The sequence below is a fragment of the Natrix helvetica genome (assembly GCF_964273705.1).
Source record: "Natrix helvetica genome assembly, chromosome: 2".
Classification (NCBI taxonomy): Eukaryota; Metazoa; Chordata; class Lepidosauria; order Squamata; family Natricidae; genus Natrix; species Natrix helvetica.
This window is the reverse complement of record NC_138552.1, coordinates 170,127,686-170,271,864: the sequence shown is the minus strand read 5'-3', so window position 1 is coordinate 170,271,864 and position 144,179 is coordinate 170,127,686. Positions and strand designations below refer to the sequence as shown.

Sequence of the window (144,179 nt, the reverse complement as noted above, 5' to 3'; positions counted from 1 at the left end):
GACTTCAAATGGAACGAGGAAGAAACTTAATAGAAATAGAAACAAGAACAGACATCAATCACATCTACTAGACGTATGGTGCTTAAAATTCCTATTATAGTACATTCCCCACTTTCATTGTGTAAATGAAATCTGAATAGTAATTAGTTCTTTTCTGAATTCCATTCCTATTGCAGCCTGAAAAAATTAAATAATTAAAACATCTCATTACCTTAGGAAATGATTAGTAGACAACATACAACTGAAGCGGTCACAATTTTAAAAAAATGCATGGTCACAATTGCACAGACAAGGTGGGAAGCACTATTAGTTTGTTCCTTCTTTGCCTGGGAATGCCACAGAAGCCTACAGGAAGGGAGGGGAAAGCTCCATCCAACATTTGACAGTGTTTCTGATGTGCCTCATCCCCTTTCTCCTTTTTCTCCGCATTGCTTCAACAATAACCTGCTTCTGCAATTTCTAGTATCATTCTTTCACTACCTCCTCTGAGGTACCACTGCTGCCTTAATTCAAGAGAGGCATATTCAAGCACCACCCACTGTAAATGCTAGAAGGGGATTGGATAGGTCAGTTAGTAGCCAATAGCTGAATAGAAGAGGAAGTTCCCCTATCTCCCTATTCTGCCATATGCCACTAGTACTCTTGAATTTAAATCACACAGATTAATAACAGATTCAACCATTCCCCAACTCATCCTACTCCATTCCCATCTTTTAGTCAGCATTGAGTTTTTACATCTTTATAGTATTTTCTTCATATTGTATATAGGTTTTGTATATTTTTATCCTTTTAATATTGTAAACTCAAGAGTTATCCAGTGCTAAGTTGGGTGGCTAATAAATTTAATAGAGTAATACTATTGCACAAAATGCTTGAAAAATAGAAAGCTTATTATATGCCATTTTAGCAACCAATAGAAAAATGTCCTTGGGGATATAATCCATTCTTTTACAAATATATGCATTAAAAAAGGTATATTTTGAATAGTACAAAGCAGCATCTATTTCACTGTCATCCATTATATTCTGTATACAAATAATATACAAAAGTAATATTCGCTGCACATAGCATTCTAATAAATGAAGTAAAATTAAATGACAATTAGAATTAAAACTATATAAGTTAATAGAAAAAATATACAAAGATACTTTTCAAATAGCATCTGGCATCAACCCACATATACCCCCATGGAAAAACTCCTCTTTTGGAAAGCAAGTAGAGTTGGGGGGGGGGGGGAAGCACTGTATCTGTGAAGTGCCTTTAGCAGCTGTGAACCTCAGTGTTCCGGATTGCTATAGAAAAAAACATCCCACACTAACCAAATGCTCCAGTACCAAAATAACAACCCAACTTCCCATAAAAAGAGCTGTATTAGAATGTTATTCATACAAGTTCACACTCAGTGCAGCAACCTGGAACAACAGAAAAAGGAAACAGATCACCTACACAACTTCTTCCAATAGAATGGATACACATGCAACTTTATTTTAAAAAAAAACTAGCTAAAACCCTCAAAATATCTTAAGTAAACAACAAGTAGTCCATGAAGAAAAATTAGGCCTTTCAACAACATATAGTATAACCACTACAGCAATAACCACTACATAGAACAGACAGGCTATTGTATACAATCTTCTTGACCGAAGATTGGTACACTCCTTCTCTCTGGGATGGTCATCCTCTTCCACCAACTGTGCAGCTTCAGGAGGGACACACATGGAGCGGTGAGGGAGGATGGGGACATCCACCTAGCCAATCAGATCAGCAAAATCAACCCAAGCAAACAATGGGGTGGCAGATGTCGCAGCCAGATCACCCTCACATTTTATTCCAATCTCATTTTAAATCATATTTTATTCTAATTTCATTTTAAATTGTATTTTATCCAATTCCATTTTAAATTGCTTTTATCAAATGTTAGTAATTATTTGTTTCTGGAATTCTGTACTTTGATATGGCCTAAGGGCTAATAAATAAATAAATAAGGAAGATAAAACAGGCAGGCAGAAAACTAGCGGAGCACATAGATGAGTATGAATTAGCGATCAGAAGACATGATCCTCAATTTCACAACACATGGACAGACTCAACCAAATTTCAACTGGGAAACTGTGTGCATCTGTAGACCAAGCTAAATCCAAAACCACTAAGGGATTCCTGGAAGCTGATACAGACAAATCGGACATCAATAGATACGTAGAAATAAACAATATTTGCACACTATTCAAAAGGAACAATAAAAAGGAAATTAAGAAAGAAACAAAAAGACCAGACTATATCCCCTCTAGTAGCCAATACCCAAATTAGCAGGTATTAACACTAGGCAAACCATCAAGCAGAAAAGAATATCTCAGTCAAGACTACCAAGAAACAGCCCACTATTGAATGAGCCAGGCCCACACTCATTAGTATATTACCTAGTTGGGTAATAAAACTTCTGCAAGCAAACAACCAAGCTCAGAGAACACCAGACTGCAGAGTTCAACCCTGAACTATATATATGTTGTTCGATTGGCATAGGGTTGTTGAAAAATATTAAAAAATAAAAGCTATCTACATAAAATATGCACATGTGCAATTATATAATCCTTTAAAATGAAAGAATTAATGCAAGGCTAAGATTTTTTTTCAGCCCTACCTTATTGTTTTGATAACATTCTTACTTTAAAATCTGTTTTTCTTTTACAAGTTGTCTTTGCTTTTAGTATTTTGGTTTGTGTTCTTATGAATAAATATTAGAATAAAACCAATTCTTATTTAGTTTACGGTACTCAATTTCACAATTTTATTGTCCTATGCACTTGTTGGATAAGGATGTCATCTATGGAAAAAATACCACAGGTTTTACTATATGAATACTTTATTACATGCAACAATTTAGTAGAGGATAAACAGAAATAGCCAATTATCTAATTATATATATCATACAAGATGGCAAGTGCAGAAGTTTGACACCCCTCCAGTTACTACTTTACAACATCTTATTTGAAAGATAAAAAGGCTCCAGTGTTTCTTGTATGAAGCTAAGAATTCTTCTCTTCTTACTTTTGCATTTTTCTCTTGTCAGTACAGAAATTAAACCTGAAAGGAGACTGTGAATTTCAGCAATACAATGATCTGAAACATATCTCCAAATCAACTATTAAATATTTATAAAGACAAAGATTTTATAATGTCCTTCACAAACCTTAGATTTAAGTATTCAAAATCTTGGATAAATCACAAACATGAAGTGCACAGAAATAGATCTAAGAGTATTTTTGAATTAGATGAGTTCTGCAAAGAGTGGGGGAAAATAGAAATACTGTACAAAGATTTTTCAGTTGGCTACAAGAAATATAGAGAAACAGTTATTAGTGTTACAAAGAAATGAGTGAAAGGGGCTTCAAACTTCTCCATCTGCCATCTTACCCTTTCTCTTCTTAATTTGGATCTGTAAACAACTTCACATAAGCATTGTTCACAATTCTAAAAAATTATGTTAGGTTTATTTTGACTAGGAGGACCTATTTTTTCATACAACTCTGTACAGTATTAACAATGGGATTTGCCTTTTTTTCAGGAAAAAAATGCTCACAAGGTGTTTGTTTTTTAAGCACAACTTCCTGCAGTTTTTCTTGGCAAGATTTCAGAAATAGTTTGCCATTGACTCCTTCTTAGGGGTGAGAGTGTGTGACTGGCCCAAGGTCACCCAACTGGGTTTGTGCCTATGGCAGAATTAGAGTTCAGTCTCTTGATTTCTAGCCTGATGCCTTCTCCAAACTGGCTCTCTGAAATTGAGATCCTAATAGAACCTAAGTTTTGACTTTTACTATCAATTCTGTTCAATCTTAAAAATGGAAAGGGCCAAAAACAGTTTTTCATTTTAAATTCTGATTTAAAGCCATAAATAATTTTGTGAATTGCTTCCACGCTAATTCAAATTTAAAGTGTTTGATAATCTCTTATCAATTTTTAAAAAATAGCCCCCCTTTCTATTATGATTACAGGCACAAATCCAAGGGCTGTTTTTTATTTATTTTTAACAACATTCTACAAATTGGGACTCTCATGTTAACTAATCCAGACTTTTAGTTTGGTGGTGAGTGACAAAACTGAAAACTTATTAGAAAATAAACGCTAATATAAGTATTCTAAATTCAATCTGAAATGAATTACTGAATGAGAATATTAGAAGTTCTCTTTGGAATTGGTCCAAAATGTATCAGCACTGCTTCATAACAGAAGTGTATGGAACAGCTTTAAAGCCATAGTTTTCAAAGTGAAAGGGCAGTTCTCCAAAAAATAAGATAGTTGGGAAGGGAGAAACTATGAGGTATAGAGACAAAGGAAGAAAAAATGCAAAAAATAAATCTTAACTTTCTTTCAGTTATAAAATCCACTCAACCTACCACTACCAATTGTTGGGATTCCACATAATCATGTGCACATATTATTCACAGCTACTTCATTGAGATTTCCGGAGCCTTGCTTTTCTAAATATAATTTACCTTCTTGTTTTCATGAAGTGAGCGGACAATCAAATAGATGATGAAAAGACTCTTCATTCTATTCCTCCACTCCTATCCATCAACTTGTTTTTAATTCTGATGATGAGGGAGTATCAAAAAACAACCTTTTCCACCACAATCTTAAAGGAAGATTACAGTAAGTTGTTATGTCTGCCAATGATACCACTAATCAGGAACAAGGTCACCCAGCATTAAAATGATTAGTCAACTTTAACTTCCTTCAACATTGTCCACAAATGTAATTTTTTCTTCCCGATAAAGGAATGCTTTATCAGAAAAACTAAATATACAAATGCAACTTCAAATTCCTTAGTATCATTCAAGTAGATTTAGTAAAATAAAACCCTTCCAAAATAAGAATTTTATGCTTAAAAAACAATACAATATTAACTATATTGCTTTCATTTTTTCCTTCTCCTTTATGTATTATTTATCATGTATTCTGTTCATGGCCACTACCCAACACAAAGATTTTAGAAAAAACGTTCCTATTAGCTATTTGTATTATTTAGAAACTAAAAAAAAGAGCTTTGTTGAATCTAAATAATATTCCAACTTTCTAATTTCTAAGTGATTAGTCAGTTACCTGATATTCCTGACTTGACACATTTTGTCAAATCTTGAAAAGTATCTTTATTTTAAAAATGGGAAGGATGCCAGAGTTTGTTGAATAATGCTAGAATTGTTCAGGTTTATATATAACACTACCCCATCTACTATCTTTTCAAACTATAGTGTCTAGGTTCATGTAATACATGTTGACTAGTAAACATGAACATGATACATAATGTATCATAGCCACAATCAGAATTTATTCATACAATTCCCAACAATGTCATTAAGTTGCTTTTCCTCAATTTTGTATTGTGAATTAATATTATCTCTCCCATCTTGCAGCCATTGATCATGCTGATAAATATTTAACTATTATTCGACTGGGATAATATATAAACATAAATACATACCAGTAAATAAATAAATGTGTCTACAACATATATGGAAAACATTAGAAGGGTAAAGAGACTACCATAAGCTGATTGCAATTATATACAACGATCAGTTTAAAAAGGTATTTATAGCTGGAAAACATAAACTATCTGATAACTAGTGATATGCCATAATGAATGAAACTATTCAATTATCTTCTTTAAAAAGAATTTACTCGTCATCTTCTAGAGCTATAGCAACATGAGATCAATGTATCATTAATAAGATTAATAAAACAAGATCCTGCTTGTGGTGCAATGAACATAAGTAACCTGTAGAAGAGAATACAATACTCAAATTATAGCAGAAAGGAATGGTCCAAGCTTCATTTTTCTATTTGATATTGATATGATACAAATTCTGCTTTGATATGTTAACTATCTTTATCATACCAATACAGAATGATATTTAACTTTCATTAAAATGTTTTAAAAATCAGTATAGAAACTGCACAGTCATATACATCATATATTAATTTGATTATATTTGAAGGTGACCCCTTAAAAAAACCATGACTGTCCATTAAAAGAGCCACTTTCTATTCATTCTATGTTGATTTTGCTATTCTACTATAAACTAGCCATTCACCTACAACAGCCATTTTGTGTTTCCTCCTTTTTTTTATGGTAGCCTTTCTGTGACTGTCACCATAGCAATCTATAATACCTAATCAAAATTACAAATGTCACTGCAGTTGTTTTATTTAGTACCATGGTTATTCTCTGCCGTCAATGAAGACACCCCTATCCTGTTCATCTTGCCCTCCCCTAGTATATTCCAATAATTCAATGCTTCTTCCTTGTTCCTTATTCTCTGTTGGCCCAGTTCAGTCTTAAATTAGCTTGCTCCTGAGGACAGTTATAAACTGCAAACTGATTAGAAAGATAATATATTAAAATGAGAACCAAATGATTTCTAAAATCTCGATGGAAAATGAAGCTTAGAGTACCTGGATTAAATTGTGCAATAAAAATAGGAGGAACACTAGCCATAATTGTTTTGCTATCAATACATGTGAATGGAACTATTATATATGCAAATCAGATGTTAATATAGGAAGTTAATATTTAGGAAATATTGCCCTTGAAGGTCAAAATAGCCTTGTTTTCCAAACTACTGCAGGGAATTTTACCCCCATGTATGATTTAAATCACAAACTTAAGTAAATGCAACAGGTTCATAATCCAGCAATCCAAGCAATAATTCATGTTACTACATATTTATATACAAGCACATTTATCTACTTGTGAGAAATTCCAAAACAATGATAATATTTAAACATTATTAATACTAATAAATATTTAAAAATGAAATAAATGGTTCAAGATCGATTACAAATCTATCTACTGACATGTTAAATGGAATGCTAGTTAATGTGGACTACACCCCTGTGGTTGTACTGAGATAGCACACTAAAGTATGCTTATTAATAGCAATTTGAGACTAAACTGCATAAAGGCTTCTATGTCTGAGTAACCACTCTTTATGAAACAACTTTATATGACATTATAGCCATTTTTACTTCACAAACATTTGTGAAGAGGTTTATTACTATGATGTGGCAAAAACTGCCCAACCACAAAAAGCTGTTTCATATATACAACTTTCCAAATGAGACAACTGCCAATGTATTCCTTTTGTTTCAGCATGCTTTGATAGCGCAGTGTCATTTTCTGTCACCGCACTGCTACAACCCCCATACCACTAAATTTTAGGAATGATTCATATTTTCCTTTTTAGGTATACAAAACAGGTAGGAAATGCCCTGATGACTCTGTAAACACTACTGCTGAATTATATACGCATATATGCTATTCAACATATAGTCATAATAAGGAAAAGGTAATCTTTAATCTTTGCTGTGATAATAAATCCAGTACATTTCCACAGAAATTGAAAGAAGTAACATTTGAACCTGCTTTCACATTGTTATTCCTCACATAATTTGAAGAGCTGGTATGAAACCTTATCATCTCATTGAATGGATACAAACACCAAAAATAAAATTATCAATGTTAGACAGCACATTCAACATATGAACGTATCCTACTTTCGAGATTAAACACAGCTAAAAAAAAATGTTAACCTTAGAATCTCTTTTATTAAAAAAAACCCCTCCATTTAATCATTTTTGGAGAGAAAAGCAGAATATCAAGCTATTTAAGTCATCAAAGAAAATATAATTGCCAAGAGGGATTTATTATTCTGGCATTTTATACTTAACTTTGGAAGGTACCTTTCATATTTTTTTGTGACCAGAATATATGGAAAAGATGAAAACCCGCCCATTTTTGTGACTTTTGAGTTGGCCTGGAGTTGGTATTTCTTCTAATATGGATGCTCAATTAAGGTAGCAAAGGCATGCCCACCTTCCTAGAAAAAGCCTTTACTTAGTAGTGAAGGTATCTATGATGGCACTGTAAACTATTTTCTTACCAATTGATGTCCAGCAAGATTAGGGGAAAGAAGCACATAAATTGGGCGGGGGGGGGGGGGGCACCATATAAACCAGCTATAATAATTCTCACATCAGCATTTTCTATCGTCTAATTTTCTCTCTCTCTCTCTCAATATCTTCAAGATAACGTTCAAAATAATTAATGCAGAAAAGAAAAAGCTTCTTTATGGGGTAAAAGGGACATAAAGTCAAAGGGGGTGCCAGCAGCTGCCATAATGAAGACTACCACACAAAAGTCTGACTCAATTCGCTTCATCTCTTATCGAAATATTAACCTTTGCCAGCCATCCTCCTACCACCGCTCCCCTCCCAGCAGGCAGCTTTTTCCCTCTTGCTTTTGTTCGCATTTTTGTAAAAAAAGAAAGAAAGAAAGAAAGAAAGAAAGAAAGAAAGAAAGAAAGAAAGAAAGAAAGAAAGAAAGAAAGAAAGAAAGAAAGAAAGAAAGAAGAAAAGTAGACTAAACCGCTCCTGCTCCTCTTTTTTTTACCTCACTCCTACAAGACTTGCCGATCCTATAGGATAGAAAATCCCCACTCGTGGAAGCCAAACGCGAAGAGGGAGGGGGGCTCCAGCTGCTCCCTTCCCGAGCCGCCTTTCGAGATAGGTTTACTCGGAAGTAGGACGCCCTGAATCCCCAGGGAAGAGGCTTCTTTTCGTGGAAAGGCGCTTCGGCTTCCATGACCCCACCGAAATCCACTTACCCTCGAGAAGAAAGCCCGGCTGCCGGATGCTCCCTACGTTTTTACCCCCGCCGACGCCGCCACCACCGGCCATCTTCGCTCAGCCGCTGATCTCGTTTCACACCATCGCACCGACCAGCCTTTTTTCCCCACTTTCCTCCTCGGTTTGGCCCAGGCGCCGTCTCAGAGGTGCAGGGTACAGCACACTAGGCCTCTCCCTTCGGCCTGCACCCGCCGCCGCCTTGCCTCCTCCGGCCGACTTCCCAGCGACTGGCTGGAGGAGCCGGGTGTGATGGGGGGGGGTACCTTTTCAAGGGCCCCTCAGCCCGGCCGGGCCTACGAAGCGCGAAAGGGAAACGTTGCCGGCTGCCTTCTCTTCACCCGCCTCCTTTTATTGTGTTCGGCGGCAACAGCAGCAGCTTCTCGGCCGCTCGCGGCAGACGAGAAGAGGCCGCTGCAGTCCCGCCGGCGGGTTCGCTCTGGCCGCTGCGCTGCCTGCCACCCAAAGGCGGGGCGGTAAGGGCGAATAAACCCAACCGAGCCAGGCTACTCCTCGCCGCCGCCGCCGCCGCCGCTACCCTTCCCTCCCCCTCCCGGCTGCGGGCTGTGCGGCGGCCAACGCTTTCCCCTCCTTGCGGCGCTCCCCTCAATGGTGCCCCGAGATCAAGCCCTGCCGATCAGTACGCGACCCACCCCAGCCTGTCTGCCGGCCTTTTGGGGGGTTCGCTCCCTGCCAGAGGCCAGCCCCACAGAAAAAGAAGGTGTAGCTAATTTGACAACGAACCCAACACCTCTGCCTCCCCCTTCCCCACCCCGCCTCGCACCCATGTTTAAAATGGCCGCAGTTGCACGAGTGTCCCTGGTTGTTCGGCTGCTTTCTTATCCCCCCCCTCGGCTCTAGAGAAAAGCCCACCCGAAGGAAGGGAGTGAGGGAAAGTTGGGGTCCTTAACTTCGAAATTGTTTAAAGAGTGCATGGACGAATGTGGTGGTGTTTTTTTAAAAAATTCCCTTCTCAAGTCATTAGGCTCAGGGATACTTCTTTTTTTAAAAAAAAATCCAACTGTGAGAATAGCTCATTATTTTTACCATGAATATATTGGATAGCGTAACGTTTTCCTTGTCCCTCAAGGGGACAATTTTCTGACAATAGATATACAAAAATATAATGTATATGTAAAGAAAATTGCTGACAGTTTCAAATGTAAAGTGACCAATACATGCCATAATTGGCCCTGAAGTACATACATTGTATGTATGTATGCATGTATATGTGTGTGTGTGTACATACATACATACATACATACATACATACATACATACTTTGGGGTGATTTCAGTGTAATTGCTGCAGCATCAGTATCTTTCAGCTTGCCTTACCAGGGATTTTGGGGAATCTAACCTACCATAGTGGGCCCATAGTATCCCACCACCTCCTGTCCCTTACTTATTAAATTCAAACCACACTTAACTCTGGAAAACATTTGTTATTTCTATTACCGTATATCTTTAAAAGTCATATCTCTTTTATTCCCTCCTGTTAATGCATTGGTTGTGATCAACCTTATAAGCAGTTGGATTGGCTTAGACATTCCTTTATTTTTTTAATTTTTGCCAGCTGACTATAATTAAGTATTACTATACTTAATAGGAGTTACAAAAGTAAATAAGTAAAATAATCCTGAAATTCAGCCTTAAATATAGTCAACAAAGGACCCTAATTGTTGCTACTTTTTCTTTAGTTATACCATAGGCCTTCTAAAATTTATTTGGGAATTTTGTATATATATTGCTTTTCCAATATAATTTGTTGCGATTTAAAACATAAAAACAAAATGTTCATAAGCAAAACAAACTTTAGATCCAAAATAGCCAAAGAAAAAGCTAAGATTAATGAAACATTTCAAAAATAATATTACAGGAACCAAATCATCATACCTTACATATTAGTATTACATAGTAACAATTGTTTTTTCTTCTTCTTCAGAATCCCTGCATAGATACTTCTGTACTCTCAAGAAGGTTTCATATTGCTGATAATGGCAAGAATAAAGCTCACCATCCCCACCTTTTCTTGCCTGAGTAATAATTTCCAAGGACAGTCTTAAAATCTCTCTTATTCTGTTGCTCACATTTATGCATTCTCTCCTATTTTCAACCTTCCTAAGCATAATAATTTTTTTCTAGTGCGTTGTCTAGTTGTAGCTCATTCAGAATATATGAGTTTACGTTACTGATCATTATTCTCAAGGGAAAAGTCAAACTTTATTTGGTCCAGGTTCTTTTGCAACCCAAAGTGCTCTTACTAATCATTTCCAAACCCATCACTTGAAGACTACTATTTTTATATCTCAGTTTCATAGCCATACTGTCATTGGAAACTGGAAAGACTCTTCCTCTAGCTAGCCACACCAATATTTATTATCATTTAAATATCCTTGCCATTCGTGATCTTGTTTAACTTGTTACATACAGTTAGACATCTTCCTCTTTAGGATTAACCTACTTTCTTTTTCTACATATTGCTACTATTATTTATTCTTAAACTCAATAATCAAATGTATCTATTCTCTTTCAACTGTAAATTCATTGGATATGCAAACTATTATACTTAACTCTTCGATATTTAACATTAACCAAGATTTTTCAATTTCAATTTTTAATTCATTTTTATTTTTAACTAATTCTTTTTAAATTTTTGACTAATGTAGAGGTATTCTCTGCACATCTCAAATTGTTAGTATTTTGCTCTCCAAATTCACTTCTGATGTTGCCTTTCTTCTATTGGCTATATTAGTTAAATAAATATGAAAACAATATACTGTATATACTTATTATCTTCAATATTCAAAACAACAGTATATTTGTATATTAAATTTTTAGCACAGGTTTCCATGATCAAAAAAAGGAAGAGGCGTAGAAGTGGTACAACATAACTATTAAGTTTAATACATTCCATATTTTGGGCTAAATGACATAGTTAAAGATCTTGCTATAATTAATGAAGCAAGGATAAGCTTTCTTGTGTTCACTCACTCCTTTCATTATTCATCTTACATTAAGATCTGATCTCACACCTCACTTTTTTTAAGTGCCTAGTCATTTAGCATTCCTCTCCTCAAGTACGGCTCTAATCCTCATAAAAACTTAAGCAAAATATTCTGTGCAAAATCAGTGCAATGGTTCAATAATTTGCACATTCTCCTTCACCTGACATTTTCAAATTAGGCACCTGCAGCAATATTTTCAATTCTTTAACATAATTTCTACCATAATTTCAATGTGCCATCCATAATTTTTATGGAAAACACAAATAGGTCTACATGCATGCTATATACATATCTCTGTGTGCTTGTGTGTGCAATGTGTGTATAGGTTCTAGCAGTAGTTAATTCTTCTTTGAGTAAGGTTGTGCCTTGATTCGCTTCCCCTCAAGAAGCCATAGCTGAAACCACCATATTGGACAACTTTCACCCAGTACCTAATCTCTCCTTTTTGGGGAAGGTAGTTGAGAAGGTGGTTGTGCAGCAGACTTTGAGGACCATGGAAGAAGTCAATTATCTGGACCTTTTCAGTCAAGATTCAGATCTGGATATGGGATGGAAACAACATTGGTCACATTTTTGACCTCTGACACAAGCAAGAGGGGTGTGTGCATCCATCCTTCCCCTCTTGGTAGCTTTCAATACCATTAACCATGGTGGTATTCTAGATCAGCTGAGAGGATTGGGAGTTGGAAACACAGTGTTGTGCTGGTTTGTCTCATTCCTTTAGAATCAATTCCTATTCTGCCACAATGTTTGGTGCTTTTCCCTCTCCTATTTAACATTACATGAGGCTGCTGAGTGAGCTCATCCATTACTGTAGACTAAGATATCATCGGAACAGTTGTCCAACTATATATCGGTAATGGAATATGTGGATGTCTATGGAGATTCCTAACCATCCAGGTCATGGTTGTCCCAAAGATGCTTTTTCAAGAAGCAACTGGAATTTCTTTGTTTTTACCTAAAGATGTTTCACTTCTCATCCAATAAATTTCTGCAGTTCTGATGTTCTGATGTGTGGATGATTTTGGGGGACAAGGCGAAGAGATGCTGCCTATGAAACAATTGAACAAGAGAAGTCCCCAGGGGCTTAACCGTCAGAGAAAAAAAAACTTAGAGTCTGTTAATATAGCCTTACAATGAAGTAGAATTGGTTCATCTTGTCATGTTTCTGGTCTACTATACCTGGAAGGATTGATATCAATTTTGCACGTCTGAAAATATAAATATCCTGTTGCCCCTTTTAAATGCTTGATCCATTAAGGCAACTCCTTTCTAAGAGTTCTGTAGTGAATATGGATTTGAAAAATTAATGTACCAAAAATAAAGGTAGTTATGTTTGGCAGAAACATGGCATGAATGATTGCAAATGAGATATAAATGATGAAAAATTACAGTAACTAAATGAGTTTGTGTTTCTTCATTGTTCTTTCATCTAGGTGATATTAAGTAACTGATTCCAAAAGCTTATAAAATATCATGAAAGTCATAATGGATATTTAGTTGTTAATTTTTTGAGCTACATGTAAGAGCTATATGATATAATTACACATTTAGGAATGTTTTCTCAGAAATATGTATTTAGTAAATAAGAACAATGCATTCTAATTTACACTACAACTTGCGCAGTATTTTGGCTTTGGCCAGGCTACACCATGATGATGCAAATTTCAAAGAATAAGTTTTTAGTACACAAAGAACAAAAAAAAGGGAGAAAGAAAAAAAATAACTTTCATTTTCTAATCAAAACTTAAGTTTATTTATACAAAGAATCTGAACATTTATAAAGACAACTTACTTTTTCAGAACAAAATTAATTTGAAAAATAATTTCTTTCCATTAGGGAGATATTATATGAGAAAAACATCATATGAATTGATGTTGCATTTTGAATATCAAATCTGTAAGTTAGATACACTGATCAGTATTTTCCAGAAATGATAGGCATAAAATAATACTTCAGGTTGAATTAGCTGCAAATTTTAATCTGCAGAAATTTGCTAGATAGATCCCAGGAATAAATTAAAAACTATAACCTGTTCAGAACATTACAATATCTATCCTTGTTTAATTATTCTTATTTTATCTGAATATTATTGTTTGTGGTCTGATTGCTATGTTAATCTGTTGGTTCTCACAAATACAAAATCGATTCAATAAATGGATTAGGACTAGGGGATTCTATTTTTTTAACGAAAAGTGAGGAAATCAATGATAGAACTTTGCTTTAAAGTAATATTTGTGGAATGGAATAATCTAGTAAATGAAGTTCCAATGGAACCTTTGGTCAAGCTAAATGTAACCATATAATTTTATTTTGTACTGTACTCCAACTTCCCAGCTCACATCCCAAACTAACAAAATGCAACACAAGAGAATGTTAAAATGTTTAGCTTTCAAAGCTATACCCTGAAGAAAATAATGTTTGTAATTGTAAATGTTTGCATTTTGTATAAGAATGATGTGATCTGAATATAACTAGCTATGACCTGGGTTTGGAACAGAAAAATACATTAATGTGAAAGAAGGAATAATTAGGTAAGCATCAACAAACAATTTCCAAAAATCATATTTCTACCAATTATACAAATATCACATTTATTTGAAGTAGATTAACCATGTTTTTTTGTGTCATGAGTTTAATAGTCGATAGTTGTTTAATAGTTGTTTTTGGTGGGTTACTCAGCCTATTAGATCCTATCCATGTATTGCAAGAATACAGGTTCTTGACCTATTAGCTGTTGTCATTTAACAACAGCTCAAAGTTACAACAGACTAAAAAAAATGACATTACTTATGATCTGTCCTTGAAATTACAACTGCAATATCACACCCATGGTCATGTAATCATATTTCAAGTTCTTGGCAACCAGCTCACATTAATGATCAGTTACAGCATCCCACAGTCACATGATCATGTTTTGTGCAGCGGGGGGGAAACCCATTCAATAAGTTGGATTCGGACATACAAGCACATGATTTGCTTAATGACCACATTGATCTATTTAATAACCATTATAATAAACATAAAATTGAATCTGGTCATGTGACAATCACAGCAACTTATGACCAAAATTATGGGCTAAATTGTGGCCATAAATTGACAACTACCAAATAAAGGAGAAGTGTGGATACACCAACCTGAATTTTTTGAGGGAAATATAGTATAGAATGTACTGAATGTACATTTTGTACTTTGAACAAGTACTCCTTGTTATAGTTTATATATAACATTTGAAGAAAGGAAAATTTGACAATAATAAAACAAGCCCCAATAAACGTATATTGTGGTAGACTGGACTCAAGCACTATTGTTTTGCTTGTGTATAGAGAAGAAAGTAATTTATGTGGCATGAAATGGTACAATAATGAATTTTAAAAAATCAACTTCCTTGTTGTAGTTTATATAACATTTGAAGGAAGGAAATAAGCTCTTACAATAATAAAATTAGCTACAATAAACCTGCATTGTCATAGGTTGGATTAAAGTCATTAACTGCAGCATTGTTTTCTATGTTTATAGAGAAGAAAGTAATTTATTTTTCAGTTGGGTAAAAGCCTATTAGATTTCCAAACGTACTTAAGAATTGAAATGCAGTTATCCTTCAGTATTCACATTTTTTTTGATTCTTGATATGTAATTATCTAACTAAAATGTATACAGCATGACTATTTTAGGAGGATATGTCCATTAAAATGAATGTATTGTTGGAAACCAAATGCTTATCTTTGAAGATTTGTACACAAAACCTTTTAAAAATTGTAGGACTATAAATTTGAAAAGTGAGAACCTGAAATTTATTTGTGTTGACATGAATAAGAGGTGGTTGCTTAAATTCTTAAATTGCTCCACTGAAGTTATAGTATTTTTTTCCTGCCCTGGATATTATTTGCCATTCAATCCAGAGGGCAGAATTAGTTGTTCTATCTAAAAAATACTGTCACTGTTCTTCTAGGCAGTATTGGTATAGTCAGTTACTTAAAGGCTAATTGCCAAGGAGGTATTGCCTTTATGCTTTGCTTGGTATTCTAAGCACGCATAAAGGAAAACGTAGTAGAATTACATGACACTGGTTTTCAAGAACACATCTAGCAGAGCAGAGCAGAGGAATATTTCACATTCCTATATACAGCAGGCCAGGCATCAGTTACTGTTGATATACTAACTCCCCCACCTTCACACAGCGGAACTCTGGGATTTAAACCTTGCTTGCCATTTCCCAGGCTCCACTGTCACTTAAACATCCTGTGAGTATGCTGCAACTGGCAGATTTCCTCTTCGTTTTCGCCAAAGTGAGAAAAGTAGATTAGCAGATGTCCCTCTTGCCCTTTTTTTCTTCGCCTACTGTATATCCTCAAACATAGTTGCCTGATAACAGCAGTCCTGTATTTTTTTTAAAAAAAATATCATTTTAAATGAAGGTTTTTTAAAAAGATGAAAGCTGATGCAAGCTAAGTAACAAAGAAAAAAGGCAAAAGCAAACAGAAAGCAAAAAGTGCAATAAAAGAAAAAAAGTTGAAGAAAAATAGAAAGAAAAAACACGAAGACGTGGCTTCTGATATTCTTCACAGCAGTTATAAGCACAATTATATTTTCAGTTTTCTTACTAAAGTTAAATCATAATATTTTACTTTCTCTAATCTATCCTATCTAATCATCAAAACCATAAATCACAAGTTCATTTTATTTATTTTTACTCAGAAAATCCAGTCAAGATTTCCAGTCACAGTAGAGAGTCTTTCTGTAATCAAAGAAGTTAATCCATTTCAGCACAATTTGTCAATTTCACCATTCTACGTAGAGAGGGTACTGTTGAATCTTTCCATCTCTGTACATCATGTATCAACAATACATCATTTTATAGAAATTCTGTTTAAGATCATAATCAATTAAATTTTAACCACATATTTTCCCACTGGTTCATCTGTATATTATAACTAAAATCCATAGTCCATTTTATCATATGTTCTTTAACTAGCTCTTCCTCAGTTTCAAATTCCACAAAATTTAAACACTTTAGCTCATGTCCATCATCAGTTCACAATTTTACTTAAAATTCTGTCTTACTTTGTTCCAAACCATGAATCTTTTTGCCTGTTTAGACTCTTTTAATAACTCTAATGGGAATTGACATCTTACATCTGTCTGCTATTAACTGCTCTCTTGATTTAATTTTAAATCTCCCTCGATGTTTTTCCAATAATTCCCAATATGTCAACCATTTGTCTGCTGTTTGTTTTCTACTTGAGTTGAAATCCATAGAAGAGTTTTCAGTCAGAACCTTATATCTATTCCATATTCTCAATATGGCTAGTTTAATAAAATGATTTTTGAAATCCACATCAATTTTAACTTTATAATACCATAAATATCCATGCCATTCAAACCTCAGGTTTCCAATTCTAAAAGTCTCTTGTCTCTCAGCAACATCCATTGTTTCATCTGGAGCACCAATAATAACGGGAGCATTACAGGATGGAAAATTGAACAACATTTTGCTTTTAAACCATTATAACACTACCATTTAGAAAATTTGTTTGAGAAAAATAAGACAGGTGGGAGGGACAATAATTATACTAGGCCAATGGCAGGTAGGGGGATGAAAGCCCAAATGCCAAGAAAACCAATAAATCCTGTTTTTCTGTTTTTTCTGCTTTCTTAAATTTTATAGCTAGTCTGAAGTGTTTGATGCATACTCTTTTGAATATTTTTATAAGCTTTCTTTTTTACTAATGCTACTACTGTTCGTAAACTATTAACATATACCTAAAAAGGTGTCTGCAATCTCCTACTGTCACTACATGAAATGTTATAATATGCTTCTCTAAAATGTGTGGAAAAGAGAGATATTAGGCTGATTATTGAAAGTGTAACATACAGTTGATATCATATATAGCCTGCAGGGCATAGGTAAGCATCAATGCAAAGATGGGAAACAATAGATTTCAATTTACATGGAATTCAATGAAACCTTCTTACAACTACTTAAAAAGAAGCTTCCCCCCTCCACTCCAAAATATCCTGGAGCCATGCGACATATGAGCCGTGGCAGAGGTGGGTTCCGGAAGGCACTTCTGTTGGTTCACTCATGTGCACTTCACACATGCATGCTTGATGTGCGCACGCATGTGCACATGCGATTTGATTAAAATTGTTCTGCGCATGCCCAGAACCAAATAACAAGATGGCGGCGCCCTAGGCGACAAACTGGTTCAGGACCGTGATAAGCCTGGGTCACTGCCAGTTTCAGCGACCCAGGCCGCTAAACCACTACCGGTTCGGCTGAACCAGTCCGAACTGGTAGAAACCCACCACTGAGCCGTGGTGGCGCAAGGGTTAAAATGCAGTACTGCAGGGTTAACTCATGGCTGACTCCAGGAATTCTGAGTGGCTCAATGTTGACTCAGCCTTCCATCTTTCTGAGGTTGGTAAAATGAGGACACAGACTTGGGGGCAATATGCTGACTCTGTAAACTGCTTAGAAAAGGCTGTAAAGTACTGGGAAGCGGTATATAAGTCTTAAGTGCTATTGCTATATGGTTCCTTCCATTTTGCTTCATTGTTCTCACTATAGGTCTTGCGACTCCCACAAACCACATGTCAACTTTGAATGTAGGATATGCTGGTATGAAGAACAATGATCCAAGACTCCAAATAAACACAGTACTGTGTTTAAGATACTGAAATGGTATCTTAAAAATCAGAAAGGGATTAACATCCTAACTACTTGGTTATTTCTCACGTGGATTTTTTTTTCTTAAAATAATTGCCTCAGCAGTTCATATCAGAATGAGAAAATGTCCGTTCCAGAAATCTCAGAGGTCAACTGGATTCTAAAGGGAAAACAATCCAGGTTCTGAGGCTTTTTGTTACTTTATTCTAAGCCACTTTCAATACATTTTGTTAAATAAGGGACAAACTTGCTTTCCATAGAGGTAGGCCAATAAGTTTAATTAGCTTTTAAATCCTCTACAACTACACAAGAGTTTCCAAGACAGGACAGCTGCACAGTTTTTCTAAGCCCAAATGGCTCCCTTTTGTGTGGCATCCTGGGGCTATGTTCCAAAAAAACCAGGTGCAATAAAAGTCAAACTGTTTTCATTTACATTTAAATTAACTGAACTGAATTAGATTAAATATACTTAACAGGACTATTCCGCAGTCCTACATGAGTAGTTTTTCTTCTCTCTAGAATTATAAACTCATTGGGAGAGGGGATTCTGGGGAATTCCACTTTTAAGGCTTTGTGGAATGAATATATCCCTAAGGCCACACATTTTGCACTTCTGTTCTAAAATAAAACTTGGAGAAGCATCTTTTTTTTAATCCCTTTTGATTTTTCATAAAACTCTCAAGACCTGTTATACTGCTAGGCCTAGGACTGCCAGGGAATCAGATATTTGTCTCAATGGCTCCATTGCTGAGGGGACCATTTTTATCTTTCCTTTGTCCCAGAGTTAGTATTTTTGTATTTATGTCGTTTATTACTGTGGGTTTTAGATTTTTGTCTGCTTTATGTTTTATTTATTGTTATATGCCACCCAGAGACGCCTGTGGGAGAGATGGGCTACTATATAAATTAGATAAATAAAATATTAAGAAGAACATATTTCATCTTTGTTCCTATGCTATGAATCACAAATCTAGTATTAACTTTTAAAGGGATGCTTAAATAATCAAGAACCAGATAAATTGGTATGGCCAAGGCACAAGTGAGAAATTTAATACTGTTTACCTGCCAGTGGTGTAATTAAGTTAAATTTTGGGTCCAAAGACTAGAAACAAGATAATCACCTTCCTCCCTTCCCTTCCCCCATCTATAATCAACTGAGCGAGAGATGCATGTTTTAAAATATATCAATAAATTGTATATCAATTTCTTAATTGTATATCCAATATATTTAATGCATTATATATTTATATGTATTATAAAATATCAATACGTTAATATCTTAATAAACTTTAATAATGCTATTAATCTTTTCATAATTTTAAACAATAAAATTAGGCTTATTCTTATTCAGCATCAAGGTTCCAAATGGAAACTCGTAAAAGTTATTACATTCTGGTAGGGATGATGATGATATGATTTCATTGATTTTGAAATGTGATGTTGATTTATTTTTTAAATCCCAGTTGGCAATTCTCATAGTCTTAGAAGAAACTGCTTGAAAGTCTAGAGTGGCAGGAGCGGGCAGCAGTAAAAGAAAAATTAAGTGCCTGCTTCAAAGCAGATATAGTATACTCAATGGACTGATGGGGGAGCCCATAAAGCCTGGTAAATAAATATGCAATGGATCATAGCACAAAGCTTAAAGTACCATCGCCTAACTCTCCAATCCTAATATAACTGATGATTAATTGTGGTTACTTTACAATATAATAAGTTATATAATATATATAAACACAACTAAATAAATTAATTACATTACTTTGTAGGAAGTTATCACCCAGCCCTCTCCCAGAAAAATGAAATAGCCTAGGAAATATTGAAAAGGCAGAATATTTCTCTGGATGTGAAAAGAAACATGTTTCAAAAAGACAAGGTAACTCTCCCTGCAGCTTCCTGCCCCCACCTTTTGTCCATGAGCCATTAAAGCCTGAGCCAGTCCCTTTACATAATAAAAGAGTTCTGTTTTTTTGTTTGATTCCAAAGTATGACTTATTTCACATTTAAACCCCCATTTTAAATGTACCATTTCAGAAGGAAATTCTATTTTGATGGAACAAACTGTAAATTAAGTAGTCTCATTTTCCTTTCCACTTTATGAATCAACAATAGTTTTTGGTACTTCTAGGAAGGCATTTTGCAACACTATCAACATTATTATTTCTAAAGGTCATATTTTTATTGTGTTCGATAAAGAGCTGTAAATTCTTTATAGTACCATAATTCTCACTTCTCAAACCCTCAGAAACAGTTTGAAGGTGGTCTGCAGTTGTCTTCACTTCTGCAGATTTGAAATGATGATGAGAACAAGAAGTTGCCCTGTAAATATTACATATAAATTAAAATTCTAAAATCTCCTTTACCCACCTCATACAAAAATGAAATACAGGCAACCTGGTACTTTTATGTCAGCTATGCAGCATTAAAGAAGACAGGGAAATTGACAAATTCTTTTAACATTTTCATTTTCACTTGATGATCTGGTTTATTGAATCAAGGTTGCAAAACCCTCAGACTATTACTTCTCTTCCAGCACTTGTTGTTCAAGAGGTGAAAGGAAGACTGAAGCAACAGTTTCCTCTAATGGGAAATGAAGTCATACGGTCTTAAACAACAGTATAGTTTGCAGCTGTTTCAGTGCCCACAACTGGGGTGGACATAGGTCAGCTGACCAAAAGTGCTGTGGTCAAGAGACCATGGAAGAAGATGTGGTTCTTCATGTTGCAATGTTCCAGTTGCTTTATGTATCATGTGCAGAAGCCTCTTCTGCTGAAACAAGGTGCTCTGATGGTGTAGAAAGTGTTGTCTAACAAATAACTAAAGTTGTTCTGGAACTTCAGTCTATTCAGTGGTACCTCAGAGATCAATTAAGACTGTTTGACTTTCATTATCAAGATTGTTTTTGGAGTGAACATCTGGCTTTCTATCAATTTCCCCATCTAAAAAACTGGATGTTAACTTTATTGCACTATTCCTGTGATACTACAAATCAATCCTATAGCCTTTCATCTGCCACTCCCAGAACGGTTTCCATTCTTCCATTTTAGATCATCCTCCTTGCTATCCTTTAAAACTAGAACACCCTCCTTGCCTGTTTTACAACTTTGTCCCAGGTAAAGGGAAGAATTATTTAAAATAAAATGTGTTTTGGATTCTCTATTATTAGTAGCTTTTGCAATGAGTATTTAATTCATTGAACAGGCTATCTGGGCACAAAACATTCTTGGAAAGTGACAGTGGTGTACACACCACCTATATTAGTTTCATTTGCAATATTTTCAGAAGCCCAAACTGTCAAATTGGTCTATAATTCAACTTTTATACCTGATGTCAACTTGTAAAGCGTTTCCATGACTATTATCAAGTTGGCATGGACGGGAGGGAGAATTCCATGCATATATTCGACCAGAGTCGGATCTCAGATTTCTACAGCAGGTGTGTGAGGGGCAAAAGTTCACAGCCTGCTGCAGCACCTCGTTAGTGGATATGATTTATGACACAGACTGAGAGGAGGGGAGACACAGGGGTAAAGGTCAAACACCATTAACCGGATATCAGATTCAGCTTCACAGAAGAACACGCCAAAATGTTGCTCCTAATAAATGACTAGATTTCTTTTGAACTTTGTCTCAAGGCTCGTAAATTAATCAGGGCATCTTTTGGAAACTTCACACCTGCCATAATTCTGACTGAGTGACTAGAGGACAAGAAGAAAAATATAAAACATTGCAGTCAAGATTGAGAAAACTGAATTGGAGAAAATCCCTGATAAAGTAAAAGAAAGTATAATGTTCCTCATTTCTGCTGTTTTATTCTGGAAGGTGATGTTGGAAGAAATGTCCTTCTGGGTTCAGTTCCAAGTGGGGAAAAAGACACTGGAAACATGGAGGCTGGTTGGAAAGATGGTTTAATGGTGGACAGGATCACATGGCTTGAGCTCCTGAACAGAAAAGGTGATCACATGCTTCAAGATGTTGGGTGAAGAAGAAAAGAGATGCCGAGATGCTGAAAGTTCCTGGTTTTATGCCCTCTCTGGCCTTTGATCTTGAGCTTGTATTCTGATTGGTTGTCAGATTCCCATGGGGCAATGCAGGGGCAACTCTTTAGGCTGTGCTTTGAGTCCAAGTGTGATTGCCTTGCTGGCTGATGTAATTTTCCCAGGTGCCTTGTGGTGAGTTTCTGTAGAAGGCTAACCCTACCTTTGTTTTGTAGAGTAGACTAGCTCAGGCTTTTTAATGGCCCATTGACAAATGGGGCTATTAAGAGTGAGTCTGTTTCCTGCCTAAAAACATGTTTCTCCATTTCTTATCCAGGGAAATATATAATATTCTGCCTTTTCAATATTTTCCAGGATATTACATTTTTTTCTAGGAGACGGCTGTGTTTTAACTTCCTACAGTGAGGAGTGAAGTGTTACTGAAAGAGAAAGCAGAATTCCGAAAGATGTAAATGAGATAGAAATATCCCCCTTCCCTTTGCCTTCAGAAAGGAGAAGTTTGGAAATGGTAGGAGTCCCTTACAAGGTAAAAGTTATAAAAATACTCACCTTAATGCTGTATTGAGTGTGAAGGAATGAGGTATAGAATAGCTATTTGCATCAGGAGTGTTATGTGCCTGGCAAAGGATAATCAACTGCTTTTTACAATTCGCATGAGCTACAGATTCTTCTCTACCCAAGCTCTTATTGATAGGACTTCTGCTACATCTAATCAAGGAACAAAGCTAGGTTGGAAAATATCAAGAGATCAGTAATTTATTGGCAAGACCTAACTGAGAACCCTGAATAAATATTCCATACGGAGATGGCAAAGCCCTTCATTTCTACAAATGACGAAAGCCATCCCATATAGGGCTTGCATCTCCACATTTTTGCTAACTATATATAAAAAAACACAGATCAAATTATTAATGTAGATATAGCAACTGAGGTTATAGTTCTGAATGGAAACTTGCAGAAGCATGGCGGATCAATTAAATAAATGGATGGATGTGAAGTGAAGAAATGGTGAGAATAATTCAACTGAATGTATCAATGAATGGAAAAAGCTTGGGCAATAATTTTGTTACAATCATACCAAAATATATTTGTCAAGAAGCCTGATCCTGCAAATGCAAAGTCATGCGCGGATAATCCCACATTTTGGAATGTTGTTAAATGGAATAAACCTATTGCGGAAGAGTGAATGCTGACTACCAGGGAGAATTAAAGATAACATAGATAAATAATTAGGTGTCAGTCACAGGATTTCCTAACTGAGATCCTAATGACTAACCCTAACTCTAGTGACTCATTTGATTTGTGGAAAAATGAAGCAGCTTGAAATAATCTAAATAACTATTCTACGGTAATATGGACACGACAACTATTGGGGCTATAATATTGTGCATCACAACAGAAATGAAAAAAAATATCATCAGTGTTTCTCCCATGCTTTCATGCAAATGTATCTTGATACTTAGATTAGAATATTATCTATATACTAGGTCAGTGGTGGGCAACCTTTTTTTTCAACTGAGCCAAATCTCGCCAAAATCATGATTGAAATTTATTTTGAGAGCCACATTTTTAAAACCGAAAATACATAGGATGGTACACTGTTTTTAGTTTCAATAAACTCTGGCATTTGAAGCACGCAAGTCTTAAAGCTGTCAAGTTACAAGATCCTTGCATCCCTAACCCTTTAGGAAAAAAACCCCAAGGGGTCTTCAAACCTGACAGCTTTAAGACTTGTAGACTTCAACTCCCAGAATTCCTCCTCCAGTCATGTTGGCTCAGAAACTCTGGCATTGAAGCATACAAGTCTTAAAGCTGTCAAGTTGCAAGACCCTTGCACCCCTAACCCTTTAGAAAAAAAAACCCCCAGGGGTCTTCAAACCTGACAGCTTTAAGACTTGTGGACTTCAACTCCCAGAATTCCTCCTCCAGTCATGTTGGCTCAGGAACTCTGGCATTGAAGCATGCAAGTCTTAAAGCTGTCAAGTTGCAAGACCCTCGCACCCCCAACCCTTTTGAAAAAAAAACCCAGGGTCTTCAAACCTGACAGCTTGAAGACTTGTGGACTTCAACTCCCAGAATTCTGAGAATTGAAGTCCACCAAGGGCATCAATCATATTAGCCCAGGGATCTGCAAAATTGGCTCTTAAGACTGGTGGACTTCAACTCCCAGAATTCTGAGAATTGAAGTCCACCAGTCTTAAAACAGCCAACTTTGCAGACCTCTGTGTTAGCCCAAAGCCTGGCGCTGGGCGGGCCTTGCTCCCCCATTGGTGGAGCCCCAAGAAGCGAGGAGGGAGAAAAAGAGACGGAGGCCAAGAAGCTTCCCCCCGCCCCCTCCCAGCAAAAATCTAACCGGGGAGCCGGGCGGGCTGTAGCAAATTAGCCAATCACGCCCCGTGATCACGCAGCGTGATCGGCTAATTTGCTACTGCCCGCCCGGCTCCCCGGTTAGATTTTTGCTGTGAGGGGGCGGGGGGAAGCTCCTTAGCCTCCGTTTCTTTTTCTGCCTCCTCGCTTCTCGTCCCCGCCCGACTTCAGGATCCTCCCTAATCATTGTGGATCGAAAAGAAAAAAGGGAAAGGGGCGCTTGTTTTGAAGTGCCCGAGAGGAGGGAGGGGAGCGGGCGCCCGGCACACAGAAGAGCCGCATTAAAATGTGTAAAGAGCCGCTTGTGGCTTGCGAGCCGCGGCTTGCCGACCACTGTACTAGGTAAACGAATAGGACTAGGGAGTTGTCTCAAAGCTTCTTCTTTTGTTCCTTCTACTTGCCAAATAACTTGCACACTAGGTATTTCCACTGTTAGGTAATCAGCTCACTTTTTTTCATCCAAACAAAGTGAAGGGGATTAGTTTGCTAAGTAGTATTATAAACTGATAGTGCCACTGATAAATTAGCCAGGAGTTGTTGTTTTTTAAAAAGGATCCCATTATTAATCGTGTTGTTTAGTACATAGATGTTTCTCTAAATATCTATAGCAAGATGAGGGTGATGAGGAATCCTTTAGAAACAAATAAATAATGCTACCTATTAAGTAATTACAAATCCTGTATTGGCACTTTAACATAATGATGTCATCCAATGATGCTGCTACATTTTTCTCAGAATAATTGCCTGAAGACATGAGTAATCCTCCTTTTGGAGAAACAAGCGTTTAAAGTAATCAGACATTTGGGAGAAGAAGAAAGTTTTGGCACTTCTGTGGGTTCTTTAAAGGTAATTTTCCCATTCTGTTTCAATTGGAAGGGTGCTTAAATCAACCAACTTTTTAAATATGTATTATGAATAAATATATTGTTTATTATGTTAATGGACAGGATAGCTTTGGGTCAGATGGTACAAGCAGATAAATAGGAGCAGATATATCATTGCTGGAAGTCATTATACTGTGCATATTTAAATAGGGAGCCGAGAAAGATTTGCAGGATTTGGGAAATGGCCAAGAAAACGATTTGTGATGTTTGCCAATATTTTGCCTTTCTCTCTCGTTGCATTGTGTTTTTATGCATAGACATGAACTGTATATGGTTGTTGCCTGTGAATGTTGCATGTAGAATTTAGACTCTTTAGGCATTGTAAAATAAGGGTTTTATTATAGTTTGGAAGATCACACATACCGTTTTATGTTTATTTTCTGAGTCAAATTAGATTTTACTTTATAAAAAGTATGCTTACATTGTAGACATTTTTAATTATATTTCCATGCTGGATAGAAGTGCCCCCAGGATGGCAATACAGTATTAGAGGTCCTATATCTGGATGACAGAAATCAGGAGAGCCATCAGGATTCAGTTTTCTGTTCTGGCAGCCATAGTCATACTGTATTAGGTATCTTTCCTTGGGTTTTTACTACCAATAGAAAGCGAAAGGGTAGCTTCCATTTTTATAAATGCTATAATTCTCCCTCCAATCATGCTTTGACAACTAGACATGTCATAGTGAATAAAAGGTGGCTTTTGATGTGGGAAAATATATGCTATTTGCTCAACTGAAAAAGTTATAAGGTGTAGCTTAATGATCATTCAGAAAAGATCCGAAATTATTTGGAAAGAATGTTATTTTGAATGAAATGGTTTTTTAAATTGCTGGTAAAGCTAGGCAGGGTAGTGTGCATCCTATTTTCATTTTTTTAAAATTATAAACTCTATTTAACTAGATCATGAAAGAGAAATACTTTATTCCTGGATTGTGAACAACAATGGTACTATCTAATCATCCAGCCCAGGAGTAGTTCTGTCTCATCTACCAGATCTTATAACATCTGTCTGTCTGTCTAGCTAGCTAGCTAGCTAACCATCCATCCATCGCATCTTGGTTCCTCCAAGTCCATGTTGATTCCTGGCTATTGCCTGGACAAGTTAGATGGTCTTATCCAAAACAGAATGACCTGGATACCGTATAAAGTATAAACATGGTGAGGTTTTTCTTCCAAGTGCTGTAGACAAATAGTAAGATGTTGCTGATATATAATTCAGTAAAGCACCACAAGAGGGCATTAGTTTATTACCTAATGTGCTTAGGGCGCTGAAGTACCAATGAAGAACATTCTCCCCAAGAAGTTTGATATCCCCAAACCTGTGATTACTTTATAATTCTGCAACCAGCATGGGAATAATTGATTGAAATTAATGGGCCTGAAAAAAATTAATATGCTTTCCAGTTCAATCTAATCATCAATCCTAATCCCCTGGATTCATCTAACTATGCCTTGGATTGTAACAAGAGCAATGCAATAAAAAGGATTTATTTTATTAGCACTATTTATTATTTAGCGTATGGCAGATACATGGCAGATATAGTGGTTCACATGTTAATGTCCAGTCCACCCAGTCATTCAAGGACAGGGTGATCTATGTTGCAAAAATCAGACTTTGGGCCGGTGTAAGCTCTTGATGGACATTCAGACACAATCTGATGGATATTTTGTTGAGCCCTGGCAGACACCATGTTGGGTACGGATCCTGTTCAGAGTTGACCAATGCTGGTGAGGAAAGTCAAAACCTGGCACCTTTTGTGTAGGGTCATCAATGTAACTGCCTGTATCTGGGCATTAAGCAACCCATTTGGCTTTCCACTGTGAGTTGATGTCAAAGTTGTTAGACAGCTGTTGAGCAAGTGCCAGAGAGGGCTTCCTGGATTTATAGACGAGGAAGATCAGCATGCACAGGAAGAAGTGGGTTTCTCATAATTTCATTATACTACTTCACTAAGGCTTCCTGCCTTCCTAGAGCTGGTGGTACAATGTGAATTGTATGAATGGAGAGCCAGCAAGTAGGAGTAGATTTTATGCAGCTGCTATATGAGCCTCATTGTATCATTTAGTCTACATTGATCTTGCTAGTGTGGCAGCTATTAAGCCAAACAGGGGCACAGTCTTCAGCTGTGGAATAGACCAATCCTAGTGCTGATATTCTGAGAGTAGAGGCTGAGGCTCCCCATTTGATCCTCTTAGTTTCTGGAGTAAGTTGTTCCTGGGTGTTTCTTATATGAGAGAGTCCAATCCAAAGTTACTCCGAGGTATTTGGGGTGAGGATCATAAGAGAGTAGGTTGCAATTCAAGTAGGCCTTTGGGGTGGCATTGGCGAGTTTGTTGTTGAGATGGGAACAGGTGGTCACTGTTTTGCTGACACTAGGTATGAGTCTCCAGTCAGTTACGCTGAGTGTTTGTCAAGGCGGCTGTCTGGTAGCTCCCAATTTCCTTAGTAGGCTCCAGGCTTTTCTGCTGGATTTGCTGAAATTTAATGAGATTGTGAGTTGTTCCCATGTCTTGCAATGCTTAGCACTTATATACCACTTCATAGTACTTTACATCACTCTCTAAATCAGTGTTTCTCAATCTTGGTGACTTTAAGTCCTGTGGACTTCAACTCCCAGGCTGGGGGATTTGAGGAAGGTTGAGAAACACTGCTCTAAATGGTTTACAGAGTCAGCATATTGCCCGCAACAATCTGGGTCCTCATTTTACCAACCTCAGAAGAATGGAAGGCTGAGTCAAACCTTGAGCCAGTCAGGATTGAACTTCTGGCAGTGGACAGAGCTAGCCTGCAATACTGCATTCTAATCACTGCACCATCACAACTGCTACTCTATTGTTGTTTTATTAGCAACAATAGAGTAATACAAAAAGTTTAATGAGTTGGAGAGGAGAACCTCTTTTTGACTCCCAAGTTGAAAACCAAGAGGTGCCATCTTACTGCATTAGAACCATATCCTAAAGGCCATAGGACAGGAGTGGAAAAGTGTGGTCTGCAAGTTTTGTAGCCCAGGAGGGATGGCATTCTTTTTTCATTGGGAGGGTACATTTGGGGTTAAGGAATACAATTTCTGCCTTAACACATTTCAAACTTCGAACCTCACCTCCACCTCCCAATCAGGGTTTGTTGGAAATCACTCTTGAATCACAGTCCATGCCCCATGAGGGGAACATTGAAGCTCAAGAATATTACAACTAGCAATTTAAACAAAGTAGATTCTAAGGAGAAAAGTGTCCAAACTTAAACTCTTCTGCCATTGACTAAGTCTTTCTTCAGGCCTCTGAATTATTTTTTCCTTATTAGTCACACTTTCTCTTCATGCAAGATACACACACATTTATTTTGCTTGCCTAATGCTGTTTTCAAATTATGGACAAATCTTAGCGGAGTTAGCTATAATTCAGTCTGAGGAGCAAATGCTTATTGTAGCTTTGGAACAAAAAAAAAACCGTATTAATGGTGGGAAGTGGCATAAGCAGGGATAGACAGTGACTCAAGAAGAACACAATCAACTTCATAGTTTTCTACTATTCGATACAGCAGAGTCACTCCTCGCTGTTAATGGTTTCAACTGACCCACAATAAAAGCAGGGTTCATTTATCAAGCCAGAGATGGAGTCATTTAATAAGAAAATTGGAAAGAAATGGAATGTTCAAACCCTATCATTGATAATTGGTATCTAAAACTAATCTACCACTTATTATTAGTCATGCTTTTTAAGTAACTCAAGATAGGGAACATTCATAATGATCCTTCCTTCTCCTCTTTTTTCCACACTAGCATCCTGTGTGGTGTGGTGTGTTGGGCTGAGAGAGAATGATTGGCCCAGAGCATACTAGTCAGGCTTCCATGCCTAAGGTGGGACTAGAACTCAGAAGTCTCCCAGTTTCTAGGCCAGCACCTTAATCACTAGACAAACTGGTTCTCAAGTTGTTGTTTGTTAAACTGTAATTGTTGAATAACCCACAACTGTAGCTTCTTCAAATATAAATAATGTTGTGTTGACAAAATAAATGAAAAAGTTCCATGCATTTATAGCCATAAAACACAGTTTATAAACAGAAAGGTCTGGGTGCACACTGTATGTTAAGCCAATATTGAAATAACTACAATATGCGTTGGTACAGTTGGTGAACCAATCCACTATTTGCTCCTTATATTACCTGGACAGCTGGGCTGATGAGCACATTTACTCTCTCTGGCAATTATATAAATGTCTCATAGTAGCTTTCAATCAGGAAGCAAATGTTCCTTTCTACCAGTGGTGAGATTCAACATTTTTTATTACCGGTTGTGTGTGCGTGTGGCTTGGTGGGTATGGCATGGCTTGGTAGGCGTGGCAGGGGAAGGTTGCTGCAAAGTCCCCATTCCCTCCCAATTAGCTGGGACTCAGGGGGCAGAGAATAGATGGGGGCGGGGGCCAGTCAGAGGTGGTATTTACCGGTTCTCTGAACTACTCAAAATTTGCGCTACCGGTTCTCTACCACCACCACTACCAGCTAATTACCACCTCTGCTCTTTCTACATCTATGCTTAATGAATATTCATAAATATTTATAAGTATTTGAATTTCCCAGAAATCCCTTGGGTGCGTGTCATATATATCAAAAGCTTGTACAGCTGCTTAATTCATTGGATTTTATAGAGGGTTGCGATAATGCTACAAGCCATTTGTAATTAGCTTGTTGCATCTTCTTTTTCTAACCACAAAACATTTTATAATGGGGAGTGGGACAAAGCAGAGCACTACGGTATGCATTCCAAATCATATACATAAAAGATACCGCGTTAGAGGCTGCCTCTTGGGAAGCTGAATGACGTGTTGAGGAAACTTTCATCATAGGCTGGGGATTTTCAGTTGCACAGCCATTTCTTCCCTGAAAAGCAGATCCTTTTCTTTTTCCAATTCTTAATTTTTTAAAAGCTTATGAATAACATGAAACCTAACAAAATAGCACTTAGAGGACCTGAATGTAAGAGACACCCCAAAATGACCAACTTTCCCAAGTCCCTGGATTTCACAATGAAAACAAGGCAGGATTTGAGTAGATTCTTCTGACTATTTAGGGATACCCAAATGTTGCTGGGATATAGGTGTTCACTTCTTTACAATTTTTAAGTTGAGAAATGTCACCCAACTAACTTGCCCTGAATAATAAGAACAGTTTTGCTCTACTACCTCCAACTTCTGTTAGACCTACCCTCTCTTGCAAGGCAAAAAAAAAGTACTATTGCTATTAGTAGAAGTTATTGTTGGTCACACAGACAGTCAAATGTTTAGACTGGATTTGGCATTTTTATTCACCTATTGAATCCTTTCAAGGGACTTAGGATAGGCAGATGTTCTTTGATGGTATCATCAGAGGAAGTAAGTTGTCCAAAAAATGCTGCTTTTTGCAATTGCCTTTTGTTGGTGATTTTGTTAATGCTGATGGTGTTCAAGTGGTACTCAAGTTGTTTTGGGATAGTCTCCCAAAGCACCTATTACTGTTTGTACTATCTTTGTTTTCTTTTTGTCACAGTTGTTCTACTTTTCTTTTTCAGATCTTTGTGTTTTGTGATTTTCTCCGGTGCTTTCTCTTCTATTTTGCTGTCTCCGTACGATAGCATCCACTATCCAGACATTTTTGTCTTTCTCATGAGATTATATTATTATTATTATGTGGTTAATCTTTGGTGAGATTCACAGCCTTTGGGGCTGGTTGGTAGCTAACAGCTTGAGTCTTAACCAAGGACCTAGGAACTGTTAAGGTAACGTCGGAGGATATAAGTTGTTCCAAGTAGGGTGGTTTTTTGTAGAGTCAGAATGTTCAAGTCAGGTAAATTTAGAATTTTCAAGTAGCGAGGTAGCCCTTTAGGTATTGCTCCAAGGGCTCCAATTACAATTGGGACAACACATTATTTCTTTTTCCACAGTCGCTCAACCTCAATTTGCAAGTCTCGGTATTTTGTGATTTTTTTTCTTGCTGTTTATCTTCAATTCGTGCATCACCAGGTATTGCAATGTCAATGAACCATACTTTTTTCTTTTCAATTATTGTTATTTCAGGTATGTTGTAGGCCAAGTGCCTGTCAGTCTGGATTCTGAAGTCCCATAAGATCTTGCCTTTCTCATTCTCTAAAACCTTCTCAACCTGATGGTCCCAATGGTTTTTGTTGTACTCAAATCCAAACTTTTAGTACAATTTCCAGTGAATAATCTTAGCAACGCGGCCATGGCGTTGTAGGTAGTCAGTTTGTGAAATTTTGCTGCACCCGCTGATCAAGTGGTCGACTGTCTCATCTTTCTTATTACAGAGGCGACATTTGCTGTTGGTGGTAACATGTTGAATTTTTGCCTTCATGCAGTTTTTTTAATTATTATTATTATCCTCCTCCTCATTATCATATACTTTATTCATTAAACATGAAACTCAGCCAACTGAACATTCAAAAATGCATTACAAATACCAGTGACTGGTGCTAATGGTTGATACAGTTTGCTGCCAGCGTCCTAGATATCAACCAAGTACCTTCTTAAAATATGTTCCGAGTAGTGCAGTTTTTTTGCAGTTCCGCTGGTGTTATTGCAGGAAGCTGCAGTTTGTTGAGATATCTTGTAAAATTTTTGGACATGGTGCCAAGTGCCCCGATGACAATGGGTATCACTGTTACATGCTTCATCCATAGCTGTGTAGTTTCTATGGCTAGGTCGCAATATTTCATTATTTTTTCTAGTTCTTTTTCTTCGACTCTGGCATCTTCAGGAACAGAGATATCAATAAACTGTACACTTCGGCCCTCTACAACCGTGATATCTGGCGTGTTGTGCTCCAAATTTGTATTTGAAAGCCCCACAAGATCTTCACCTTCTCATTTTCAATAACTTTTTCTACTTTATGTTCCCATGACTTTCTGGATACAGGTAAATCATATTTTTTACATAATGACCAGTGGATTAATTTAGCAACTCGATCGTGTCTAGCTTTGTAATCAGTTTGTGCTATTTTGCTGCATTCACATATTAAATGTGAAACAGTTTCGACTTTGTTATTGCAAAGTTGGCAGTTTGGGTTGTCAGTGGATTTTTGTATCTTCGCTTTCATGGCATTAGTTTGTAGTGCTTGTTCTTGAACAGCCAGTATTAAAAAACCTTCCATTTCTTTCTTGATAGTTCCCATCTTAAGCCATGTCCATGTCAAGTTGTCATCACATTTTCCTTCAATGTTTTTCAAGTCCTGCCCATACAAAGCTTTAGCTTTCCATCTATTTAATCTGTCATCCAGCTGTTTTTCCTTATATTCTGCCTATTATTATTATTATTATTATTATTATTATTATTATTATTATTATTATTATTATAAACAGTCAACTGAACATTCAAAAATGCATCACAAATACCATTGATTGGTACTAATGGTTGATATGGGTAACTGCCAGCATGTTGTTGTTGTTGTTGTTGTTGTTGTTGTTGTGTGTTTTATATGTTGGTCAGGGTTATAACCACCAAAACGTTATTATGTCTATTAAGATTTCTTTCCCTCATGTTGATTTCCTGATTACAGACAAGGATACCAAGGTGAGTCAGATGTTTTCACCCCATGCAATAAAACCTGAATAATGGTGCTACTACTTCAGCAATTGTATAAACTGATTATTAGAGGCAAAATTTGTTTTTAATAATGCAATTGCAAAAGAAGGCAAGGAAGGGATGTTGATTGTCATATAAAGTTCAGCTTCCACATTTCCAATTTGAGGAAATAACACAGTGATTTAAAAAGAACCTTTGGTTACGCTGAAGATATAATGAACTCCAGAATTTTTCCAACTGTCGATTTCAAACTTCAGATTGAAATTCATAGAATAAAGCAAACTTCCTAGGGAGATTGTGAAACCGACAAGAAAAATCCAGACTATTCAATTCTATCTTAAATTGGGAATAAGGCTGCTAGCCAACTGTTGCTTTATTTAAATATAAACAAAAACATAGTGAAATGGAATGCAGCAACTTACAGCAGGGATGTCCAATCTTGGCAATTTTAAAACTTGTGGATTTCAACTCTCAGAATTTGTCAGTCAGCCATACTGGCTGAGGAATTCTGAAGTTGAAATCCAGAGTCTTAAAGTTGCCAAGGTTGGACACCTCTGGCTTAGAGTGATTATTGGGCAGACAGAAATTACTGAAAAAGAATTTATATGCTTAAACTGAACCATCAGTGGGAATATACCAGAACAGCGGTAGCACTAAAAGCTCACTGACAGAAAACACCCATAAACTCTCCATTGATATTTATCTTTGTCACAACATTTTCCTGTGTTTTTCCTAGCTCTTTTCTATCAAAATGTGACACTCCTTTGGTCCATTCTCTCTCTCTCTCTCTCTCTTTTACAATTCTCTTCTAGAATTAACTTTCCAGGAGTGATTTATAGGCAAGACTGGTGGAGAAAGTAGAACAGATTCCTGGTGGCTTTTAGAAATTAGATCAGTTGGTAAGAACAGGCTAGATTCTCTCTGGAGCAGGCTGTTTTACTCACATGTTTGGCAGCGAAGCTAATGAGTACTCAAAATAGGATTGATCCTACAACATATCATCTCTCTGTGGTATGTGCCAGGCTGCCAGCCAATTAAAAGAACTGAAGCAACTACCCATTAAAAGAAGTGTGTTTTCTTGTAATGGTAAAGAAGTAGAAGAAAATTTAAGAGTTCACAGTCACAAAAAGCCTGTATGTTAAGCTGTTCTATAGGCCATTTACTACCAAACTAGCCAAAACTCTTTACATTTTACTGAAAGCATCGTGTTGAACATTTTTGTCTCTGAAATAGTTACAGATTTAATACCAGCAGAAGTGAAGTACAATGACAGAGTTCACAGATTTTAATGAGCCATAATATCTTTGTTTAGTTTTAGTTTACAAGGGTGCGGAACTAGCCATTCCAGTTTGTAAATGTGGGTTCATGATTTTGCATATAGTAATACAAACAATTTGTCTTTATGAATAACCCTTGTAAAGCAATCACAGTCCCTCCCCAGAGTCATGTACTAATCCAGCAAGAGAAATCAATCCAACTTGTAAGGGTTTCCTTGGATCTTTCTTAGCCACGATCTATTAGCTCTTGAGCTAGCAGAAAAAAACAGACCAATTTAAAATTTACTGTCCCCTGTGCTGATTCCTACCCTACCTTTTTAGGGTTGATGTGTTTAGAGAACAGAACGTAAAAGAATGGGTGTTTTCTTCCCATTTTATTAATCAAATAAATTTGTCACCAATTGCTACCAACTGGAGAGAAAGCAACCACCTATTATTTTCTTTAGAGAGTGAGAGATTGGGGTTTGAAAGCGAATTTTGACACTACTAGACAGATTGCTAAACTCTTGCCCAACTTCTGCAGAAGTACAGTCAAAAGGAACTCAACTAACAGATGACTGGTAATGAAAAAGGAGCTTCATAGTGATGTGGTTGAACATAGGTTTAAAACTCTTCTGAAAGAATATTAAGCCAGTTTAACAGCAGCCCAGATAATAAATGATTGATGAGGGGGCTGTACCATGAAGCTTCTCTGCTGCTTCATCAGTCCGCCCCCTCCCATCACGATCACATATCTCTGCTATTTGGACCAATCCATTTTACAGAATTCCAGCATGCTGGTTCAAGAATTCTGAGAACTAAAGTCTACTTATCTTAAAATTTGCCAAGTGTGAAAAACACTGCACTAGAGGTGGCATGCAGCAGGTTCTGACCAGTTCTGGAGAACCGGTAGCGGAAATTTTGAGTTGTTTGGAGAACCGGTAAATACACACCTCTGACTGGCCCTGCCCTCATCTAGTCTCTGCCTCCTGAGTCCCAGCTGATCGGGAAGAAATGGAGATTTTGCAGTAACCTTCCCCCGGAGTGGGGTGGGAATGGAGATTTTACAGTATCCTTCCCCTGCCACGCCCACCAAGCCACACCCACCAAGCCATGCCATGCCATGCCATGCCATGCCCACCAAGCCACGCCCACAGAACCAGTAGTAAAAAACATTGAATCCCACCTCTGCACTAGATGGAGTACATGAATTTGAGAACCTTGGTACCAACGGCATCTGCAGGCTCTTGCTGCCTTTGTTGGAAGAGTAAAATCAGCATACATGCAACATCACAGTGCGTATATGAAAGGGGTGAGGCTTGCCTCAGCACCGTTGCTTATTTATATGACTGTGACGGACTTCATTGCCCTTTCTTGGAAGAAAGTTGGCTAAAACTTGGAAAATGAAGGTATTTTAAGGTTTACAAGTGCTAACATTGTTCAATATATTGTCTGTTGCTAGGGATTAAGGCTGGTCAGAACAACAATGACTGTACATAAGAGTATACTTCTGCCTACTTTGTTTTATGGAAGTGACAGTGGGAAATGTTAAGAAAAATGTAAAAGTAAGTTTAACAATGGAAGTCTGATGCTTAAGTGATAGCATGCTGTTATGTACAGCCAGTTTGGTGTAGTGGTTAAGGCATCAGGCAAGAAAGCAGAAGACCATGAGTTCTACTTATGCCTTAGGCACAAAGCCAGCTGGGTTTTCTTGGGCCAGTAAATGTCTCTCAGCACTAGGAAGCGGGCAGTGACAAACCGTGTCTGAAATCTTGCCCAGAAAACTGCCGGGACTATTCTAGGTAGTCAAAAAGTAACATGCAAATAGCACATAACATGCTGGCATATGCAAGAAATAGAGGGTTTTTTTTGAGGGGGGGGGTGCCTTCAAATCAGTCAAGCAACTATACTATTGGTTCCCTCTTGACTTTCCCAAATAAATTTTAAAATAAAAGTTAACATGATTCAGATAAATATAATTTAGAATGTGCATATTAACCCGTGGCTAATATAAAAGTGAAATGCCAAATTAGAATTCTGCCAAAAAATATTTTTAGTGTCAAGTGACAACTCACGTGATCATAGTTCTACAAAGAATTTGTGTATCTCTTTATTATATAATGATTGCAATGGCAATCATAAATGCATTTCAACATTTGAGTTCAAATTGATCCCTTTGTGATTCAGATAGAGAAAGTAGAAATCCGGAACATTTCCGTTTGCAGTATCTTCAGATTTTAAGCGGTTCATTAACTGATTGGACCTTTTAACAAATATTTATGGATCTTACCCTCCTTCATCCAAATGTACTAAATGATAGTCTCCAATTTGTTGGGAAGTACATTTTTGTTTTAATAGCCCTTGTCTGTTTGAATAGCAGGCTAGATAAATGTTTCAGACAAAAAAAAATCAATGCTATGTGGAAAACTTGTTTTGGTTGACATTCAAAGCATACTTGCATGGAAACAAGATCCACGGATCTCCATGGAACTAACCTCTGGGTAAACATGCCTAAAACAGTACATTAATCCACCCTGTTTCCTTTACTGTTATCTGTTTCACAGTGCATTCAGCTATGTTTAGTAGGAACACTGCTAGGAAGGAAGGATTGCAGTGAAATCAATTCTATATTCAAAGCTGTAACACAGGAAGCGTTGAAATATTACGGCTCCGTGTTACTCCACTAACACTTTGTAGGAAGTTATCACCCAGCCCTCTCCAAGAAAAATGAAATATCCTAGGAAATATTGATAAGGCAGAATATTATATTTTCCTGGATGTGAAAAAGGGAGAAACACATTTTAAACACAAAGTAAATTCCTGCAGCTTCCTGCCCATCCCCACTTTGTCAATGGGCCATTAAGAAGGCCAAGCTAGTCCACTTTACATAATAAAGAGTTCTCTTCAACTCCAGAGTGATAGGATTAAGGCAGGATAATATTGCCTTTTACTCAACTGACCACATGGCATCTGAGAATTCAAAGGAACCTGGATTCAAAACTCAGCCTAGAGGATTGCCCTTGCATGGGCCCATGTGAGTCTGACAACCAATCAGAATACATTTCTTACACAGGAACAGGAAACAGATAGGTGGGGCAGAACAGATTATAAAAAGCCCTGCAAGGCTCTTCTCTTCCTCCTCTCCTCTCTTCTCTTCTCTTCTCTTCTCTTCTCTTCTCTTCTCTTCTCTTCTCTTCTCTTCTCTTCTCTTCCCTTCTTCTCCACCAACATTGAAGCATGTGATCACCTTTTCTGTTCAGGACTCAAGCCACGTGGTCCTGTCCACCATTAAAACCATCTTTCCAAGCAGCCTCCATGTCTCCAGTGTCTTTTTCCCCACTTGGAGCCGAACCCAGAAGGACATTTCTTCCAACAATTTGATAAAAGTGGATCTTGGAGATAGAATTTATTTACTTATTAAATGTATACACCACACATCTCACTATCCAGCAACCCTGGGCTCTGGAATTCTGGGAATTCTTGGTTTTATTACCGTAATGTATTCTTTTTTTTTTTTTTGCTGCAAAGAACATTCTGAATTAAGAATACCCTAAATAAGTAAATTAATGTATATCGTTCTTTCTATACACCCATTATCTTTTTATACAAAGGTTTATTATTGTACTAATAGTAACCCCTTCAGATACTTCCAGATAAGATTTTCACCGTGCAGTTGTTCTGCTTTAGAAAAAGTAGAATTTTATCAGAGAGTAGGAATTCCAGATGTAGAGATTCAGTTTCCATCTGAAATGGCTCTGTTTTTCTTTCTATCATGTATTTTTTAAATATTGAAAAGAATTGTGAGGGTTAACATATGCATATAGCTACTTAAAGATATGATATGACAATTTCTTTGGAAACCTGTCTACATTTTGCAAGAAAAAAATATTATTTAGATAATTTAGAAATGAATGCCACAGTTACCTTGCTGTAATAATTTCAGTATTGTACCAGATATTCCTTGTTATGCTTTCTGGTTCCTATTTCTCTAAGAGGGACAGATAGATGATGCCTTCATCCATTTTCACTTGATTAGGTAGATGCCTAGTGTTGCTTAAGAATATCAGCATCTTAACATCTTCCTCTGGAACAATCTGATTTCAGAATTAAGATGATTAAAACATAGTGTTTAACTATAGGGTCAGGTTATGAACAATTTGCAGCCATCAGATTTCCTTCACACTTTTCACATTATCTTACTCATTGGGACACAAGTTTCCTGTGTTGCTCCACAGGAAACATTGCAGAAGTTAGGCGCTAACCACTGACCCATTTCTGATTGTTTGCAACAGTGAAAGGAATTATGCCTGAATAAAGGCAGGACATGATCTAACTAAAGCCTCACACCAATGTTTCATTCAGAGAGGTTGATAGGGCTATCTTATGCATGTATATACTCTGCAGTAAATTCTATGGAATTCAGGGAGTGGATACAGACTAAACTCTGGGTTTAACCATCCTAGTGAAGTAAGTGGGATATGACTGAAATTATAGCAAGGTTGCTGTGTTTTGAGCAATAATATTGGAACTTGGGTAGTGTAACCATTGCCTTACATGCTATCATACTCCCTGCCCCCACCCATTTAGTGCATTCATATTTCTGAAGGAGAGAAAAAGAGAATGCTGTTGTTGACTACAATTCTAAACATTATTATTTGGAGTAAATACTGTTGAACTCAGAAGATACTTATTTTATTTATTTATTTGTTTGTTTGTTAAATTTTTGTTCCACCCATCTACCCTACAAGGTGGATTTTGAAGATGATATATATTTCTGTACTGCCTTGATGCAACACTTGAGAAAGATGGTAATAGTGACTTTTAAATAGTCTGTGATAGCTAAACCAATCAACATAAGGAAAAACTGCAGGAAATGGTCTGATTGGTTTTGATATAAACTGCTAATTAACTTGGGTTTTAAAACATTTCTGTTTCTAAGCAAGAAAACAGCTACATGCATAGAAGGGATTCTATTATCGAGAGCCATTTGAAGGCTATTCCTCCTTTAGCCCTTGAGAATGTTATCCTTGCATGACTGCATTGCTTCTGAACAATTCAGTTCGGTAAGCGGATGTTAAGATACCAATGTCATAACCAGGGTGTAAGTATTTATAAATTAGGAATAAGACTAGTGAATGAGTTACAAAAGTAAGTATGGAATCCGAGTGATTCTTTTCAGATAATCCCAATTATCTGATCTTGAAACAGGATTGGTGAAGGTGGGGAGATCTTGCTACCGCAAAATCATTTATATAATCTCTGTCTTTTAGTTTTAGTGGGTTTGATATCATTGCAAATGGGTTCCAGCAATTTATGGAGAGCCACACATTTCCCAGTCTTGTTTGTAGTACTATGCCTTTGCACATCAGGCAGCATATTTAGAGTGACCTTAACTTTTATTTATCAGTTGTAGAACATGATAGTACCAGCTGACTTTTTCCGGTCTTCAAAAAGCTAAGCAGAACTATACTAGGCTAGTACTTGGATGAGAGAGCAGCATGAAAGCGAGACAGGGAAGTTAAGAAATTGCCTTTGGACATAATGTACAGAGACAACAAACAATTTACTTCCACTGATCTCATTCCAACTATATCTAAAACATCAATTCCCAAAGTATTTACTCAGAAGGGCCCATAAAAGGTCTCTGCTCCAGAATAAGACAGTGGTGGCTTGCAGCCTGTTGAGTACAGTGAAGAGGCCAAGCAGAACAGTATGTGGTCAGAGCTGCTTCTTTATTCCACCGAAGGATGGAAGTAACATTCTCTTTCCAAAAGATAAAGAAAAACGAATGCGATTTCAGATTGGATAAGGATTAGAAGGCCTCTAGTCTTTAGCCTAGCTGTACCTTTTCAGGAGACCTCTCCAGGCAGAAGGGACTATTAGGGCTGCTCTATAGACAATGGTCTGAGATCAGCAACAGGGATAAGGAATCCTGTAGCCCTTGAGGAGGCCATAAAGACCTTGTTCGTTCATTGGGCCCTGGGCCCTGGAGTTTTGTGGTATGCTACAACTGCTGTAATTTTTGCAACTCTTGATTATGGTTTGCTATTTGCTTTTTATTTATTGTTGTATTATGGTTTTAACTTGTACTGTACAAAATCTTGAATTTTATAGTTAGGTGATCTTACAAATCCAATCGATCAATCCATCTATCAAAGGACAGAAGTGCTGCACAGAAGACTTGGAATCAAGAGACCACAGTGCAAGTTCTGGCCAAAACCAGACTATAACTAAAGAACAATCATGATGCAGGCTGAAGAGTCCACCTGAAGTCACAATCAAAAGAACTGCAACACACCAGACATATTGACCTAGTGTAAATAGCAAGGACAGAAATCCATTTCATAAGCCAGAAGTATACTCTAGTATTCTACTCAGGCATCTTACTTATGCCCTCCAGATTCTTTTAATAAAAAACAAAACACAATAAAATAGAAGGCTGGCAAATTGCAAAACAAAACATTAGCCTCTATGTCTTTGGACGCTGCAAAAATTTCTCTGAGATGTGTTAGATATTAACACAAGCTACCGTGGTTTCCACTCCAGTCCTCTGTTCAGGCGGGAACAGAGGTTTAATCTGATTGGTTGAGAGGTCTGACAGCTCCCTATAAAAGGAGATCTGTCAGACCTAGCTGCTCCTGGATTGTACATACTTGACTGTTGTAATAAAGAGCTGTTGTTGCGTTGAACCTGAGTCTGCCTTCTCATTGCCCTATCTAACAAGATGGTAGATAACATCCTGTGGCACTTATCTGCTATCTGGTAACTGCGTGTTTTGTGATAGGCCATGCCCATTGTGGCAGCCATTTTGTGAAATCCCCCACCATATGCTCTCAAAATTCCTTATGCGTTCCCAGTTCAACATATCTATCTTCATGTCTTCTGTCTAAGTAAATCTTGCAATTTGCAGTTGAGTCATTAGTTTGGTAGCCACACAAGATATGTGAAAATTTTCAATTTGAGTCTTAGCCATCAGCAAAATCAGTGAAGCCTATATTTTCCCTCAAAACATACTGTCCTAAGAATGTTCTTTTGAACAGATAAAAAAACCAAATGTGCTTCCTTGTAAGGAGGAAGTCAGAAGTCATGCATCCAGAAACAATATCCACCATGGCCTCAGTCCAATTATGTTGATTCTTTTTCAATTGGCTTCTAAAGACTTGAAAACTGAGCATGTTAGCAAACTGCATTTAAGCCTTAAGCCAAAGTGAGACCATAAATATATCATTCTGCTTTTGTTTACTTTCACGAATTGCCAGCTTTTATTGATATATTTTCTTCTTAGTCTAGTAATAAAAGCAGAGAATGTTTGTCATTATATTTTATTCTTTTTACATATTCTAGGAAGCTCCAGTTTGGTAAAAAAAAAAATAGAGCTGAGTATCTGGGAGTAATTAAGTTTTCCCCTACAATATGTTTAAGATTCAATTTGACCTTTTATCTGTAGTTACACAAACCACAACAGTTTTTCTCACCATGGGATTACCACGATTTTCGGATGTGATTTAGGCTTGGAAATTGGATAGGAGTGTTAAAGATATTCTGGATTCACACATTATTCCATGTTATTAGTCAGTTTGTTTGGCTTTCACCAATCTAAATGCTGTCCGGATGGAGATCTATCCCAGAATTGTAATTCATCGCTATGCTGACCGGGAATTCTGGAAGTGAGTGTTCACCAATCTGGAGGGCAACCAGATTAGGAAATATTTGTACGTTAATATAATGTGCAATTCCAGTCAATTGTGATTACATTCAACTACAGTTATTTTAATTCTGATGCTGAGGGTTATAAGTCATTCAGCACACATTTGCCTTTCGTAAACTAAGATAATGTTGTTGTTGTTCCACATAATCATTAATCCCAGATTGAAAGCAAATCAAATCAATTGTTCCTGCTAAGATTTCTACTTTTTCTTGAATTGACTTTGACCCACTTCTCACCTATAATGTGAAAACAAATCAACCATTGAAGCTGATTAGTTTTTCATAGAAGCTGTTTAAGATTGGTTTGTCATAGTAGCTGGTTATGTAAATGATCTGCTAAAATGCCAAGCTACCTCACAGATGCCTGGTTAACATGTAATGCACCGATTTTATTTGCTTCATAACAGGCAAATTGATTTAAACATGCTCTTCATGTGTCACATTTTCTCCTAGTAAATACCACTGACCTTTCAAAGACTAGGTTTGGGGGGGTTTTGTTTACATTTCGAAGTAAGAATAAATATGACAATGACTAAATGGATGGTCGTTCCTTTTTGGAATATTGAACAAAATCCAGTCATTTGTTTTGTTGACTAAAGTGCAAGTCAGAAAGGGAATTATTTCTTTTCCTTAATCATCCAACTCCCACTCTCGAAATCTGCAGACTAGATTTTGGCAGCACAGAATTGGGAGAGAAAGTAATATTGATCAAATAAATTTAAGGTCAAATGATGTTGCCTATGGGGGAAATGGTCAACTAATGGTTGTTAGAGATGCATGCAACCTTCAAGCTCCTTTTTATAGGAATTTTAGATCCCCTTTTGACCATATCTCTGAGCTTGAATGCTGAAAATTGGATCCAAGTTTTACAGGGAAAATACAATATAAGCCCTAACATATTTAGATAAAGGTAAAGGTTCCCCTCGCACATATGTGCTAGTCATTCCTGACTCTAGGGGGTGGTGCTCATCTCCATTTCAAAGCCGAAGAGCCAGCGCTGTCCGAAGACATCTCTGTGGTCACGCGGCCAGCATGACTAAATGCCAAAGGTGTACGGAACGCTGTTACCTTCCCACCAAAGTGGTCCCTATTTTTCTACTTGCATTTTTACGTGCTTTCGAACTGCTAGGTTGGCAGAAGCTAAGACAAGTAACGGGAGTGCACTCTGTTATGTGGCGCTAGGGATTCGAACCTCCGAACTGCCAACCTTTCTGATCAACAAGCTCAGTGTCTTAGCCACTGAGCCACTGCATCCCTGTCTAAAATATTTGCCTTCCTCCTAATCCACAAGATCCCAGGAACATTTCAGATCTGCCATCTGTGTTATATTTTTTTCCTACAACACTCCAGATTTTCCAGCCTGAAAAGTTGTGCCCACAAACAGGTCCCTGCTCTATGTCTCATTCTCTCCTGAGCTCCATAGTAACTCTCCATCTATGCCGATTGTTTATAGTCACAGGAAAATATTGCTTAGAGAGGGTGAAAAACGCTTCCTTTGCCTATACTGAGGTGAGCCACTGAACAATACAACTCCATATCCACTGATAGCTCGGCAGCTGAGGAGCTAGGCAGAGCCTGCTCCAAACTTCTCAGCTGTTGACAGGCTTGACTTGCTGAGAACACTGGATAAATATAGCACCAGCGAGCTCAGCTCCACAAAGTCATTGCTCTCAGCAGCCTGCAAGGAGCCCAGGAGAGGGGAAATGCAATCTCAGAACTTCACTGCCAAAGCTTAGCTCCCACAGAGCAACAGTTGTGGGTGGGGGCAAACAACCAGGAGAAAAAGTCTTTCTAACAAAAGCCTGGGTGAAACCTAAGAGAGCATTTGTAGCTCCTCTTTCTTCTGACCGGTATCTCTCAGAACAGGAACTACGTTCCTCTTCGGCTCTCTCTTTCTCTGTTTCCTGCATGACTTCAGTCCCTGGTAGATCTAGAAAGAGAAGAAAGATTAAAATTTGCCCAGTACTATTCTGGGCCTGGATACTTTTCGATCTTGGTCATGTAAGCTACGTTTCTGAGGTCTTCCAGGAACATACATCCTTCTACAGAACTGGCATCTAAGTGCTTGTTTGCAACTGGCAGGTAAGAACTGATATTCTACACCTCCCCCCTCCGCACCCCAATGATTGGTTTGTTTGTTTTCTTGCTTTGAAATGGCTCCCAAGTTCTTTTTACACCCCTGTCCTGGCTCCAATCTGTTCGCCTTCTGTTCTTAAATGTTCTGTCTAGTTTGAAAAGTTGAGAAAAGAGAAAGAGAGAGACGACAGGCTTTCTTTAGCTTTTAGCAATATAGAGAAATCACCTTCAGAGCTCTCCGCTGAACTTGCTCGGCTAAGGGCAACAATCTAAAAACAGAACTGAAGACATAATGACAGGAGATAGGAGACAAAAACAAGATGAGAATGAGTGATGCCCGACTGTGGAAAACTGCATGCTGTCAGAAGAGATCTTAACGTCCCTCCTTCCACAGAACTCACAGGGACATATACAGACAGGATTCACTCTCCCCCCCCCTTTTAACTATCTTTTTGAAAACATCCTCATAGTTAGGAAACCTAGGAATGAAATCAGTATGATAAATAAGAAAAAAAAATAGGGATGCAGAATTCCTCTGAATTAATCTTGTGCCTTGTTTCTTATTTCTTTTCTTTTTGTTTGTGCTTTAGTAGAATTAACTACGTTTTATTTTGCCTCTCTGATGGTTGCCTCACCAGATTTTAAAAAAATCTCTATCTTATTAAATTACCATCTCAATGTTTATCATGCATACCAATTCAAGAGCCTGCTCCCTTGGAACTCATACACAAGATTATTCTGAGATAAAGCAATGACAACCAATATTTGTAAAACTTAAATATATCTTCATGGAAAAATTACAGTTCATCCTTCCCTGACCTTCTTCTCTTCCCCCTGCTAGTCCCCCCATCTTATTTGTGAGTGTCTTGGAAATATTCCTATCAAAAGGCATTTATCTGCAAGTAATTTACACACAATGGATAATTCGCTATAAAATCCAGTAGGAGAGTGATAGATAGGAAACCTTGTGTGCTTTTATAAAATGACTCGGGAAACATTAGCAAGACAAGGCAGGCAAGCATCTCAAATGAAATAATAAAATAAATAGTGATTAGACTTTTAGTTTAGACTTGAATCAAAAAGTAGTTATGGCAACAAATGCATAAATAAAAGCAACAGCAATACATAATTTATTGGAGAGAAAGGCTTGCAAAGAGGCATACTAAATCTGATGACAAAAAGTATTCAAATGGAATGCCAGCATGATATGTTAGTGTTACAAGAATGCAATCACTATGCCTTCTTTCATATTTCTAGTTCTGATCAGTGCCAAAACGGGGAAATGGGAATGTATTGCTTTCATTCGGTATTTTTAAAAAATAGGCCTATCAAGCTGGAATATAGAGTAACTAATAGTATACTTCTTTAATTTCTATTTTTTTAAAAAAACAACCCAACCTTATTCTATCTGATTACTTTGAAGTAAGGTCAAGGGAACGCAAGGAAAACAGCCTCTGGGTAGAATGGCAAAAGGTATTTGACAAGTACAAATTGTGATTATGTCACTAAGCTGCTATCAAACTGCTTTCTTTGATATTAGTAACTAATTAACTTGACATAACTGCTGACATAGAAATGGAAAATATTATATTGTATCTCAAAGAATGATATAGAGAAAAATATGTTCTAGAAATTTATGAATTGCTTATTTAGAATCAGTACCATCTTCTAGGGATCTTGGATTTCTGGTATTTTCAATCCATTTTGGGGGATATATCATTTTGCAAACTGCCCCTGTTCCAAAGAAGAATCGATCTCTGGTCTCAATGCAAATACAGAACTCTCGTCCATTGAGTGGAGTTAGTAATGAAATATATAAATATATTATTTACAGTCTCCAGTACATCAGTGACAAACCACCACAATATCATTTTCTTCTTAATAAGGATGAGAATTAAAGATTTCATGATGTCTGATGGAAAAAAGGTGCAACAAAAAGAAAATTAAATAGAAAACAGAAAGGGTTTAATGTAATTGTTCCATGCTATTTTTAATGTTGAATGCTGCCAGAGTTGTTATGGAGTCAAGATGATGATGATGATGATGATGATGATGATGATGATGATGATGATGATGATGATGATATAGATAGATAGATAGATAGATGGATGGATGGATGGATGGATGGATGGATGGATAGACAGACAAACAGACAGACAGACAGACAGACAGACAGACAGACAGACAGACAGACAGAGATGATAGATGATAGATGGATGGATAGATGATAGAGAGAGAAAGAAAGAGAAAGAGAGAAAGAAAGAGATAGTTTGAGGCACTAAAATAAAATAATTTCATTATTTTACTATAAGCCCCAGAGGGAAAAAACAAAATTTTGTGGAGTCAATTTGTTTATAGGGAATATTATTTCTTATTTTACCACTATTGGCTTAATATTTATTGACATTTTGAATGACTTCTTAATATTTTTCTAGACACCCGTTTGAAGATATTTTTCCAACTAGGCATCTTAGGAATCTTTGTGAACAGATTACACATTTGTCATGTGTAATAAACAAATATTATAATTTTGTGATCATGTACTTAGCCTTATTCAAGAGTTATGCTAAAATACAATACATAAACACGAGATAATCAGGTCTATCAGAACCAGCCCATAGTATTTTGGCACCTAAAGCTGGAAGCTCAAATGATGCTCATACATCTTTCCCCTTGGCCCACAGCAATGAAGTTACTGGATTCTGCCTTCTCCTGTCCATGTCTTCTCATGGTACTAGTCTGGTATCTACATCAATAAGAGAGAATTAAATATTTTAAATACTTCTTCAATCATTGTAATCATTTCAACACATGAAACCTTTCTTGCCTGCATAGTAAATGTTGATATATCTACTAGAATAATCAAAATGACGCTTTCTGGGCTTCCTTACTCTAAAAGTCTTAAATGACTTCTGATGGCCCAGAGTCTGGTCTAGTTTTTAATCTAGTGAAATGCTGATGAAGCCAACCAGCCTCTTCTGAGTGCTTGTGAACCACAGATATATTTTTCATTTCATCTGAAAAGATGCATCTCCGCTAATATGTGTTACGGGAAGCATTTAAAGCATTCAACAAAAGCATTTGGGGAAATAGGTGCTCATCTTATGTGTTTCTATATCCCAGGCCAACCTTTTTAAGTTGATACTGCTGAAATATATATTTTAAAAATTTTCAGGTCATTACCTAAACTATTTGCATCAATATTGTGCATGCCATCATATAACCACATTGTCTCTGGCACCCTGCATTGTTAGGATATAGGGAGAATTTTGAAATATCATATATTTTTCAAAATTTTCCATCTCAAATATTTTCTCAAATATTTTTCTACAGAAAAATAGAAGATATAATATTACAGAATAATTGCTGATGAAAGAATTCATCTGAATTATAGTTTAGGGTCTCTTTTGGGATTGTTCCATGCCTAGTGAAATGTCTTCTGTGATGATTCTTTTGTTCTTGAATGTCTGGTAAAATAATTTTGCCATGACTTTCTTCTTCTAACTGCGCATTCTTCAGATTTTTCCCCCCAAATCCTACTTCTGATTAATAGGATTGCAGGGATAATTGCTTTCTATTACTCCAGGTACATCAAGGTCAACATTTTGGACTTCCCGGTTTATAATATTTATTTCAAACAATGTCATGTTGCCACCCTAACCAGATGTTTGCTTCTGGTGATTTCATTTCCCACGGTCACTACTTCCCGTCAAAGCATTATCCTCAATAATGGCAATTATTACATAATTTATCTTCTCAAGCTTGGTAGGCTTTACTGTACCCATTCAACTTTCCTATCATGTTATTGCAGAGAAAGCCATTTGTGTTTTGAAATACTTAAAAAAAAAATCAGCAGCCTCATAGAAGTTGATGAAGCAACAGTGAACAAAAAAGCTTGAAGATTTAGTTTTCTGGCCAGCCTGCTACATTCTTCTAGTCTTTTTGTTTTACCCATTATTATAAGCTAAAATCTTGTGTCAGTTACAAATCCCATTTTTAAGCAGCTTGTTTGTCAGACTATTCCTGTAGTAGTATTCTAGAACTGTTATGTGTCACCACTGGAGTAGTTACCCAGTCGTAAGATGGGCGGTCAATAAATTTGATAAATAAATAAATATTTTCATTGGAACCTTTGTATTTCAATAAACCATGGCTCAGTTGAATCAGAGTTAATGAGTTGTATGGACATAACCACTATCTGTTCTCCTGAAAGGAATAGTTTCTTCTACTGTATAAATGGAATCACAGAAGGTGAAAGTTGCTATTTTATTCTTTGGAAAACCTTCATTATTATTATTATAGGCTGCACTGTAGCTATGAAGGTGAGATTTTATTTACTTTTGAGAATTTACATGGCTACCTATCTCACCTAGAGGTCCTAGGTGTTTCACTAATTTAAAAAAATAAGAATAAAAATAGGACCACCCTTCCTACTGGGCTCCAGATTGACCAAATTCCTATCCTCCTGATTTATCCCCAATGCTTGGGGAAGAACCAGGTCATCGTAGCCTTCCAGAAGGCAGGAGCCTCTCCAATATTAGATGAGGGGTTATACCAAAGGGAATAAGAAAAGGCATGCCTTCAAGGTCTAACAAATGACAGAATTTATGGAAAGGGTCCTGTAACAGCCCCACCAAAGGTAATCACTCAAATAACAATAGTAATAACACTTAGACTTTTATATAGCTTTACAGTGCTTTACAGCCATTTCTAAGTGGTTTACAGAGTCAGCTTATTGCCCCTAACAATCTGGGTCCTCATTTTACCCACCTGGAAGGATGAAAGGCTGAGTCAACCTTGAGCCTGGTAAGGTTTGAACTGCCAAATTGCAGGCAGCCTGCAGCCAGTAGATGTACCCTGCAGTACTGCACTCTAACCAATGCGCCACAGTGGCTCAAAGCCATATCCTGGCATTTTGCTACGTAAGCCTTAAAAAGTGATAACCAGCACCTTGAATAGTACCTCAGAGCTAGTGTGTCTCATGAAACAGTGGTGTAACTTGGGGGAATGGTCCCAATTACCCATCTGCAGTTACCAAAACATTTGCTGGTAAGATATACAAGTATCCATTCCCTCCCAGCAAGAAGACCTAAAGACAAAATCCCGGAGGCTTTGAGATCTATCAAGAATTTGAGGCATCCATGAACATTGAAGGATCTATTCAGTATTTTTTTCCTGTCAACTTGTCATTCTCTCTTTTCTCCATTTTTAAAAAGTGAAAAAAATATTAGGTTGGATGGACTAATAAATGAAGAATTCCTTCAAATATCATATTTAGAATCCCTGCTAAATATATTAATCAGGATATTTCTGTATAATAATACCATCATGGCATTTCTTCCATGCTTTTTCTGAAAACAAAGGCCAAGCTTATTTACATCTCTTTGAAAACCTCAGGCTATACGCTCATACCACAAACATGTTTAGAATTTCTAATGTCCCCTGATCCTTGAGAAACTCAGATGAAGAGCTGTAGCAACTTGCTTTCAAGGTGTCTATAGCATGTTATTTTTCCATTTGTCACTCAGTATTTTGCAATATATGCTAGACATTAAAGGACTTCCTTTAATATTAGGATTGCTACAGGTTTCCCACATTGCTTTCTGTGGATCCCAATCTTATACTCAAATAGCTATGTAGTCTCCTAGCATTGCTCAAAGACCCTCTTCACTTTGTATCTGCCAATTGTTCGATTTTGCTAGAATTTGCCCTTTAGTTTTAAAGCTTATCCCACAGCAAAAGTATTTCCCAGAAAGTTCTGAATTCTATATAACTTTTATGAATAGACGCTAGCCCTACTTCCTATCAGGGAGAACGTGCAGTGGCTATTAGAGACAGGTTAAATACTTTGAAAAGAAGACAAATTAGAATGTAATGGATAAAATCATTCAACTTTTATGCAACATGAATATGGAACATATGATTTGATAGTGTTTTGCATATAGCGAGAGCTAAGAGTTAGGCTATGTCTGCGGATTTCTTTAATGGAAGCTTATTCAAAACTGTAAATCTAACAATGCTCAGCAATTTTAGCATTGGACAAGGCTGGATTGAAGGAAATGTGAAGAACGTTTGAGCAGTTCCAACAGCCTGGCTCAACATGCAATATTGATTCATTCATTTAAATTATATTCCACATTTTCAGCCATAAATGATTGCAGTGAGTTACAGTACTTAAAAATACAAATTATAACACATAAGGATATAATAAAATTTTAAAAAATTCAAATTGGCATTTTTAAAAATCCTAATAATTCAACCAGCAAATAAAAATGCAGTGAAAGAGATGAGGCTGTTTTCCTCAGTAATAGGAAAGTGGAGAACAACCAAATCTCCCTGGGGCCCCACAAAAGACCCTTGTCTATGTATGTGTGCTTGTGCGCATATGTGTGTGGTCATTAGTGTTTATATAACAAGTTTCTAGAAGTTGGGAAGTTCTTCAAAAAAGACTTCTGCCACTGGTTTAAGTAAGTGACCAATTGTAGAATGACAAAGTTAAAGGTAAAGTTTCCCCTTGCACATATGTGCTAGTTGTTCCTGACTCTAGCGAGCGGTGCTCATCTCCGTTTCAAAGCCAAAGAGCCAGCGCTGTCCGAAGACATCTCTGCGGTCATGAGGCCGGCATGACTAAACGCCAGAGGTGCACAGAATGCTGTTACCTTCCCACCAAAGGTGGTCCCTATTTTTCTACTTGCATTTTTTACATGCTTTCGAACTGCTAGGTTGGCAGAAGCTGGGATAAGTCACGGGAGCTCACTCCGTTATGTAGCACTAGGGATTCGAACCACCGAACTGCCGACCTTTCTGATTGACGTCTTAGCCACTGAGCTACCGCGTTCCTATAGAACAGTGTTTCTCAACCTTGATGACTTTAAGTCCTGTGGACTTCAACTCCTAGAATCCCCAGCTGACTAGGGAATTCTGAGAGTTGAAGTCCAGAGGGCTTAATGTTGCCAAAGTTGAGAAACACTGCTATAGAATGACAAAAGTGATCCATAAATTCTTGTTCACTTGTGGCTGCAAAGGCCAATGCCAGCATATTAAATTGTGCTCATTAGTGCAGAGCTTTCATTATCTTGCACCAATTGCCATCCTGCCTGCTACATTTTAAACCAAATGAAGTTTCCATACCATATAAAGCATGGAACAGTAGCCACGATGGGATCCAACCAAGGCTGAGATAACTGTTGCTGAGCCTGATTGACTGGGGAGTCTATAGTATTTTCCACTGATGCTAAATGTTGTTTAAATCGGCTTAGGAAAAACTGGAAAGGTTGGGGTTTTTTTTTTTTTAAAGGAAAACTATTGTTTGTCTCTCTTCTTTATTCCATCTGACACAGATTTAAAACTTCAGAAGATAAACATGTGAGCTAATATAGCAGGAAATACAAGCCAAAAGTAAACTATCTGTGTGCTATGATTTCTAAAAATATATTAATATTTATAGCCATTGACTAACTTTCAAAACTATCTGAGCATTACCCCCTCCAACTGGCTGATTTAATGCATTATGCAAGCTTTGGTTTACATCATCGTAGTATGAAATAGAATTGCTAAGGTTTGACAAACCCAAGGCTAGGCTTAGTTATTGTATGAACCACACCAATAATTAGATTCAGTTAGTGTTGCTGGTTTGAAACAGAATACAGCCATATCTGTTGCCGTAGACCTGTATCAGTGATAAAACGCAGCTTTTCAAAGAATAAGCATTCTTGCTTGCTGATAGTCAGCCACAGCTATCTCTCTCTTATTAATTAGATGCATTTCTTGATTTGAAGAAAGCTCCCACTGTGGCAAAAATAGTTTCATAGCCAGTTAGCTGTCAGAAATTATCTAAGAATATTGCTTGATTTGGACTTAAGGGAAGTTTCATTCTCACGGGGCAAGCATGTCTTCAGCTCTGTTACTGACATCCTATTTTGCTGCAACTCTTTCTTTAGGGTTACAGAAATGTTCCTGTTCCTGATTTTGAAATCTTAGCATGTATGCAAATCCAGGGCACATATTACAAACCATTTGTATCTATTTTCCTGTAAAAATCACTCAGCAGAAGCGAGTTCAAAGAAGCGAATTACTATTTTACTAATTATTATTTTTACTCTTTTACTGCCAGAGGTAATGATATGTGGATAAGAAGAGCCACAACCTAGACAATGGTCTGCTAAACAAGATTTTAGACTGGAGGAAGAGAGGTGGGGAAAGAATTCCAGAAGGGACCCTCCCCACTTTTCGGGAGAGTAAAAAGGAAGGGAGGGAGGAATACTTTCAGTCTTGCAAGATTCTGTTAGTGTAGCCTCATAATAAAGATAGAGCTGGTGCTTCTTGTTGTGCTTCTTAGATGGATCATCTCGCAAGACTAACACAAAAGACGATGTCTTGATTTTGCACCTGTAACACAAGATAAGCAAAGCGATTGGTTGAGTCCATCAGTTTTACTCTCTTGAGCATGTTAAGTGATGGGAAAGAAGTCTGCCAGTTCTAGCACTCTCGCCACCCTCTTTAGGCTTCTCCTAATAGACCATTTACCTAACATTGCCAGGTTTGGTTCTTAGAGGGGCAATAGAATAGGGGTACATTTGGCTGAGTAAAGGCTGAAGGGGGAGGGAGCACACCTTCATCAGCTTTAAATGGTCAATTAATGCCACTTTGAGCCCAGACCTTAATGGTCATCTGGCTGCACCTCCAATATAGCAGATGGTGAAACAACAGAGGTTTGCTTACCTTCCAGCTGTCATTGGAAGCTGCTAGTGGTAGGATTCAACCAGTGTAACAACTGGTTCGCTGAGTGCATGCTTCAAACGAAGGAGATATAGGTCAGTATTATAGTGCAGGGGCGGGTGGGAGGGCCCACCTGAACATTGGAGCAAACCAGTTTACTCTCAGCTGGTCATTGGAGCTACTGGTTTGCCTGAACTGGTCCAAACCAGTAGAATCCGACTCCTGGATGCTGCCAACATAAATACTAGTTAAACAAAAGGGCAACTAAGAATGGAGTTGGGAACTCACTTAGATTAAGGTGACAATCCTTGTAAGACAAAAGAGACTGCTAGGGCTTATTTGTATCCTTGTAGAAGTAGGACAAGTCCCAATGTCAAGGATTAGGCTGGTAGGAAACAACAGATATTAATTCAGCTGTAACTGATGGGAATGAAAGATTTTAAAGCTAGAACTACTTACCACAGGAAAATGTATGCCACCATGAAGGAATACTTCCTCACAAGAACACTTATTTCTGAATCAATCATTTTGTTGAGCCGTGGTGGCACAGTGGTTAGAGTGCAGTACTGCAGGGTACTTCTACTGGCTGTCGGCTGCCTGCAATTTGGCAGTTCAAATCTAAGCAGGCTCAAGGTTGACTCAGCCTTCCTTTCTTCTGAGGTGGGTAAAATGAGGACCCAGATTGTTGGTGGCAATATGCTGACTCTGTAAACCATTTAGAGGAGGCTGTAAAGCCCTAAAGCGGTATATAAGTCTAAGTGCTACTGCCATTGTTGAAAAGGTTTGAAATTTCATGTGACTACTACATAATATATTCCCTATTTTGACCTCACCCTCTAATTCAGGCATGGTTTCATTGGCCATCCAAAGGGCCTCATAAGGAGATGTATTTTCTTCTGCTAATGTGATTGCTAGCTAAAAAAAATTCTTCCACTGTATGAGAGTGTGCATATGTGTGTGTGTGTGTGTGTGTGTGTGTGTGTGTGTGTGGAGGAAAAAAACATGCTTTCTGGCATGCCTGTACACATTGGAGAGTGGTGGAGAGAAATTGACTCAACACAGAGCAGTGAGTGGTTGCATGAATGGTTTTCCTTAAATGGCTAATCTTGCAGTCCTATACAGTTGACCTAAAGGAGCCAGAAATAAGTGGGTGTGAAAGTAAGGCATTTCTGTAAGTTGGAGCGGCATAGGTTTTCTTTTGAGATATTCAGATTTCTTGGAGGAGCATTGGGATTCAGACCCTGGATATAGAGGATATAGTTAATTTCTTTTGTGGTTTGGAAAGACTGAAGTTTAAATAATGATACAAGTATACTACAAATAAGTTTAATGTGATTGTAATTTAGATTTTAAAAGGTCGTTTCAAAATGCCTGTATGATTCTTCTTCTGTTGTTCTTTTGGTTTCGTTCATCAATTACTTTCAAGTAATTGAAAGATGTTATGAAATAATTACAAAAGTGCTTAAAGTTCTGTCCGATGTTGGAACACAATTCTTCCAAAGGCCCAGTAGTGTAAAAGACACCAATTCCAAAAATATCAAAATCAGCGTAGCCTTCTTCATTAGCTATGTTGGCTGGAAGGGGCTAGCTAGGAAGTGGTTGCTAAGGTCCTCCTCCTCTTTCCTAAGATATAGTTGCACCCCAGGTGCCACCCTGTTCCTTCTCCTTGCATGTAAAAGGCAGGTTTCTAACCCTCACGATTTTGACAACTGTGTTGAGGCTTTGCATCAAAACAATACAAATGCTGTACAATAGGCGTGATTTATTCGATGATATCTGTAAATGATTAGAACACACGCTGGGTATTGGCAGTCCAGTAACTGTCTTTGATTTGCCTCGCTTGACATTTGGCTGGGGAGGGGGAGGCGAAGGCAAGCTTGATCCAAGAGGAAGTATTTTCTCACTTCCCAAATTGAAACTTCATTCAATGCATCCCACACTTGGTGCAGACACCCACTGAGATCTGCTTCTCCCCTCACCCCTGTCTCCATTTCTCTCTAACCTCTCTTGGCAGAGTCATAAGTGTTTGCCATGCTCTCTGTGAAATAAGTAGATATGATCAGAGGTGAGTTCCTCCCGGTTTGGGTGAGTAGGTGGTAACTTGGCCTGCCACAGCCCTGAACTGGTTCTCTTGGCGGTGCTGTTTTCTGCTTCTGCGCATGCGCCGAAGCATTTTTTTTGTACTGCGCATGTACACACACGCAGCGCGTCCCTGAGTGAACCAGCAGTAGCAGCAGCTGGAACCCACCCCTGGATATGATAGTGAACGCATATTCTTCTTTCTTCTTTTGTCGTCCCATTTGGAGAGTTAACCAATAAGAGAATTTGAATTCTTGCTGGGGACTTCAAAGATGTACAGGTAATCCTCAACTTACCACCTTTCATTTAGTGATCATCTGAAGTACAATGGCATTGTACAAAAGTAATTTAGGACCATTTTTCACACTTACAACTGTTGTCGCATCCCCATGGACATGGGAGCAAAATTTGGATGCTTGGCAACTGGCACCTATTTATGATGATTGCCGCATCCCTAGGTCGTGTGATCACGTTTTGCGACCTTCCAACAAGCAAAGTCAACGGGGAAGCCAGATTCACTTTACAACCTTGTGACTAACTTAACAACTGCAGTGATTCACTTGACAACGGTGGCAAAAAGGTCATAAAATGGAGCAAAACTCGCTTAACAACTGTCTCACTTCGCAACAGAAATGTTGGGCTCAATTGTGGTCGTAAGTCGAGGACTACCTGTAATGTTATTCTTGGCTATGCCCAGGAATGGATGAGACGGAAACAGCATTCCAACATCACATTGCTCGGAGGATGTTGTGAGTATCTTCTTGCCTTGATTCCTTTGGTGAGTATCACATGGGCAGACCTTGAGTGAGAGGTTGAGTTTTATGTTCCCAGACCATAAATTGCTCTAGCAATTTATACAATACTGTTTGCATAGTTAGACTTACCTCAAAAACAGGTTAAGCAGGGCTGGCCTGTTAAGCATTTGGACTGGAGATTACAGGAAATATTAGCCCTGTAGACCAAACAGGCCATTTAAAGAAAATCCTGGAAAATGGCAGTTGTGATTCACTTCTGTACTGTTACCAAGAAAACTATGCATCATGGAGTTACTGGAATCAAGCTCGTTTGACAGAGATATGACTTACAGCATTATCCATCCAAATTGTAGTGATCTAATGCTGGTTTTATTACCCAGTTACCTCTTGCCAAAGGTTCTGATGGGAAATGTCTATGGAGATGCTCAATCATCCAAGTCATGGTTGCCCCAACAGTTTTTTGCTGTTCAAAAAGGGACTCGACTTTCTTTCAGTTTCTTTCAGTTCTGAACCGAAAATCCTTCTTGAATGAGAAGCTAAATGTTTTCAAGAACTCCAGTTATCTTTTGAACAACACCTTTGGGACTACTGATGTGAAAATGGTTTTAACCAGCCTCTCTCATTTTAGTATTTTCATCTACGGCTTCCCTACGCCTCACGGAAACACACACCACCTAGTACTAAATGGGTATAAGGTACATGGTTATTCAACTGTGTATTTGTGCTTGTCCATCTTCTCCCCACTGATCTCCTTTTAGATTAAAAACTCATTGACTGGCTTAAAGGGAAATAATAATTTAGAGCCCATAAAATGGGAATGTGAATTGCTTAATGTCTATCTCTCAGAGGGCTGAATAAAAATATGCCTATAACAATAGGCCTGGCGTCATGATTACTACTAGCATTTAAATCATTAGGAGGAAAAATGCACTTAAATAAACTCTACATCCCCAGTCAAAAGCTATCCTGTACTTTTGAAGAATTTCCAATTCTCAAGATTAAGGCCCAACCCTTCCGATTGTGTTCTGGCAAGGCATGTAACAACTGGACAAGTGGCAAAAGGGTGATTTGATTTTTCCATTCTGGAGTCAGACGGATTGGAGGAGGAGGATTTTTACCTCAGTGCTAAAACAGACTGAAATTGGATTTAGCCATGGCATGCAATGACCCAGCAGTTAGACAGGGGCCTAAAGGAAGGATATCATTTTATTTTGTTATTATTTATTTATTTATTTATTTTTATTTAGTTTTGTCAAACATGTAAAAATATAACAGGTATAAGTACAAATATAAATATGAACACAGTAAATGGGTATGAATAAAAAGGACAGTAGGCACACTGGTGTGCTTATGCACGCCCCTTACAGATTTCTTAGGAATGGGGTTAGGTCAACAGTAGAAAGGTCTTAGGTTAAAATTATGGTGGCTTTGGGGTGTAACAACAGAGTCAGGTAGAGCATTCCAGGCATTGACCACTCTGTTACCGAAGTCGTATTTTCTCCAATCGAGTTTGGAGCGGTTTACCTTGAGTTTGTATCTATAGTGTGCTCGTGTATTATTATGGATGATCATGATGAGATTTGGATGGAGCCACCAAGAGAACACTTTTAAGGTCAGAAACCATCATTTGCTTTTAATGTGGGACTAAAAGTCAGAAAGTTTTGGGTTAAACGGTCAATTTCAAACAATTCCCAATAAGGAAGTACAAATAAATGGTGTTGCTTACAAAGTTAGTCTGTAAACAATTTAAAATAGAATTCTGAATGTCAGCAATTAATCTCTGAAAAGCATTGATTATTATTTTCTCTGAAGGATATACTTCCTCAATGTCTATAGTTTCTGCTGTTCTGAACAGGTAGCCAGAAGACAGATAAATTATGCTCTAAAAGGGCAGAACATTTTTTTCAGAAAGCTAAGTGTGTGCCTTAAAATCAGTGAAATTACATGTTTCAGGATTTATTTGGTCAAAAGAAATGTGGTATGCAAGAAGGTTGCCTTTTGTGCTAAGAAAAATATCCTTAAAGGACTATGGAAAATATACATTCTAATAATTCTCATTTAACTATGGCAACATTGTTGTAAAAAAAAAACCTCACCGTATGTGTAATGTTACGGCCTTGCAGCAAATCAATTCCATTTGGTTATGTATCTATGTTTCTATTAGGATATGTAAACAAACATGATGTGATTGAAAACATTGTCAGTATGAATGCCTCTTCGTGTGTTTCCTTGGCTTTCTTGTCTGTTTCTTTAATGCATTTAGACCAACTTTATAATAGCTCGAATTCTGGTAATTACAGACCAATTCAAGAAAAGCACTGATATGGAGGTTATGATGATACAATTTAGCAATCTAAGCATATAAGGAAATGAAGCAATACTTATTTATCAGAAGACTGATAGTTACTCTGATGACTAATAATAACACTTCTCTCAAATCCTTCATGACCTCCCTCTCTCCCTCCCTTCCTCCCCCCTCCTTCTTTCTTTCTTACACATACAGACACATATTCAGAGCTGGGGGGACAACTTCAAAGTAGTTCAAGTTCTTCAGGAAAATTAATTAACTTGCTTCTACAGTTTAAAGGCTGCCCCTGACCCCAAACAATTCTGGGCAGCTTTCACTTTAAAACCAGGAAACAATGAAACGAAGAAACAATGCATGGTCATCTGGAAGAACTGTAAAAGCAAGCAAAAAAAAAAAAAAGCCCTACAGAATTGGGCACCTTCAGGCCCTGGGAGACTAGCCAGGATTTCAAACAGTTTCTCAATATTGTTAGGATGAGAGCCATATGAATGGGAGGTTGGATTCCAGCCAGGTGCTGCAACAGAGAAGGCACACTTCCTAAGTTCCAGTAGATAACATTGGACCTTTTGGGTCCCTTGGATCAAGATGATCTAGAACAGGTCCCCAACTCCTGGTCCATGGACTGGCACCAGGCCACGGCATGCCAGAAACTGGGCCTCACAAACAAGTGAAAGCCCCATCTGTGAGATGCAAGCAACATGCGAAACCACACCCCTCTGATCCATGAAAAAAACATTCTCCGCGTAACTGGTCCCTGATGCCCAAAACGTTGGCGGCCGCTGATCTAGAGAACATCTAATTTTACCCCATGAGCAGAAACTATCAGAGCTAGGCAGTCCTTCAAAAAGCCAGACCCTATACTGTGAAGGGCTTTATAAGTGGCAAAGAACACCTTGAATTACATTCAGATGTCAACCAACTGTCACATTCTGACATTCATGTTGAAAACAAACAGAGAGTCAGTTTGTTTGGTGAAAAACTTTATCTAATAAACTACGTGATAAACAGCACTAAATGACTATGATACAAAAGTAGGCAAATCCAAGTCAGTTCCAACCAAGTTAACACCATCACACTCACTCATACTCACTCACACACACAGACAAACACACATATATCATTACCCCACCCAGTTCCACCCACAACTCCACCCAGATGACACCAAACCACCAGCACCAATCACCATGACCCTCAGCCACCTTCAGCCACACCCCCACTCAGTGTCATCATAGCCTCCTTCCTGGTCAGCTGCACCCTAGCAGAAGTTACTTCAGAGTAGGCAGTTGCACCAGAGTAGAAGCGTTACTTCAGAGTAGGCTCTAAAGTGCAGCTGTTGTCCAGGAGGCGTGCCTGCAGAGTTGTGAGGGAAGCTACAGGCCCCACCGACATCAGAGAGAGGAGGGGAGGGGCTTCAGCGGCGGCCCCATCAGCGTTAGGGGCAGCAGTAGCATTGGCTATGTGTAGGCATGGCCGGGCAGGTGTGGCTCCCCCCTGAATGGCAGCCCGAGGGCTGACACCAACAACTAGTGCAGCTCACAGATCAGTGGTGTTAAATGGGTGGAGCACAATATGTTCATTACTGCTCATGTTACCAGTATAGCTTCCAAGGGTTTTCAAGTGCAGGCCCATTTAAAAATCACTGCAATGGTCCATATACGAAGTGGCTGGTGCACAAGTGATTGTCTGAAATACCTTTTGATTGAATTGGAGCACTAGATGGATATGTGCAAATCTTTTACTACTGGTTCTATGGGCGTGGCTTGGTGGGCGTGTTTTGGAGGGCGTGGCAGGGGAAGGTTACTGCAAAATCCCCATTCCTTCCTGATCAGCTGGGAGAATAGATGGGGGGTGGGGCCAGTCAGAGGTGATATTTACCGGATGTCTGAACTACTTAAAATTTCCACTACCGGTTCTCCAGAACTGGTCAGAACCTGCTGAATGCCACCTCTGGTACAAAGGCTCTTTTAGCTAAAGCTGTCACCTGCTTTTCAAGCAGAAATTATATTCTCTGAGACTACCCCAGTCAAAAGATAAAAAAAGATAAAAAGTTCCCAGGACTGGGCATTGGAGGGGGAGGGGGAATATCCACAGATTTCAAAGTTCAAGATTTTGCTTGAGTTTGTTTCTCCCTATCTGGACTTCCACAACCTCCAGCAACTGGGACATGGACATAATCACTTGAATAGTCTTGGGATCAATATGTACAGCACATGGGAGATATTTGGCTCTGAAGGGATGGGTGATTTCATGCACCCACTCCACAAATCAGGGGCTATGGGTTCAACCTTTCCACCCTTTAACAGCACTGGAACCAACCGCAGGGAAAGCGAGAGAACCACCATTAATAATGCCTCTTGCGCCCAGTCCTCACAGTCAGTTCAGGATACTGTGATTGATAGTATTGAAAGCTTCTGAGAGATCAAGGACCACAAGGATGGGCATGCTACTCCCATTACAGCTCCCTCAAAAGTCATCAGCAAGTGCAAGTGCTGTCTCTAGACCTTACTCCAGCCAGAAATCTGTCTGAAAGGGGTTTTCTCCAGACACTATGGAGCTGTTGTCAAACTATCATTTTAAAGGAGAAAGTTAGAGATTAGATAATAATTGCCCAGGATTGCTGGATCCAGTGATAGCCTTCCAATGCTGAAGGAACTAAACTTTCTTAAGTCAACACCATGGCATGAATCCAACTACAGGTCACTTTTGGGGCAGTCTTAACAACATAAGGCCATGCCCCAGTTATAGTCTGAGAAGATCTGAATGAGCTTATTTGCCAAATAACTTAAATATTATTCACTGGCAGTCCTGTAAAAGTTCCTGTAGTTTATCTTTCCCCAGAAAGGAACATGTTGTACTAAACAGAGCTGCAAATGCAATAAGAGCATTTCATCATGATATGCTTCTAAATAAGGGCTCTTACTTATGTCCACTCAGACTTATTTTTCAGTCTTCCTCCAGCAGTATTTTAGATATCTTTTCTGGTGCCTCGTATTATATTGGTCCTAAAAAAAGCCAAGGTACATTCCAGGATCAGCACACAGAGATCTCATAGGGGCAATATGGTCTTTACCATTCACCCTTTCCTGGCCACAACTGAGACCTTGGCCAAACTACTCGCAAGATACACAGAGATAATCCCCAGCCCTTCTGGAACTCCAACAGGGTTCATAACAGGCACAGTTGCTGGGAAAGGTCAATCAAATACAGTAGACCCTGTCTTCTTATAGAGCTGGGTGATATCAGCAAGTTAAAAAGCCATCAGGGAGTGATTTCACAACTACAATGGATGGATGTTCATGTCCTTCACTACCAGATGACATCGTAACTTCTTCAGACAAATAGTGCAACTTCTAGTACATTTCATCACTTGGTTCATTTCATCTGGTTGCAATGGAGGTCATCAATTCCTAAGCTGCCTCAGACTCAGGTCACTGACAGCAAATTGAAATCTCTGAGGACTAATAGAGTTGGGGTCTCTATAACCAACTCAACCAAAAAAATCATTCAATCAGGCAGGGGTGATACTGTGCAGCAGAGGGCATCAGCCACCCCAACTTCACCCAGAGGGGCTCATGTCTGCTTTGTCTGTGATGCAGAGCTTCTGAGAGCCCTCAATGACTTCTGGATGACAATAGTCACCTCTTCCCACTTTCCCTGGGCTCTTGGCTGTTACCAAACCTGAAACTCACAGAGGCATATTTCCAAGAACCTACTCATATCTCAGTTACATTTCCAGATTGGCTGCTTCATCCATGATGAAATCATAAATAAGAGCAGATTTTTTATGGGCCAACCTGGCATTCAAAATCAGTAGCTGGAAGGCCACTGAGGATATAACAATCTATTGAAATAGATAAGAGGGCTAGACACCAAATAGCAACCTCAAATTCCCCAAGTATCGCCAGCTCTCAGATTCTTGTCATATCTATCCCTGATGATCACAATCCCAACATTCCTGCCTGCCCTCTTTCCTTTCCTCAGTTCCTTCCTTCTTCTAGACCCGGACTTCCAGGCCAAGGAACTCATACTCACACGCATTTTTGCTCCTACTCAGACCGTTCTTCACACTCCACCCAACACTACTATATCTTCACAGAACACTAGGCATCGCAGCAAGCCATTCCTGCTCTGAGGCCCTCAGCAGCCTATATGGTGAAAAGCAGGGGTATAAAACTCACGTCATCACGGTGGCATCATGTGACATATTGGGACTTCCCCCCCCCCCTTTGCTAAACTGGGCATGGGCGTGACCAGCACATGACGCATCCAGCACATGGGCCTGGAGTTTGACAGCCCTGATGTAAAGCTTCTGTGGCAAGCTCTACCATAGCTTTGGTTGAACCACGCTCCCCTTCTCATCCAAATAGGCAATAAGATCACAATTAGAAGTATCTGGCTGATAACCCTAATCAGATGAATTCTTTTAAGCCCTGGCAATGTAGCTCACATGGTGTTCTTATTACCTTTTTTATGATGGTTGATTTACATGGTTTACGTAAGTTATTTTGGGAGGCTAGCAACTGTACTTTGTGTATTTAACCGTAAGCACTAAGCCTAGCAATGAAATGTTTAGATAGTTGTTTAGATCTAAATATTTCATCATTAGGTTTAGTGCTGATGGTTAAATACACAAAGTAGTTAAACCTTAGTGGTTCACCATTTCATACTCAAGGTTTTACAATGTTGTTATTCTAAAACTCCTTAAACTTTGCTTCATCCCAAACAAAAATGATTTCACAAGATTGCTGGCTCTTCTGTAGTTCTTAGGAAGGAATGTAACTGGTTAGTAGAGCAAGATATGGAATAAAAGAAATGTAACAGGGTTGCATTTTATTTCTGGAAGCCATTTATTTGACTTAGATGAGTACATTTAAAATCAGACCGATTTGCATGGTTTTACCGCCATGGCTTACCTTGTATAACTAGGTACAGACTCATTGATGCTCCATTCAGTGCAATTTTTGAGAATGAAAATTAGTCCCAGCTAAGCATGTCTAAGATTACACCATAAAACTCTGGTTAAATTTCCCGATTTCATAGTACAATGTTATTTTTTTTAGAAAAGTTATACAAGTAGAGCAGAAACACGATCAATATGCTTTCTGACAGAAGTTCTAATTTGATTGGTGCCACTTTTCTGAGGACGTCCGTAGTTTAATTTAACTATATCAATTAAACAAAAGAATGATGGAATAAATGGCCCTTCATTTTTCAGTGGGATTAATGGGAAACAAACACTGACTTTCAGATCTATTTTGAACCTACCTTTGTTCCATTTCCCTCCCTGGGGCATGAAACAGCTGCTGTTTCTTCCATGTTTCTACTGACACCAGCAGCTGATAGATACATTTCCATGAACTGCAACATAAACCCACCTCTAAATCTCTGCTTTGGTTCAAAGTGTTGGATTCCTACTCTGATATCGCTGTGTGCCACATATGAATCAGCTTCCTTAGTGGGATCATGGACTCATCTTTCTTTTCCTTCTGCCACTGGAGAGTTGCGCTTCAAGGCTACACATTTCTTTCATTTCAGGGAAGGCGGCACATTAATTTCTCTTTCTAGACATTAGTTATCACTGAAATAGTTTTTCATGTGAAAAAAAGGGGATTATGCACCTCCTTCCAACTCAGCTGGATTTGAGATGAGCTATAACGGTGATGGTTAACCTTTTCGTCACCGAGTGCTGAAAGCGTGCATTTTCCTGCGCACCCATAATGCAACGTACACACGACTCCCTGCACCTGCACATGCAACCCCCACGCATGCATACCCCCACCCCGTGCATGTGTGTGTGATCCCATGTTCGCCCTGCCCGCTGCGCATGCACGGACATCTCATGCATGCGCCCCACCCCCATACATGCACAGCAGAGACCTGAAAACCAGCTGGTTGGCGGGAGACGTGTACGCATGCACAGTGGAGCTGAGCTGGGGCGACGGCTCATGTGCCCACAGAGAGGGCTCTGTGTGCCACCTGTGGCACACATGCCATAGGTTCGCCATCACAGAGCTAGAAACATTCCAACAAACGTCATTTAATGGAAGACAACACAAAAAAACTCTCTGTGTGCCAGTATTTCTCAACCTTGGCAACTTTCAGTCATATGGACTTCAACTCCCAGAATGCCCCAGCCAGCATGGGGAACTGGTCTGTGCCATGTTGATTTTGTATTGTGCAATAATTTGATATAAGGCTGCTTCAAATGGGAACTATGTACAGCATCCACGCACATTTTTGAACCGCAAGGATTAAATTAATGGGTAAGGACTCTGAATAGGATCTATGATAGGCAGGTGAAGCAAATGAATATTGATGCAAGATTATACCCTGCTACTAAAATATCTCCTAGGCTAAGTGGCTCATTGATATGCAACTCAGAGATTCTAGAGAATTTTTTTAAAGAGGAAGATTAAAAGTATCCCACCAATCTGCTGCAGGTATTCTTCTCAGCCTTGGATCCATAGCACTAAGATGAAGAGATGAGCCACTGATCTTGAATTTAGGTTTGTCGTCAGTAGTGATACAGTACAGAAAATGTGCGTTGGGACCAGTCAATCAAATGGATCACCTGAAAACCCTCGGTGGTGAGGAGAAACACCAGCAACAGTTCTTGAGGCTCATTTGCTCCTTTTTATGAAAGCAACATCTTAGAGAACTCACTAAAGATGAATTTTCCACCTTGTTGATTTTCCACATCTTCCTTCAGTTTAATCAGCATCTCTTGATGATGGAAAGTGCCCTTCCAAAATATAATAGTAGCTATTAGTGTAATGATTATACATGCAATTCAGACCTGAAGATTATCTACTCATCTGTCATGCTATGCCTGGTTATGCCGGCAAGCATGTTCCTGAAAGTATGGGCTCCGGAGATATGCTAGCTAGCACAACCTTGTTATGCCAGCAGCTGTTAACAACTAGGAATAAGGGATATATGACACTAAGGGACTTCTCTTCATTTTAAACACCCCCTGGAAAATGTCTTACTTGATCAGTGGGACATACAGTTCCTGGAAATTCTAAAGCAGGGACCCCCTAAGGGCACACCCAGAGTCTTTTGATGTATTTTCGTAATATATGTGCAGATCCAAGCAGTGCAGCTTTTTGCATTTGACTGATGGTGATTTTGTAATTCCAGTGCTTTTGGAATAGCACCCAGTGTGCTGATTACCACTGGAATTACCATTGCTGGTTTGTGCCATAATCGTTGAATTTCAATTTTTAGGTCCTGGTATTTCACAATTTTTTAATGTTCCTTCTCGTCGACCCTGCTATCACCTGGTATTGCAATGTCTATGATTGTAACCTTATTTTTCTCAACCAGTGTGATGTCTGGTGTGTTATGTGCCAGTATTTTGTCCATTTGTATATGAAAATCCCATAGGATCTTGACCATCTGATTTTCGGTGACTTTTTCAGGCTTATGTTCCCACCAGTTTGTTGTTGTTTTAATATTATAATTTTTGCACAAATTCCAGTGGATCATTTGTGCTACTGAATTGTGCCGCAATTTATAATCAGTCTGCGTGAAATTTTTACAGCAGCTGAGTATGTGGTCAACAGTTTCATCAACTTCTTTGCAGAGTCTGCATTTGGCATCATCAGAGGATTTTTCGATTTTGGCCTTAATGGCATTTGTTCAGATAGCTTGTTCTTGCGCAGCCAGGATTAGTGACTCTGTTTCTTTCTTTAATGTACCTGTTGTTAACCATAGCCAAGTTTTTTCACTGTCCACTTTATCTTTTTCCCCCGCAGAAATTGACCATGCAATGCTTTTTTCTGCCAATTCTCCATTCTTGATTTTATCACATCTTTTCTGTATTCTTGTTTTGTCTGTTGGGCCTTCAGTAGATTTATTATTGTTGTTATTGTTATTGTTATTGTTGTTGTTGTTGTTGTTGTTGTTATTATTATTATTATTATTATTATTATTATTATTATTATTATTAACTTTATTCATTAAACATGAAACTCAGCCAACTGAACATTCAAAAATGCATTACAAATACCATTAATTGGTGCTAATGGTTGATACAGTTTGCTGCCAGCGTCCTGGATATCAACCAACTACCTTCTTAAAATATAAGATGTTCCGAGTAGTGCAGTTTTTTTGCAATTCCGCTGGTGTTATTGCAGGAAGCTGCAATTTGTTGGTGTATCTTATAAAATTCTTGGACATGGTGCCAAGTGCCCCGATGACAATGGGTATCACTGTTAAATGCTTCATCCGTGTAGTTTTGATGGCCAAGTCGCTATATTTCATTATTTTTCTAGTTCTTTTTCTTTGACTCTGGCATCTCCTGGTACTGCGATGTCAATAAATTGCATGTTTCAGTCCTCTACAACCGTGATATCTGGTTTATTATTTGGTTAATCTTTGGTGAGATTCACAGCCTTTGGGGCCGGTTGGTAGCTCAATAGCTCGAGTCCTAACCAAGGAGGATATAAGCTGATTATTATTATGCATCAACAGAATAGTATCACAGTGGCCAGTTGTTTCGCCGGATTTGGCATTAATTACTAGTCGGGCCCCACCCAGGGGCCTAGGATGTTGTAACGTATTTTCGTAATATGTATGCGGATCCAAGCAGTGCGGCCTTTTGCATTTGACTGATGGTGATTTTGTCAATTTTTAACTGTTTTAAATGTAATTCCAGTGCTTTTGGAATAGCACCCAGTGTGCCGATTACCACTGGAATTACCACTGCTGGTTTGTGCCATAATCGTTGGATTTCGATTTTTAAGTCCTGGTATTTCGCGACTTTTTCATGTTCCTTCTCCTCAACCCTGCTATCACCTGGTATTGCGATGTCTATGATTGTGACCTTATTTTTCTCAACCAGTGTGATGTCTGGTGTATTATGCGCCAGTATTTTATCTGTTTGTATGTGAAAATCCCACAAGATCTTGGCCATCTGACCCTCGACGACTTTTTCAGGCTTATGTTCCCACCAGTTTGTTGCTGTTTTAATATTATAATTTTTGCACAAATTCCAGTGGATCATTTGTGCCACTGAATTGTGCCGCATTTTATAGTCAGTCTGCACGATTTTTTTACAGCAGCTGAGTATGTGGTCAACAGTTTCATCAGCCTCTTTGCAAAGTCTACAATTATTATTATTATTATTATTATTATTATTATTATTATTATTATTATTATTATTATTATTATTATTATTATACGATTGTATCACAGCGGCCAGTTGATTTGCCGGATTTGGCATTGATTACTAGTCGGGCCCCACCCAGGGGCCTAGGACGTCGTAACGTATTTTCGTAATATACGTGCAGATCCAAGCAGTGCAGCTTTTTGCATTTGACTGATGGTGATTTTGTCAAGTTTTAACTGTTTTAAATGTAATTCCAGTGCTTTTGGAATAGCATCCAGTGTGCCGATTACCACTGGAATTACCACTGCTGGTTTGTGCCATAATCGTTGGATTTCAATTTTTAAGTCCTGGTATTTCGCGACTTTTTCATGTTCCTTCTCCTCAACTCTGCTATCACCTGGTATTGCGATGTCTATGATTGTAACCTTCTTTTTCTCAACCAGTGTGATGTCTGGTGTGTTATGCGCTAGTACTTTGTCTGTTTGTATACGAAAATCCCACAGGATCTTGACCATCTGATTTTCGGTGACTTTTTCAGGCTTATGTTCCCACCAGTTTGTTGTTGTTTTAATATTATAATTTTTGCACAAATTCCAGTGGATCATTTGTGCTACTGAATTGTGCCGCAATTTATAATCAGTCTGCGCGATTTTTTTACAGCAGCTGAGTATGTGGTCAACAGTTTCATCAACTTCTTTGCAGAGTCTGCATTTGGCATCATCAGAGGATTTTTCGATTTTGGCCTTAATGGCATTTGTTCGGATAGCTTGTTCTTGCGCAGCCAGGATTAGTGACTCTGTTTCTTTCTTTAATGTACCTGTTGTTAACCATAACCAAGTTTTTTCACTGTCCACTTTATCTTTTATTTTTTCCAGAAATTGACCATGTAAGGCTTTGTTCTGCCAACTCTCCATTCTTGATTTTATCACATCTTTTCTGTATTCTTGTTTCGTCTGTTGGGCCTTCAGTAGATTTTTGTTCTTTACTTCGATTAATAGATGTTCTTGACTTTCTTTTAAATAATCAGCTAGTGCATGTTTTTCTTCTTCAACTATTTGCTTCACTTGTAATAATCCTCTGCCACCTGATTTTCGGGGCAGGTATAGTCTATCAGTGTCACCACGTGGATGTAAACTGTAGTGCATTGTCATTAGTTTCCTTGTTTTTCGGTCCAAAATGTCCAAATCAGCTTGTGTCCAGTTAACTATACCAGCTGTGTATCTTATAACTGGTATTGCCCAGGTATTTATGGCCTTGATTGTATTTCCACCATTTAATTTAGATTTCAAAATTTTCCTAACTCTGTTGGTGTACTCTCTCCTGACAATATTTTTTACTTGTCCATGTTTGATGTTATCTAACTGCAAAATGCCTAAGTATTTGTAGGCTTCATTTTCGTTGCATTTAATTAGTTGGCCATTGGGCATTTCAATTCCCTCACATGTAGTGATTTTGCCCCTTTTTATGGATACAGTGGCACATTTTTCCATGCCAAACTGCATTGAAATATCGGTGCTGAATACTCGGACAGTGTTTGTCAGTGATTGGATTTCTATTTCTGACTTTCCATAGAGTTTCAAATCATCCATATATAATAAATGTGAAATTTTTTCAGCTTCTTTGGCTGTTTGGTAGCCTAATTTCATTTTTTAAAAGATTACTGATAGTGGGATCATCGCAATGATGAAGAGAAGAGGTGAAAGTGAATCACCCTGGAAAATTCCTCGCTTGATATTAACCATTCCATAGTTCTCATTCCCTACTGCCAACTCAGTTCTCCATTGTTTCATCGCCTTTTCAGTGAAGGATGTAATATTTTTACTAATGCCAGTTGTTTCTAAGCATTTTATGATCCAACTATGTGGCAATGAGTCAAATGCTTTTTTATAATCAATCCAGACCATATTCACGTTCGTTTTTCTTTTCTTACAATTTTCTAATATCATTTTATCAATTAGGAGCTGATCTTTTGTGCCCCTACTCCTTCTTTTGTTGCCTTTTTGCTCTACTGGCAAGATGTTGTTTGTTTCCAAATAATCCATAATGTTATCTGCAATAATGCCTGTGAGTAATTTAAAGGTTGTTGGCAAGCATGTTATTGGTCTGTAGTTTTCAGGTATTGTTCCTTTAGTTGCATCTTTCTGAATCAAGTATGTTTTTCCAGTTGTCAACCATTCATCAATTTGACCATTTTGTAAAATTTCATTCAGTTGCCTGGCCAACATTGCATGTAAACTGGTCAGATATTTGAGCCAGAAACCATGTAATTGATCATTTCCAGGTGATGTCCAATTCTTTACTTTTTTTACTCGATTTTTGACCATCTCAGTTGTTATTTCTAATACTTGCATTTGTTTGTTACCAATGCTTTCCTCAAAGTCATGTATCCACTTTGCTTCCTTATTGTAGTCCTTTGCATTTCCCCACAATTCTTTCCAGAATTCAGCTGTGGCCTGCTTTTCTGGTTTTTGACTTTTGGTGCCACCATTCACATTAAGACTTTGATAAAAACGCCGTTGGTCTGATCGAAATTGTTGATTTTGTTTATATTATTATTATTATTATTATTATTATTATTATTATTATTATTATTATTTACTTTATTCATTATACATGAAACTCAGCCAACTGAACATTCAAAAATGCATTACAAATACCAGTGACTGGTGCTAATGTTTGATACAATTTGCTGCCAGCGTCCTAGGTATCAACCAAGTACCTTCTTAAAATATAAGATGTTCTAAGTACCGCAGTTTTTTGCAGTTCCGCTGGTGTTATTGCAGGAAGCTGCAATTTGTTTTTTTTATCTATAATTTTTTTTATTTTTGAATAAACACAAACAGGCAAAACATAACAAACACCACAAAACTATCTTTACAAATTGTAAAAAGTGTGTCAATTGGTTACAAAGAGCTTTCGTGCATCCCATCCACAGTCATCACCTACAATTCATATCAAGTTATATACTTTAAATTAAAAATATTTATATATATTACTATCATCATACCTCCATCGTCATATGACTATAATTGTTTTTACGTCCCTTTATATAAAATATTCCAAAATGTAAAGCAAAACCACATGATGGCATTCCGTTATCTATTTTCAACATCATCCAGCAACATTACATCTTTATAATACTTTCTAAATAAAAATTAATTATGTTTAATAACAAAGTTTCTAAACCTCCTTTCTTAATCACAGTTTACAATTTATATCCAATTTCCCTTTTATCATGTCAATACAAATATTACATTATTACCATTATCAATCATTTATTTAACAATATCCATCATCATTTCATTTTTTTAATCTTAGTTTAACTAAATTTAACTTACTCTTTAAAAAAATATATTATAAGCTTTCATACATAACAGAGTTTCTAAACTTCCTTTCATGATCACCATTTAGAATTTAAACCAAATTTCCTCTTATCAAACCAATACATATGTATACATTGTTATCATTATCAATTATTTATCTAACTATATCCATTATCACTTCATTTTTAACATAATGCTCTAATTTTAACTAAATTTGACTAATATTTTGTTATTAGTTTTCATAGCTCAACCACTATTCCAGTAATAGTGCAGTCTTATGTCTTTTGCCATTTGTGGAATTAGTCTTCTGGTTATTTCCTTAATCAAATTTGTGTGGACTTCGCTTCGCAACTTGTTGCTTTTTACATATCTTGTAAACTCTAGAGACCCTTCGTCAGCTTCTTTAATCAGCTTATCTTTGGTTATCAGTAGTGCTTTTGTCAACGTTTCTCTCCTTAAATTCATCAATTCTTCTCTTTTTTCTTCTATACCTTGGAATCTGGGGTAGAGCTCCTTTCCATCTATTTTCCCTTTCCATGTTCCACTCTTTCATCTCCAACCACACTCAGTTCACCGTTAGAATCCACAATTATCTTGCCTCTTTGTTCATTTCTCCCCTGAGTTTTTAGGACTCTAACCTCCACTTTTTCCATTTGCTGGATATCTTCAACTCTTCCATCGAATTTCACTGCATTACAATCCATATTTTCCTATCTCTTCTCAATTCTCTCTGTTGTTTCTAATAATTTTTGAATTTCAAACATAATCTGTTGTAATGTTATGGTTTCTTTTTGGTGCTCTGCCATTCTTCCAACTAGTAAACACTGCCACTCTAGTTTCAAAACAAGGTTTTGTTTTCACTTCTCTCTAGCTGCCACGAAAGCATCCAAAGAGCACCTGCATAAACAACCCATGCTCTTCTTGTTATCTCTTCTGTAAACAAGCTGAAGCCTTTGAAGTGCAAGGTCAAAATGATCAAAGAGAAAAAAAGAGAAAGCAATATTTCCAGGACTCAACCTCCAACCTCCAAGTGGCAGTGCAACTTCTTTTCCCTCTGGTATTACTACCCTCTTTATATTCCTTTTATATCTTCTTTTATTCCAGGCTTAAATTCTTAAATGGAACAAAATAAAGAGAAAAAACCCATCCAAACCAATATTATAAAAATAAAGGAAAAGATTTAATCCATAGGTAAAAAAGAAATAGAAGAAGAAAAACCAATACTTTCACTTTAAAAAGTAGGAAATATTTGAAAAACTTCCATCCATAAAAGAAAATGAAAAAAAAAAAGATAACACACTGTCCAATATAGCTTAATTCGCCACTTATTTTCTTTTCTTTGCAAGTTTAATTTAGCTTTGATTTTTGGGGGGGCAGTCTCTTTTATAACAATAAAATTTCCTCACCAGATGGCCACACTTTCTCTTTCCGCTTTCCTCCCGTTGCGGAGCTGTCCCAACTTCAGCAGCTTTTGGCTGCTCTTTTGTCGCCGGCAAGAAGAGATTCTCTTGGATGAATCAGGGACTTTGCGATGTCCCTGAGATCAGCAAGACGTACTCTTCCCTGTCACCGTCTAGGAAGCTGCAACTTGTTGATGTATCTTGTAAAATCCTTGGACATGGTGCCAAGTGCCCCGATGACAATGGGTATCACTGTTACATGCTTCATCCATAGCCGTGTAGTTTCAATGGTCAGGTTGCGATATTTCATTATTTTTTCTAGTTCTTTTTCTTCGACTCTGGCATCTCCCGGAACAGCAATTTGCATAGTCAGCCAGATGTTCAGTCTGGGTTTGGCCTTTTTGTCTACCCATCGAGTCCTTATCAAGGACCTGGGATAGGCAAATCTGGATGTTGGATGGTTTGTTACAGATATCATCCCAGGATGGAAGTAGTTCCAAGTAAAGCCGCCTTGGCATTTGTCAATGCCAATGGTGTTCAAGTGGTGCTCCAGTTTTTGTTGTTGTTACTGTTATTATAGAATCAATACTAATCTAATGAATGCTGTTTGTAAATATTTTGATTACTATCTCCTAAAACTATTTGTACCCAGACAACACACTGTTTAATTACAAATGGAATTTTTATGTTATAAAATAAAAAGCTTGATGGGGGAAAAGAATAGAAGCGTGTTTTTTTTCTCCTGACTTTCCAAGTGAACAGTTCCTTGGCAATTAATTTGATGGCCTGGGGCAGCTCAGACATGTTTATATAAAGGTCTTCTCTAGCCTGAGAACTGCTGGTTGTTGCCTTGCCTAACTCAGCTCTTATGTAATTTTTCCAACACAGAATTATTTGCGCAAATTAAGCCACCCTGATGTTTAATTGGAAATCTTGGCAAGTGCCCCTTATTTTCTCTGCATTCTGCTGTCACTGTTCAAATTATAATTATTTAAAAAGACTCATTCGGTTCTCATTGATATATTGTTATTGACTCCACCATATATATTCAATGAGGAAATAGCAATATGGTATTTAATAATCAGTGTGGATTAGAAGACTTAAACTTCCTCCTGAATCAAGAAGTTTACCAAAGCAACTTGGACCAATTACTTAGTTAAATTATCTACGGTTGCCATTAAAAGGGTAGGTGAAGTAGGGAAAAATACATTAATGTGCACACAGAATTCAGTTACACTGGAATCCTTATGAATCAGCCAATTTCCTGAGGAGGTGGAAATATTCTGCACCTGAGGTTTTAATAGGGGACTGTAGCCGAGTTACATTTACTTTACGTGAAGAAAAAGAAAACTTCCACCTAATCATTTTGTAGTAATCATGGATGAATAGGAAATCATTTCACAGCATTGGCTCTGTGGAGATTTTCACAATCTTGGAATGTGCTGGAAAAGAGGGCAGATCAAGAGAAGTCTGCATCATGGCTGAGGCATGTTTTCCCACTGTTCTTGTGAAAAAATGAATTATCAGCCTGATTGATATCCTGGCTGACAGATGATAATTAATAACTGTGCCTCAGTCCTTACAGGAATAGCTATTTGGTCTCTCCTGCCCCCCCCCTCCCCTCACATTTCCTCACAAGGGTGTGCATGCATTTAAAAAAAAATACTTGCGGAGTTGATACTGTGCAATTCACTAAAAAGGCACTAATGAATCATTCCAGCATCAGACTATTAAAAAAGTCCCTGTGTAGAATGGTAGAAAGCAAACATTTTCATTTAGCTCTGGAAAAAGAGAAGTGAGGTACAGTTAAATTACATATGGCACAGTGTTTTAATTACAGGAACTCTTCGTGAGTGTTCAGAACATACTGTCAGGATTTACTTTAGGTGACGTTAGTGCCATGTCGGCGAATTCCAAAAGTTGCCTTCACCAAACAGTAAAACAAATTGTGATGTCTCATGTCAGACAAATGATCAAGACAGACTGGCCGACAAGCAGATCATGTGTGTGTGTGTGTGTATGTATATGTGTGTATTTGTGTGTATGTGTATATATCATATCTATATCTATACCTCTGTCTGTCTGTCCGTCCGTCCGTCAGTATAAGGAATGTAGCCTCAGAAAGTTGCTATATGCAAGAGTTTTTAACCTTGTGAGTTTTTGACTGTTAAACTTTGTTGATGTTTCTGACGAGCCCTGGCCTCAATGTAATTCTGAAACAGGGTAGGCAATGTTTGTCCTCATACACCCTCTTTGGTCAAACTGATTTCCTGGTTGACGTAACAGCTATGATATGAGATCCTCCAAGCCTCTCCAGGAACATTTATACTCTGTTGCCCTTGGGACTCATAGTATTCAGTGCTACTGTTCAGGTGCTTAGTCCTGATGCCCAAATTTGTCAAGTTCCTGAATCGTTGCCACAATGCACAAAATAAAAATATTAGCTAAGCTTCCAATATACATTACACAGGGATAGACTTAACAAAAAGCTCTGCTTTATAGGTTCACTGAATAAGAGGATGAAAAGCCAGAGACTAAGTTGTGGTCCACCAGCGGCCAGCAGAGCTAGCAGCAGATTTTTGACACTGAGGAGGTTGGGGAGGAACATGGGCCAGTCCTGGAGTCTGGGGAAGGCTCTGATGAGGGCTGCGTGTCGGAGGCAGAGAGAGGGCCAGAGCCATATACCAGTTATCAGCTGCCTTCAGAGTCAGACATCAGTGAGGCAGACAAACAGCTGGAGCCTGTTCCCAGTGTGCACATGTGCAGAATTGCCAGATGATGGGAACAGCTAAAGAGCAGGGGTCAACTTGTGAGTAAGGCTACAGGTGGACAATAAATGGCTACTCCCAGAGGAAATAAAAGAGAGTGAATGGGGAGTGGAGTTTGCAGGAGACAATTAGTTTGCTTAATTGGTTCGTGACTCTCCAAGACTCCTTGCCAGGTTTTGCAGATATTGGCCTGGCAGCTCTCCAAGCTCAGATAAGGTCTGTGACTGTAAATCCTCCCTTAAAAGACTTTGCTGGATGTGAATGAGCAGAATTCACAGTAAATTAATAAAAGGTTTTTTGTCGGGATAAGGAGTTTGCTTCATGCTCTTGGGAAGCCTAGGTCAGAACAGACTGAGAAAAAATTCATTACATCAACTTAGTGCTTTGGCCAACTCACTTCCCTCTACATCCTGCTTGTTTGTTTTGTGTGGGTTTTACAAACAATGTCTCTGATGGTTTGTGATGAATGTGTTCTTCAAATGACCTTGCCTGGTATATTGATCACGCATCCATTGCATTCCATACATAGTGAAAAGGGGGTTTCAGATTTCTTTGTCTCTTCTGCTGTTACACCATCTCATTTTTGATGTTAATAAAGAATGTGGGGAATTGAAGTAAGATGGCATGGAAGTAAAAAAGAAAGACATGTTTTTTGAAATCGCCTATATGGATGAAACATTATTGTCCAAGATGAATCTGGATTTTCTAGTTAAGAAAAGGAAACTAAAAATTCTATCACAAATTCTGTTGAGAGGCAGTTGGGAGTTCCCTCCTATAGGAAAACCCAGCAATGTGAATAGTGTTATCAGCATCCACTAACATTCATCTTTCCTCAATAAATAAATAAATAAATCAGTTATTGAAAGTTGTATGGAAACTCTGAGAGTTACACTTTAAAAAGCTTATATGATAAATATTTGTGTTTGAAAGACCTGCAGCAAACACATGCATACCTTAAGAATGAAAACAAGGTAATTTGAACTTTAAAAAAAAGGTTTTGCCCTTGTTACATTAGATATGAAATATAAATATAAAATCCTAAATTTTGCTTTGATGTCATTAAAAATAATGTGTAGAAAGAATCACCAGACTTGAATAATGTCTTCAATCAATCAGAATAGAGATGGAAGGGACCTTGGAGGTCTTCTAGTCCAACTCCCTGCTCAACCAGGAGGCTCTATACCACTGTGTCAAACTCCTGTTGTCACAGCGGTGTCACGTGACATATTGGGACTCCCCCCCACCTTTGCTAAACCAGGCATGGGTGTGGCCAGCACGTGACACATCCCGCCTCCAGGCTGGGAGTTTGACAGTCCTGCCCTACACCATTTCAGACAGGTGACTGTCCAGTCTCTTCTTAAAAACCTCCAGTGATGAAGCCCCTACAACTTCTGGAGGAAAGCTGTTCCACTGGTTAATTGTACTCACTGTTAGAAAGTTCATCCTTAATTCCAGATTGCTTCTCTCCTTGATTAGTTTCCATCCATTGTTTCTTGTCTTGCCTTCTGGTGCTTTGGAAAATAAGTTGACCCCCTTCTTCTTTGTGATAGCCCCTGAAATACTGGAATACTGCTATCATGTCACGTCTTACTCATGCCCTACTTATATTGCAGCAATGAAGAGAAGATAATTTTTAGCAGTTCACAGATGCCTAATTAGAAACTCTGCTGTATTTGCATGTGATATTCTGGCATACAATGGATTAAGTTCTTAGTTATCTCACGATCTTTGGAGTTCTACTGGCTCTCTAGGTAGTTACATCAGATTATCAAGAATTTGCAACTTACATCAGATTGTAATGGCAAGAAAAATGATGCAAATAAACAGACCGTCTGCCAGTGCTGATAGATGCTTGCCAGAGTTTTCTGTTAAAACATCTTGTCTGTTGTAAGTCAAATACACACTTTATTTAGGTATTTTCAGGGGGGGAAGTTGGAAGTTGACTTTTCCATTTAAGCTTTTTCTGAATTGTTCAGGTCTTTGGATAGCTTGCCTGAAAGCTCAAAACCTTCTTAGCTATGATTAATTAATCTTGGCATCTACAACCAGTATTAAATAAAGCTGCAGCAAACATGACATTTCTAGAATAACCAAAGGTCATTCTGGAAGGTTGCACCTCATTATGTTCTCATGCATGTTTTAAAAATAAATATTTTCCCCAAATGAAAGGGGAACTTATGCTTGAATAAAGAAATAAAAACATGATTTATTATACAATAAATGTTTGCTACTTGTAAATAATAATTTTCACATGAATAATTTTCACACAAAGAATGTATGAATATGATAGACATTTTACACAATGAAACTAATTATGCAACTTGATAAGAATGACAATAGAGGAATTTAATTGTTGCACATTCATTTGTACTTTGCTAAAATAAATGCATTATATTTTATATTTTGAATAGAATCAAACAATAGAATAGAATTCTTTATTGGCCAAGTGGGATTGGACACACAAGGAATTTGTCTTTGGTGCATATGCTCTCCATGTACATAAAAAGAGAAGATACATTCATCAAGAATCATAAGATACAACATTTAATGATCGTCATAGGGTACATATAAGCGATCAAGCAACAATCAATATCAATATAAATCGTAAGGATACAAGCAACAAAGTTACAGTCCTGCAGTCATAAGTGGGAGGAGATGGGCGATAGGAACGATGAGAAGACTAATAGTAATAATAATGCAACCTTAGTGAATAGTTTGACAGTCTTGAGGGAATTATTTGTTTAGCAGAGTGATGGCGTTCGGGGGGAAAACTGTTCTTGTGTCTAGTTGTCTTGGTGTGCAATGCTCTAGCATTGTTTTGAGGGTAGGATTTGAAACAATTTATGTCCAGGATGTGTGGGGGTCTGTAAATATTTTCACGTCCCTCTTTTTGACTCGTGCAGTGTACAGGTCCTCAATGGAAGGCAGGTTGGCAGTAATTATTTTTTTCTCTAGTTCTGATTATCAGATTATCTGATTATCATATAATGTACTTGGTACATTAATCTTAGGCTGATTTCCAGTCTCTGTTCTTGACATTTTTCCTTATGTCGCAAAGCATCTAGTTTTCCATGAGGCAATAAAAACACGACTGAGTTTTTCAAATGCTATTGACCTGCAATGAATGCTATTACAGTAAGTGTAATATAGGAAGTAAGAAACAAGATTATAATCAGTTTAGATCTTAAAATTGCACAACTGATATGAGAACTGAAAATGTTACTGTGCAATCTCAATCTACGCATAAAAGGAAATCCCACTAAGTCCTGCAGGGCTCCCCCCCACAAATTAGTGGAAAGAAATCTCCCAGCACTCCCTTCTCGGTCTTTCAAAAGTAAATTTGGTTCCCCCAGTTTTTCTCTCTATCCACCAATTTAAATCAAGACTTTATTGTTAACTTATCATGTAACAAAGTGATATGAAGGTGAACCAGATTTCTACATACATGTGTGCAAGTATCTTTGATAGATTAGGAGCCACATCTATAAACTGCATTCTGACTCCTTACAAAGGACATAAAATGGGGTACATTTTAAGACATAATGATGTAAGCTGCCAGTACATTCAGATTCAGCTGAATGTACTCATAAAAGCCTTTTTTCAATTTTTTGCATTCAATATATGAGCCTCCAAGATTCAGTTTGGTAAAATAAGATGTTGATGGGTAGAGCTTATACAGATGTGCACACCAGTGGTGGGATTCAATTTTTTTTTACTACCGGTTCTGTGGTTTGGTGGGCATGGCAGGGGAAGGATAGTATAAAATCTCCATTCCCTCCCCACTCCAGGGGAAGAATACTGCAAAATTCCCATTTCCTCCCAATCAGCTGGGACTCGGGAGGCAGAGAATAGATGGAGGCAGGGCCAGTCAGAGGTGGTATTTACCGGTTCTCTGAACTACTCAAAATTTCTGCTACCGGTTCTCCAGAACTGGTCAGAACCTGCTGAATACCACCACTGGTGCGCACCCATGAATTGAAGTCAGTTGTATGTTTGTGCAGCTAAATGCCTACATAGAGGTACAAGGTACAAAAAATAATGGATAGGACTAACCCTAAATAAAGGCTAAGAACCTACATTTGCCCAAGTCAAGATTTAGTTAGTAATACAAAATAAGTTATACATTACATTGCACTCACCTACAATTTTCAAAATTCAGTGATTTAATTTACACAATATGCCAAAGCAAACCCAAACAGGCCATATTGAAGCTTACTGTAATGTACAAACCTTATCACATGTATCTTATACGCATGTGGATTTGGAAAGTGTCATTGTTAATATACACGATTCTGACATTTTTAATAATAGAAGAAACCAGTGGAAAAATTGCGCCATCATTTAAAAGAAAATATTCATTTCTCCAAATACATTCCAGAACAATGAACAAAAATACTACAAATACAAAATCTGATCTCAGAGTAATTTCTACTTGGTGTGCTGCTTTATTTGTTGCAAGTCTTTGGATTTGGAAATATACTGTGAGCATCAGTATTAGAACTGGCTGTTTATGGAAGGAGGAGCTGATGTCGCAACGACACGATGCGGGATCTTGGAGCTCGATACTTTTGCCGCTGGATGGTCCTTTTGGACCTAAACCATCCCAAAGAGAGAGTGACAGGGAAGAATACATCCTGCTGATCTCAGGGATACCTCAAAGTCCCTGATTGATCCAGGAGAATCTCTTTTTGCCGGTGACAGAAGAGCAGCTGCTGAAGTTGGGACAGCTCTGGAACGGGAGGAAAACAGAAAGAGAAAGTGTGTCCATCTGGTGAGGAAATCTTATTATTATAAAAGAGACTACCCCCCCCCAAAAAAAATTAAAGCTAAATTAAATTTGAAAACAGAAGAGAACAAGCAGAGAAATTAAGCTACATTAGACAGTGTGTTATGCTTTTTTAAACATTTTCTTTTACAGATGGAACTTTTGCAAATGTTTCCTATTCTTTAAATTGAATGGATTCATTTTTCTTCTACTACTTTCTATATTCTTTTTTTATACCTATGGATTAAAAAAAAATCCTTATTTTTATAATGCTGGATTGGATGGGTTGTTTTTTTTTTTTTTTTGCTCCATTTAAGAATTTTTTTTTCTTTAAGTCTGGAATATAAAGAAGATATAAAAGGAATACAAAGAGGGCTGTAATAACAGAGAGAAAGGAAATAACACTGCCACTTGGAGGCTGGAGGCTTGGAAGGCTTGGAAATATTGTATTTTCTTTTTTCTCTTTGATCATTTGACTTTGCATTTCAAGGTTCCTCAGCTTGTTTACAGAGAGTAATAGTGAGAAGAACATGGGTTGTTTATACAGGTGCTCTTCGGGAGCTTTATTGGCAGCTGGAATGGAGTGAAAACAAAGCCTTGTCTTAAAAGATTATAAATGAACTTGCTTTAAATTTAATAAAAAGTTTTGAATGCCAGAGTGGCAGTGTTTACAAGTTGGAAGAATGGCACAACATGAAAAAGAAACCTTAACATTGCAAAAGATTATGTTTGAAATTCAAAAATTATTGAAAGTAACAGAAAATTGAGAAGAGATGGAGAACATAGATCATAGAACAGTAAAATTTGATGGAAAAATTGAGGATGTTCATCAAATGAACAAAGTGGAAGTCAGAGTTCTAAAAACTGAAGGAAAAAAAACCAAAGAGACAAGAAAATTGTTGATACTGACAGTGAACTGAGCATGGTTGGAAATGGAAAGAGTGGAATATGGAAACGGGAGATAGATGGACTGAAGCTCTACCCCAGATTTCAAAGTATAGAAGAAGAAAAGAGAGAAGAATTGATGGAACCAAAGATAAGCTGATCGAAGAAGCAGATGGAGGGTTTCGAGCTTATACAAAATATGCAATAAGGAATAAGTTGCGAAGAGAAGTCCATACAAAACTTACTAAGAAAATAACCAGAATACTAATGCCACAAATGGCAAGAGACAAAAGACTGCACTATTACTGGAAAGACACAGGTTGATGTAATGAAAGCTTATAATAAAAAATTAAGTCAAATTTAGTTAAATTTAGAGCATTATGTATAAAATGAAGTGATAATGGATACAGTTAAATAATTGATTGATAATGTTAATAATGCATATATATGTATAAGAGGAAATTTGATATAAATTGCAAATGGTGACTACGAAAGGAGGTTTAGAAACTCTGTAATTAAATATAACCAATTTTTATTTAGAACATGTTGTAAAGATATAATGTTACTGGATGATATTGGGAAGAGCTAATGGAATGCCATTATGTGGTTTTCCTTTAAATCTGGAATATTTTATATAAAAGGATGTAAAAACAATTATTTTCAAATGAAGGTTGAGGTATGAAGATAGTAATATATATATAAATATATTTGATTTAAAATATATGATTTGATATGAATTGTAGGTGATGACTGTGGAAGGGATACATGGAAGTTTTTGTAAACCAATTGACACACTTTGTACAATTTCTAATGGAACATGATTGTGTGGTTTTTGTGTGTGTGTGTTTTGTCTGTGTTTATTAAAAAAAAATCTTTATAGAAAAAAAAAAGAAACGGCTGTTTATGACCCTGTCCAAGGATCAATCACATAGAATTCTGAGTGTTTAAAAAATAGTTTCCATCTCGGGACATTTCTGTTTTGTTTGATAATTATATTTGATATATAGCTGGGAGTATCAAGCGACTTTGACTTATACATTTTATTAAAATAGTAATAAGAGCTTCAGATCAAAATCAGATGATGAAAATGTTGTCAGCAGAAGACTATTCATGAATTGAGTGAGAGGATTACATGACTTGGGACTGTCCTTCACAACTGTGTTAATGTCCTTCAGATGGTAAAAGGTGGCTGTCAGGATTCCAACGAATCCTGACAGCCACACCCAACGAAAGAAGACTCCGAGGCTTGAGTTTCCTCAAAGTTCCATTTTATTAGAGATGTCAATTGGCACATCTTGGAAAACCCAAATCTGAAAGTTTTCTGGTTTTCCCCACCCAAAAGAAAGTTGAAGTCCCTGCCCACCACCCACATGTCCATTACATAATCCAATCAGGCACTATCCAAAACTGGAGATGTCTCCCAGTTACATCATCACAGCTGCAGGGCAAGGGGTCTGCGTACCACAGATTGAGAACCATGGGGGATGGATTTTGTTCCTGTCCTTTTAAATGTTTTAACGTAGTTAAATGGTTTAGGAAAAATAATTGGTAAATCTCCCTGGTTTTATTTGCTGGTGGGGAAAACTATCATCAATTGTTTTTGTTCTTACTATGTGTAGGTATGTGTACGTGGGTATCTGGGAGAAATGACGTTAGGCACGGAAGTGCTCTGGGTCTCTGATCTCTCAAGCCATTTTTTAAATACAGAATTGGCGTGTTGTTTAAAGAGCGCTAAAACTGTGTCTAAAAATAGCTTGGATGACAGGTTTGAAGAGTGGAGTAAAATGCAGGATGAAGCAGGAGGCACCTCATCCAATCCACCATGACAGCTACTACTCTTAAGCCAGGTTCCCAAAATAGCCTGGTGAGAAGTCACAGTCACGAAGGAAGGGTTGTAAAGAGCGTGGGGGGGGGCATTCTTTCCCACATCATCTGGGCTAACAGGTGTGGGTGAGAGAGTTGGGGTGAAGCAGGAGTGAGTGATTGAGAATAAGGAATGAAGAGGAATGGCTGCAAGGCAATGAAAGTAGGGAAAATAGCACCGCCATTGCCATCCCCAAAGTAATAGGTAAGGCTTACAAAAAGACCTTTGTTGTTCAAAGCAGCAGAAAAACCTAAAGAGACGCGCAGGAGACAGGCCAGCAATTCACAGCTTGTAGAACATAGACATCTTCCCTGGACAGAATTAATGTTTTGTGGCACACTGTCATAAAAGGTCTAAAGATAGCCGCTGTCTGCCCTACATACAGGGAGGAATTAGATTTGCAGGAGGGCAAATGGATTTCATGCAGAGAAAGTCCTGGGTTTAGTCCAGTGATGGGATTCAACATATTTTACTACCGGTTCTGTGGGTGTGGCATGGCATGACTTGGGGGTGTGTTGCTCGGTGGGTGTGGCAGGGGAAGGATACTGTAAAATCTCCATTCCCACCCCACTCCAGGGGAAGGTTGCTTCAAAATCCCCATTCCTTCCCGATCAGCTGGGACTCGGGAGGCAGAGAATAGATGGTGGCGTGGCCAGTCAGAGGTGGCATTTACCGGTTCTCCAAACTACTAAAATTTTCCACTACTGGTCTTCAGAACTGGTGAGAACCTGCTGAATACCACCTCTGGTTTTGTCCCGGCATCTCCAGTGAAAAGGATCAGAGAGCTGTGAAGTATTTTCTAGGTAATTGGAATAAAAAATGCTGCATTATAGAGACCAATAGACTGACTTAATTTAAATGAATTACAGTATAATGAAAGGAACTGGGAAATGATCCAAGAATCACACTGGATTAGAAGAAATCCACTCATGTTTACTTATCTGCCATTCCATCCTTGGGAGTAGACCCTAGTATACTTACAAATTCAGAACTTGAGTTGCCAGAAGGAGTTGGAAATCCCTTTATTTTGTCTATCTTCATACAATATCCTGAATCCCATACATATTTTGGGGAGAAATCGAGATGTGTTTTGTGTCACTGATATTCTTGGTTTATTTTAGCATTCATAGTGAATGCAGACAGTAGGTTACTCTAGTAAACAATGCTTAAATGAAGAATAAGTAAATATACCTACGATATATATCCATGATGGCGAACCTATGGCGCGTGTGCCACAGATAACACACAGAGTCCTCTCTGTGGGCACGTGAATCTTCCACATGTGCCCCTCCACTGCGCATGCAAGGCAGAGACCCAGCTCAGCTCCACCGCACATACAAGCTCGCCTCCTGCTGGCCAGCTGGTTTTCGGGTCTCTGCCTTGCATGCGCAGTGGAGGGGCACATGTGGAAGATGTGCATGCATGCACAGGGGTGGGGGCATGCTAGGGGCTTGGGCATGCATGTGTGGGGAAGCAAAAGTATTGTTTGGGATGGAAATGGGCTATGATAGGCAAATCCTTCAGAGCCAGCATAGCTGGCTCAGGAATTCTGGGAGTTGAAGTCAATAATTCATAAAGGGGCCATTGTTCCCCACCCCTGGTCTATACATTAAACTGTCCCCGAGGTAACTCTGCAGGAATGCTGGGTTAGCCAGATTGCAAATCACAGGAACTGTGACCTCAGGTAGCCTGGCTCACACCCATGGCCCTTCCTACCAGCACAATAAGCAAGCAACAGATCACAACTCCCTAACTGGTGATTAGTAAAGAACATTCCCATCTAGACAGATTATTATTCCTTCTTTTCCTGTCACATTTGCCAGCTGTTAATGCATTACAGGCGCAGAAGGCTCCCTTCCAGACCATTTCCTTCTTGTCTAGCCCCACATTCCTATGTGACATTTCACCTCTGCTGGATCCAGGCCTAATCGGCCAACAGCATCAGAGCTAAATGTCAGTCCAGTCCTCATGGATTAGCCTGGCTATCTTTTGGGGAGAGAAATAAAATGAAAATGCACTGTCAGGGGGGGAAAAAAGGGGGAGCTTCTTTCTTTCTGAAAAGAAGTTATCTATATTTACTATACAGCTATGAAAGAAAGCTACTATCCAGTAAGAGCCGCAGCAAAATAAAGAATTACAGTTCATGTCATTATTTCCTTTAATTTTGAGGTGACTTTTATACCTTTATTTTCCAGTTAAAACCCTCTAATATCAAAATATAAACAGTCCTTCAGAACATTATGTATACAACCAGAGTGCACCAAAACATACATTTAGGAGAAAATAAACAAAATTAAACCAAAGAAAACCATAAAGCAATCTGTGGTTTTCCAGATACTTTTGACTCCATCACTCAACAAAGTTTACTTGTTTTTAATTTTAATATATTTTTTGCACCGTGAAGTATTAGACTGCTTGATTATTCTTTTTGAATAGAAAGGCAGCATTAAAATAAAAATGTAAAACAATCCCCCTCCCCAAAAAACCAAACCTCTGGGGTGATTGTGAGAAATAAAAATGTTAAGATCAGCTGCTCAACAGGCCATCATATATAAGCCTACTTGAACCACTTTCTCAGTGGTTAGGGCGATGCTCCATAGGTATTATTCAGACATAATTGAAGAGATATAAAATCTATCCTTATTACTTTTACTTTGGTACAATGATAGTTGGATGACTATGGAAGCTGCTGTAAACTACCAGTATGGGTGACAGGACTCACCAAAAACCCAATGGAGACATTTTACCTTAGACCAGGGAGTGTCAAACTCGTGGGGTCACATTGTCGTCTTGTGATGTTTCATGAGTTTTTTCCCCTTTGTTAATGGGGAATGGGCGTGGCCAGCACATGACGCATCCAGCCCAGGGGCCGCAAATTTGACACCCCTGCCTTAGACCATGTAAAGTCTTGAGGCTATACTCCAACAATTACCTCCCTGACTCATATGTCCTGGAAACCCACGCTGAAAGTATCATAAATTGTTTCCACGTCCTTCCAAAGATGAAATATTAAGTTTTATAATCATGCACCCCCTAAAGCAGTGATGGCTAACCTTTTTGTCGCCACGTGCCGAAAGCGTGCGCACACACCCATCATGCAATGCACATGACAGCCCCTGTGTGCCCCGCCCTGTCGCACATGCACACATGACCCCCCTGTATGCACCCCTCCCCATGTATGCGCATGCCCCCCCTGTTCATGTGACCCCCCCGCTCCCTCCACCCCCACACATACACGTGTGACCCTTTACATGCGCCCCACCCCCTGCGCATGTGTGACAGAGACCCCAAAACCAGCTGGCCGGCAGGAGGTGCGTGCACATGCACGGTGGAGCTGAGCTGGGGCGATAGCTTGCATGCCCCTAGAGAGGGCTCTGCATGCCACCTGTGGCATGCATGTCATAGGTTCGCCCTCATGGCCCTAAAGGTTATTCTACATGATAGTTGGTATTAACAATCTTTCCTCTTGTAGGTATTTCCCCTGCTATACTTGTTCTATTCATTTAATTTTACTTTATCTCAGCTTTGTCTTCTTGTCTCACAATAAGAATTTATCTGCCTATGTGCAAGTATTCTCGCACATAATCCTGGATTTTTTTCTCTAAAGATACCACGTCAGTTCCTCCTAATATCATTCACTTTTCAGCTGAATGTGTTGAAATAGTATTTTTTTTAAATAAAACATTGAGATGGTTTACTGTCAGTTCATATTAATGTGCTGCCTTTAATATTTATGGTGTGATTATTGTTCTACTTATGTGAAACATAAATTGATGTTATATTGGGAGCACACATCTGTGACAGCACCCAAACCCGTCTTATGAAGTTATTGTCACCCAGAAGGCTTTGTCCCTAACGAGGGACTAGCACTGCCAGTGTCCCAGTTTCTAACATAATGCCTTAGCCATGACACTAATAATATAACATAACAGTAATGAAATCACTCAAAAATCTGTTGCCCTGCCATTCTTATCTGTCTTCAGAATGGTTGATTAAACTGATGATATATTTCATGGAATTAAAACATTTGCACCCCATCTTCTTATCAAACTGTTTAATAGTACAAAATTACTGGTATATGTAAAATTATTCACAAGAGCAAAACCAAACAAAATTTAAAATGTCAAATTGGCAGCCTATCTGGTAAAACTAAATTAATATGGCAAAGTGGCAAAATGAAAAGAAAAATAACATCACCAATACTTGTTTGGCTTTACATATTGCACTATTTTATACTGTGCTTTGTTGGGCTTAGCACGTTCTGTGAAACTCATATACTATGATTAATGCTTTACAATATTGTTAAGCAAAGAATGGCTTTGTATTGCATCATTAAGATGGCCTCATAATGATACAAAACGAGTTCACTGCTAAGTTTTTGGAAGAAGCAGCAACTGTGTTTGTTTGTGAAGCAGCTTCGAAAGGTGCTTTGGTCCTCCTGAAAGCAATGAAATGCTTCTGAATTTTCCATAAAATTTAGAATCTTTCTTCCCTTATGGGAGTTTCTTTCTAAAACTCCCCTAAGTTTTAGGGAGTCCAGAAAACTTATATCATGCAGCCATGCAATGCCTTGTCTTTTTCTTTCCCTAGTGACCAATTACAGCAATTTTCATCACAGTTGCATTGCAGTAGTAAATAAGCGAAGCTCATTTATGTATCTAAATTTATATTTAGATGCTACCCCATAATATTTTCTGTCAAAGGTCGTAAACAGATGTTTATTTGTAAGGTTCTGAAAAAGTTTAGGCTATTTGTAATATGATTATTACAACAGATTCATTCTTGGTTGTCTTGAGACTCCTGTGCAAATCGATACGGTAAGTTGTGATTTCTTTAAACTGTAGAAGGAAACTTGCCCAGCCTTACATTTAATTTTTTCCCTTTTTATTTAGATCAAAATGCGATCTCGAAATCAAGGTGGTGAGAGCTCATCCAACGAGCAGTTACCCAAGTCAAAGGCTATTATGAACTCTTCAGAAAATCAAAACTTTCAGGAAGATGCAAAGAAAAAGAACAAATCTAATCCGAAAGAAGATGAAATCCTAGGTCCAGGAACTGTGAAGCAGCGCAGTAAATTCCAAGGGCCTAATGAGCGAAAAAACAAGAACTCAATAGAGCTTTCTAAAGAGGACCTCATCCGGCTCCTGAGTATAATGGAAGGAGAACTACAGGTACGGTATATATAAAATCTAATGATTTGTTGTGAGATGTTTGTTCGTTAAATACATATAAAATAAAATGTTTGTGACCTAGCAAAAAAAACTTTGCTTATTGGGAGTCCTGGTGGCACTATGGGTAGACTGCAGTATTGCAGGTGCTAACTCTGCCCACAGCCTAAAGAAACTGTCTGTCTGTGTCTGTCAGTCTGTCTGTGTCTGCCTGTCTATCTATCATCTATCTATCCTATTGGCACAATGGTTAAAATGCAGTATTGCAGGCAAACTCTACCCACAGCCTGATGTTCGATTCTGACGGGGCTCAAGGTCGACTCAGCTTTCCATCCTTCTGAGGTTGGTAAAATGAGTATCCAGATTATTGGGGGCAACATGACGGCAATGTAAGCTGCCCAGAGAGTCGTGTAAAGCATGATGGAGTAGTATATAAGATTAAGTGCTATTGCTATTATAAGCTTTTCAGCAGAGGATGAAAAGCCATCTGCTGAGGATAGTCTTTGTCCATTCCTTCTCTCCTACTGAGAAATGCACTAGACTAAATCATCTACTCTCTCTTATGCTATGGCTGGACTTACATAATAAAGTGTTAATAATGCACAACTTCTATGTTTACGAAGAATTTTGTGTTCAAATAACTAAACTCTATTATAGTTTACAGTGCTAATGTGATTCCAGAATATGCTAAGACAATGGCTGAGTTCCCACAACATGGTTAACCATGGACTAGGCCTATGGGAGAAGCACAGATATCTCCCGGAAAGATACTTTACTTTACTTTGAGGAGACATTTTACGTTATGAGTCACTTCAGTGACATGTAATATGCTCATGCAATGTGATTTATTTCCTCAAAGCTTATAATTTGCTGCCTCTAAAAAGGTAAAGGTTCCCCTCGCACATATGTGCTAGTTGTTCCCGAAAAGGGGGCGGTGCTCATCTCCGTTTCAAAGCTGAAGAGCCAGCGCTGTCCAAAGACGTCTCCGTGGTCATGTGGCCAGCATGACTAAATGCCGAAGGCGCATGAAACGCTGTTACCTTCCTACCAAAGGTGGTTCTTATTTTTTCCACTTGCACTTTTATGTGCTATCGAACTGCTAGGTTAGCAGAATCTGGGACAAGTAAGGGGAGCTCACTCCGTTACGCGGCACTAGGGATTCGAACCTTTCTGATCGACAAACTCAGCATCTTAGCCACTGAGCCACCGCCTCCCTATTTGCTGCATCTAATAGTGGTTATATACTTCTGCATGGATCTTGCAGATGCTCAGAAGTGCCTTCCAGTGTTTCCAATGAATCAGAATAGTAGCTTGATCACAATTTGTCTGTAGAACAAACCCAATCGCTACTCTCTGGTTGGCTGCTTTGGAAAGAAGCCTGCTTTCGTCGTTAGAAAGTTTTTCTATTGTTCTATTATGTTAAGGTGGAGGTTGGTTCCACTTGAGTCTCACTGTGTAGATAGAGAGAGCAAATATTTTGCTGAAAAGAAACTCAAATTGAGTTGAATAAGATGGAATAGAGTTCTGTTACCTCCAGTCTATCAAAACATACCCTTGTAAGATATTAGAGAGGATATATGCAGCCCCTCCCTCCCTCCCACTGCTTGTGAGAAAGAAAAATCTGCCCTGTGAATCTCTTCTTCAACTTCTAAAACATTAACAGCATCCCCTGATCTCTATAAGGAAATGAGAGCTCTGTTATTCACCATCTAAGCCTCTATGACATCATCTGCATGATATCATCTGTCTCAGAACAACATCCAATATTCACTGGTGAGAAAAGGAACAATTACTACCCTACCAAGAGACTATAGACCTGCCTGGTAACTGCCTTACACATGAAGTATTCTTGTACAACTGGAAAAACTGACCAGAAAATGCAGAAAGCCTTATCCTAGCAAAATAATGGAAGGGAAACTAAATTGGCATCGATTCACACAGTCTGTTAATCTCAAAGAAAAGCTGCTAGTGAGATAAAGATTCCAAAGACTTTTCTATTTTTTATGAAGTAATTTCCCTAATGAGTTTTTAGTCTATAGTCTCATATATTCCCTGGAATGGCCAAGTCAAGAAATGCGAAGCCTGGCCAGAAAAAGGATGATCCTAAGTGCAAAGCAAACTAGAATGAAGATTCTGGCAGAGAAGACAATTTCAATAATTTAATATCTTTGCACGTATATGCAACTGATCACTTTTGTAATGAGGATATGTGTGTGTCAATTTTTCTCTTCTGTTTAATAAATGTTAAATAATGCAGTAGGATTGGAGGGGGAGAAATGATTTTTTTTTTGTTGTTGTTGGAAGATAAGCAGCCATAATAGAGTGCATGGACTACAATTTCAACCATCCATGAAAATGGAAATTATATTCAAAATCATCCAGTGTGTGTCCAAATTGAGGAAGTTTACTATAATATTTTGAAGATACATAGTAAGAGAAAAGGTGAACAACACAGTTCCATCCTTTTTCAGTGGCTTTACTGAAAATCCAAGTAGGAAATCTTACAATACAATACAATACAATACAATAATACAATAGTAGAGTTGGAAGGGACCTTGGAGGTCTTCTAGTCCAACCCCCTGCCTAGGCAGGAAACCCTATACCGTTTCAGACAAATGGCTATCCAACATCTTCTTAAAGACTTCCACTGTTGGGGCATTCACAACTTCTGGAGGCAAGCTGTTCCACTGATTAATTGTTCTAACTGTCAGGAAGTTTCTCCTCAGTTCTAAGTTGCTTCTCTCCTTGATTAGTTTCCACCCATTGCTTCTTGTTCTACCCTCAGGTGCCTTGGAGAATAGTTTGACTCCCTCTTCTTTGTGGCAACCCCTGAGATATTGGAACACTGCTATCATGTCTCCCCTAGTCCTTCTTTCTCTTAAGCTAGACATACCCAGTTCCTGCAACCGTTCTTCATATGTTTTAGTCTCCAGTCCCCTAATCATCTTTGTTGCTCTTCTCTGCACTCTTTCTAGACTCTAGAATCTAGAGTCTCCACATCTTTTTTACATTGTGGCGACCAGAACTGAATGCTGAAATCTTCTCAGATGAGAGAGAGAGAGAGAGAGAGAGAGAGAGAGAGAGAGAGAGAGAGAGAGAGAGAATGTTGGCGAAGGAGGAAGAAAAGCAGGATACCTTTAAAAAACACAATGCAAGCAGTCTTGAATACCTGCAAGATATTTTAGGACTACCATTCCCAGGATTCCCAGCCAAGCATAGCTATATGATGTATGACCTCTACAACTCTCAGAATCTCCCATGGTCTCTGGGGGTTGTTTGCCATCACATATGAAGAGCAACAAATTGGGGGGAGGGGCTTTAATATGCAGTATCCAAGGGACACCCGTAAAAAAAAGTGAAGAAAAATCTTGTCTTCTTGGAATCTACAGCAGGGGTCTCCAAACTGGCAACTTTAAGACTTGTGGACTTCAACTCCCAGCAGAGCAAGTTGAAGCCCACAAGTCTTAAAGTTGCCAAGTATGGAGACCCCCGGTCTACAACAATGGGTGAATAAGAGAACTAATTTACCTTCAGTCACCCTAGTCATTAACCATAGACTCTACAGAGAGCTAACTTGTCCATGGGCACATTTATAATAGCCAGCTACAGCTTCCCCCAAGTCAGCTGATTTACCCACTGTGATGTGCTAATTCTTGAAGCATGCAAGACATATCACAACACATTTCGATTTGTGTACACAATCTACAATGACCTTTTGAGTTTGCTTCTTGTACTGCCAAGGATTGTGGAATGATAGGCTTTAGCAGCCCTCCTTGTGGTCTGATAATAGCACAGGACAAAACTGCTTTTCAGTGTCAGGAAAATGAGAAGTGGTATCTTTCAACCCTTCAAACTTCAAACAGCTAACTTTAATTCCTTGTCATGGGAATTCAGTACTCTTGGACCAGACCACAGATAATGAATTATGTCAGCCCAGAGCTCGGGTGATGTGTACTCTTTAGACCGAAGTGACATCATCGGTGTAATTTTCTGGCAATAAAACAGAGGCAAAGCTTGTTGGCAGGCAGCAATAGGATCTCTTTGATCCCTTTCAAAACATGGTGTGCAAAATGTCATTTCTTTGCATCAGTACTACTACCAGCAACTAAACCTATGCAGGGATTGGAGGTGGGCAGAGGGAAGTGTATTCTCAGATCCATCGGAGGTGCAACTAATATCCTACAAAAAGAAGAAAAATGCAACAAATTCTTGTTTTAGATGAATGGGCAGCTCAGTACAGCATCTTGTCTTTGGGACATAAAATTTTATTAGCTACTATTACGGAAGCGTTAGTCAGCAAATAGGAGATGGATTACGGAGTTCAATTCATTGAACTAGCCATTCAAGGTCCATTCCTTGTTTGAGTCCTGAATAACAGGTTTGTGACTTAAAAAAATAAATAAATAAACCACCGATTTGTGGGAAAAGTAGCTTTAAAAGTCCCTGAAGAAATTTATAATAGCTGGAGCTAGTTATGCTTTATTAAGCCACAGAGATCAGCAACCAGCTTGTGCAAATCAGGTGTAACTGTTTCCCTGTAATGTTATGTCAGCAATTACTGATACCTTAATAAATTCCAAGATCTGGGAATACAGCCAAAATATGAATGTTGACAGTCTTGTGAATTTCAGTCTGAAGTACAGTATTGGTAGCATAAACCTAAAGTTCATGAGTCAGGAGCTCCAGTTCCTGAATTGTTGGCACAAAAATTAGGTGTTTTAAACCAACCCTTCTGAGACATTATCAGGTGTCTAATATTCACTAAACAAAATTTACCTGAAGAGATGAGTAATAGCAGTCAAAACTGTGTTTTTGAAAGACGTATCTGATGAATACAGTACTGTTAAACTAGAACGGTGCACAAAAGCCAGCTAGTCTCTCTTTAAATAGGGATTGGGATGTAACTGATGTACGTAACAAGAATACCATTTATTTATTTATTTAGAAGATTTATTTACATCACAAATCCATCGTGATACATTGGGACGCCATACACTGAATGACAAAATCCCCAGATAATACAGGTAATCCTCAACTTATGAGCACAACTGAGTCCAAAAATTTCTATTGCTGAGGGAGGCCTTTGCTAAGTTTGAGTTTTGCCCCATTTTACGACCATTTTCTTGCCACGGTTGTCAAGTGAGTTGCTGCCGTTATCCATTTAGTAACACGGTTGTTAAGCGAATCTGGCTTCCCCATTGACTTTGCTTGTCAGAAGGTTGCGAAACATGATCACAAGACCCTGCGACACTGCAACTGTCATAAATACTAATCAGTCATCAAGTGTCTGAATTTTGGTCATGTGATCATGGGAATGCTCAATGGTCGTAAGTGTGAAAAATGATCACACGTCACTTTTTTCAGGGCCATTATAACTTCGAACGATCGTTAAACAAACTTGTAAATCAAGGACTTCCTGTCAACTTGTAAAGTGTTGCCATAACTTCTATCACGTGGCATAGAGAAGGGAGGAGAATTCCATGCATACTTTTGGCCAGAGTCAGGTCTCATATTCTTGCAGCTGGCATGTGAATGTGCATGTCCGTAACCTGCCGTAGCACCTTGTTGGTGAATGTGATTTATGACCAAGGCAGAGGGGAGGGGACACAGGGGTAAAGTTCGGACACCATTAAATGAAAATCAGTTTCAGCTCTGCAGAAGGACATGCCAGAATGTTGATCTTAATAAATGAATGGATTTCTTTTGAACTTTGATTTGAGGCTCGTAAATTAATTAGGTCACCTTCTGGGAACTTCACACTTCCTCTATTACAATTAAAACCACTCAATATATTTTTTAAAAAAAATCTTAATGCTAACTTTTCAAAAACATGGGAGGGGCGGGAGGGGTCAGGGGTGGGATTCTACTGGTTCGTACCGGTTGGGGAGAACCGGTAGCTCCAAAGATCAGCTGGGAATGAACCAGTTCACTCCCACTAGCAAATGCCCCCCCACCCCCTACCCTTGTGCTTTACTTACTTTTACCTTCTTTATCCTACCTTTATCTTCTCAGCTGAGTTGCGTGGCAGAGTGCCGCGCCCTAGTTGTTTTCCTTCCCAAGCAGTAATCTATAAGGTAAGTCTTCTCTAAACTGCCCACGCTCAGCGAACCGGTTGTTAAATCAGTAGGATCTGCTCCCCCCACCCCCCACCCGGGAGGGGTTGCTGCAAAGAGGACTCTGGCAGTCCCAGAAACTTATGCCAATTGCTCAACAATTGCTATTTTGGGAACTACAGAAATTCCACAAATACCATGCGGAATGATTAATTGATGTCTGCTATGAATGAGAAGGACATATACGTATGTCCCATCCTGCCCCACAGATGTGTTGGATGGTAACTCCCAAGATATCGAGTTAGCATGCCCGTTTTTTGGAAGCTGCTATTCTGACAAGTATGTACATCTTTAAAAGACAGCAGCAGACCAGAGCTAGGTTGATTTTGTTCCTCTCCCCTAACAGGTATTTTAGAGGATTTGGGAATGGGGGATGAGGGGGTGAGACAGGAGTCGCCCAGGAAGCCTCGGGGTGTAGATTAGACTGGGAAATTCGAAACACATCTTGGGGAAGGCAACAGCAAGCCGGTTCTTAATTCCCCTAAACACTGCATGGATATATCCATGAAGCCACCAGGAATTGTGTACTCTTTACCTGAGCTAGAGTGAATTCTAATTAGAAGTCAGAAAATGGCTAATCATTAAAGGTAGGGTGACCAATGGGATTTCCCCCAACTTCTCTCTCCTCTCATAAAAACAGGGGTGGGCTGCTGGGGGTTTGCAGGGGTTCGGGAGAGCCTCTAGCTAAGATTTTGTGCAGTTCAGAGAACCCCCAAATTCCACTCTTGGTTGGCCCCGTAGACCCAGCCCCTTCCCTCCTAGGAGTCCCCACACAGCCCATTTTGGATGCAGGTAAGCGCAGGGCGCATGTGGAGGCAGGTGAGGGCAAAAAACGGGCCTCTGGAAGTTCAGGAAGGTTGAAACAGGCCCATTTCTGGCCTCCAAAGGGCCTCGGTAGCCTAGGGAATCTGTTTTCGCCCTCCCAGAGGCTCAAGGAAAGCCTTCGGAGCCTGGGGATGACAAAAATGCCACACACACCCCGCCAATGGTGCAGGAGGCTGACTAGGCCCCACCCACCATGGCCACATCTACCCAGAAACCGGGCAGGGAATCCCTTGCTAAAATTTTTGAAGCCTACCCCTCTCATGAAAAGTCATTTTTGGCTGCTTGACCACCTCCGTAGCCCAGCAATTTCTCTTTCAAATATCAGCAACAATGCTCTGTAACAGAGACTGAGGTAACAACCTTTTCATTCATATCCCTGAGATGAAATGAAAAGACAGAGCAACGAGGCCGTTGTTATAACCCATAAACATGGAATTATAAGAATATAACCCATAAGCATAAGCAGCACTAAACGGAGAAATTGTCAGTTTACTGAGTCCATATTTTTGTTGCGAATTATTCTAACATGACAAGTCCTGATTTGTGCCCTCTGTCCCTCTTGTCAATTTATGAATAGTGTAACAGCTGTGGTGTAACAGGATCAGATATAAAATAAGGTCATGGGTTTCCTCTCTTCACCACAATGCATTGTGGTCATCAGCTCAATGGCCCAATTTCTATATTCTAAAGCAGGGGTGTCAAACTCAAGGCCCTTGGGCTGGATCTAGCCCTTGGGTTGCTTAGATCTGGCCCACAGGACCAGCCTGGAAAAAGCAAAGAACGGGTCTGTGGTGCCTCTACCAGCAAAAATGGAGCCTGAGCTCCATTTTCGCTGGCAGAAGGCTAGCAAAACAAACTAAAAACAAAACAAAATGAGAAATGTTTCCCTGTTTTGCATTTGAGCATTCAAGGAGGGACAGGAAAGCAGAAAGGGAAAGAGGTAAGGCAAAGAAAAAGAAAGAAAGATGGGAAGAGAGAAAGGAAGGAAAAAGAAGGAAAGGGGAAAAGAAGAAGAAAGAAGGAGGGGAAAAGAAGGGAAGAAAGGGTTATAATGAGCGAGTGAAGGTCTCAGGGAAGTCCTGCCTTAGCACAGGTGCCCCCAATACAAGTGACGTCAAGCTGGCCACACCCACCATGGCAACGCCCCCCACCCGGCCCTCCGTGGTCAAATGATGTGGCCCTCAATGAAATTGAGGATTTTTTACACTGGCTCAACAAAGAGTAGTTCAGGATCACACCAAATCTGTGAGTCATCTGAGGAAAAAGAGGAACAGTAGGGAATTGCCACCTCTACTAGTTGCAGGTGAGGCTGTTACTAACAGCAAGGTTGACCCTTTTCTTTCTTCTCAAAAAGGTTACTAGATTTAATTAACCTGTATGGAAACACAATAATAGCACCTGCTCTGGAGACAACAGTGTTATCTGGGCACTCCTGAACAGTCCTTCATAAAGCGGCCAATATATTCCTTACAAGTCATTAAAAACTGCTGTCTGAATGGTATTTTTATTATTTTCCCTTGCAGTTTCCTTCTCCTTCCCTTATGTGCGATACCTGGTTTTTAAAAAAAAAATCCTGGAAGATTTCTGGGAGGCTCTCAAGGTAAAGAGGGGGATATAAATACTTTAAACAAGGCTACGCACCTTTTTCCCCCCCAAGAAAAAGAGCCTTTCTTCCTTTTATGTGGTCACCCAACTCAGACAGTATGATTCTGAGCAGTGCGCAAAGGGGAAGGAAAAAAAAATAAAACTCAACAAATACAAAAACATTACATACCTTTAAACCTTAGCAAGCAATAAAATGGTAATCAGGGCTGAAATATGCTTTAATTCCTCAATGTGGGGGCACTATTCATTCTCAGTTTAAAGTCCCATGTACAATTGCACACAAAAAACATGGCACAATAAGATAACTATCTTTTATTGTTTGCCCCAATAATCTGTAATTTAGAAATATACGGCCTTTGAAACAGGGACATTAATTTCCCTATTATAGTTAACAGCAGTCAATAAACATACCCTTCAGTTTCTTTTTCTTCCCCACTTCCTAGTTGTGTTGAGACTCTCTCTTCTAGAATTTTACTCTTAGTCCACACAGAATGTTATGGAAGTTAACACAAACTGGATACATTCACTGGGGTCTTCTTTAGGAACCTTAGAATTTATCATTTTTATACTATGTTTGGGATAATGTATCTGCATCAGAGGTGGTATTCAGCCGGTTCGGACCGGTTCAGGCGAAGCCAGGCCACCATCCCATCCTATATCGCTGTTTTTTTGATGTTGCACGCATGCGTGGATGGTGTCGTGAGCGAATTGCCGTGTTTTGTGACACTGGGTGCATGTGTGGATGGGGTGTGCAAGCGAATTCCTGTGTTTTGTGATGCCAGACGCAAGCTTACATTTCCAGTGCTCGGTGAACCGGTACAATACAATACAATACAATACAATAGTAGAGTTGGAAGGGACCTTGGAGGTCTTCTAGTCCAACCCCCTGCCTAGGCAGGAAACCCTATACCGTTTCAGACAAATAGCTATCCAACATCTTCTTAAAGACTTCCAGTGTTGGGGCATTCACAACTTCTGGAGGCAAGCTGTTCCACTGATTAATTGTTCTCACTGTCAGGAAATTTCTCCTCAGTTCTAAGTTGCTTCTCTCCTTGATTAGTTTCCACCCATTGCTTCTTGTTCTACCCTCAGGTGCTTTGGAGAATAGTTTGACTCCCTCTTCTTTGTGGCAACCTCTGAGATATTGGAATAATGCTATCATGTCTCCCCTAGTCCTTCTTTCTCTTAAGCTAAACATACCCAGTTCCTGCAACCGTTCTTCATATGTTTTAGACTCCAGGCCCCTAATCATCTTTGTTGCTCTTCTCTGCACTCTTTCTAGAGTCTCCACATCTTTTTTACATCGTGGCGACCAGAACTGAATGCAGTATTCCAAGTGTGGCCTTACCAAGGCATTATAAAGTGGTATTAACACTTCACGTGATCTTGATTCTATCCCTCTGTTGATGCAGCCTAGAACTGTGTTGGCTTTTTTGGCAGCTGCTGCACACTGCTGGCTCATATTTAAATGGTTGTCCACTAGGACTCCAAGATCCCTTTCACAGTTACTACTACTGAGTAAGGTATCACCTATACTGTACCTGTGCATTCCGTTTTTGTTGCCTAAATGTAGAACCTTACTCTTTTCACCATTGAATTTCATTTTATTAGATAGTGCCCAATGTTCAAGTTTGTCAAGATCCTTCTGTATCTTAAGCCTATCTTCTGGAGTGTTGGCTATTCCTGCCAGCTTGGTATCATCTGCAAATTTGATGAGTTCCCCATTTATTCCCTCATCCAAATCATTGATGAAGATGTTGAAGAGTACTGGGCCTAAAACAGAGCCTTGGGGTACTCCACTGCATACTTCCCTCCATGTAGATGCAGTTCCATTGAGAACTACACGTTGAGTGCGGTTGGTCAGCCAGTTACCAATCCATCTGGTGGTGATGCTGTCTAACCCACATTCTTCTACTTTATCTAGTAGTAGGTTATGGTCTACCTTATCAAAAGCCTTACTGAAGTCCAAGTAAACTATATCAACGGCATTCCTCTGGTCCACTAATTTTGTCACATTATCAAAGAATGCAATAAGATTAGTCTGGCATGATCTGTTAGTAGTAGTAACAGTGAATCCCACCTCTCATCTGCACCCTTTTTGAAGCAGTCCTCCAGATCAACTGTCAATCAATCTTAAGTGGGTGATCCTGAATTTCATTTTCTAGGAGAGAATATTGTTTCCATCCCATTCACATTTTTGAGGCCTCCATCATCCGGCTTTATAAAAGAAAGAACTCAAGATTCTTCCCTCTGTTCTAATTTTGTTGTCTTTTCCATATATGGGGGGTTTCACAGGAAAGGAATAAAAAAAGTTTTATTAACCAACATCTGGTAAATCTTAATAATTCAGTAGATGCACTTTAGAGGACAGCACTGTGTTGATAACAGAAAAGCAACAAAGCATGCTATTGTTTTACGATAATGTTGACTTAAGTGTTAGAATGGTGATAATACTGAAGTCTCAACTTGCAGGCTAGAGATGATGTGATCCATATGCTGAAAACCGAGAAAATTAGACCTGAAATCCTAGAGGCGCACTATGGCTCTGCAGCCCCAGAGAACGTCCTCCGAATATTGCATAGAGATGCTCTCCTTTCCAAAGAGAAATCAGAAGATGATGTTTATGAAAAGCCCATTTCAGAGGTGAGCACTGTCGAGGATCTTTTGAATGTTTTCCTTCAACTTTCATTCTGCCGCTTGCTATCATTAAAGAGTATTAATATCAGAAACTCCCAGATGGTAAAATGGCAACCCTACTTCCAGGGAAGGCATCCTATTGATAACTGAAATTTCCCTTCTCAAGATTTCTCTAGCTCGGAAGTTGAAACTAGGATACTGGAATGTTAGCAATTTTACATTCCTCAACAGCCCAATGCAATAGAAAGCAAACCACAGGGACATCTGCATGTGGTTGAATCCACTCCCGCTAGAAAAGGCATTGACAGAACTTCTCTGTTGCACAGTTGTGTATAAATTACCAGCTGGCTTGGCTGAGGGCATTGCAGGATTATTTCCTGACATGGTTATTTTCAGGATGTGCTCCTGTGACGCTTGTCGGTTTTCATTAGAGCAATCTAGAATCTGATCAGATTCATGAAATTGAAGCAACGGCTGAGAAATCCTAAGCCTGGGCTCGGGTGACCTATATTCCAGGTTCCTCCAAATGACTAGGGACGGTAGAGTTTGCTGAATACTTTAAAGCAGAGGTCTTCAAATTTGGCAACTTTAAGACTTGTGGACTTCAACTCCCAGAATTCTCCAGCCAGCTCTGCTGGATGGAGAATTCTGGGAGTTCAAGTCTACAAGTCTTAAAGTTGCCAATGTCAGGCCTGCAGCCATCTTTTCTTTTGGATCTTTGGCCTGCCACACTTTCTATTATTCTACTATGCATTTTCTAGTGTGGGAAAATGGGAGGGGGGATTGTACGGAGTTAGATGATATGTAGCCATAACAAAATTCTTTCTAGAAAGCCAAGGTCATCCTTTGTATTTGCACCTCTGCACCTGACGGGAACTGGATGGGTGGAACTGCCAGCCTGACAGTGGAAGATTAGCAGACTTGTGGGTGTGGGTGCAAGATCTTGAACTTTCAACTGGGTGGGGAAAACCAGGAAGCTTTCAGATTTGAGTTAATGCCGGGGTTCCAAATAGCATCCAAAATTAAATCAGAGTCCACTATTTGGAACCCTGACAGCCAAGTTTGAAGACCTCTGCTTTAAAGACAGTCACTTTAGTCATAAAGTAGAAACACAGTGAGATTCCTATGGATGCCTTCTGGCGAGAGATGCTAGTGGCCAGAAAACAGGAGGAAAGGAGACATTCTCATCAAGCTTTGAAGTAAACGTTCACTCACACCTTTTGCACATTAATCTCTTCTCAAGAAGGCACCTGTTAGATATTAACATATATCGAGATAAGTCTTCCCTCTGGTCCGCTCCTACAGCGGGAAACAGGTATTCCTCTGATTGGTCAATGGGCGTGCCTCATCCCTATAAAAGGGGAACCCTCCGACCACAGAGTAAGCTGGATCACTACTACTACTAATAAAATGAGCTGTTGAGTTACTTCGTGTCCGCAGTCTGTCTCTCGTTGCCCAGATCAAACATTGGCGACGAAGGTGGGATTGAGAGACAGATAGGACAAAGAACGCTACTTCGAGAATCTCCGGATTTGATCCAGCCCAGGAATTCGGCAGAAATTCCGGCAGCCATCTCAGATCACCGCAGCGCGGCAAATTCAAACTGAGAAAATGGCGATGCATGCTCCCCCCGCTCCTTTCGACCCAGCAACCGACGAATGGGAAGCCTTCATGATTCGTTTCGAGTGTTTCCTCGAAGCAAATGAGTACACGGGGATCACCGATGCAAGAAAGAAAAATATCTTCCTCGGCTACTGCGGAAAGGAAGTCTTCAATACGGCCAGAGACCTCACCGCGCCTACTCCAATACAAGCAGTACCATGGGCGACGCTGAAACAAGCCTTGGAAACACATTACGCGCCAAAACCGTCCCGCCATGTCAGCCGCAAAGAATTCAACATGAGGACTCAAAAGGCGGGAGAATCCATTAACCAATTTGTTGCAGCTCTACGAAGAATAGCAGCCCACTGTGAATACAGGGATTTGGAAGAGCATATCTTAGAGCAATTCATCTGTGGGGTAAGAGACATTTCGTTGCAAAAGAAACTGTTAGCCAACCCGAATCTAACCCTACAGTCAGCATTGAACAAAGCAAGAGCGTCGGAATCAGCGGAGAAATCAGCAGTGACCATACAAAGAAGGGTCAACGAAACCCAGCCAGCACCGAGACAAACCAGAGTCCACTACGAAGACGCAAGCCCCGACTACGTGGATCCCGAGTTCGAGGACAGTCACCTAATGCAGAGCAGTCACTGGAGGCCTGGGGGGAAACCCGGATCCCGTTTGCCGCCCTGCGCAAGCTGCGGAGGGAATCACCCCAGGTCTACTTGCAGGTTCAGGAACGTTGTTTGTTCGCACTGCAACAAACTTGGGCACATCGCACGAGTGTGCCGGAGCGGAGTCCCTGCCTCACGGCAGCCACCCATGTACCGCCAACAGAAGCCCAACCCAGGGGCGAGATTCTGGGCGGCGAGCGATGATTCCGGGGGCCATCCGGGAAGATGAGGAACGCGAGGGGGGACCCTGGCCCCCCACTGATGGCCCCCGGAATCATCGCTTGCCACCCAGAATCTCGCCGCTGCTCCACGCCGTGGAAAACAGGCGCGCGCGTACAGCTCGGCAAATTACAGCCTGGGAGACTTGTCTCGCCGGGGTTTTGCAGAAGCTTCCCTCCGAAGCCCGAGAGGAGGGAGGGAAGCGGGCGCCCGGCACACAGAAGAGCCAGATTAAAATGTTTAAAGAGCCGCATTTGGCTCGCGAGCCGCGGCTTGCCGACCACTGATCTAGTCCAACCCCCTGCTCAAGCAGGAGAACTTACACAATTTCTGACAAATGACAGTCCAATCTCTTCTTGAAGGCTTCCAGTGATGAAGCTCCCACAACTTCCAAAGGCAGGCTGTTCCATTGGTTGATTGTTTTGGACGAACCTGGAACCGTTCTCACCAAGCTCCAGACCTGGAAAGCTCATTTCTCAAATAGCTCAATGTAACCCAAATGTGAACATCTTTCCTTGGTATTTGGTTAGGACAACCAGTGTGATGAGCACACCCAAATCAGGGGTGGGTTCCGGCTTCTATTACTGCTGGTTCACTCAGGGACGTACTACTGCATGCGCAGTAGTAAAAAAATTGCTTCTGTGCATGCACAGAAGCAAAAAACAATAGATAGAATCAGTTTAGGGGCATGGCCAGCCAAGTTATTACCTACCGGTAGGAATCCACCTCTGATCCAAATGCTGGCAGCTCAGAAATAGTAACCAAGTACAGTAGAAATTCTGGTCACGAAAGCTTCTGACCACGCCGAAAACAGGGTTTTTTGTAAGCGCCAAATTTCCTGTTGTTTGTTTACAAACAACAGCAACCCACATGTGGCCGCTGCTTTAATTTTGCTTAGGTTCGGGTCACGACCAAATCGGGTTGCGACCAAAGTTATGGAACGAATTATGATCATGACCAGAGATTCTGCTATACGTGCCTTTTCCGTACGACAAATTCCTTGTTGGGTAAATTAACCAAAGTCAGCCAAGGACCTATTTAACACCATCCCTTTTATGTTTCAATAAACCAGCTGGACAGATTGGAAGAAAAGCAGAGGGAAACATATCGGCGCATGCTTGAGCAGCTTCTTTTGGCAGAGAAATGCCATCGACGCACAGTTTACGAGCTGGAAAATGAGAAGCACAAACATACTGATTATATGAACAAAAGTGACGACTTTACCAACCTCCTGGAACAGGAACGTGAACGGTGAGCTTTACACACACACTGTGGGATGAGATCTGCATTTCAAAAGTTAATTTTGTCTGACCTTTTTTTTTTTTGGCAGATCTATAGCATTCTGGAGGGGAGGGGGATTTAATTTAACATTTCAAAGGTATTTTTACATACAGATAGTCCTCGATTTACAATCCCAGTTGAGCCCAAAATTTCCATTGGTAAAGGAAGGTATTAAGTGGGTTTCTGTCCCATTTTACAACCTTTCTGCCATAGTTTTGAAGTGAAATCACTGCAGTGGTACAGTAAAACATGCAGTCATTGGTGATCACATGACACTAGAACATGCAACTGTCATAAATATGAGCCAGTCGCCAAGCACCCGAATTTTAATCCCGTGACTATGGGAATGCTGCAACAGTAAGTCAACGATTGTAAGTCACTTTTTTCAGTGCCATTGTAACTTCAAACCAATGGCTGTAAGTCGAGGACTACCAGTACTTGTATATTAGTCTCATATCAATGAAGCCTTCCAATCAATCTCAATATAGTATTAACTGCCTGGTGCCATTAAATTCAAAACCTCAGATTTTGTGATTAATTTATGTAAGCATCAACTTGATGTAGCTGTGGTGGTGCACTGGTTAGAATGCAGTCTTGCAGGCTAATTCTGCTGACTGCCAGGAATTCAATCCTCACTGGCTCAAGATTGACTCAGCCTTCTCTCCTTCCGAGTTCAGTAAAATGAGGACCCAGATTGTTGGGGGCAATAGGCTGATTCAGTAAACCAGGTAGAGAGGGCTGTAAAGCCCTGTGAAGTGGAATATAAGTCTAAGTACTATTGCTATTGCTAAATAAGTGGCTTTACTTCACTTGTTAGACTTTTGCAAACATTTAAAAAATAAATTAAGCAGTGGTGGTGCAATGGTTAGAATGCAGTATTGCAGGCTAATTCTGCTAACTGCCAGCAGTTTAATTCTCATTGGCTCAAGGTTGACTCAGCCATCCATCCTTCTGAGATCAGAAAAATGAGGACCCAAATTTTGGGGGGCAATATATTGACTCTGTAAACTGCTTCGAGAGGATTGCAAAGCACTATGAAGTGGTATATACCTACCAGTAGATCTGAGGGCTATTGCTATTGCTAATAGATGTTCAAATTTAGTGGAAACTTTGAGATCAAGGCATATTCCTGGTGCTGGCTCAGTATGAGCCTCTCTTGGTTGCACGAAATTGTAATTGGGGTCTTCCAATTACAAGCTGTTTTGATATACTTTTCAATGTTGTGGTACCTCTGGATGAGAAAACACCGTTTCAAGTCAGCAAATGCAGCTTCAGAACTGGCAAAGAACTGCAGCCTAAGAAGATGCCATCTATGGTCCCATTGGAGGAGACTGATGCTTGTCCCATCTTCTGGGATCCTTCTTGTCGTGATTAGGAGAAGTCAAAGTGCAAAACTGCCAATATAACCGTATTTAGAATTTGAAGCTTTGCCATCAAACTGAGAACAGAAACCTAGGAAAATACTATTGTTATGAAGGGGGCAAACATATGGCTGTTTGGGAACAGGCGGGAGGGATTGGGATGAGATATCTTGAATAACTGGCAGACTTGGAATAAGATCTTGAGTAACTTGCAGGCTAACAAGTTCTGATTGCTACTGGTTCTCTATGCGCCATTATTGCCAGAATTAACAAAGGCTGATTTCCTGCTAGTTGTCCACAAACTCAATAGACCAGTAGCCCCCAACCAGGGGTGGGTTCCTGCCAGTTCTAACCTCTTCTAAAGAAGAGGTTCCACAAATCTACAGTGCCGTTTAGAACCGGTTCAGTTCCCTCCCCCTGCCCGTCCGCACATCATCAAGATGAAGAGTGAGAGGAGGAATTCTGGGAGTTGAAGTCCACAAGTCTTAAAGCTGTCAAGTTTGAACACCCCTGGAGTTTTTTTTCTAAAGGGTTAGGAGTGCAAGGGTCTTGTAACTTGACAGCTTTAAGACTTGCATGCTTCAAATGCCAGAGTTTCTGAGCCAACATTTTGGTTGCTAAGCAAGAGCGTTGTTAAGTGAGTTTTACCACATTTTACAAGTTGGCCACTCCCACTCAGTCACATGGCTGGCAAGCCACTCCCACCCAGTCACATGGCCAGCAAGCCACTCCCACAAAGCAGGCCACACCTACAGAAGAGGTTCTAAATTTTTTAAAAAAGAATTTTATTGGTTTTTACAAATGTTTATAGGAAAGGGTAAATAGGTACAAGAAAATTTTGACAGCTACATCGTGCGAAAGGTAGAAATCCCCCCGAATCTCACAACTTTTACAGAAAAAAAAGAATCAAAAATTAAGAAATAAACATTGGCAGCTTTTTGTTTTGCATTATATCAACAATATGTTCAATCATCTTTTATGTCACTTCCAACAATTACATTATAACAATTGCAATGATGTTTCAAACTCATTTTTGTGACCTGAGTCTTTTCACTATTGCTTCCTTCCCCCCGTCTTCTGGCAGAGCCATGGCCCCTCCCCCCCATATCTTGTGTACTGTCCCCTGTTCCATCTAGAAAGGCACTGTATTTTTCAATGAAAGCCTCTGCCTCCACAACTGTATTAATTCTAATTCTAGTGCCCTCCCAGAAAATCACCATTCCTTCTGGCAATAACCATCTGAACCAAACTCCTTTATTATATAATTTCTTTGATAAAGAGGAATATTTCTTCCTCTTATCTCTTACTTTCTTTGGAATTTGTTTAAGGATGGTTATTTCTTTGTCTTTATATTTTAGTGGTCCCACCCTTTGAGCTTCTAAGACCTCATCTCTTGTAGTCTTTCTGAAAAATTTAACATGTATTTCCCTTGGAACATTGTGTGTTCTAGCATATGCTGAGTTGATCCTATAAATCAAATCAATATCCCACCATAGCTGTTGTTTATCTCTTTTAATGTATTCTGCTAAAATTGTGGTCATGATCTCCTTAAGGTCTTCATTTTCTGTCTCTGGTAAGTTTTGAAATCTAAGAAAAAAAGACATTCTTTCAAATTCCATGAGGTTCTAAAAAATTTTGAAACCCACCACTGCCCCCAATCTTTTGGCCTCCATGGAATACTTCCATGAACAGAGGTTTTTCTGCAGACTGAAGGGGGCACGGTTTCATGTGCTGCCTCCATCCCACAGATGGGGTTTTGCTTTTTTGCGTGGACCAGTTTCTGACATGCCGCGTACCAAAGCCCATCCACAGACTGGGGTTTGGGGATCCTTGCAATAGACTCATATAAGCATGTAAACAAATCTGTGCTTGCAACATCCCCCTAGCCCTGTAGAACTGCAGAGTCAAAAGTGTCTGAATGAAGTTTTCAGGGTTTTGAAACTTATGTTTAGAAAGACTGGAAGTGCTTAATGACTTCAAAAAGTTACCTTTATTGGCATGCACCAAATAATGACCAGAAATCAGTCTGGCCATTCAAAAAAAGACGTCAGGTGGCACAGATCCACCAGAATCAAGATATATCAAGTTAAACAGGCAATAATAATACTATTATGATTCATTGTTAAAGGAATTGCCATAGGAGTTTAATGAGACAGTTTCTAATATTTATATTTATACTTTGAGGACATACCACTCTCTAAATACCTGTCAGATACAGTCTCCCTTTCACTAAGCTTGCCTTCTGGTTTCTTCATAATTTTATATTGATGAAAGAAATATCCTTCTGGGTTCAGCTCCAAGTGGGGAAAAAGACACTGGAGACATGGAGGCTGCTTGGAAAGACGGTTGGACAGGACCACATGGCTTGAGTCCTGAACAGAAAAGGTGATCACATGCTTCGAAGTTGGGGAGAAGAGGAGAAGGAAGGCCTGAGATGATGAGTCCCTGGTTTTATGCCCTCTCTGGCCTTTGATCTTGACCTTGTATTCCTATTTGGTTGTCAGACTCCCATGGAGCCATGCAGGGGCAACTCCCTAGGCTGCGTTTTGAATCCAGGTTTGGTTGAGTTCTCAGATGCCATGTGGGGAGTTGGGTAAAGGGCCAATATTATCTTGTCTTAATCCCATCCCCCTGGAGCTGAAGGGGAGAACTCTTTATTATGTAAAGGGACTGGCTTGGCCACCTTAATAGCCCATTGGCAAAATGGGTGGAGGCAGGAAGCTATAGGGAGCTATTCTCTCTTTAAAACATGTTTCTTCCTTTTCACATCCAGGGAAATGTAATATTCTGCCTTTTCAATATTTCCTAGGATGTTTCATTTTTCTGGGAGTGCGCTGGGTGATAACTTTCCACAATATGATGGATTTTCCTGAATTGTTTTTCAACTTCCTGATCAAACCTATAGTTGTGGTACTCTCTGGAGTTCTTCCCTCCAAGTACTAACCAGGTGTTAAGCTGCTTAGCTTCCAAGCCAAAAAAGGGTCAGGCAGGTACCACTGACTTTTACATACATACATACATACATACATACATACATACATACATACATACATACATGCAACAAATCATAATTTGGCAATCATAGTTTGTCCAGCTGTGATATGTGAAGCCAACACATTGCAAATCCAGAACACCAGATCTAGTAGTTAACTCCATAAGCTTATGAAGCAAGCAAAGCCATGAGGTCTGTTTCATTGTGGAAGCAAATGTTTGAAAGTGCCCAGTTTTGCAAAATTTTAATTGAAAGAATCAAATATAAAATGCGATTGTGTATTTTTACAATCAGATACCTTTTGGCTTCATTGTCAGGCATATTATATTTGAGCTGCATAAATTTGGATAACCACTAGATGGATGTAAAGGACTACTTTTCTACATTGGTTTGACAGCCCTCCCTCCCCCCATCTAGTGGTTCTAAACCATGATTCAGCATCATAACAATGATTATAAGGTGGTCTTTGGTTCCCACACTCCCACTTTCCTTCCCTGATATAGCTGCAAGCTATTTTCATAATAACTTTAATGTATTTAATACGTGTTTGTGTGTGTGCACGTGTGTGTACAATAGTAAAGTCATATATAAAATATAATACTTTAAAAATTGTTTAAAGTTGGATTGTTCCAAAAAGCTGTTATTAGAAATAATGACAGTTTGCTTGTTTGGGTGATCAGTGAAAAAGGAAAAAAGGAAAAAAAATAATACCATCCTTACTGCCCTTCCAAAGGAGCAGCAGGTGAGCTTAAGGCTGGTTGTGTAGCTCATCTCCTCAGGTTAAACTCTTCATGTAAAGTCACAGGGTATCTGGGGTATATTACCATCTCAGTAAGTGTACACTTCTCCCCAGCCTCATGTTACATCTGAACGGTTTGCACCTCAAATACGTGCCAGTGCACAAAAATTCTGTAAAAAGAAGACATGTATTTTTAGATGCTTTGCTCCAACACTGAAACTTGATGGCTTTATTTGCGCTGTTCAGTAAAAAGTCATTGGCATTCTGGGAAGGCAGAATATCTGAAAACATGCAATCCTCTGTAGCATTTCTTATTACTTATGCACTTTCTATATCTTTGTCCTTTTAATTCCAAATGCTACTATTAAATGCCATCAAACCTAAGTTAACTGGTTTCACATATTATTGAAAATAGCACATTTTAAATGTTCTGCAGACATTCAGAATACTTAATAGTAGGTACAGTCCTTTGAAGGAGAATCCTTAGAAGTTTGAAATATTTTTTTTAATTCCACCTTTTGAGTCTATTATGTCTTAACAAGGTTTTAAAATAATTATATTATACTCTGAAATAGTGAAAATTTAGTTTAAATATCATCTAACCATTGAAAAATAACTGAGGATGACATTTGATAATAAGGGGAATAATTTATACACACACACTTACAGCTTTGAGAAATATATCTATATGGACTTCTACATTATTTTATAACTTACTGATAGAGTATCCAGAAAGATGAACATGTTCCATTACCAGTTTCCCTTAGTTTTAAAATGTAATTCTGACACATTTATTTTATATAAGCTCTTACAAAGGGCATATCTTGATCTAAGCTGGAGCATGGTGTTAACATATTATAGCATCCCTTTTTAATATTTTGGGGCAATACAATGCATTGTTTTTAATACTTAACCATAGGCTATTGAATAAATTATTCTATCGTAAAAAAGGTATAAACTTTGTCAACCAGAAACCATACAATTGCAGAGATACTTTGTATTTAGAAATGCGTGAAGCCAACTATAAGTCAATTAGCTCTTGTGCAGTCATCAAAAACAAATCCTTCTGAAGTATTAACATAATGCTGTAGTATAGTGCATGATTTTTTAGGGATTTTAATTTCACTCACAGTTCGACATCCTCCTGCATGGGCATAAGAGCCTTCCGCTGTGCTCCATTTGATACTTAAATGGTGAATAGAAAGGAAGGAGGTAGGACGTGATTTGTATTCTCTCAATTTAATAGCATACCTTCATATGTATCGGTGGCACTATGACATTTCAGCAGGCTTCCTTTTGACACATGGATTGGTGGGAAACCAAGGCCAGTGACCTGGGTGCATTTAATGCAGACCCCAAAATCAAGAATTGGGAAAAGAAAATCTTGTCTTCAAAGTCTCTGGGGTTTTAAAAAAAAACCCATAAAATTGTTTAAAGTACTCCTAACCTGAAATTTCCCTTCATAGGTTAACACCCCCCCCCCCAGTTTGTGATTTCATTAGCTCATTGTCCCTGAAGCTCTGGTTTTTACTTAAAACAGCTGGGAGTAGCAAAAAAAGGCCGATTAATTTCTTCCAATACAGGACTGAAAGGGGAGAGGGGAAAACCCATGTTCGCCTCTTAAATCTGGAGCAACCACTGGGCTGAATCCTATTCCCCCCCCCCACTGAAAAATGTGTGATCTTCATCATCAAAGCCTCTATAGGGATTTCCCACCACTGTCCCTTCTCTCTTCTATAAAACTCCCAATAGCATCTTCCTCCCTTCCCTCCCTCTTATCCCAGCACCCCCAGCAATGTAAGTGTTGGCAAGTTTCTCCGGAGCTTGTGTGGATACATTCCACGCTGCTTCAGTCATCCTGGCGCTGGGATGAGGCTTGGCTGCTCTCCTGGTGATGTCAGTCTGGGGGCCACATCACCTGTGCAGGAAAGCCATCTGCAACTCATCAAGAGCACCAAAAAGCCTGAAGCAGAAATTATCACCCTGGGGTAGCGCATGCTGTGCATGATTTAAATAGACATTTTTTTAAGGAAGAGAAGGGGGTGGGGGAGATTACCAGCTATCATTCTTCTGTTTCCAAACTGATGCTTACCGAACTAAATGGGCTGAGATTTAAACTCAACTCGTGCAATATTCTATGCAATAAGCTGCAGTTTTGGATTGCTGGGCTTTGTATGCAGTTACGTCACCATCAATTTTGAAAGCTTAGTTCCATATGGGGCATGGTGAAAGAAATACGGTGGAGAAGGACTTTCTCAGATAATTATAGGATTATTAATAAAGCACAGAAAATGATGTGCTCTTGTTACCACGAATTCCTAGCCGCCTGTCATATTTCTGCTCCTTTCGAGTCTTCATCGGGAGAACTTCAGGGAAGAAGAAAAAAGAGCAATGAAGAAAAATGTGGCTGCTATTGGAGCTTTGCCTGTTCCAAGTTATGTGGTTGGGTGGCATGACAGAGAGTCCTTGGAGGTTGAAATTGGTGCCAGAATAGATTTGCAATGAAGGCTGTTATAAAGGATGCTGTAGAGAAGCATGTTTGCAGATTCTCTCCACTTCTGGAAACATCCCTTTAAAATCAAAACTTTTATTCATTCAAGAACAAAAATCCTTCAGCTAGTAGGGAATGGAAGAGAAACCAGCCATTTCTGTATCTATATCCCCACCCCTTTCGGTCTAATTAAGGTCTAATTCCTATTGGGAGGTCTACAATTAACTCTCCAATTAACCCTTTCAATCTCAGTGGCAATTTCCCCATGATGCACTTGGGGCCTTTCCCAAAAGCTGAACTGAAGTGTTTTGAATCGGGAGAAGACAGCACTGGTATGATATTTGCTATGCCCCTTTGTCGGTCCCTAGCCTCTATTTCCCATTTGTCAAGTTATTGTCATTGTTTGACTTCCCTCCAAGATCATGGCTAACAAAGCCCTAAGTGGTGGTATGTATTTCGAGGCTATTCTTGAATCATGTTAAAACAAGTGGGAAAATACAACTTTAATAAAAGTTTTCTTACTCCTGCGCTAGTGATGAGATACAAGTAAAGTTAGCAGTTCTTGGATGTTCAGGTAGCCCTAAGGATATCAGAACATGATAGTCCTATGGGATGTGCAAGTAAGAAAAAGCCCTTATGTTATCTTCATTAAGATTAGATTAATATTTAGATAGCTATTTAGATTAATACAACAGTGGTTGGATCTTTCTAGAAGTTCGCTCTGCAGGTTGCAAAAATCTAGCTGATTGATAAATGGTTCATGTTTACTACATGTTTTTTCCCCTCTGCTGTCATCTAGTGGACATTGACTTTTTTGTAGTCCAGTCTTTACAGTTTTGGTAGCCACTATTAAAAAGGACCTATGGTTTTCTTGGGGCTTTCACTAGAAATTTTAAAAAATGACTCACCAAATAGGGGTTGATCTTCAAGAAAAGGATGTTTGAAATAGTCTTTTTATCTCTATACTGGTTTAAGATTTAAAGTTCTCTCTTTTGGGGGGGGGCTTATTTATTTTTCTCCTTTAATTCCAAAACACCCAAAAGAAGAGTCAGGATAGCAAGGTAGATATTATGTGAATTTTGATGTCATCATTCAACTATAATAAAAGTTTATATTAATTTGGATCAACACTGTTTGCTCTGTAAAGAAAGCATTTACAAGGAGTTTTAACATGATTTATCTAGTAAACTTTTAGAAGCTGCCAACTAAAAATCCCCAAATAATTCTTCATGTAGTGCAGAGGTGGGGAACTGTGGCTCATTTATGAGTTGTGGCTGGCTGGCTGAGGAATTCTGGGAACTGAAGCCCACAAGTCATACATAAAAGGCCCACCCCTGTTGTAATATAACCTTCTACATGTCTCCTCAGGAATAAGTGTTGCTGAGATCAGTGTACTTTATTGTAAAGTAAGTACCTATGGGATTATGGCTGTAACCTGAGGTCATCTTTAAAACAGGCTCCTAGCATAAGGTATTTTCTTTAGTGTATGTGTGGATCATGTTCAATAGGTTATGTGAGCTCAATGAAGTGTGATTTATTCAAGAAACATGATTCTAAGCCATAATGTGTCTTTTGGTTTCGCTTAGTGTGATGTTAACCACAGGTAGTGATTGGGATTTATAGACTGTTACTTATAGCTTAGTCTAGTACATTAATTTTGCCACTATGGCTTATTACACTAACCATAAATCAAGCCATGGTTTAGAACAATATGTCAACACAGCAAGAGCCATAACAACTGAATAATCACAATCTCATCTAATATTAGACAGGAAAAAAGCCACAGGTACCAAATCAGAGTCTCAAAACAGCTTATTGAAGTTGATAATTTGGATTCATATATCAAAGTCAACATACTGTGGTTTTTGGATTTGGCCAATACCTAGCTTCAAAATATTTCTTGGTGAAGTTTAAATAAATAATTCCTGGCTTTATACTCTCTGTTCAGGCCCACCTATGTTTCCTGTTCCTGTGTAAGAAATGTATTCTGATTGGTTGTCAGACTCCTAGGGGGCCATGCAGGGGCAACTCTCTACACTGTGTTTTGAGTGCAAGTTAGGTTGAGTTCCCAGATACTATGTGGTGAGTTTCTGCACAAAGCTAATCCTATCTTTGTTATGTAGAGTAAACTAGCTCAGGGCGCCTAATGGCCCATTGAAAAAGGTGGGGGCTATTAAGAATGAGTCTGTTTCCTCCCTAAAACATTTCTTCATTTCTGATCCAGGGAAATATAATATTCTGCCTTTTCAATATTTCCCAGGGTATTTCATTTTTCTAGGAGAGGGGTGGGTGCTAATTTCCCACAACATAAATAAATATGCTGGGAAATATAATATTCTGCCTTTTCAATATTTCCCAGGGTATTTCATTTTTCTAGGAGAGGGGTGGGTGCTAATTTCCTACAACATAAATAAATATGCCAAAGTAATGGGCAATCATCCAATATCTGTCAGGGTTTTACACTCTCTCAGTTGTGAAAGAAAACTAAGGAAGGTCAGACTTGAAGACATACAGCAACTTGGGGCTGTAGACTGAATGGGAAAGTTTAAACAAACATCCTACAAAAAGATCACAATGGTAATCAGTAACAATATGGAGTCACCCTGTGTTGAGCTCAACTTGAGAGTTTAGCTTTAAAACTGGGATCATTTTTATCATAGGTGTACTTGTAAGGTTGGAATCCAGTGAATATATTCCCAACTTATGAAATATATGCAACATTTTAACAGCAGGATTTCTAAGGAAAAAAACCCATTCCTGTAGCTTTAACAGTAGCTTAATAACCACAAAAAACAATTAAGCAGTTGTCATGGAGAGGGATAGCTTCATCAGCTGCCTGCCTGCCTGCCTGCCTATAATGAGGCATATAAAAAGCACAGAGAAATTAAAGTTGCTACTTCCTTGTAAGAGGCACAGGTCATATACATCTTGGCCCATGTTTTTGCACATCTAAAAAGTAGACCAGCAAGATTAAACCTAAAAGCTCTTGGTCTTGACGTTTTAACAAGGATCTGCAACGTAAGGCCTATTGGGTATTATTGAACTCCAAGTGCCAAGATTTCTAGCCAGCCTAGAAAAATGCAGGAGGCTGGAAATTGTAAATCAGCAATTTGTGGAAGTACTTCTGCTGACTTAATAAGTATTAGAAATGATGATCTGAAGAAACAGGTATGTGAATGTCTTAAATTGAAGGGGAGAACAAGCGGCTTTACTGCCCTAATTAAGTAAATTGGGTAATCTGGAGATGGGGATTGTGGAACTACAACTCACAACACCCCTATCAAAAATTAAAGTTTGTGAGTAGGTGTAGTTGTAATGGGAAATTGTATTACAGTATGTTTTATTGGCACAGTAAAAAAAATGGGGATAAATTTCAGCAATTAAAGCATTCCTTTGCTGCAATTTTGTTGCTATAGAACAGTGTTTCTCAACCTTGGCGACTTTAAGTCCTGTAGACTTCAACTCCCAGAACCCCCAGCCAGGTGGCTGTGGAATTCTGGGAGTTGAAGTCCACAGGACCTAAAGTCGCCAAGGTTGAGAAACACTGCTATAGAAAGTCCTTGGATAAGTGTCAGTCTTTTTGACAGGATCAGAAAAATGCAGGATTCACTCAAATATTTACCCAGCTTCTGCCAACCTAGCAGTTTGAAAGCACCTAAAAATGCAAGTAGAAAAATAGGAACCACCATGGTGGGAAGGTAACAGCGTTCCATGTGCCTTTGGCATTTAGTCATGCCGGCCACATGACCAAGTAGACGTCTTCGGATAGTGCTGGCTCTTCGGCTTTGAAACGGAGATGAGTACTGCCCCCTAAAGTCTGGAACGACTAGCACATATGTGTGAGGGGAACCTTTACCTTTATACTATACAATCTTATTACCCATTGGGTTATCTTTTGAGAGCAATGTAGTACAGTCTGGTGCGATCAGAATAAATATTAAATTTTTGGCTGATCACATATCTTTTATCCCAATGCTACAACCAAGTGATTGAAGAACAACTGTAGTAGCAAAGGACTTCAATAAAAAGGCAATATTTACTTACCTAAACAGATAAGCAGAATCAATAAGGGTATATAGGCAAAAAAAGTTAGTGGGAGCATGAGTTACTTCCAACTTCTTGCCAGATTCCCCACTGATTTTTCTTGTGAAAAGCTGGCAGAGAACATTGGAAATCAGTCATATGACCATGGGAGCGCTGCGATGCCCACTACTTTGCAAATAAATCTGGTTGGAACATCGTGGAAATTTCAATTCCACAGCAGTATTGGGTCCCTTGATTTTTTAAAAATGTATTTAAATTAGCAGATTTTGGGTACAAACAGATACACAATAAGAGTTTCTGTAGTACATAGATTTTCTTTTCAATCAATTTGAGAAAGTGACAATCAGAATGGGGTACAAAATTGACAACTGCAGCCTCAACAAAAGCTACGGATATTTACATTCAGCATCAAAATAATGTTTTCATTATCTTAAACTGTAGAGCATCGGTGTCAAACTAGCAGCATGTTGCTGTCACATGACATTTCATGATGTTTTTCCTCTTCTTGGAGCTGGGGTGGGCATGGCCTGAGTGGGACACATCTGTCCCGGGGGCCACCAGTTTGACACTCCTGCATAGAGCCATTTGTGGAGCTAGGATTTTTTATTTTTAATGATGGATTTTAGCTAATCTCTGTTCCAAATCTGAGATTATTAGACAGTATTATCTTGAAAAATGTCATTTAATTTTTTTACGAGCATTCTCTATCACTTAGACCAGGAGTGTCAAGCTGGCGGCCTGTGAGCCGCATCATGAGCTGGCCACTCCCACTCCCGCTCCGCAAAGGCCAAAAAAAAAATTTCTCGATACATCACGAGACGCAATCGAGTTTGAAACTCGTGATTTAGACAAATTACTTTGCTTGATGGAAGAAGAACGAAACAGGATCAACTCTGAAAGGTCGTGCTCATTATTGGATGGTGCTATGTTTTATAAAAAGCCTGAATTCGTTTTGGTCCCCCAAAAGGACACTTTGATAGACACTTCATAAGAAGCAACAAATAAATATTAGGAAGATAACCAATACATCTGTCTGATGAAATTTTAAGGGGGTGTTGCTTAGAGAACCTCAACCCATTAGTTCAGAGGATTTGGAATTCTTTCACATCCATTGTTAGCTAGGTAGACTTCTTGCAAGTTTTTGTCAAAGGATCATAATTATGGCGAACTCTCACCTGTGTCCAAAGGTCAGCTTAATCAGGAAAGTCCTTAATGGCCTATTTAGGAATGGTTGGATGTGTTCTTTGCAGGATATACATTTTTAAGTAACAAGAAATGCCAAGGTTGGGCTAGTTTTTCTTCTGTTGCAGAAGCATGCCCATAGGTCAACTGTTCTGAGCTTGAAAAATAACACCAGCCTTTGCTTTGGAACTTAGGTACTTTAGGAATTAATGTATCGCACCATTCCTGGTGATCGTGGACAAATGTTTGTATATCTTTTCAGCCACAGAATGCCACTGCTTTTTCTGGGAGGTCTTTTTCAACTTCTCCATCCAAGGTACCAAATAATGTACCCTGGGATTTCTTCATAGTCTCCTATCCAAATACTAATTAGGTTTGCTGATCTTTTAGAGATCAGGTCAGCTGGTGCTGTCATCTGCCCAGATCTTAGAAATTATAATAAATATTGGGAAAACTAAATAAACCCAATCCTAACCCTAACATTATCCTAACACAAAGCAGTGACACTGATTAACTAGGTCCCCTCCCCCAATTGCCCAGTTATCAAATGCCAAAAAGGAATGAAAACTACTTTTCATTCTACTTTTATCCCTGGGTTATAATCTGATTTTATTCTCAAACCATGGATCATTCATACACCGTTATCATGATAGCTTTTAGAAAAGCATTATCTATTATAAACGAGGGTTTCTTTTTCTTCATAAGTGTGGGTAATTATTCAAGTTCCGTTCTGCCTTGTGCTGCACTTAGGAACCTTTACAGACAGGATAATGGTTTGTTTCATGTTTGCACGATTCCACTTTCTTATGTTGATTCTCAAAGGGGAGCCCGACGCTGTTTAAACGTAAATTAAGTAGAACTGGCTGGAGTTCAATGAGTTTGGAAGGAAAGTGAAGGGGGGGGGGGAGTGGGATAAATACACTTCTCTGGTGCTTCCCCCCCACCCCTCTTTTCTGTTAAACCTTTCTCTGGCCAACATTCTCCCTTGCTTCCCGAAGTAGAGAGGCTCCACCCCACCCCCCACCCCCGCTGCCCAAAGTTAAATCTGCACAATAATGAGCGGTATAAGAGAGGGATGACATCACCAGTAAGTGGTCTTTCATTGTTCCGATGACATGGCTGGAATGTGATGGCTAATTCCCTGGAGAGCAGGGCCTGGGCACCAGCCGACTCTTTTGCAAGGGAAGGCGAATAAAAAGGGTCGCTCAGGCAAAAAAGAAAAAAGGTAAGAAAACTGCACAGTGGTGAGGTTGAGTTGCGTGCTCGTTTTCCTTCAATGTTGGTCCCTGCCGGTGCACCTTGGGGTTTTGTGCAGGCACGTGTGTGTGAGTGGGATTGCTTGGTAGGGAGAATCAGCTGGAAGCCCTCGCACTTTGCAGGCGGAAGGACGGATAGATGCTTGTGAAAGAGGATGGCGCAAAACAGCGCCGCAGCTTTTAAAAAAAGCTCAAGTCCCAAAGGTGCTTTCCCCCCCCCCCCACTCCCACCCGGCAACTAGACTTTCTGGTTTTTCTTTGAAGACGTTTCGCTTCTCATCCAAGCAGCTTCTTCAGTTCTGAAAAACCTCAAGTCTTTTCTCTTCCGAACCGGTGGCGAAGATCAGGAAGAGATCTTGCAGCGTCATCTCTGGGAGGCTTTGGTTTCACGCAAAGGGCTTTTGGACCTTTCTTTGTAAAATGCAGATGCGTGAATTGAGAATGAAGGCTTCGGTTTCACACTGACTGCTGGGGGAGGGGGGGTTTCTTCTTTGGATCTGCAGCCTTTTGCTGACCTGCTCCAAACTCTGTAGTACTGATCAATTCTTGTCATACAACTGAAAAGTTGAAATGTTTCAACTAAGCACTTTCTGCTTTTATCTGATGGATGCCTCTGAGGAAGTCAGAAGAACTACTTTGCTACCTTGTAGGGAATATTTCTGAGTAACTGGACTCCTCCTTTAACGGCACTTTAAATGCTTCTAACTCTACTGGTCTGAAAGAGTATTAATACACATGTTTTATTTTACACACACACACATTATTCCTCTTCTTCAGACAGATTTGGGGCATTATGTAAAGACTCACGGAAGGCTATAATAATTTTGCTGAAGCTCAAAAGGTCTAATCTGTTCAAAGGTGGTATGCAACCGGTTCTCTCTGGTTCGGGCGAACTGATAGCATCAGCTGCAGGAGGCTCTGCCCACCCACCCCGATGTAATGTGCGAGCACTGTGCATGCGCAAAAGGCGGTGCGCAGATGTAGCACATGCGAGCTCACATTTACAAACTGGTAGGGAAGGTAAGTGAATCCCACCGCTGATTATCTGTCCAAGGCCAAATGAGCAATAACTAGGAACACTTCTACCCATCCCTGTATACTGCCTTGAACCTAGCGAAGGAAAATGAATCTTTGTATACTTAAAATCACTCTAAAAATACTGGTACATAGGTTTTTTTTACTGTAATGGTCTGGTGATGCTCTCTGAGCACCAAGAACCAAATAGTTCAATCCAGAACAACAGATAATTTTTCTCACTGCTTTTCCCCCCATCTTTCTTCACCTCGCTCAAAGTAGTTAATTAAACATCTTTGTGGAAATGTTTAAAAGGTTTATGGAAAAAAGGACACAAAGAATGCTGTGTAAATTCCAATTTCGGAATAGCTTGATCAGAAAATACTTGCTACTCTAAACAGCAGTAAAAAATCCTTCAAGCTGGGGAACTTGACTGAAACTTTATAATGTTCTAACTTTAACACTCAGATACCTGCTGATGGCACTGAATTTATTCAGAAGATTTATAACCCTGATAATCGGTTCTGTCCCACAAGTATAATTATTTAAACACTAAAATGAATGTCATACTTTAGGGTTGTGCTTAGATTTCTGGCTAAAGCTTTCTTCTTTTTAAACAACTAAAATAATAATGCTTGATTTGAGAGAGTCAATGTAAGTAAAGAAATGCTGAATTGGATGTCAGCTTCCAAACCTGTGAACATTCCATATTGAGATGGGGGGAAAAATAGTGAAAAAAATATGGCCTGATTCTTTACTGATACACGGTTTCTGTTTTCTGCAGATTTTGTTTTTCAGAACTGCCTCCAAAAGTTGCAAAGAAATCTATGCTATTTCTGCTTTTCAAAACTGTGTCAGAACATTGTGCAAACTGCTCATTAATGGCACTTGAAGGCATAATAGATTTTGCAAATATTTCCTTGTTGCCGTGAGTCCCGAACCTTTTCCTTGTCCCTCAGAGAAAGGATTTTAATGTTGCTCCTTTCCCCTTTGCAAGCTGTCTGTAATACACACATTCCAAAGTTTTGCATTAATATTTTACTTTTCAGGTACTAACTTCAAAACATTCTTAAAGTAGTTCGTCTTCTGAGCAAGCTGTACTAATTGTGCAATTAGAGCATTAAGTAATCCGTGAAAGTTGGTAAAATCCTGAGTGATCCTGATTTTCCTACGACGATAAGTCTAGTTTCTTTTTACTTTTGCTCTGTGATCCATCTGTGTGACTGCCTCAGAAGGCCATCTGCTGGGAGACTTCGAGATTTGTAGACATTCCTTATGCAGATGATTTACCTGCTAGGAGGACTAGAATTAAGACTAGCGCTGTGAGAAGTGCGGGACTAAATGGGCCTGGAGTCTGATCCACTAGGGCACTGCTCATGTTCTTATGTTCCAATATGTTTCCAGATGCTGACCTCAGATTAGCTTTATTCCTTCTATTATCTTTAGGCAAGAATGATCATATGCAACTTGAACACTGAGGTAATTAAAAGTGCTAACAAACACTTTTCCTAGCTCTTAAAGCTGCACGTTTGTTCCAGGGGACAGAAGGTTATGGGGATGTGTTATGAAAGTCTTAGCCAGCTAGCCTCTGGATAGCTAACTTCCATTTCCATCCATTAGATGAGGTGGGGAACAATGGCCCCTTTATGCCTTATGGACTTCAACTCCCAGAATTCCTGGCTAGCTCAGGAATTCTGGGAATTGAAATCCCTAAGTCATAGAGGGGCCATCGTTCCCCATCTCTGATATAGAGAATTATCCTTCAGTTGATTAATCTGCAAAAGCAACAGTGTGCTTGACTGAAGAAAATGGTGAGAAGGTTTTCACGTTTTTTGACTTTTAGATGCATTTGTACACAGATTGTGAGAAAAATGGATCCTATCATGCTTTCCCTCAATTCATTCTGGAACATGGAGGAGGGAATATATTTGCTTTGGTGACAGACCAGAAATGTCTCTCACGTGGCTTATTGCACGGGGGTCAAACTTGCGGCATCACATTGCCATCATGTGATGTTTTGTGATGTTTTTCCCTTTCGCGGAGCTGGGGTGGGCGTGACCTGCATCACGTGACCCATCAGGCCTGTGGGCTGCCAGTTTGACACCCGTGGCTCTATCTGGTCTGTGACCTAGTCCTTTAGTCCAATAAGGACTGAAAACGTATTAGCTTCTACTCAGTTTTTTAATAAGTTCCCTTATCTGAGCTTTCAGCTGCCTTGGAGCTACACAAGAATACACTTTTCTACATAAAATGATAACATTTGATTTAACAGGACAGTTCTGTATCATTGGGAAGGATTAATTGAGAACAGTCTTTGTTAACTGAATTAAAAATAATTAAGTAATGTAATGATGAAAGTAAAAATGGAGAGTAATGATCTGGATTAATGATTAGTAAAGTTAGTCCTCAAATTTGGGACTGGAATTTCCATTGCTAAGCAAGGTGGTTGTTAAGTTAATCACAAGATTGTTAAGCAAATCCAGCTTCCTCCCTTGTCTTTGCTTGTCGGAAGCCAGCTGCGAAAGTCACAAATGGTGATCACGTGACCCCCCCCCCCAAATGTTGCCACCATCATAACTACCTGCTGATTGCCAAAGGCCTGAATTTTGATCACATGATCACAAGAGGATGTAGCTAGTGTTGTAAGTGCAAGGACCGGTTATAAGCCACTTTTTTTTCCAGTTCAGTTGTAACTTTGGTTGCTGAATGAATGGTTATAGGTTGAGGACTACCTGTGTTAACACAACAAAAGAAATGTCAAGCGGAAACATAAACATGAGAAAAATGAAGATGATAAAAAGTTTTCTGCCTTGGACTCAGGAATATTAAAGATGGACAGTATATCGGAGAAGTGAAAAGGATTAATCATATGAAAATCTAGCAACGAGCTTAAATATCCTTTTATTTTTGTTTAAGAACAAAATAGTTCAAGCGGCAGTATTTTTTAGTGGTAATATATGGTTGTGAAAGACCTGAAAAGAAATGAGAGGGGGGTGGGGGAAGAGACAGAGATGCCTTTGAATTAGGGAGGTGCAAATAGCTGCAGAGGTTGCCAGAAACTGCAAGATGAACCAGTTAGTCCTGGACGGTATAAATAACCGCACCCTTCAAACAGAAACACTCATACTTCAGGCATGTGTTATGAGTGGATGATGGATTAGGGAAAAAAACAACTGTTCTTGAAAGGCTGAGGAAAGTCGATGAGAAAACAATGGAGGAGGCAAAGTCAGAGAGGTCACCGAAAAGCCTTTGAAGAGAGACTGATTATTATCAGGCATTTGCTCATAAGGACCATAAGAATTTGTCCAGCACAATTGCACCTGACTAACTTCAGAAAGACCATGTTGGCTCACATGAAAGATTGGTCTCATCCAGTATCTTTTAGGAGATGACCCCATACTTCTAAGAAGTTCACACCAGGACAGGAAGGCAATTGTCTTTTTCTGTTGCTGTTCCTCAGCAACCAATATTGACAGGCATACAATGACTTATATCGAGCAACAGATTTAATCTTAAGTGACTAAGAGGAGCAAAAAATTAACAATTTGCAATGTAGTATATTCTCTTTTAAAAGAAATACAATACTTTGATTGGTTCAGCTTACACATCTCTGTAAACAAGCAGAGTTGAAAGGGTCTTTGGAGGTCTTCGTCTTGTTTGATTTAATCTTGTTTCTCTTTTGTTTCATTTTTATGTCAGTCTTGTTGGCTATCATCATCAGAGTTTCTCGGTTCAGTCTTCTTTTCCATCTTTATTTTTTTTATTGGCTTTTAACTACTTATCAAAGTTATATAGCCTGCACCAAAGACAAATTCCTTGTGTGTCCAATCACACTTCGCCAATACAGAATTCTATTCTATTGCTATGTATATGGGTATCCTAGTCTTCTGGGAGATCATTAGACCTGATATTAAACATACGTTCAGTGCTCTTCAAAAAAACCTGTTAGGTCTCTTATGTATATTCATGAGTGGATGGATGAATGGTAGCAATAGCAATAGTACTTAGACTTATATACTGCTGTAAAGTGCTTTACAGCACTCTCTGGACCATTTGTAATGTCAGCATATTGCCACCAACAATCTGCATCCTCATTTAGTGACCATGGAAGAATGGAAGGCTGAGTCAACCTGGAGCTCATCAGGATCGAATTCTGTGGGCAGAGTTCGCCTGCAATACCACATTTTCACCTCTGCACCAACAGCTCATGGATGGGTGGGCGGATGGTTTCTTTAAACTCAGAAAGATCTGTATTTCTGGTTCTGTTTCAAATTAGTGTATCAGCTTTTTCTACTGCTTTACCAACAGGAGGTCCTTTGGGGACATGCTTTGTACTGTTGTATTAGTTTTGGAGGGAGGTACATAGTGCCAGTTTGCCTAATCTGATGTCATTTTTCATACTTCATGGCGTATCTCTGAGCATTCCAAACTGTGACCACACACTCCTGGCGTTGCATTCCTTGGATCACTTATTGATTAGGAATATTGGGAAACTGATATTGATTAGGAATCAGTGGTGGGTTGCTAACCAATTTACTACTGGTTCACTCGTGGTTGTAAGTGCTTGCAACGCTTTGCCACCACCGGTTTGGCTGAACCAGGTCAAACCGGCAGCAACACACCTCTGTTAGGAATGATGGGAAAGGTGACAAGGCTTCTACTACTTTTACCCTTCTAGCCCAAATTCTAAGAAAAAGAGTCAACCCATCTGCAGATACCTAAAAGATTGATAAACCTCTGTCCCAAAAACCTCCAGCTAATAGGTATAACTGCGGTATAACTGAGCAAGGAGCTTATGCCAGAAAACTTTTATGCCAAGATATTTTTCTGATGACTTAGGGATTGGAGGAATGCACATTCATGCAGTCATGAAGAACAATTCTGAGAATCATTAGCAGAACAGTTACCTCATCCTAAGCCAAAACAAGATCTCCTGCAGTGTTGCATGTAAATATTTCAGAACATGAAGGAAGAGGACTGAGCCATGTGGAATTTACAGCGGTTCCTCTCCACGTGCTTTGGAACAACTGGAACCACTGCAAAACAGTACCTTATGAACCCAATCCTAACAGAGGGTTCAGGATACCATGAGCCTAAAGGTTCTCCTAAAGCAGTCAGTATCAACCTCAGGGTTGATGAGACTATTCCTTGTTGTTGCTGTTTAGTGTTATGGTTGGTTGCACTGTCAGCCAGATGTTAAATCTGGATTTGGCAATTATCCTTTTATTGAGTCTGCCCAAGGACCTGGGATAGGCAGATGTTGTTGTTGGATGGTGTTGAAGGTTTTGTCCCATGGAAGCTGTTCCAAATAAAGCTGCTTTTTGCAATTGACTAATGATGATTTTGTCAATGCTGATGGTGTTCAAGTGGTGCTCCAGATGTTTTGGGATTGCATCCAAAGTGCCTATCGCTGTTGGTATTTTGCTTTCTTTTGTCACAGTTCTACTTCTATTTGCAGGCCATTGTATTTTGATTTTCTCCCGTTCTTTCTCTTCTCTTCTGCTATCTCCAGGTACTGCAACGTCTGCTATCCAGATTTTGTTTTTCTTATGAACAATTCTTAAGAAAACAATTCTTGAAAAAAGCCACTGCAGAATTGATTAGTTTCGTATATCATGCTAAGTATAAACTGTAGTTAAGCAGCCACAGTGGCTGGATTCTCATTTTATTCTAAGCCAAAACCAGCAAAAATTCTGTGGGTTAGCTTGTTGTTTAAATAGTTTGTAAGAGAGTCAAAATAAGTGTTTTTTTTTTAAAAAAGGCCTTACAACATTGAACACATTCTTTCTCTGTTTCTTCTCTCAGATTAAAGAAGCTGCTTGAACAGGAAAAGAACTACCAAGCTCGCAAGGACAAAGAACATACCAAGCGCCTCAATAAGCTAAGAGAAGAACTTGTTAAACTCAAGTCATTTGCACTTATGCTGGTGGACGAACGGCAGCTGCACATTGAACAACTCGACCAGCAAACCCAGAAAATACAAAATCTCACCCAGAAATTGAGAGAAGACGACGACAAGTTTAAGGTCTTAAATTCCAAAGCAAAAGAAGATGGGCAGAAATTAATAAAGCTGGAGGCTGAACTTGAGTACAAGACAGCCTCTTATTCTCAAGAGCATGAGGAGATGACTGCTAAATTTGCTAATCAAGAGTCACACAATAAGCAGCTCAGGCTTAAGCTAGCGGGCTTATCCAACAAAATCGAGGAACTGGAAGAAACCAACAAAGGCCTTCAAAAGACTGAAGAGGAACTTCAGGAGTTGAGAGACAAGATAGCCAAAGGGGAATGTGGAAATTCCAGCTTAATGGCTGAAGTGGAAAACCTTCGCAAGCGTGTGCTTGAAATGGAAGGCAAAGATGAGGAGATCACCAAAACAGAATCTCAGTGCAAAGAGTTGAAAAAGAAATTGCAAGAGGAGGAACACCAGAGTAAGGAACTGAGGCTTGAAGTCGAGAAACTGCAGAAGAGGATGTCAGTTCTTGAGAAGCTGGAAGAAGCTTTCAGCAGAAGCAAATCGGAATGCACCCAGCTGCATTTGAACTTGGAGAAGGAAAAGAGTTTAACTAAAGATCTGATCAATGAGTTGGAAGTAGTGAAGATTCGGATAAAAGACTTAGAGGTTTCAGAAACCAAACTGGAAAAGACAGAATTGATCCTAAAAGACGATCTGACAAAGCTGAAGTCGTTTACCGTCATGCTGGTGGATGAAAGAAAAAACATGGCGGATAAAATAAAGCAGGAAGAGAGGAAAATGGAATGCCTGAATAGGAACTTTAAGGTGGAGCAAAGCAAAGTGATGGAAGTGACGGAAAAGCTAATTGAGGAAAGTAAAAAATTTTTGAAGCTGAAATCCGAAATGGAGGAAGAAGTATCCAATCTGACTAAAGAAAAGGATGAGTTAATTAACAAGTTAAAAAGTGAAGAAGGGAAATCACTGCAGCTGAGCTGTACAGTGGATCTATTAAAGAAAAGAATGGAGGGTATAGAGGAGGTTGAAAGAGAAATTGCCAGAGGTCGAGTTAGAAAAGGACCAGAAGATAACAAGATCAAAGAACTAACAGTTGAAATAGAAAAACTAAAAAATCGTCTCAAGCAGTTAGAGGTGGTTGAGGGAGATCTGATGAAAACCGAGGATGAATATGATCAGCTGGAGCAAAAATTTAGGACCGAGCAGGACAAAGCTAATCTTCTTTCCCAACAGTTGGAAGAAATGAAGCTCCAGATTGCTAAAAATAAGGCAATAGAGAAGGGAGAGGCAGTGAGTCAAGAGGCTGAGCTGAGGCAAAGGTTCCGGGTGGAAGAAACTAAATGCAGGGACTTGACAGCAGAAGTCCTGGCTCTTAAAGAAAAAATCCACGAGCTGATGAACAAAGAAGACCAGCTTTCCCAGCTCCAAGTAGATTATTCAGTCCTCCAGCAAAGGTTTCTGGAAGAAGAAAGGAAAAACCAAGCCATGGGACAGGAGGTGCTGAATTTGACAAAAGAGCTCGAGCTGTCTAAGCGCTACAGTCGCGTCCTGAGACCCAGCACGAATGGCAGGAGGATGGTTGATGTACCTGTGACATCTACTGGGGTACAAACTGATATGATGAATGGTGAAACGGCAGAGGAAGAAACACCTGCTGTGTTCATTAGGAAATCCTTTCAGGAGGAGAACCACATCATGAACAACCTTCGGCAGGTTGGGCTCAAGAAGCCCAGTGACAGGTCGTCGGTTCTTAACAGGTATCCCCCAGCTGCAAATGAGCTGACCATGAGAAAATCTTGGATTCCTTGGATGAAAAAAAGAGACAACGGTTGTCAGCCAACTCAAGACAAAGGAGCCAGGATTCAAACGAGCCCTGAGCGTCCTGGGGAAGTGGTTCTTTCTCCAAAACAAGGGCAGCCTCTTCATATTCGGGTGACACCAGATCATGAAAACAGTACAGCCACTTTGGAAATCACTAGCCCAACAGCCGAAGACTTCTTTTCAAGTACCACTGTTATCCCTACCCTAGGAAATCAGAAACCCAGGATCACCATAATTCCTTCTCCTAATGTCATGTCCCAAAAAGGGAAAAGTGGTGAGAGCTCAATGGGTCCAGAGAGAGCAATGTCACCAGTGACTCTAACTACTTTCTCCAGAGAGAAATCTGTAGAGAGTGGGATGTCGCCATTCATGGAGAGGCCCATGTCCCCAATTCAGATCATGACCTTATCTACCTCTGCAGCACCCACAGAAATTACTGTATCCCCTGAGTCACAGGACATGACCATGGGGAGAGCTGTGTTTAGAGTGACGCCAGAGAAACAAACTGTCCCGACTCCGGTCCGACAGTACAATCCAAACGCAAACATTATAACAACGGAGGATAATAAAATCCACATCCACTTAGGGACTCAGTTTAAACGCTCAGCTAGCACTGCTCAAGAAGGAATGAGCCCTGTAATTACTGTCAGGCCTATGAATGTAATGTCAGAAAAAGAGGATTTGACCGGGACTGTCCTTCGGTCCCCCAGGAATAATATATCCTCAAGATCTGGAGCAAGCAAAGTGACCAGCACCATTACTATTACTCCAGTTACTACTTCATCCACACGAGGAACACAATCAGTGGTAAGCGCTCCAGACTCTTTTGCCTATTTGTACATCTGCACAGTGCAGGGAAAAGTGGTAGTAGAGTTGGAGTCAATTTGTGGTCCATGGGCTGCAAACAACCCTCTTCCAGCACCTCATTTGTGGCCCCTGGTTAGATTTAGGTTTATTATTCAAAATTCTCACCTCTAAGTTACGCATCCCAAGTCTCCAAATGCCAAAAACTCATCGGTTTGGAAATTGATTTTATCCCTCTTTTCGGGATATTTTAATCATAGAAAGAGGGAAGCTGTGGCTCAGTGGCTAAGATGTTGAGCTTGTCGATCAGAAAGGTCGGCAGTTTGACAGTTTGAATCCCTAGTGCCACGTAATGGAGTGAGCTCCTGTTACTTGTCCCAGCTTCTGCCAACCTAGCAGTTCAAAAACATGTAAAAATGCAAGTAGAAAAATAGGGGGCACCTTTGGTGGAAAGGTAACAGCGTTCTGCGCGCCTTCCGCGTTCAGTCATGACAGCCACATGACCACGGAGAACGTCTTTGGACAGCGCTGGCTGTTCAGCTTTGAAACGGAGATGAGCACCGCCCCCTAGAGTTGAGAATGACTAGCACACATATGCTAGGGGAACCTTTACCTTAATCATAGAAATGGGTCTCTTGAAGACATTACTTTCCTATCCTTAACTCATAACTTTCCAAATCCCAAAAATGCTCCTTAATTAATTCCCAAATAGTGGTTGGGGGCTGTTTTTAAACCAGGGAGAACTGTAAGGGTAGGAGTGGGATTATTTTTTTTAATGTAATTGCTTTAAAACCCTTATATTTTATCTCCATCCATCTTCCTACAGCTTTTCTGCAAGTTATGGTCAAAAGAGACCATTGGCCGTTTCCTTCCACTACTAAATAGAAGGGAAGGAAAAAGGGAACACTTGCGATTTTAAATAATTCCTTGAGTATTCAAACTCAAAGCTACCTCATTTAAAAATTAGATGTTGAATACAAGTTGTTATTCAAGCCTTTATTCTTTATACAAATATTCCTTAAAATATTTTTCTCATTGTGTCTTTGAATTATGAGGGAGATGTGTCTCTAAGATAGATGGGCGTCCAACCTGTTTGCCTCCCTTTACTTATTCTCCAGATTTTAAATTGTCCTCTGTATCATTTTATAAGTTTGTATTTTTCAAAAGGCACAACTGAATCAGGATTTTCTTTTCTCATGAAAATATATGACGTGAGAACTAAATGCTGCTTAGCCCAGCATGGAAATCCCATTGTGTTTGATAAGGATGATTCAGTTGTGGTTTCGTTACTCTTAAAACAGCACTATTGCAATCTTGTTCTCAGGTAACTATTATTAGATTGCAATCTTGGGATTCTGTTGGGTAATTAACGCAAACCTCAAGTAAAATAAGATCTCTCCTCCGTACGTTCCACTTGTCTTCGCATTCTCTTTCCTACACTAAAATAATATAGTGAAATCTAAGTATGCAGGCAAGAATAAGAACGGATATTCTAGTAAATGTGAGTCTAGAATGGTGCCACCATAAATCAGCTCTAACATAGTCTGTGAGATGTGCAGTGATCTTCTAGTAGGCAGATAGACCTGTCACTTTGACACACATCTTCACTGTCCTAGTAAGTGGCTGATGTGGCCCTTGTGTGTTCAGGGTACACTGAGCTGTGGGGAGATTTGGGAGAGGAACTGGGAGGCGAAGTGGCACTGTCATCATACAGCTGTTCCATCTTTGCTGCAATTACATCTTCACAGGTGTGTATATACACAGGTATAAAAAGGCTTCCTGAAGGGCTGCTGATGCAGAGCTACAATTCCTCTCCTGGCAGCCTGGAGGTGAAGCTGCCCTCTCCTGCCACCACACATAGGCAACCTTATAAACTAAGAAGTACCACCTCTACCCCATTTCTCTTTCCTTGCAGGGAGGTGGGAAACAAGACTGTTCATCTGTGTGTGTATGTATGTGTGTGTGTGTGTGTGTGTGTGTGTGTGTGTGTGTGTGTGTGTGAGAGAGAGAGAGAGAGAGAGAGAGAGAGAGAGAGAGAGAGAGAGAGAGAGAGAGAGAGAGAGAGAAGACACGCTTTCTTTCCTTCCTTTTCTTCCCATGTTGCTTCTGTTGCATCCTGGGGAGAATGTCTCCTTTGCTCTCGGATCTCACATTGGGGATCTGACGGCAGAAGACAAGTGCAAAGTGGGAGATATGTTGTTCCTCCCACCAACTCTCTCTTCATGAGCACTCAGTACAGACAGAGCCCTCTCTGCCTTTGAGCTGTGGTAGAGAAAGAATTGGAAAGGAAATCAGGCCTTTTGATTAATTCCCATTATTTGGAAGTGGGATGTTGAACCCCTTCCTCAGTAACTGTGATTGGTTTAGTAGCAATGACCGGATTCTCCTCTTTCCTGGGGAGGCTGGGAACTACCGGTAACCCATGGCTGAAGGGCTGCCAGCCCTGCCCTGCCCTATGGAGGGTAATTTCACATATATTGGTATCATCCCAATGCACCTTTTCTCTGCGGGAAATGCGGGAAAGTTAGGCATTAGGAGGGAATGAAGCCAAGAATGGTATTTTAGCCTCCCAGCAATGCTCTGAAGTAGACTAAGCTCAGAGTAATGAACCTACATAGCTGACATTCCCAAACCTGAGTTCCCCAACCCTATCCTCTTACTGCTCTTGCATACTCCCAGCGTGTCTTGCCAGTATACCAGAAACAGCAGTCTTTGATCTTGGCCAGCGGAGTGCTCAGGCAGAGAAGTTGCTGAACTGTGGTTATTAATGATTAAGCTGCCAGAAAGATTCTGCAAGTGTTTTTTAGGATACTTTGCTCTAGATCACTAATTAGCATCAGCAAAGCTTCCTTTTTTTGGTCTGGAATTTTGATTGGAGGGCTGACTAATCCAGTTTTGAACTTCTGCTTTCTTTCTCTCTCCCTCTCCCTCTTTAATCTTGCCTCTCAGAATAACCAATCAGATATCTGACAAATGAGGTTCAGGTTAATGAAACATAGGCAAGCTAGTTTCCATATGGAATGAACTTCATGCAGTAGAAATATAGCCGGTTATTATTGTTCTTCTGAGGATGGCTATTATCTTAAATATTTCAATATGAGTAGATTAGAATATAAGAGGGATCTTGACAAACTTGAACATTTGTCTATCTAACAAAATGAAATTCAATGGTGAAAAGAGTAAGGTTCTACATTTAGGCAAGAAAAACAAAATGCACAGGTACAGTATAGGTGGCACCTTGCTCAATAGTAATAATTGTGAGAGGGATCTTGGAATCCTAGTGGACAGCCATTTAAATATGAGCCAGCAGTGTGCAGCAGCTGCCAAAAAAGCCAACACAAGTCTACAGAGGGATAGAATCAAGATCACGTGAAATGTTAATACCACTTTATAATGCCTTGGTAAGGCCACACTTGGAATACTGCATTCAGTTTTGGTCGCCATAATGTAAAAAAAATGTGGAGACTCTAGAAAGAGTGCAGAGAAGAGCAACGAAGATGATTAGGGGACTGGAGACTAAAACATATGAAGAACGGTTGCAGGAACTGGGTATGTCTAGCTTAAGAGAAAGAAGGACTAAGGGAGACATGATAGCATTGTTCCAATATCTCAGGGGTTGCCACAAAGAAGAGGGAGTCAAACTATTTCCAAGGCACCTAAGGGCAAGAAGCAATGGGTGGAAACTAACCAAGGAGAGAAGCAACTTAGAACTGAGGAGAAATTTCCTGACAGTTAGAACAATTAATCAGTGGAACAGCTTGTCTCCAGAAGTTGTGAATGCCCCAACACTGGAAGTCTTTAAGAAGATGTTGGATAGCCATCTGTCTGAAACGGTATAGGGTTTCCTGCCTAGGCAGGGGGTTGGACTAGAAGACCTCCAAGGTCCCTTCCAACTCTGCTATTGTATTGTATTGAGTTCTGGGTATTTCGTGATGCTTGAAAGTTTGTAAATGCAGTTTTATTCTTTCTGCTAATTAACTTTTCTAGGCTGGAATGAAGAAGATGAAAAGTTGCTACAAAGTTCAAACAAATACTTTATGCTCAGTCTCTAAAACAACCAATTAGTTCCTTTACAAAAACCTATCCCGTGGTTCTCACAATCACGTTCACTTTAGAGCAACCAGTGAAACCACTTGCCTCCAGAAGTTGTGGGTGCTCCATCACTGGTGATTTTTAAGAAGAGATTGGACACCCATTTGTCTGAAATCTGTAGGGTCTTCTGCTTAAGCAAGGGGGTTGGACTAGAAGACCTCCAAGGTCCTCTCCAACTCTGTTATTCTTCTCACTAGGTGATTTGAGCTGCACCTCTGGTCATTTTCAACAATGCCTGTACGCAAATGTAGTTGTTTGGGATATTGATAGTTGGAGAATACAAGATTAATTAATGATGATTACTTTACAGTGAATCAGATACTGTCAATGTAAATAAGGTTAAGATTATATTTGCCTTCTTAACAAGTTTACAAATTGCAACAAACTCTTTTTGGATAAAATGAATGTGCTGTGTGTGCCTCCACCACTTCTAAGGAATGGACGCTATCAGCTTTAAGGACATTGCTTCCTCCAGTGATTTTTTTTTTCTTTCCCCAGGACTCCTGGGAATTTTAGCACCCTTGGTCGAAGCTATGATCTCTAGTATTAACTGATCTACACTTCATCAGGCTCTCATTTACCTTTCACCAGGCTTCTGGTTTTTTAGGACAAACTTCATCAGATAAAGTGGTTATACAATAGGTACTCTATGTCTGCAGCTTAGATGGACTCTGCTGAAAAAAAAATCTGTGAGTTTTTTCACTCAGGATTTTGGATGTTCTAAAAAGAGTTTGATCATAATAGGAATACCAAAGTTTTGGGAAAAGGCATTTAAGTAACTCTCTAATCTGGCAATTTACAGATGAGCTAACAAAGATGTTTTTGCCACATTAGCAGGGAATTCTGGGAATTTATAATCCCATTATGTCAGAAGGATATCAGGTTGGGAAAGTTCACTCTAAATGCTGCTTTAGTCCAGGAATCAATAATATTTTAAAATCCTGATGCCATGTTTTTTTGTATTGGTTTAACTTCCCTCCTTGAATGGAGATGGAGATCTCTTTGAAGAAAGAATGCAAGATAAACATCAACCTGGAAGAGAAGACAGGCTGAGAAAGAAACTCAAGATGACCTTGTCTTGATTCTCTTTGGTATAAGAAGAGGCAGAGGAAAACCCTTTTCAATCTTTCACGATTCTGTTATTGTACCCCACAAAAGTAGAGTTCTAGTAGTTTTTGTGATTTCTGTTTCTTGACCTGGCTTACCTCAATAGGTTAATATCTCCCCATATTTCCCAGGGTTCCATTATGTGTGGTATGTTTAAAATGTTAATTTCAATGTAGGGGGATACGGTGCCATTTGTGGGAGTGGCAGAGACCATCTTGCCAATCTTTGCATAATTTGTACTAGATTTGACCAGCTTGCTGAAAGAAGTTATATTGCTCTTGGGCTGAGTCCCCAGCTACAGTATATCAATGAAAATTGAGTCTATAAGTACATTTATTATGGAAAATATGTCTCAAATTCTTTTTAGATAAGAAGCTATAGAAGGTGATTAAGTGATTAAGATGTTGAACTAGGAGCAGGAATGCTAGGTTCTACTCTCCCATAGGCATAGCGTCAGATAACTGATTCATCTGGATTCATTAACTTCTTTATATTCATAATAACAGATGAATAAATGTACAATACCAATAATAGATTCTTTCAATGTGGTAGAAGTTACAAGCAGAACACAAGCAAGAGCGAACAGTTAATTTCATTTCAGAGTTCAGAGCAGAGTAGTTTCAGTTTCAATTCTCAGCACAGTCTCAAATCTGTTTAAGCTCCCATTAGCTGACTTAGTTGCTATGCCTATTTATTGACTAACCTTGTTACCATGTCTCTCTCAATCATGAATATTCTAACACATAGAAGCTGACCGTTCATTTAGGCACAGCCTAAATTACACAAATTACACACACATAACTAACATTGTGGCTTTCCCCCTCTTTCCCCTCCTCCTTTTTGTCTTGCAGACAGGACAGGATGGGTCATCCCAGAGACCTACACCGACCCGAATCCCTGTATCTAAAGGTATGAAAGCTGGGAAGCCAATTGTGCCGACCCCTGGATCAGGAAATCAGACCAAATTCGAGCCTCGTGCCGAGACTCAGTCTATGAAAATAGAACTGAAGAAGTCTTCAGCCAATAGCTCTTCCTCCCTTGGTGGGGGGAAGGGCTGAGGGCAGTGTCTCAGGGGGTATGTTATGCAGGTTTTACTGCTACCATGGAAATAAGCCCTGCTTGTGTGGTTTTTAGTGTTGGCATGTACTAATGACACCTGCTGAAGCTGTCACATCAACTAATGCATGCGTGTCTTACCTACTGAATGTAGTCATCCCCTCCCTTTCCTTCTTAGTTGAGTTAAAAACTCACAGATCAGCCTGGTTCAGCCACTTCCACAAAGGAGCTACGGAGTAACATGTTCAAACACCTCCCTCTTAATTATAAAATGGTTTTTCTTATAACCCCTTTTTGTATGCCTTATGTAATCATTTGAGACTGTCAGGACATCTAAATGAGTGATTTGCCAGAAACAGCATGGAGTTGACTGTTTAATTGCAGCTCATTAGAAAAGGCATATTGTTTGTTCTTTCAGTCCTGATGTTTCTCAGATAAAAAACTTGCAATAATAAATACCCCTGTTAGTGATTTAGTAGAACCTAAAAAACTGATAAAGAGCCAGCCTTTGATGTTTTCCTCCTTCTCAAGCGAGACTGAATTGAGGGATCATTAAAATCATTTAAAATTCTCACTCAGGTAAATGAATGACAAATGAGGCAGTAATCTCGAACTTTTGACAAGATTCTGAAACAAACTGGAGTAGAGACTGTGTTAGATACTAACCATTTTGAATCAGAGTCACGGCCGGTGTCTAGAACAGGGAATGAGTGGACGGTATTTTCTTGACTGTGTTTCTTCTGTCTGTATTGAATTTTTTTTGAAATGCTTTGGTCTTGTTTTTGAAAGCATATTTTAAAAATAGAGATCTCTAAAAATATGCTGACTTCAGTTATGAAGGAAGCTTTCTTACAAGCAAGCAAATGGAACAAAAACTTCTAGTTTTGGTGGCAAAGTCTTTGATACCAAATTCCTTCGATTCTTCCCCTCTCTTCCAATTGGATAATCTGTTAAAATTCAGCAAGAGATTTCTTAAGATTCTGGACTAGAGAGAAATGTAAAAAAAATTAATCTTCCTGCAACCATAACCATTTAAAAATGAAATGGTTATATTGGCTAAAACATAACGAATGGATTTGTTCATTAGAAGACTGGTGGGAACATCTGAAGGGAAGAGATTAAGTTGTTTGAAAGAACAACCTATAAAACAAAAGTAGCCATCCATCAGTGGTTCTAAGTAAAATATGAATAAACAAATGAATCATAACTGAAATGGTGCCATAAATGATAAGCCTTTCACAAATTGGAAGGAAGTTATGGAAGAAGATAGCTACATTTTCTTCCTCATTAGAAAGTTTATGTACTGAAACGTTTTCAAATATTTCAAATTCCAGATGAATAATACATTAGTTAAAAGCGGCAAAATTTTTTTTTAAAGCAGTTCTTCATGGACTGAACCCCCATTTTTCAAACTACACAGAGATCTAAAATATCATCAATAAAAGATCACAATGAGAGTGCAATTTTTTTTAAAAGTAAGATGAGATGTTGATATTTCAGTGGAGTCTGATACCTTGGATGTCCCCTCAGCCTGATGCCTGATTCACTGAACCTCAAATTCCCATATTGCCTTAACTCCATTGGTAAAGGGTTTCTACACAGAGCTGGCATTTGAGTTCTGTGCTGTTCCACTCTGTTCCATAAATGCTGTTTTCTTTGGACAACCAACCCTAATTTGAACTACTGCACTTCTATGAGCATTACCGGATTTCTAAGGGACTTAGAGGCAGCCTGTTCTGCTGGTTGCCAAAACTGTTGTGCCCTTCCAGCCTACAAATGTTGAATAGATTTCACAAGCAACCTTATCAGCAAAGGCACCTGAATTCTTTGTGGCAGTTTCTTATATTCACAGCCTGTGATTTACAGCAACAAACCTTGTTTCTATTGATTTTTCATGCTTAGATAATGCCAAATACTTGTCCTGTCCTATTTCCCAGCCCCCAGTTTCTTGTAGTTGGGAATAGTAGCGTAAAATGATACATACCGTACATGCACATTGCAGTGTTTGGGACAAGGAACATTGTTCAAAGTGTAGAAAAGGAATGAGAAATGGTAAGCATAAGGAACAAAGACACAAGAAAGGAGGAAAAGAAGAGATATAATTACAATTAATTAATATCAACAGAATTCTCTGTACTCACTTTGTTTCTACTACATCCACTGCTTGTTTAAACTTCCCCCCTGTTCCTGAGAATCTTATCAATTCCAACCACAATGTTCTTAATTGCTCTTCTCTTTAACCCATTCACTTTCTCTTCACCTATTTGTTTTGCAATTCAGTCCCTGCCTCTCATTTTCTGTGGGTGACCAAACCATCTCTTCCTAATTCTTCTGTACTGCTCATGCTCTTTTGTATTAAAGTCACATCCATCCAGCACCCCCAAATAGCTCCTGGCCATTCAATTTACTTTTTAAATGTATCCTTACTTGCACAACCCTCACTTCCATATAACAACTTAGGTAGAAGAATTTTGTTTCTTTCAACAAACATTCTTCCACACATTAATTCTTTTTCAGCCAACACTTACACAACTTAAAATATCTGTCTTCATTTCCCCAATTTTGAAAACATTCCACCAAAGGACATAAAGTCATTTACTTACCCTTACTTGGTTTAAACAAGTTTCAAATTGCCCCCATTAAAAATCAAATTGCCCCCCTGTGGGGCATGGGCCTCATGTTGGGAACCACTGTTCTAGACGAATACCATTCATGTGTTACTTGCAATAATTCATTCCACTTTTTTCCATCAAGCACAAGTACTTTAGTATTTTATTAATTAATCAGTGAAACTGTAGCATCTTTTTCATCATAACCTAACTAACATTTCCTGAAAATCATTTGAGTTCTCAGTCAACAGCATGGCCTCATTTGCATACATAAGTATATGGGTATTATTGTTTCCAATCAACCCTCTTTTTTACTACAAGGATTCTTATATTTTTCTCCAGCTATCTACGTTGAGATGTATTAACTCTTTCTCTTAGTTTCACAGATACGCAACATGTATCCATTTTTATTTCTTGCATTTCATTTGTTAATTTATTCTTTTCATATTGATTTTAGTTGCCAATCATGGCTTTGGCCAATGGGACTTTCACATAATATTGAACCCTAAAAAAGGGTTAGGGTTAGGGTTAGGGTGTGCAGTAGCCAAAGTGCTTGGCTAGAAATTAGGAAAGTCAGTTTTACTTCTTCCTTAAGTGTATATCCTTACTGTTATTGTGGGGAAAATATGAGTTGAACCCATGCTTACAGGATTAAAATTTCTCTCCCTCCTTCCTTTAGTACAACAGAAATTATGTTATCAAATATGTTCGTTGTACTTCTGATGTGCAACATTCCCTAATGATAAGAAGAGTCTAAGGTGAATGTGGCTTAGAAAAGAAATTGAATGCAGTGTAATGAGTTAATATATTCATTTTTATCAAACTTATTACACCTGGAATCTTTGGTAAAGACCAGGCTACCCAGTGCTGGGGGATGAATCAAATTCACATTTACAAGTCAATGCTTTGACCATAGAAATCAATGGCAGCTACTCATTTATATGAGCCAAGGAAAGGTATGCTTTTAATACATTGTTGGGGTAGCAGCTCTGTTCCTTGCATCTGTTGAATTTATAGATTTTTTTATTCTTGATAAAAAAGGGGGTGGGATTCAGCCAGTTTGGACTGATTCGGGCGAACTGGATGTTAATTTTAATCTAGTTCGCCAAACCGGTAGTTACAAGGACCGGTTGACCCCGCCCCTCCCAGGAGTCTCCACGCGGCCCATTCATCATGCCAGGTAAGTGTAGGGCCCGCATGGAGGCTCTGGGAGGGCAAAAAACAGGCCTATTGGAAGTACCAGAAGTCAGGAAACAGGCCCATTTCCAGCCTCTGGAGGGTCGCTGGAGCCTGGGGGAGGCTGTTTTCACCCTCCCAGAGGCTCAAGAAAAGCCTCCGGAGCTTGGTGTGTGTGGGGGGGGGGAGGAAAGGGCCTACAGGATGTACTGGAAATCCAGAAATGGGCTCATTTCTGGCATCCGGAGAACCGGTTGCTAAAATTTTTCAATCCCACCCCTGCCTTAGAGTTATATGTACTGGCCCATAGCTTTAGGAATCATAGAAGCAAACCAAAAGCTTGCTAAAAATATAGGTTTGTTTACATCTTCCATTGATGGCAGGTATTATCCAGTGAATTCTTAATGTTCTGTAGCTATGAGACCCCAGACCATTTTTGTATTGCTCTTCACATAATGGCTTGGTAGCACTCAAATACCACAGGAGTCTCAAGATACGGTTTAATGAGGGATTAAATGAAATGTTGGCTAGTTTAGTTATCTTTTCAAAATTAACTTGGGGTGGAGGTCATTTTGATAATAGTGTAGGGTCACATTTGCTACCTGCTTCCCAATGTTTTAACTGGCTTATGGCACCAGCTGCTATAGTAACCGTGGCTTTAGAAAGCTCTTATCTGCTTTTATTGCCTATTAGCTGCTGACATTTGTGAGCATGATCAAAACTGTCATTTGCTGGCAGTGAGATCATGTTTTGGGGCTTATTTTCACAGACGGTTATCCCACCCCCTCCCCAATCAATGTAATTCCTTTAGTCTTCACTGAACTTTTATAAAAGCTTGAGCTACGGTAATATTTTATAGTTATAAATGTTGACCTCATGTTAAAACTATCTTACTACTTGGACATGGTTCCGCTGTAGGAATTTTGTGTACATTATGATTAAGAACTTTTAGGTTGGAAAGCATCAACCAAGAAGGCAAGAAGAAATAGAAGTGTGTTTGGATTAAATTATGTTATAATTATCTTCCTGGAAGTGACAAAACGTAATATACCCCCAGTGAGGCATTTGTAGGGAAGGGTCTTTGAAGTTCTTGAAACACAGAACCCAGAAGTGGCAGACGAGAAATCTGTAAACTATGGGCCTGCGGAAAATGAGAAAAGAAATGTAACTTTGAGCTACCAAGATTTAATTTAATCAGTATGTTTTTATATGGTTGGGATATTCAGATTTGATATTGGGGTGCCAAATAGCCATGCCACCATCATGTTAATTATAAAGAGTAAATATGGGCATACATTACAACATTTACTTTTTGAAACCTGGCAGAAAACTTCATGAATTTCTTTTGAATCATGATTCCAAGGAGGTATAATGGGAATTGGTTGCTTTTTGAATTAGGTTAGAGTAGTGCCATCTAGTGGCAATGCTTTAGAAGAGATAGTTTAAAACTTGATCTCAGGATGTATTGATGTCACTTTGATTTGGCCAGGAGTTAATTTAATCAGCTTTTTCCCATAAAAGACACTTAAGCAAACTATACATTTGTAAAATTCCAAAATTTGATTTACCCATGCCTAAACTGCAACAGAGCACAAAATAGTAACAACAACAACAATACCACCTTACTCGGAACTGCCTATATACGCAGGTGTTACCTTAGCGGCTCTTAGGTTCTTGGTTAGGACTTGAACTGTTAAGTTTTTAACCAGTCCCAGACTGTGAATAGAATTGAAGATTAAATTTAAATAACAACAGCAACAATAATAATAGCTATTGGGTCATCCCTGTAATCAACACTTTACTACCGTACTTTGCAAGGGTGAGAATCTTTTCACAAAGAAACATTTAATATATGAAAATTTAACACAATAATTAAATTTCCAATTCCTTGTTGCGCTGCCATTCAAATACTGATTCTTCATGACCAATAGTCACAAGGATTATCTGTCAATAACTGGTTCTTTGAATTCTTATAAACTCATACTTGGTGATTGCTTATAGCCATCTTGTCTTTTATTGATCTCTTTTTCAATTGCCTTTGATTTTTCCAAGCCTTGGTGTCTTCTCCAGTGATCCTTGTCTTTATGTGTCCAAAATATCCAAGCTTCAGCTTCATTATTAATGCTTCCAGTGATCAACTTTGTTTTACTTCATGTAGGACTGAATAATTTGTTAGTCTTGTGGTCCAAGCAATTTTCAATTATTTTTTCCAACACTGCACTTCAAGGCATATTTTTTTTCTGATGATCTTTCACAGACGTATGTTAAAACTGGGGATTCTATAAGTATCTTTGCTGTCAGTTTAAAATCTCTACCAATTAATATTTTGTCTAATGTATTTTATCCAGTCATTTTACTAGATCCTAACATCTCAGTCTGAAGCAATCAGACACACATATATGCTGCCTAAGCAAAAATAAGATAAATAAACCCAAATTGGAAAGCCTTAAGGAAAAGGGATCCTTTTTTTCTTACCTGTTGGTGAAGTCTCAGAACGAAAACATATATTTTAAAGTACATAAATATTTTATTTTTAACTTCTTCATCAAATAGCATTCATAAAGAGAGTTTCTGTCTCCTGAGAGTGGCTAATGCTATTATTTGCTACCTATTGCTAAAGTTGAAGTTTTAAATTAGAGCGGGACAAAAATTAGTTTCCTGGTCAGATTCTAGACGTAGCTCAATCCTGTTATTTCACTGAGAAAGTGGTCAGAGCCTAGCCTCCTCCTCCTCCTCCAGTACCTGGAGTTTCTCTAGGACAACATTATATGAAGATGCTCAAAAAAGAGACTGCTCAAAATCTGCTACCTTCACCATAGAGTATACAGACCTCCTAGCTTCATATTCCTAGAGAGGAATGGAATGTTTGCAGGAGGAGAGAAAGGGTGACATTCTTCTCCCAAATCCACACTTGGATGTTCTCTTTGCTGTCTTTTCAGACAACAGCAAAATTATCTTCCAAACTGGAGCACAATCCATTGACTGAGTTTAGTGCGACTTGTCATCACAGCCAACTCATTCTGTCTTTTTGTTTTGTTCTTATTGTTTTTCCCCCCTCTCAGGCAGTTTGCTCAGGCAATATTACCAAAGCTCCCAGTATTCCTTAGGGGGGCAATTTTGAATGAGACCTACCATACCCTGCCCATCCTTGATCACTCCAGCATGACTGTAAGTAAAAAAAATAAAGGAAACAGACCTCACTTTCTGTCATTTTGCCACCCTCCTTTTTGAATATGCTACTCATCTGTGAAGCTGCACTTAGGACATCTGAGGGTGATCTGATTGCAGGTTATTTGGTAGGGCGGACCTATTCATTACCTAACCCAGTACTCTTTCACTCCCTCTCTCCCCCCTCCCCCAAGTCATTTTATACTTCTGAAGCTCCATGGGCTTAGGATGTATTCAACTAAAGATAAGCCAACCTGGTCTCTTCTGCGCTACGTTTTGGCCCAAATTAAAGCACAGAGCTATCTTAAATATTTTATTATAATTTGCTTTCAAGGCCAACCAAGATAGGTGATGTTTCATTCTTTGAAAAGAAGCTAGGTCTTAGATTCACACCCCCTCCCCTAAAAAATGCTGAAAACAAAAGCATTCACTCTTTATATATTTATGTACTCAAATATTTATTTGAATAGTAATTGTTTGGGACATTATCGAATACCTTACACACACTGCCTATATTTAGAGGGTCTTAATCATCATGTCCCTTTTTAGTTTCCTATGTGTGCATGGGATAAAAACCCAAAGAATAAATGTGAAGTCCACATAATACTGATTGTATTAAGCACAAGTAATATGTACACACCAAAGACAGACGTGTGGCCTTCATTTTTCCCTAACGTTCTCCTCATCCTGTTGACGAGCCATGGTGGCACAGTGGGTGGAATGCAGTATTGCAGGATAACTGTGCATTGCACTGCCAGGAGTTCGATCCTGACGGCTGAAGGTAGACTCAGCCTTCCATCTTTCTGAGGTTGGTAAAATGAGGATCCAGATTGTTGGATACCATAGGCTGACTATGTAAACTGCTTAGGGAGGGCTGTAAAGCACTGTAAAGTGGTCGAAAAGAGCAGGATTTCACTGTCTTCCATGAAGATGCCCCATTTTGCACAAGTGGAATGGATAATCCCTTTTTTATAGCTGAACGCAAGGACAAATACTTTCTGGAGTGCTCTAGATTCTACTCTTAGCAATTTTGATATATGTCACTTTGAAATATCTGTAACATGGGATGGGGGGAAAAAAGCAGTATGGGTCCTCATAAGCTTTCATGTTTTCCATGGTAACAGTTGTTGCTTACTATGCTTCTTTCCCCATTAGAGAGCATCGTCATTCATCAGGTGCATATAAACTCAAGATGAGAAGACACATCAACTCCGTGTTATTCTTGTGCACTTCTTCTCCACACCTCTGGGTTGATGACTGTGAAAGTTCCACCTCTATAATTCTGATCTTCCATGCTACTGATCACTTGTGGAAGTACATTTTGTTGCTTCCATTGGATTTTGATATTTCTTTTTTTGTGTGTGTGTGTGTGTGTGTGTGTGCAACCTTTATTTTAATTCCCAATAAACTGGGTTTGCTGTTTGTTTTTTTAAAATTAGAAAGGAAAACATGTGCTTTGCAAAGTATCCAAACCAATTGATATTTGTCTGATTTTGTTTGCTGTTTCCTACATAATTTATTTTTATAATACACTTTGTAATGCGGGATTTTGTTTTGCCAGACCTTCTGATTACCGTGTCCATGGCACATTCATTTTGTAGAATACACTGTTGAAATTGCAAGGTGCCAGTTTGTATATTTTCTGTAGGTAGCGATAGGGATTTGACCTCAATAAAGGCACTTTTTAAAGAAAACTTGTCACAGATGTTTCCAGCCAAAATGTGACCCTGACTGAATTGCCCTGAAGACTGCTCTATAAGACAGTATTATAGAACTTTGCACTGTACTATGATATAATATTAAAATAATTGCCAACAAACCAAAGCCTTGAATTGTATTTGACTTTTAGAATTTTTTTAAAAATATTGTATGCCAATGTTTATTAAACAATACTTACATGTGTGCTGTTACATATTCTTGTGCCAAACACTTTTCTTTTTATTGCACTGTGCCAAATAAATTTTCATAAGCATGCAACAATATCATGGTAGCCCTTGAATTTAACAGGCGGCAATTGTCAAAAAAAAATCATATTGAAAAAAATATTATGCTATGTAATTAAGGTCAGTTTAACTAATTGGACGGAGAAATTAATTGCAATCTTTTCAGATGTGGTATAGAACAGAATGAATGAGGTGGTGGAAGGGGCCTCATATAAAGGTTTGTATTAGGTTTGTATAGGTTTAGGTAGCAAATTATAACTTAATTGCTTCTACCTTCGTGTCACTGTGTCAGTTTTTAATTTGCTGCAGACTGGCCTTGTTATGTATATATCAGGAAATTCAACTCCAGAATAGCTAAATGGTGGAGGTTATCATTCCAAACCTTTTATGTAGGAATCTAAATTGCTTATGCACACAAAGGTATTTTGGAAGTTTTTCCTTCCTAATTCCTACTGTATCATTTATGGGCATCCCTCAATCCTTGGTCCATTTTTGAGAGAAGTGACATGGTGACATGGCAAGGATGTGCCCGATTCATCTTTCGGTCTCCAATTGCTATACATGTAAATCAGTGGTGGGATTCAAATTTTTTTACTACCTGTTCTGTGGGTGTGGCTTGGTGGGAGTGGCAGGGGAAGTATACTGTAAAATCTCCATTCCCTCCCCACTCCAGGGGAAGGTTACTGCAAAATCCCCATTTCCTCCCGATCAGCTGGGAGGCAGAGAATAGATGGTGGCTGGGCCAGTCAGAGGTGGTATTTACTAGTTCTCCAAACTACTCAAAATTTCTGCTACTGGTTCTCCAGAACTGATCAGAACCTGCTGAATACCACTTCTGATATGTCTGCATCTTAGATGGATTCTACTGAGAAAAAAAATCTGTTTTTTTACTTCGGATGTTCTAAAAGCAGTTTGATCATAATAGGAATACCAAAGTTTTGGGAAAAGTCACTAAACACCTCTCTAATCTGGCAATTTCCAGATGAGCTACCAAAGCTGTTTTGGCCACATTAGCAGGGAATTCTGGGAATTATAATCCCATTACATCAGAAGGGCATCAAAATTTCCACTACCAGTTCTTCAGGACTGGTCAGAACCTGCTGAATACCTGCTCTGATGCAAATGCTGTGTTATCGTTCAGAACCACATATTTCAGTATTACAAAAGGACAGGGTTATCTGCTGAGCTTCAAAACCAGTTTCTACTACTGTTACCAGTTTGACTTCACCAGCAACCAAATATGTGATTTTTATGAAGGTATACTTGTGAAGGATCCATACACTAAAATAGATCCCCTAATTGTATCTGAACATTATATTTTAGCTGGAATTCATAAATAATATATTGAGTTAGCAAAAGTGGCCACGTATATTGAACATGTTTGTATAATCCTTGTAGCAGATGTATTAAGTAAATGAAAATTTAATCATCATGATGAAATATTTATATTTTATAAAATATTAAGAAAAGGATAAGGAATCATGATGAGCAAAAAATAATCTGAAAGCAGACATCTGAATGAGACTAAAGAATGTAAGTCACTTGTTGAGATGGGCAACTATAGAAATCAAATAAATAAATAAATAGAGTGCCAGTTTGGTGTAATGGATAAGAGAACAGTTCTAGTCTTGCTTTAGGGACAAAGCCAGCTTGGGGATCTTGGGCCAGTCACTATATGTCAACTAGGAAGAAAACAAGAACAAACTATTTCTAAAACTCTTGCCAAGAAAACTTCAGAGACTTGTCCAGGCAGTTGCCAGGCATCAATACTTACTAGAAGGAACACATGCATACCTTGAATTAGTAATATTTCCTCATGCATTACATAATTTGGGTTTTCTAAGTGTGGACGTAATCAGGAAGACTTTGCTGTTAATATATTGCTACGTCTGAATGATGTTCAGTGCGTACATACCTAAGGTGGTATTTATGCAAGTTAAGATAAGAAATGGCCCTCTAACTATACAGGTGATTGTAAATTCCAATGAAATTAAAGAGAATTTATCAATAAACATGGATAAGATCAGTCAGCGGAAGTAATACAGAAGAGTTAATCATAACCTACAACCTCCTTATAGGATAACAACCAATTTATATGACTTGAAATATTCCTTTTAGATTTTGTGAATGATTTAGTAGAGGTGAGAGATTTGATTTCGGCAGGGTTTTCTGTTTGTAAAGTTATGCTAATTGGAAAACCATGAAAATTAAAAAAAAACTATGGTGTCAATCAGATTTATCTTCACAATTATCTCTAAATCCTGCAAATCACATTCACTTGTGCCTTTTTACCCTTTGCTAAACTCCAGCTTTTTAACACCCGTAACACTTCCCACAAATGAACAACCAAATATTTAATAGCAAACTCTTATTTATTTCAGAGGTGCACATTTTCTGTTGGGTTGAGGGACCACAAGGAATTTATGCGGCTCTTTGAAGGCTACACTGTGGAAGTGCCAAAGTCCATTCTGTAAAGAGGTTCCCATAGTTTAAAGAGGATTGAAATGCTTACGCATGTGCATGGAATAGAGTTCTCGTGTAGTCCTCCAAGCCACCAATACAAAAAAGAAAAGACCCAACTTTGCCCCTGCACACTTTGGGATAGGATTTCTGAGGTTCATTTTGCGAGTGGAACTGTTCTGTGCCGAGTGCCCGCAATGTGGGTTTTTTTTTCAAAAATTCTCACAAGCTGAAAAGGAGAGCCTATTTTATCTTTGATGATTAATTGTAGCAGCAGCAGAATTGCCGAAACATTAAACAATAGAAGTTGCAGAAATTAGGGTAGAACAGAGTGACTGATTCCTGGTGTGCACCAGAGGGGAAAGACAAGGGCCCAATGGCTTCTGTCTTTTTCCTGAATGCCATCAATGCTTGTAGGTGTTCTTGGCAGGTGATCTACAGTATTCCATTGCCTACTTTTTTGGTTCAGCTTTTGGGCCCACTGTTATATCAGACTTCTTTCATACAGCACCCCAGAGTTAATCGTATCTCACATAATCCACAACCTATCATAGCTGCCCTGTTATGGATTATGGGGATTTCAATA

General features: G+C 39.0%; 2 protein-coding genes across 14 annotated transcripts in view; one reads left to right on the top strand and one right to left on the bottom strand.

The window, feature by feature from the left end:
- Nucleotides 1–9,425, bottom strand: part of SENP6 (SUMO specific peptidase 6) — a 73,984-nt gene extending 64,559 nt beyond the window's left edge. For 3 of the 8 annotated variants that reach the window (XR_014174544.1, XM_081943270.1, XM_081943272.1), the window contains exon 1: nucleotides 8,658–9,261. Coding sequence is in view for 6 of the 8 variants with exons in the window: in XM_081943270.1 (XP_081799396.1) it covers nucleotides 8,658–8,730 (73 nt within the window). In the remaining 2 variants the exon portion in view is untranslated. Of the gene's footprint in view, nucleotides 1–8,657; nucleotides 9,264–9,329 lie in introns of those variants that run through there. The other 5 variants (XM_081943271.1, XR_014174543.1, XM_081943275.1 and 2 more) reach the window with 5 other exon arrangements.
- Nucleotides 9,426–43,806: 34,381 nt separating this feature from the next.
- FILIP1 (filamin A interacting protein 1) lies at nucleotides 43,807–141,170 on the top strand. Of its 6 annotated transcripts, XM_081941022.1 has the most exons (8): nucleotides 43,808–44,215; nucleotides 87,079–87,357; nucleotides 98,370–98,540; nucleotides 102,102–102,280; nucleotides 123,195–125,985; nucleotides 132,033–132,090; nucleotides 139,085–139,190; nucleotides 140,346–141,170. In XM_081941022.1, the coding sequence occupies exons 2-7, from the start codon at nucleotides 87,085–87,087 to the stop codon at nucleotides 139,141–139,143; spliced, it is 3,531 nt and encodes a 1,176-aa protein (XP_081797148.1). In that variant the 5' UTR covers nucleotides 43,808–44,215; nucleotides 87,079–87,084; the 3' UTR covers nucleotides 139,144–139,190; nucleotides 140,346–141,170. The 6 variants fall into 6 exon arrangements, with proteins under 6 accessions (XP_081797147.1, XP_081797146.1, XP_081797148.1 ...); XM_081941021.1 differs by lacking the exons at nucleotides 139,085–139,190; nucleotides 140,346–141,170 and adding an exon at nucleotides 135,189–139,078 and having other exon boundaries at nucleotides 43,807–44,215; nucleotides 132,033–132,256; XM_081941023.1 differs by lacking the exon at nucleotides 139,085–139,190 and having other exon boundaries at nucleotides 43,809–44,215.
- Nucleotides 141,171–144,179: the final 3,009 nt, after the last annotated feature.

Excerpts from the sequence above, each read along its gene's own strand:
- FILIP1 (XM_081941021.1), top strand. The coding sequence starts at position 87,085 with ATGCGATCTCGAAATCAAGGTGGTGAGAGCTCATCCAACGAGCAGTTA. Across the intron at positions 87,358-98,369 it reads TAATGGAAGGAGAACTACAG|GCTAGAGATGATGTGATCCA; the intron begins GTACGGTATATA and ends CTCAACTTGCAG. Across the intron at positions 102,281-123,194 it reads CTGGAACAGGAACGTGAACG|ATTAAAGAAGCTGCTTGAAC; the intron begins GTGAGCTTTACA and ends TTCTTCTCTCAG.